Raw genomic sequence first — 116,901 nt, 5'->3', positions numbered from 1 at the left:
TCCAGAATTCCTCAGCCAGCAAAGCTGGCTGAGGAATTCTGGGAGTTGAAGTCCACAAGTCATAAAAGGGCCAAGTTTGAAGACCCCTGGTCTACCATATGCAAACAACAATAAACTATTAAGTCTATCGCACTTTAACTCTTAGAAAATAACTACAAGCCATATAAATATCACATCGATACTTATTCAAATGCTAAGTGAAACTTTTTTAGTCCCATATTTATTCTGGATATAATCAATCCATTTTTTTTCCACTCCACAATATATCTCTGTTGCGAATGGTCTTTCAAGTACGCTGAGATCTTTGCCATTTCCGCCAGGTTGGAAACTTTTAAAGTCCATTCTTCTATAGTCGGCAGTTCTTCCTTCTTCCAATATTGCCCTACTAAAAGTCTTGCTGCCGTAATTAAATTCAACATCAACTTAGTGTCCACAACAGTAGTGTCAGTAGTAATACCCAGTAAAAACAATTGCGGACAAAACTTTATCCTTTTTGGGAGAAGCTTTGTGGGGGGGGGCAGGGGGAAGGCTCACTAGAGGAAAAAGTGGCTTCAGGAATGGCGCGGATGGCGCTTTCTGGGTAGCCACAGGATTGTAGTTTGCCCTTGCATCTCTCTGCAAGGTTTGGCAGCTTCCCTCTTCTCCGGTGCTCCCCTGACCTTGGTTTTCCCTCCAAGGAAGTACAGGTGGTCCTCGACTTACAACAGATCGTTTAGTGACTGTTCAAAGTTACAAGGGCATGGGGGGGGGGAAAAGTGACCGTTTTTTCACACTTATGGCCATTGCAGCATCCCCATGGTTGCCTGAACAAAATTTGGATGCTTGGCAACTGATTCGTACTTATGACGGCTGCAGTGTCCCGAGGTCACGTGATCCTCTTTTGCCACCTTCTGCTAAGCAAAGTCAATGGGGAGGCCAGGTTCACTTAACAACCGTGTTCCTAACTGAACAACTGCCACGATTCACTTAACAAATGTGGCAATGAAGGTCGAGGCAAAATTCACTTAACAAATGTCTCACTTAGCAACAGAAAGGTTGGGCTCAATGGAGGTCGTAAGTCGAGGACTGCCTGTACTAACTGAATCTAAAATCAGTTTGGTTCATTTTAATATTTTCATGTTTATTATACTGTGGCTTTTACCATGTTGTGAACCACCCTGAGTTGTTTCACAGTCAGATGGGCAACATATACATTTATTAACATAAATTCAATAAAATAAATTTTAAAATGTATATTAAATGAATGAATAAATTTAATAACTAACTAATTAACCCATCCCTGAGGGGTCCCTTTCTGAACTTGGTTGTTCCCTTCCAGACCTTTCATTACCCAAACTAGGTAACATCATCACTGTTCATCTCAACTTTGAGCTACAACTGTTTTTCTCTATAAATAAAATCTTGGTTTAGCCTTTTGAAGTAACCACAATCAAGAGCAGGGGTGTCAAACTTCCAGCCTGCGGGCCAGATGCAACATGGCGAAACCACACCCACCCCATTGCCGGCAATGGGAAAAAAAGTTGTGATACGTTGTGACACGTCATGTGATGTTGCGAATTGGACACCCCTGACCAAGAGGTTTTTGCAGCCATGGCCTGAACCCAACCCTTCCGAGCACAGAAGACTTTCATTTAGTGGCACTAAAAACAAAAAAGATGAAAAAGTGGCATTTTGCTAATTTTGCACATTTTGGAAGTAAGAAATTTGCACCCTGTGTTGGGGCATGTGAAAATAAATAACTGCCATTTTGTATTTACATGACTCCTTGGGCATCCGGACATGAGTGATGTCACAACATAATTTGTGTCTGTACAGTGGTGTAATGCTACCCATGATGTCATTGTGGTTTCTCCTTGTCATCCGTGTGAATTAATTGCAACAGCCGTTTTCTTTGGTTGTTAACTGAAAGGGGAATTAGCTAGGAGAAGAAACAATACATTTTGAGAAAGCAGAAAAAAGGATGTGGAATGAATTAGTGGGCAGGTTTTCAAGGAATGGAAAATTATGTTTTACTTTCTCAACTTTACGTTTTAACCTGGAAACCTGTACTTTTCAGCCAGCACCAATGAAAACAATTGAGACCAATTTGGAGAAAGTATGGGATAAAGATGGTCTTGTGGTTGAAGAGTCCTTAGAAGTTAAATAGATAGGACTTTTCTCCAGTGCTTTTGTGGTATGTTGGGACTTTGTGATTGGCCTGCCTATCACAACAATCATTTATGAATGTCCATAAATGTATTATAAAGATTCCAAGCAAGTAGTCATCCAAAATGTTTGAAGATGCCTGAACATACAATTTGAATCACCTCTTTGTAGCCTTCCTAATCTTCTCTAATCAGGAGAATCTGGTGGACTCTAAGTCAGCACAATGTCCCCAGTTTGACATCTTTAAATACAGTATATTGGGAGTGCATCTTGCAGAATTCCCAGGATTTGACTATTTTAGCTGGAAATTGTGGGAGATACACTTCCAACACATTTAGGGAAAAACAGATGATAGTTTTACGCAACTTTATCAGAAATTAAATTCTACCTAATTTCTAAGCAGCATGATAGGATTGGAGTCCCATTCAACTTTCAATTCACTAAGCAGTTTGGGAGAAAACAAATGTGCTTCTTACTGGCTTCAGAGATTGTAACAAACCTGTTTCTCAACAATTTCCAGATCTGTGGACGACAACTCCCACAATTCTTTAGATTGCATGGCTATTGCTAAGAATTCCGAGTTGCTTTACATATGTGGAAGTTGTCAAGTTGGAAAAACTGGGCTAAGTCATGTGTCTTCTTATATCTTGGCTTAGCATGGCATGAAAGTCATTGTGGTTTGTTCAACTAACCATTGGCAAGCAGTTCCTTTGAACGATGGATGAACCCAGCCTTTGTATTGGTGCCCAATTTGTGCTACTCAGCACCTAGTCTAGTGTTTTTGTATTTTAGGACAGATGAAAATCTGTTTTATTTAAAGACTGCATCTGGCTAAACTAAAAATATGATATGCTGTGCCGGGTTGTGCAAATGGACAGGATGGTTTGATAAAGCTATGACTGTAGTGTAAATTTTGCTGGAGGAAGCTACTCTGATGATGATTTTACTCAATCCTCAGTGTTGCAGAACTGTTGCTGTGCTGGCTCAGGAATTCTGGGAGATGAAGTCCAGGAGTCATAAAAGAGCCAAGAAGTGAGAGGGTATTTTGTTTGTCCACGTATAAGTAAGTGCACATAGTCCATTTTGGATGGTCCAAGTGCAGGCAGGATAAGTAAAAGGTTTCCTGCCTGAGCAGGGGGTTGGACTAGATGACCTCCAAGGTCCCTTCCAACATTATTATTATTATTATTATTATTATTATTATTATTATTATTATTATTATTATTATTATTAATAGGTTTTCTCTATTACCATTTGGATCTGTGATCGTATTGCAAAGCTTATACCTCAGGTATTTCCTTAATAGATAAAAAAAATTATCCGGCTATTACACAGCCTTGCCAATATTTACAATTAACTCCTTAAATGTTTCAGAGATTTCTCCACTCAAACCTACATTCATTGTTAGTATTGGCCTTCTTTCTTTTTAGCCAGTGATCTTCCAGTGCTTTCATTTTGATCTTTTTTTAAAAAAAAATAGATTTTGTACAAATGCATATTCCCTAAGAAAACAAAGTCAGATATCTTTGTATGTGAACCAGGCCAACGTACAGTATTTAGCCACTATGTGGGTGGCTTTTCTTGAGCCACTGTGATTAATAATTATAGTTTACGTGTTGTATAGAGCCTCTGTGGGTGTGTGGTTTTGCCTGTGCTTGTAATGGCTACCTTTTAAAATCTGTACATTTTGCTCATATATTTTTCAGTCTTGTTTGGGATGGCTTTTATTTTTTAACAATCAGTTTAAAATATTCAAAACCAATTAATTGACACAGTATATCAAACCATGAATTAGCCATTAGACATGATTTGGCAAGGTACTCTATACAATAATAATAATAATAATAATAATAATAATAATAATAATAATAATAATAATAATAATAATAATAATAATTTGCACAGCAAAATCGCGCAAACTGATTACACAGCTAGACATGATGGAGTTGCTAAACTAATCCACTGGGCATTGTGTAAAAAATACGACTTGCCTGTGTCCGAAAAGTCGTGGGAACATAGGGTGGAAAAAGTTGTCGAGAATGAGACGGTGAAGATCTTGTGGGACTTCCGAATACAGACAGATCGCCATTTGGAACACAACACGCCAGATATCGCAGTTGTAGAGAACCGAAGCATACAGCTGATTTGTATCGCTGTACCAGGAGATGCCAGTCGAAGAAAAAGATCTGGAAAATATTACCATACTGCGACCTGGCCATTGAAACTGCGCGATTATGGATGAAACGTGTAACAGTGATACCCATTGTCATTGGGCCACTGGGAACTATGTCGAAAAACTTTGCAAAATACATCAAGAAATTGTAGCTTCCTGCAATAACTCAAGCAAAGCTAAAAAAAATTGCGCTGATACCTAGGATGCTGGCAGCAACCAGTGTCTACCATTAGTGCCAGTCAATTTGAGTGTTCAGTTGACTGAATTTCATTTTTAATGAATAAAAGTATAATAATAATAATAATAATAATTGGAAGGAACCTTGGAGGTCATCTAGTCCAACCTCCTGCTCAGGCAGGAAACCCTATACCATTTCAGACAAATGGCTGGCCAGTCTCTTCTTAAAAACTTCCAGTGTTGGAGCATTCACTGCGTCTGGAGGCAGGTTGTTCCATTAGTTAATTGTTTTGTCAGAAAATTTCTCCTTAGTTCTAGTTGTTTCTCTTTTTGATTAGTTTCCATCCGTTGCTTCTTGTCCTGCCTTCAGGCGCTTTGGAGAATAGCTTGACTCCCTCTTCTTTGGGGCAGCCCCTGAGATATTGGAACACTGCTATCATGTCCCCCCTTGTCCTTCTCTTCATTAAACTAGACATGCCCAATCCCTGCAACCGTTCTTCATGTTTTAGCCTCCAGTCCCCCAATCATCTTTGTTGCTCTTCTCTGTACTCTTTCTAGAGTCTCGACATCTTTTTACATCGTGGTGACCAAAACTGGATGCAGTATTCCAAGTGTGGCCTTACCAAGGCATTGTAAAGTAGTATTACTACTTCACGTGATCTTGATTATGGTTGGCTTGAATATGGTTGGCTAGTTTTTGGTACTAATACATAGTGTGAACATAGCCAGGGAGTTAATTACCCAGATAGACTATTTGAAAGCATATTTGATATATCATTAGCAAATATAGACGTTATGTCAATTATGCCATTATAATTCTCCCGATAATCTCCAAAATAGATTTCAAATAAAAGAATAAAATTAATTTTCCAACATGATCGTGTTGAACAGTCATGAAGTAATCTAATAAAAATAGCGACACTGAAATGAAATGTAAAATCATGTCATTAATGGCAATATGTCTGAAAGATAAAATACAATGCAGATTGCAAAAAGAACCCAAAACCCATGTAATTTCAATATGTACAAAACAAATCATGCTGATGATTTTTTAAAAATATTTTACTGAAGAATTTTTGATAAATTTTATTAGATTAATATATACAGTAAATACAAGCAGTGATCAAGGCAGGAGATAAATCTATTGGATCCTGGATTTATGGAAAAATAAAAAGCCTCATGGAACATCCGTGGGTATTCTCAATAATTCTTCAACTTCTTCTTGTAAAGCCTCAGTCTTCTCAGCAAGGAGCATCTGCATTCAAAGAAAAAAAAGTCACAACTTTTTACTGTAGTCTATTTATTGTGTAAGGGACGCGGTGGCTCAGTGGGTTAGGACGCTGAGCTTGTCAATCAGAAGGTTGGTAGTTTGGCGGGTCGAATCCCGAGTGCCATGTAACAGAGTGAGCGCCTGTTACTCGTCCCAGCTTCTGCCAACCTAGTAGTTCGAAAGCACGTAAAAATGCAAGTAGAAAAATAGGGACCACTACGGTGGGAAAGTAACAGCGTTCCGTGAGCCTTTGGCGTCTAGTCATGCTGGCCACATGACCACAGAGACGTCCTCGGACAAGTGCTGGCTCTTCGGCTTTGAAACGGAGATGAGCACTGGCCCCTAGAGTCGGAAACGACTAGCACGCATGTGCGGGGGAACCTTTACCTTTATTTACTGTGTATCTGAGACCAAATAGCTCCCAAGGTGATATTATACAGTGTTGATTTCTTAGAAAGCTCACTGGAGCAGAACCTTCATTCGTATGAGGCCTCCAATTTTATTTTCTCCCAGATCAATTAATGTCTGCATTTAGGTTTTAAAAAAACAGCAACCCCAAAGCATTTGCTTTACATGCAACAAAGGCAAAATCTGACATGTATTTATACCTCATCCACAATCAGCACCAGTGCTCTGCAGTTGTGCGAAGATCCCACCAACAGATAAGATTCCAACTACTGATCCTCGTAATGCAGGGGTCTTCAAACTTGGCCCTTTTATGACTTGTGGACTTTAACACGTGCCTGGCTGAGGAATTCTGGGAGTTGAAGTCCACAAGTCATAAAAGGGCCAAGTTTGAAGACCCCTTTCGTAATGGACTGTCTTTTTTTTTTTAAAGCAACATACACAGTTCATCACAGATTATCAATATATATTTCTCAAAGACAGCATTAGACTTCACCCCAACTGCCTTAGTCCATAAGGCTTAGATAAAAGAGAGACAGAATGGCTACTTGCCAAAGATGGAGATTATTCTGACCTTGATTTCTGACAACTATATAAGAGCTCTTCCCACCTAAAACAGCAGTTGATCCAGAGTGTCTTGCTACTTCTTTCCTTACCTTTGCAGATGAAACTATTTTCCTGGCCTGAGTTCTGGACATATGTACAACATACTTGACTAGATGTTCTGGATCTGCATTGGCCAAGTGAGCTAAACTTTTATAGCCCAGGTTGTAGAGTTGCTTGGCTCGAGCCTGTGAAGCAGCGAAGAAGCCAATTAAAGGAGAGAGCTAGCAATGGATCAAGACATTACATCAGGGCAATACTGGAAGAAGGACAGTTTGCCTACTATGGAAGAATGGGCACTTAAAGTATCGAATCTTGCAGAAATGTCTAAGATTTCTGTTTATTTGAAGGATCATTCACAAGAAAGATATATTTCAGTTTGGAGAAGATGGATAGATTATATTCAGAATAAATATGGGACTAAAAAGTTTCACTTAGCTTATGAGTAGATTTTAGAGGGATATTGTTCTTAGCATTGATTATTTTTGTTTAAGTTATTATTATGTTTTTAATAATTTGAATGTATCTATGTTAAAGGGGAGTTAAAGCACATTATGAATTTTGGTTAATTTTATAATGGATAATTTTAGTTAGAATATGATTATTATATCTATAACCCTGTATTCAGCTCTGGGAAGTGGGGGGGGGGAAGGAGGGTGGTTTGGGGTGGGGCGTTTTTGGGGATATGTATTGTAAAAATTTTTTTTTAAAAAAAACTCTTTAATAAAAGAAAAAAAAAGATGTTACATCAGGGATGTCCAACCTTGGCAACTTAAAACCTGTGGACTTCCGATGCCCAAAATTCTCCAGCCACAACAAACTCACAAGCTATTCTCCAAAGCACCTGAAAGCAGGACAAGAAGCAACTGATGGAAACTAGTCAAAGAGAGAAGCAACCTGGAACTAAGGAGAAACTTCCTGACAGTTAGAGCCTTGGTGGAGCAGTGGGCTAATGCCTCCTTAAGTAACACCAGCTGCCTGCAATTAGTGCAGGTTCAAGTCCCACCAGGCTCAAGGTTGACTCAGCCTTCCATCCTTCCGAGGTAGGTAAAATGAGGACCCAGATTGTTGGGGGCAATTAAGCTGACTTTGTAATAATGCCGCTTGGGGGTGTGTGTGAAAGCCCTAATAAGCAGGCATATACATAGAATGAAGGCTACTGCTAAGCTTGTAAGCCGCCCTGAGTCTCTGGAGAAGGGCGGGATATAAATAGAATAAAAATAAAAATAAAATAGAACAATTAACCGGTGGAACAACCTGCCTCCAGAGGTGGTGAATGCTCCAACACTGGAGGATTTTAAGAAGAGACTGGACAGCCATTTGTCTGAAATGGTATAGGGTTTCCTGCCTGAGCAGGGGGTTGGACTAGATGACCTCCAAGGTCCCTTCCAACTTTATTATTATTATTATTATTATTATTATTATTATTATTATTATTATTATTATTATTATTATTATTATTATGGCTCTCAGCTGAAAAACAAAGAGCTGCTAGTGTCTGTCTTCACCCTCCTCTTCTGCAAAGCAGAACTTGGTGTCCAATAGCCAACAAGGCCAAAGCTGGACCGGAAGCACCCAACCAAGGTCCTTTTGAATTCAGGTGTGTGATTTACATTACAGACACCTGCCAACGTGCCAGTCCTCTACCTCCAATTGGAAACGTTCAAGAAGTACTGAGCAACCGGAAGAAATTTCAGAAGTCATCCTTGCATTCTGCTTGGATATCTAATAAACCCTCCTAGTTAACCTATTTAAAAAATAGTAATAATAATTCGCATAAACTGCATCCAGGTGTACTGAAGGTCCTTTTTTGTCAAAAGTAGACTGTACTAACCTCTAAAACGCCAGCTACCTCCATCAGAGGAATAAGTTCTGCTTTAACACAATAGCTTAATCTCTTGGTAAGTTCTGGCAGGAGAGCTTTATAAACCCAAAATTCATCCAGCTCCTGTAAGAAAACACATTAGCAACATTCCTGTTGGTCAGTTTTACTTAGAAACCTATCAATCAAACCTTGCTCAGTTTCTTCTCTTAGTGGGATCCATTTGTTGTATCTAAATTAATGTTTGTGGTAGATAAAAGGATTAAAGTGGGCCCTAGAATATTGGGATGCGACATTGTGATAAGACAAAATCTTTCATGTTATGATGACAAAAGAAAAACCAGCTGTTGGAAAATGTCAATATGATGCTGTATTAGCTAAGGCAGGGGTGTCAAACTCAATTTCATGAGGGCCGTATCAGCATTGCGGTTGCCCTCAGGGGGCCGGGTGGGCGTGGCCTACTGGGTGGGCATGGCTAGAGTGCGTATGGCCTACAGGGTGGGCATGGCCAGCTCTACATCATTTGCATCAAGGGTGCCTATGGGGGCCTGGACAGGAGTGGGACAGATCTGAGGGTCTCTGGCGGAAGGAGGGTCTCTGGGCCAGGGCCAAGGCAGTGGGGGCCATTCCCTCACTGTTTCCAGGATAGCTTTGCGGGCCGCATGAAATCACTTTGCGGGCCAGATCCAGCCCCCGGGCCTTGTGTTTGACATGTCTGAGCTAAGGCGTAATTTTATTTTTGTAAACCACTTGGAGTCACTGAGAGTGAGTAGGTGGCCATATAATTTCTCATAAATAAATAAATAAATAAATAAATAAATAAATAAATAAATAAAAAACATACATACATACATACATACATATCAGAGGGATTGGTTTCAAAATGAGATATACAAAATTACAAGGTATCTATGAGTGTTATTTTCAGTTTGAAAACCGTTCTGCATGGGAGCAAAGTAATGCACTGAAAATTGGATCTAAATTTATGAAAGGAAATTGTGTGAGGTGATACCAAAGAAATTCTAACTTTTTTTCAAAGAAAAGTAATGAATGATGTTTTTGCCTTGCAGTGAATTATTTAGCTGTTGTACATTACCTCACAAAAATGCAGAACTGAGGAGGAGAATGAAGCCGCTGAACTGAGAAGACTTTGAACAAATCCTCGTGGTATATTAAATTTTTCTGACACATCCCATATGTTGGTCTCTCTTAACAAGGAATGAAGGATGAGGGACAGGTAAAGTCTATTAACAGTATTACTATCCAGTTCCTAAGAAGATACCAAGTTCATAAAGAAACTGAAAACAACATAAAATCTTTGCAAGCTTCTATTTCTTTAAGTTTCTTAAATAATTACAGTATATTTCACAATGTAGGAACAGTGAATCATGTATCTATGGGATATAGTAACACACTTCTCTAAAATAGAATTTGCAATATAAATAACAGAAATATAACTCTAGAATTTTCCTGCTGATTCTCAGATTACAGTTAAAACATTTTCTTGCTAGTTCATTCAACATATACAATATCAGATGAATTAATTTAATTCTTTTTGTATTCTTACTATTCTTACATCATGCATACACATAAGATTACAACTGAATTTCACTTTTTCTTTAAGGAAGGCAATATATCTGGTTTTTTCCAACAGATTTACCAACTGTAGCTAGAGGAATAATGACAATCCCCAATGACCGTCACCCGATGTGTTTTATGATACATCAGCATGGAGATTTCAACATGGGATTCTCTAGTATTTCAGTAATTCTTACGATATTTTCAAAATCCTCTTATTTAATGTTGCTACTTTAACAAGGAGCTTAAATGGCAACAGAAAGTGGAGAAGAGAAGGAAGAGAAACGTATAATCAATGGAATAAATAATTACAAGTGTATTTTTCTGGTGGCCATTCAGATACGCTGTTTAATAAACAAAACTTTCTCTTACATTCTTGATGGCTTGTCCAGATGCCTTTTTGGTTATAAAGCTCTCCGGCACTCCAACAGTACTGGTTACTTGTTGTTCTATTAGACTTAGTTGATTGAACTAAAACAAACAAAGTATAATCAGCTTGGATCTAAAATTAAGCAAATAGTAACTAGGACACAATCTATCCTGTTTTACATGAGAAATATTAAAACTGAGCTGTTGTATTTTGTTGTTGTTAGTTGCGAAGTCATGTCCGACCCATCGCTACCCCATGGACAACGTTCCTCCAGGCCTTCCTGTCCTCTACCATCTTCTGGAGTCCATTTAAGCTCACACCTACTGCTTCAGTGACTCCATCCAGCCACTTCATTCTCTGTCGTCCTGTTCTTCTCTTGCCCTCAATCTTTCCCAGCATCAGGCTCTTCTCCAGTGAGTCCTTCCTTCTCATTAGGTGGCCAAAGTGTTTGAGTTTCAACTTCAGGATCTGGCCTTCTAAAGAGCAGTCAGGGTTGATCTCCTCTAGGACTGACCGGTTTGATCGCCTTGCAGTCCAAGGGACTCGCAGGAGTCTTCTCCAGCACCATAGTTCAAAGGCCTCAATTCTTTGGCGCTCAGCCTTTCTTATGGTCCAACTTTGACAGCCATACATTACCAATGGGAAGACCATAGCCTTGATTATACCCACTTTTGTTGGCAGGGTGATGTCTCTGCTTTTTAGTGTGCTGTCTAGATTTGCCATGGCTTTCTTCCCAAGGAGCAAGCGTCTTTTAATTTCTTGGCTACAGTCCCCATCTGTGGTGATCTTGGAGCCCAGGAAAATAAAATCTGTCACTACCTCCATTTCTTCCCCATCTATTTGCCAGGAATTGAGAGGGCCAGATGCCATGATCTTGGTTTTCTTAATGTTAAGTTTCAAGCAAACTTTTGCACTCTCCTTCACCCGCAACAAGAGGCTCTTTAGTTCCTCTTCAAATAGGGGTGAATGCAAAGACATGCGCACCCTGGCAGGAAGGCTATGGGTGGCTAACAATGTCAACATTGTGTAATACCCAAAAAATGTGTTAGAAAATTACAAAAGAAAAAAGAAACCAGAACTTAGAAATCTGTACCAGGAAACTTCACCTTCAGCTGTCACATACCCACTTCCTAAACTAGATGAAACAAAAAGTCTTTTAATCATTTTCCTGAAGCTCAAGAGGGGTTTGGCAAACTGTATTTCTGCTAAGAGGAATTTCCACACAATAGGGGGAAGCTACTGAAAGTGGTCACTTGTAAAAGCCGGGCAAGTGACAATCCTGTAGGTAAGCCTTCTCTGTGATGGCACTCTGAGTTGCCTATCCCTCTTCCCAGGTTCATAACAAAGACCTAGTTCTTCTCCTTTTCCTCCCCCCCCCACCCCCGGGGGCCATTTTGTCCTGTCCTTGAATAAATGATCCGCGGTTTTGCTCTCCTTATGTTAACCTCAGTGTTTCAATGAACTTGGGTTTCATGTCAGTATTTTGTCACTTCAATGGTGGTTATTTCAGTTTTTTAATTTATACACTGCTTTGAGAGGTGATTATATTTATTTATTTATTTAGATTTATATACCACCCTTTCCCGAAGGACTCAGGGCGGTTTACAGGGTATTTAAAAGAAAATCAATACAAAAGTTAAAACAAAATTAAAAAAGATTAAATGAAACCCTGAGAAAAAAATAAAAACCCAGTTAAAATTAAAAATTAAAAAATTCTCAGCCTGGGCCAGAGAGCTCGAAGAGCCAGGTCTTCAGGTCCCGGCGGAATGAACGGAGGTCGGGGGCAGTCCTAAGTTCCGCAGGCAGCTGGTTCCAAAGGGCAGGCGCGCCCACTGAGAAGGCCCTAGCCCTGGGTGTTACCCGCCGGCAATCTTTAACCGGCGGCACCCTGAGAAGACCCTCCCTGTGGGAGCGCACTGGACGAAGGGAGCTTGATGCTGGCAGCAGGTGTTCCCTCAAATATCTTGGACCCTCGCCATTTAGGGCTTTATAGGTCATCACCAGCACCTTGAATCTCACCCGAAGGGCAACCGGAAGCCAATGCAGCTCGCGGAGTAGAGGTATTACATGGGAGTATCGAGACCCCCATCACGACTCGCGCGGCCGCATTCTGCACCAGCTGAAGCCTCTGGGTGGTCCTCAAGGGCAGCCCCATGTAGAGAGGGAATGTATATACCCGTATTAGATAAATGAATATTATACATAAATATAGTCAGTACTTCACATACCTTTCTCCTAAAAATAAAACACTTATGATGTGTTTGGTAAAATCTGAATCTCTGCAGAACAGCTCTTAATCTTTAACTTATAAGATAAAAAATAAATATCTCCCACCAGCAAACAAACTCTCAAAAGATCTAAATCCTGTCTGTGCCTGATTTAAATTTCTTTATTTAGCCTTTTGTCAGCAGCATATGCATAACTCAATTAGTTTCATTTCCACTGTTCTGGGAGCGCCAAGGAGCTCAAACACACAGTTTTAGAATAGACAAGAGAGGCTATGAAAAGGCAAAAATCTCTTCCCAATGAAATTTAGTACCACAGAAGACAGAGTTTTAATTAATATCCTGGTGTTGTTAGGAATACTCCTTCCTATTATTCTAGGCCTCGGGAGAAGATTACCCAACAATGTTTTCTTTGAAAGCATCTTACCTGTTTAAAATAGACCATCCAGTTTGGGCTACACTGAGGAATCATATCATATGGTGTTATCAGATAGAGCAGATGAAGGTAGCTTTCAAGTATTAGTCCCTCAAGTCCTTTCTTCAAGTCTTTGTAGAGAGTGTCACAGTGCGCCAATTCAATTGAACCTAAGATAGGAGTAAAATTAAGGATTACATGCAATCAGCATCCTGAGGTGAGTAGAGGCATCCACAGGATCTGACTCCCAAAACAACAAAAGCCGGGGTCTGGTTGTAACCGGTTGTAACCTGGTTGTAACCGGGGTCTGGTTGTAACAAGAGAGGCTATGAAAAGGCAAAAATCTCTTCCCAATGAAATTTAGTACCACAGAAGGCAGTGTTTTAATTAATATCCTGGTGTTGTTAGGAATACTCCTTCCTATTATTCTAGGCCTAGGGAGATGATACCTCCACCTTCTCTAATACATGCACAAAAGGGGTGGAGCTTGCATTGCCCTGTCACTTTCCCTCTACCCGGTCGCTTCCCGTGGATGCTTCTAGAGCAGGGCTTTTCAACCTTTTCACCCATTGTACCACTTTTAGGATATGGCAACATCCGAGTACCACCAGTCGCCTAGCAAGGTGTCAAAAACTTGATGACCAAAAAAAAAAAAAAAAAAAAAAGGGAAAAAAGTGATGAAGTACAGGTAATCCTTGATTTACAACAGTTCACTTAGTGACTGTTTGAAGTTACAATGGCACTGAAAAAAGTGTCCCGCAAGCCACAGCCGAGCAAGACAACTACCTGCCTGGCGGCGCTCTTCCTCCTGTCCGAGGTTTTCATTGTTGTGAGCAGGTTTTGGTCACTTCACATGGCCCTGGGGCACTGTGACCATCATAAATATGAATCAGTTGCCAATCGTCTGAATGTAAATCACAAGACCCTGGAGATGCTGCAACATTCCAGCTGATCGGTGCTTCTTCTGGGCTCAGAAGCACCAGAAGCAGTGCCGAGCTCCAGCTGGAAACTGGCGCTGATCCTGGCGCTTCCGCTGAGCCCTGACAGCCCTGCAGCTCCATCCATCCCTCGCTCAAGCTTGTGTGGTGCTGCCATTCCCCTCTCCCACTACCACTTTTCTAGGATGGTCGCGTACCACCTGCCAGGTGCCAACGTACCACAGGTGGTACCCGTACCACTGGTTGAAAAGCCCTGTTCTAGAGGTGACAGTTTCATTCTGCTTATTGGTAAGGCCGATTCTGCTTACCTGCCCTTTAACCAATAACACAAGCATCTTTTACCTTTGTAGGTGGCTCGGCCCAGTTGAGTGATCCCTAGATTATTCTGACAGCTCTTTTCGCTGTCAGAATTTTCTTTCTCTTTTAGCAGCCCATTTTGTTTCAGCCATTGTAATGCTTCCATTGTTACATCTTGCAGGCTCTTCTTAGGCAGGAGCTGTGGCTGTATACTAAGTAAGGTTGCACCCATGAATTGGTAAATTTCCTCAGGATTGTTTGCTACCTGTAATAGAATATCAAAGGTCAAATGTTAAACTAAGGCTAACTAAAGGCTTAGTTTGAGGGAAAAACAATTTACAGCCAAGACAAAAGAGAATTTTATCATTTTATTTGAGAGAGTAAAAGAAGCCATGGTGGCACAGTGGTTAGAATGCAGTATTGTAGGCAAACTCTGTCCATAGCCAGCAGTTCGATCCTGACCGGCTCAAGGTTGACTCAGCCTTCTATCCTTCCGAGATCAGTAAAATGAGGACCCAGATTGATGAGGGCAATAGGTTGACTCTGTAAATCGCTTGGAGAGGGTTGCAAAGTGGTATTTAGGTGTGCTATTGTGATTGCTATTACTTCTAAGTTCTTACTTCCAAACTTCTCTCACTAAAGTATCATAGCTGAAAATTAACATTTTAGAATTACCAACCTTTAAACCAACCACCGATAAAAGTAAACTTCGGATGCCCTTGTTGGATTCCAGCAGAAGAGTGCTGTAACAGCTTTCTAGGGGACTGGTTATTAAATTTTGAACCTTAAAACAAATTTACAGCATGTGTTAATGATAACTGTGAAAAAAAGTTATGATTCTGACCTGTGCTTGTAACATTATGAAATGCCTGCTCCATTGCATCCTGAGTATTATTTTAATTGTATCACTTCCTGCAAATAATGCCTTGCTCAAGTCATCTATCATGAGGAACATTAGCTTCTCAGAGATAGCTCTATGTATTTGCAGTATCTTTTCTCAAGATATATAACTATGCATTATCACTTGCTTTATAGCGACTGCATTGCAACACCAATCTATTCAAGAAGATGTGGGGGAATGGAAAATAAAACTGCTTTTACGTTTTTGTGACGCAGGACAACTTAACTGTTTTAATTGATCAATAAACACAATTGTCTTTAAATGCCACAATCCTGTCCTAAATTGATGAATTGCTTTCCACTAAAGCAGGGGTAGGCAACCTCGGCCCTTTTATGATTCGTGGACTTCAACTCCCAGAATTCCTGAGCCAGCTGGTGATGATATTTCTTGGCAGTGACATAATTATGAAGAACCTATTTGCCTTTACAAAGTGAAGCTATCTTTAAATGTATTTACTAGAAGAATAAATAAATTACTTCAGACCAAGGCTTTATATATTTGAACTCCACCCACTACAGTATTATTTAATCAATTAATCCTGAATATCAAACGTTGCCATTCTTGTCATTTAAGTTACCAGTTCTTTGTCTTTCTCTTGTACAATCAAAATACTTTCACCAGCCTTATCAATGCCAGCACGACCAGCTCGGCCAATCATCTGTTTATACTGGTTCTTCTTCAAGAAATCTGTAGCAACGTATGGCGCTCTTAAAATGACCCTGCAGAATCAAATGAACAGGTACTTTAATTACTTCTCACTTACATCCATTTTTTTTTCTTTCCTCACTGAGAAAAAGCACTTGAAAATACTTTGATAGCTTTTAAGGTAAATGATGCAAAAAGATGATTTTTTTTTGTACTGAATGGTTTTCAACAACAGATGAATCATACCATATTTGAAATTATAAACACTAAAATACATTTTTTAAAAAAAACCTCGGTAGAAAGCAGAACCTTGTTTTGCAAGGCTTAAAGTGCATAAAGGAATAACTGTCAGAATGGAATTATTGCTAACAATGGAATAAAATGGGATATCCTAAGCCATAGTAAAAGGTAAAGGTTCCCCCGCACATGCGTGCTAGTCGTTTGCGACTCTAGGGGCCGGTGCTCATCTCCGTTTCAAAGCCGAAGAGCCAGCGCTTGTCCGAGGACGTCTCCGTGGTCATGTGGCCGGCATGACTAGACGCCAAAGGCACACGGAACGCCGTTACCTTCCCACCGTAGTGGTCCCTATTTTTCTACTTGCATTTTACGTGCTTTTGAAGTGCTAGGTTGGCAGAAGCTGGGACGAGTAACAGGCGCTCACTCTGTTATGCGGCACTCGGGATTCGACCCGCCAAACTGCCGACCTTCTGATCGACAGGCTCAGCGTCCTAACCCACTGAGCCACCGCATCCACCAAGCCATAAGAACACTGAAATCAAACCAAAGACTTTACTTTGATATGCATTTGTTCTGGAATAAAAGCAGACACAGTTCCAAGTATGGAAGCCATTGTTCCACAATGCCAGCACATGGGCCATTGTTTCAGTGGCCCAATTGGGGATTACCTGTATTTATGCGGGATAAGGCTATCAACAGGTGTTGGGAGCTGCTGCTTGCATATTATCTCCAGTGAGGGGGTCTTTGGTGCTCTCTGAGCTTGGTTACTGGGGTTTTTTTTGCAGATGTTTCACTATCCAAACTAAGTAACCTCATCAGTGCTAGTAAGGAGTGGGAATTGGCACCTCTAGATTGCCGAATGCTATTCCTAGATCATATTCTTTCATACTTTGGGTGGGAATCGTGTGTCTGAACGTCTGTTTCTAAATAATACTCTGGAAACAAAAAAAAGAGCATTTAGATAAAGATTTGCGTCTAGTCCCTGGTTTTTAATGGGCATGGTTTGTCTTTTTTTTTTTTAAAAAGAGAAACAACGAATCGTTAGAATTTCCCTAGCTGCTGTTTGAGAGAAGCAACTGGGATACTTAAGGAGCACCTGTCAAACGAGTTGAACTGAAGCCATTTTCACTTTCTTTTCGGTTGCCACCTATTTAGAAGTTGGAGGAGGAGGGGGGAAGTGTAGTTTTAAGTTAGCCGTAACAATTCTTAGGTATGGGAACCCCGATTACATTTTGGCGGGCTGGAGATCTGGGAGGAGTGCCCGCCTTTACTAACAATTGGGGAACGTGATTTATGACATCAAATTTGGGGTGGGAATTGTTAACTTTGCACACTTTGTAACCAGGGGGGAGGGAGATTTAGCCTTGGGTTCACCTTTGTACGTGCTGTTATTTTGTAGCCAAATAAAAATGTTCTTCAAGGGAGAATTCCTTTCCTTGAAGCTCTCTTAATTGGTCTCATCTATCGGAACCACCACAGCGTCACTCAGTTCTTGAGTCATGCCAGAAGATGGCTTTTGGGGGATTCAGCGAAAGAAATGTTAGAATGTTTACCCTATTTCACATGAGGAACATAAAAAAGAAAAGCCAGTGCTATAACCTTCGGGCAGGCAGGTTGACGCCCGCAGCAAGCGTAGATGTGCAGGTTAGCAGAAAGAGGAAGCCTGAGGAATAAGCTGCTTCTATACATTTCCGCTCGTCGCTGGTGAGACCGCTGTGATGGTAGGCAATTCCAAACGGAATCGTTCGCTTCAAAACTGGACAGAGTTTTCCACTGCAGATGTTTCTTAACTCTTTTAGAAGATTGCATTTTTCTTTCTCCTTGATCTTTTTAAGCTCTCTAGCAAAGAAAGGGTAGAATTAGACAATGGGTATCCTCCTTCTTGGGACTTTGTGCACAAGCCACTTTTGTTCCAAACGTACCTAGTCGTTTTCATCTAGGATGAACAAGGAACGATCCATTACAAGACGCACCAAAACTTCAAATGTACAGGTAGTCTTTGACTCAGGGACCGGTCGCTCAGCGAACAAAGTTATAACAGACCTCCCCAAAACTTACCTACAATCTGACCTTGAAGTTACTATGGCCATATTCCCTCTCGGCTCAAATGACTATTTTCACTTTTGTGGCCATATTTTCGACGCTTTTTGGCAGTTTCTGGGGTTTAGTCTTAATTTCTGGCAAAAAAGGGCCAGAAATTGGGTATAATGGATTCACTTAATTATTGCAGTATTTGTGTGATGTCTACCACACTGAAACCACTGGAAAAAATGTTCTAAAGTCGGGTCCAGTCATAGGGTGAGCTGATTATGACCATAAGGCTCCATTTCTGTCATAAGTCAAGGACTATTTGTATTCTTCTCCACTGATTAGCTTATAATTAATAGACTGGAAGTGCACCATGGAATATGGCCTCCCTTCCACATCTGGAATTTGAACCCAGCTTCAAATATATCTGGCTGGATGTAACCATTTCAGGCTGACACACCCGTTTCCCAGCCTGACAAGTACATGTTTGTCTTTTGTTTGCCCCTTCCACTTTTTTGGAAAGAGTGATAAGAACCAGTCTTGCAACTTGGATATTGTAAAGCATTCTAATTTCCAAAGCCAACAGTGATTTGCCAAAAGGAAAAGAAAGATGGAACATGGTACAAGAAAGCACTTGACCTGATTTTCTAGGCTGTGAATTAGATCAATAAGTGAATATTAAGAAAATGAGATGAGCCAGTGATGGTGAACCTTTTAGAGACCGAGTGCCCAAAAACCACCGCCGCCACACAGCCTGCCCCTACTCCGCCCCGCCCCGCCCTCAGCCCACCCCCGCTCCGTCCCCACCCCGTCCACCCATAGGGCCTCACCGCCTCCACGGCCCGCCGCATATCACCCAGCCTATTGACTGTAAAAAGGAAAAAGGGGTTGTCCCTGATACACAAACAGGGCCGGTCGTAGGCTGGAACAGAACAGCCTGTGCGTGATGGGGCTTGAGGGTGGAGTCTTGTCCCCGCTGCCCAGCTGCCATGTCATTGGCTATGCTGTTCCACATGGGCCGTGCTCGGGGGCGACTCTCCTCCAGGGGGGCAGCTGGTGAGGAGGGGGCCGCGGGGGCAGGCGGGGCTGGGGTAATGGCGCGGATGCCCACAGAGAGGGCTCTGAGTGCCGCCTCTGGCACGCGTGCCATAGGCCCGCCACGACTGAGATAAGCTAATTCTACTTTAGGGTGTAAAGCTACACTACCAGAGCCTTGCAGGTCTGACGGTATAACTCTCCCACTGTCTCCTTTACCGCCAGAGAAACAAAAGAGGGTCTCTTCTGAGCCTCCTGTCCTGTCCATTATCCCGCTGCAGGCTAAGCTGTCTCTTCTCTGACCATTCCCTAGGCAGGATCTCTTGGTCCTGCCTCCCAAGGTCTTTCCCACATGACATTATATCTATACTATTGGATTCTTTGGATCACTACAGATTACACTGGCAGTAGTTCTCCAGAGTATTAGATAGAATGTTTTCCAACCCTATACACCAGGGGTCTCCAAACTTGGCAACTTTAAGACTTGTGGACCTCAGTTCCCAGAATTTTTCAGGCAGCCAGCCACTTGTGGACTTCAACTCCCAGAATACCCCCAGTCAGTCAGACTGGTTGGGGGAATTCTGGGAGCTGAAGTCCACAAGTCTTAAAGTTGCCAAGTTTGGGGACCCCTGCTATACGCCATTACTGTTATCCTTTGACACATGAACATTTCCTGCAATGCTTTCTTTACATTTGCTTAGGATGCAAATGCAATACGTCTGCAACAAATTAACATTTGACACCAGGAGATCCATGAAAATGTTCATTTAGCATAACATTTCTCAACCTTGGCTGCTTTAAGATCTGTGGACTTCAACTTCCAGAATTCCTCAATCAGCATGGCTGACTGAGGAATTCTGGGAATTGAAGTACACATAGCTTAAACTGGCCAGGGTTGAGAAACACTGATTTAGCAATTGAAGTGCACATAGGAGACGTACCTGTTTATGTGTTTGCATATCATTTCTGCTACATTTTCACAGTTTTTTTTAGTAGGACAGAAGACAAGGCAGGAGTACTTGGGAATAACCTCTGTGACCAATGCAATAAGATGATCAGGATCTACCTTCTGAAGAGCACTAGAATACTAAAATATTAAGCAGCATTATTTCTAAATGGAAGCAAATTGTTGTAATCTCAATTTGTCAAAGTATTTGTGCTAAGCTTCTATAACTTTAATTGGATATAAAGAAAGCAAATTATCAAACGATCCCTACTTGATGCCTGTGTTTTAAATACTTGCTTTCAATGGGCTTAATCTATTAAATAATTTCTAAAAAGAAATACAAAATAAGCATTTGATTCTCCAGGGTTTTACATCTCCCACTTAAGGCAGTAGAATCAAGATCAGCAAAGCATCACAATTATGTACAAAAAAGTGAAGAAATAATTTGAAAATTTAAGTAGTCCTCAACCTACAACCACAATTGAGTCCAACATTTCTGTTGCTAAGTGAGACATTTGTTAAGTGAGTTTTGCCCCATTTCACAACTTTTCCCATGACATTTGTAAATCACTGCAATTCTTAAATTAGTAACGTGGTTGTTAAGGGGGATCTGGTTTCCCCATTGACTTTGTTTGTCAGAAGGGTGCAAAAAGGGATCACGTGACCCCGGGACAGTGTAACCTTCACAAATGTCAGTTGTCAAGCGTCCAAATGTAAATCTTGTGACCACGGAGATGCTGCAACTGTCGTTAAGTGTGAAAATTGGTCTTAGGTCACGTTTTTCAGTGCTGTTGTAACTTCGGATGGTCACTAAATGAACTGTTGCAAGTCGAGGACTACCTGTATATTTTGTTTACTTATGATATTTTAGAGTAGGTGTTCCTAAACCTTTTGCCATTATATACCTTCCCTTAGTGCAGCGTTTTCCAATCTTAAGCCATTTTCAGATTTGTGGACTTCAGTTTCCAGAATATCCCAGCCAGCAGTGTATTCTGGGAATTGAAGTCCAAACATCTTAAAACTGCTAAGGCTGGGAAATACTGCTTTAATCTAATCTTAATATACACACCTCCCCTAAAAACACAAATGAACAATGAAAAACCATACAATGAAACTTTTATTTTTAATAAAGAAGACATAAAAAAATAATAAAAAGCCACTGTTTGTGCTTCTCCCACATTACTTATTTGCAATATTGAGGGAAAAGTGGATTTATTGAAACAATGTACCATTAAAAGATTATTCACTTATCTCCTGGGCTTTGTACCTTCTCAAAGAAGGTACGCTGCACACTTTGGGAATCGCTGTTTTAGAGACCGCTATGGTGCTTTTGTAATAACGAATGGCATGCTGTTAGAACACGGTTTTGAAAAAGCCGTGGCTGAAAGTGAAGTTGCAAACTGAAAATGAAATGTCCGCATATTTAGCTGCATTACCTTGGAATCGAGGAGACGTGAAAACTTAAGGCCATTTTCTGCTTTGCTATCAAGTTCGTAGATGCGGTCCTGTATTTTAATGTATTCTTTCAATTCAACCTATATTGTGGAAAGGTATGAATAATAATTGGATTAGACCATGAATGTAATTGGAAAAGACTTTTTGAAAAGAGCTGTTTATGCTGAAAGTACAGCAACATAAACATATTTAAATCTCACCTTTCCTACGCAAGCAACAAAGGACCTGTGTGACATGGTTATTTTTAGGCCACAGCAACCCTGTGAGATGTTTAAATCACCAATGACCTCCATGACTGAGGACTTGAATTCAAATCTCTTTGATTTCAGTCCAACAACTGAACTACTAGGGTACATAGCAGCGGTGGCAAACCAATGGCACATGTGCCAGAGGGGGCATTCAGAGCCCTCTCTCTGGCCATGCACGCTGTTGCCCCAGCCTCTCCTCCCCACAACGGCCCCCTCCTCACCAGCAGCCCCCCCCGAGGAGAGTTGCTCCCAGGTGCGGCCTGCGTGGAGCAGTGCAACCAAGGATATGGCAGCTGGGTAGCGGGGACAAGACTCCGCCCTCGCGCCCCGTCGCACGCAGATGATGCTGCAGGATGCAGGCGGAGGGCATGGCCGCCATGATGCTGTTGGGCCACCTGGGTGATCTGCTGCGGCAGGCCGTGGAGGCGGTGGGTGGCCGTTCGGGCGGGCAGGGAGTGGGGTGAAGACGGGGGTGGTTTTGGGGTACTTGGTCTCTAAACGTTTTGCCATCACTGGTATATGGACTGTCCTCAACTTGCGACTGGTTGCTTAGTGACTGTTACAATGGACCCCCCCCAAAAGGTACTTACAACTTCATTTCAAAGCTGCAATGGCTGAACCATCCCCCTCCCCCCACAGTCATGTCATTACATTTTGACACTTGGCATGGGCATCTGTTTTTTGCCTGTTTCTGGCATTTATTTCTGGTTTCTGGCGAAAAACATCCATTGGGTATAATGGACTCGCTTAATGACCGTGGCACTTATTTAACAACTATAGCATTTGCTTAACAACCACTGAAAAAAAATGTAAAACCAGGCCCAGTAACATGGTGACCCATTTAATGACTGCAATGATTTACAACTCTTAATTTTGGGGCAATTATGGTTGTAGGTAGAGATTCCTATACTACCTAGATTTTTCTCCTGAGTAAGTACATGCACTGTTCTTCTTGGCTTTTTAAAATATAGCAAATTAGATACTACTTCCTAGTAGAATACAAATTTAATTAAGATGAGCATTTCCCCTATTTTACACAGTTGTGACAAGAAAGTAAAAATACTTCCAGGTCTTTCATCAAATAAAAAAGTAAGTAAGTAAGTAAGTAAGTAAGTAAGTAAATAGGGAACTCATCAAATTTGCAGATGACACCAAGCTAGCAGGAATAGCCAACACTCCAGAAGACAGGCTTAAGATACAGGAGGATCTGGACATACTTGAACACTGGGTGCTATCTAACAAAATGAAATTCAATGATGAAAAAAATAAGGTTTTACATTTAGGCAAGAAAAACCAAATGTACAGATACAGCATAGGGGGTACCTTGCTCAATAGTAGTAACTGTGAGAGGGATCTCGGAGTCCTAGTGGATAACCACTTAAATAGGAGCCAGCCGTGTGCTGCAGCTGCCAAAAAAGGCAACACAGTGCTAGGCTGCATTAACAGAGGGATAGAATCAAGATCACGTGAAGTACTAATACCACTTTACAATGCCTTGGTAAGGCCACACTTGGAATACTGCATCCAGTTTTAGTCACCATGATGTAAAAAGATGTTGAAACTCTAGAAAGAGTACAGAGAAGAGCAACAAAGATGATTAGGGGACTGGAGGCTAAAACGTATAAGGAACGGCTGCTGGAATTGGGTATGGCTAGTTTAATGAAGAGAAGGGTGAGGGGTGACATGACAGCAGTGTTCCAATCTCTCAGGGGCTGCCACAAAGAAGACGGAGTCAAGCTATTCTCCAAAGCACCTGAAAGCAGGACAAGAAGCAACGGATGGAAACTAATCAAGGAGAGAAGCAACCTAGAACTAAGGAGAAACTTCCTGACAGTTAAAACAATTAACCAGTGGAACAACCTGCCTCCAGAAGCTGTGAATGCTCCAACACTGGAAGTTTTTAAGAAGAGATTGGACAGCCATTTGTCCAAAATGATATAGGGTTTCCTGCCTGAGCAGGGGATTGATCAGGGCTTTTCAACCTTTTCACCCATTGTACCACTTTTAGGATAGGGCAACATCCGAGTACCACCAGTCGCCCAGCAAGGTGTCAAAAACTTGATGACCCCCCTCAAAAAAAAGGAAAAAGTGATGAAGTACAGGTAGTCCTCAACTTACAACAGTTCGCTTAGTGACTGTTCGAAGTTACAATGGCACTGTAAAAAGTGCCCCCCAAGCCACAGCTGAGCAAGACACCTGTCTGCCTGCCCAGTGGCGCTCTTCCTCCTGTCCGAGGTTTTCATTGTTGTGTGCATTTTTGTTGAGGATTGGCAGCGGGGGTGGGGTGGGGTGGGATGTTTGGTTATTATTCCCCCCCCCTCTGCTGGACTGGTTGCAGCAGGTTTTGGTTACTTCACATGACCCTGGGACACTGTGATCATCACAAATATGAATTGGCTGCCAAGCATTTGAATGTAAATCACAAGATCCTGGAGATGCTGCAACATTCTAGCTGATAGGCGCTTCTTCTGGGCTCAGTAAAAGTGCCGGGATCAGTGCCGAGCTCCAGGTGGAGCCTGGCACTGATCCTGGTGCTTCCACTGAGCCCTGACAGCCCTGAAACTCCAGACATGTCTTGCTCAGGCTTATGCGGTGCTGCCATTCCCCTCCCCCACTACCACTTTTCTAGGATGGTCGCGTACCACCTGCCAGGTGCCAATGTACCACAGGTGGTACCTATACCACTGGTTGAAAAGCCCTGGACTAGATGACCTCCAAGATCCCTTCCAACTTTTTATATTATTATTATTATTATTATTATTATTATTATTATTATTATTATTATTATTATTATTATTATTATTATTTATTATTATTATTATCTGTAAACATCAAAGTGACTGAACAACAGATCAAACCTTCATTTTCAAACCAATTTGTCTATTTTTTGTAAGGTGATTACACTAACTTCTCTATAGAATTCTCTATAAGAAACTAAACTGCCTTTGCAAACCCTAATCATTCACCCCGTTACTATGTAACAATTATTTCTCAGAAACTTTGATACATTTTTTAATTCAATAACATACAGGTCTGAAATTACTTGTGTAGAATTCTGCTTTCAGGAACTGCTGCAAGTCTTCAACATTTCTTAATGTTGCACTCATTCCAATGATCTGAGTTGTTTCTATGCAAAAATGAAATAGATCAGGCTTAAATGCTAAACATGCATGCTTAAGAATTTAAATATGCAAGAATTCATATTGCAAACAAAATTAGTAAAAGTATGTCAAGAACCTCTTACATAAAAATATTGCCATTATGCTTTCATCTCAAGACATATATTTTTTAAACCAAACTGAATACTGTTCCAATGCAAACAGCATGAAATATATTTCTGAAAGCCTCTGAGGACAAAAAATCCTTATTCTTAAAAGCACTTCAAATAGTAGTCAATGATAATAACTAAGTTTTACTGAAATCAGTGTGAATTAACCTCTGAATGTAAAGTCACAGGAGTATCCATACATTTTATGCAACTTCTCTCTGCATCCACAGAAAGTGGCAATCAAACAATTTCAAGATGCATAAATATATAAGAGACTGTTTTTAAAGAATTGTATTTCCTTGTTCTTTAAAAAATGCTAAGCCATGCATAGTTTGCAAGCCAGAATCTGGCCAATTCTGTTTATAGCACTTTACAGTGTTATATTCTTATGAACCACATTTTGGCACTAGAATTTCAATAAGATAACCCTTTTGAGTTATTTGGGGAAGAGTCTTTTTTCAGTGTGTAGCCCTTTTGTAGGATTTTGAAACTGCCACTCTCCCTTACAGTAATAACAATATTATAACAATACAATAACAACTTGCGACCACGTTTGGCACCAGAATTTCAACAAATTTAAGATGATCCTTTCGTGTTACTTGGGGCGAGTCTTCTTTTCAGGTAAATACAGTGTGCAGCCGTTTTGTAGGTTTTTTTTGAAATTGCCATAACTAACCTATTAGTATACAGTATAGTAAGCTCAGAGATGACTTTTCAGATATTATACAGGGTTAACTTACTGCTTGCATACAAAATCTTAGAAAGAGTCATTTCGAGTATACTGCCACGACCACCTTCTCCAAGCATATGCAACTTTAAATGAGAAAAAGATATGAAAGTCACAAAGCTGCAAAATAATTTACCGAGTACAAACAAGTTGGAAATACTAAATAATGATAAAGCACTGCAACAAACCTCATCAACTACTACCAGACCCAGGGTGTTGATTCTCCCTGCTTCTATCAAGGCATTCACCAGGCTGTGTCCCTTTTCAATAGTAGCAATGTACACGGATTTCTTCTGCCTTCTCCTGATCGGAGGGATCCTTCCTTTATTTCCTGCATATTCTTCCACCAGGAAACCCAGCTCCATTCCGAAACCACACAAACTCCCAACCTGGGAAATGAAGAAAATGGAGAAAAAGTCATTTTACGATGGCGCAATTTCACAACAGCAAATAAAACATAGGCGTTTTCTTGGCTGTTAGCCTCCCCCCACCTCCAGTACAGGTAGTTCACGACTTACGGCCACAACTGAGCTCAACATTTCCATCGCTAAGTAAGACAGTCGTTAAGTGCATTTTGTCAGAGTTTACCACCTTTCTCGCCATAGCTGTTAAGTGAAATAACTGCTGTTTGGTAACTTAGTAACACGGTTGCTAAGGGAATCTGGCTTCCCCATTGACTTTGCTTGTCAGAAGGTCGCAAAAGGGGATCGCGTGATCCCCGGGACATTGCGACCGTCGTAAATATGAGCCAGTTGCCAGGCATCCCAATTTTGATCATGTGACCACGGGGATGCTGCAACAGTCGTAAGTGTGAAAAAGGGTCATAAATCAATTCGTACAGTGCCGTTGTAACTTTTAATGGTCACTAAATGAATAGCTGTAAGTCGAGGACTACCTCTGCGAAGATCTGACCTGGAAAGTTAATACAACCCAGGTGGCTAGAAAGGCCCAACAGAGGCTTCACTTTCTCAGCGTCTTGCGCAGGGGTCTTCAAACTTGGCCCTTTTATGACTTGGGGACTTCAACTCCCAGAATCCCTCAGCTACCAACGCTGGCTGAGGGATTCTGGGAGTTGAAGTCCACAAGTCATAAAAGGGCCAAGTTTGAAGACCCCTGGTCTTGCGGAAGAACAGGGTAGAACAATGGCTAATGACCCTCTTTTACCGGTCTACGATAGAGAGCGTCCTCTCGTGTGGTATTGTGGTTTGGTATGCTGGTCTGACAGCCGCGGACAGGAAAGTATTACAGAGGGTAGTGAGCACAGCACAAGACATTGTGGGCTGTTCCCTGACACCGCTGGATGACATCGCCAGGGCTCCTTGCCTTGGAAGAGTGAGGAAGATTCTCAGGGATGACTCACACCCTGGACGGTATCTCTTTACTCTCCTACCATCGGGTAGGAGATATAGGAGTATAGCCAGCCGCACCAACAGGCTGAAGAACAGCTTTTATCCATGGGCTGTTAGGCTCTTGAACGGGAAATAATTTTGTACACTTTATGCATGATTGACTTGTGAGGCCGGTGTGTTGTGCAATTAGCTCACATGGTGTAATAAGATGGAGGGTTTGTTGTCACTGGGAGTTGGGGGGTGTTGTGACTCAGGGCCAGCCTGTGGGTCCGACAGCCGGCTCCGACGTATCGGAGGACTCAGATGAGGGGGAGGAGGGAGACGAACCGGCTGATGATGGTTTGGAGGCTTTGCAGAGTCCTCAGCCGGGGACCTCTTCTCAGCTGCGTGAGCCCGAGAGTGCGGAGGATGATGACCCACAGCTGGCCCTGTTCAAGGACGCCCGACGCAGGAGGCAGTCGAGCAGGAACAAACAAAGAAAGGCTGTGGGACTCCTCGGGAGGAGGCACAGGGAGACCACGCCCTGAGCTCTCTATAAAAGGAGTGTTTGGGGAGGGGCTGGTTGCTGAAAGCAACTTTTCCGCTTGAGAAGACAAGCTCTTGTGTTTTTGTTAACTGCGTAATTAAATCTTGGCAGATGCCTTTTAGCCTTGGACGCTCTCCAGTCTCTTCTTTCTGATAAGGGGTTTGCCTTACTACAAGGCCAGAAGGGCTGGTTCAGAACAGGGGGGGCATGAAGGGAGATTCAGCCAATCTCAATGTATACATGGTTGTACTTTGACAATAAAGGTTCATTCATTTGTATAACAGAACTGAAATCCCAGCTGTGCAAGCCCAGCATTTTATCCTACCACAACTGGAGCCCTCCTGTGGATGGGAGTTAATCAAATTCAATGATGTAGATGAATATAAAGCCGGTTTCCGCACCTTCTCCTGGACTAAAGCCACATAAGGCAGGATCATTAAAACATCCATTTGCTTGCAGAGTAATTCTCGAAGAATTAAAATTTCAGCGACAAGGGTTTTTCCACCACTGGTTGGCAAGGAATATATTAAGTTCTTTCGCTTTTGCTGGGATTCGAACATTAAACACTCATGTTGCCAGTCTGTAAAAATTAAAAGGCATTTCTTATAATCTTCCGTTCCTGTGTTAGTATTCATAGCGATTCGTGATGAAAATTAAACTGTTTGGGGGATTCTAAGAAAGCTTGACAAACTGCACACTTAAAATTGTATTGTTTTATAAGAACCTAGGAAACATTTAAAAACAAAAATGTAAATTTAGTACTGTACAGGAACAGCTCCTTTGTGGGTGGATGCTATACTTTAATGGAAAAAAAATGAGTTCATTTTGGGTGCCTGGCAACTGACTCACCTTTACTTCCCTCTGCAGTGTCCTGTAGACACTGGCAGCTATTTATGATGTTTTTTTTGCTAATTTCCAGCATTCCACCCCCCGGTTTCTGGCAAAAAAAAAACATTCATTGGGGAAAATGGATTCCCTTAACAACTGTGGCATTCGCTTAATGATCACCACAGAAATGTCAAAAAATGCAATGTCTCAACTTATGACCGCAACAATCGATGACTGAAATTTCAGCCTTAATTATGGTCATAAGTCAAGGACTACGTGTAAAAATAATTTGGTTTCATTAACAGAACAAGCAGAGATTGCACCGAACTGGAATTTATCACAGTAGCAAAAGTCACAACAAACAAGAGATTGGTGGCATTACCATAAAGCTTCTCAATTCCTCTGACATGTAGCAGTAGCTCCTTGACTTTGGTGGGTAAACCATAGAAGGGACCGATATCTACAAAAGCCAAGTTGTCAGTTGTCTCCGCAATGGCCATCTCTTCAGTTACAATAGCTTCTTTCAGCTGTTTGCTTTTAGAAACCAATGAAGCAGAGGATCTGGCATTCCCAGCCATTGCATTTTTGAGATGGTCTTTGAGACTCTTCCACCTACTTGGTTCAAACAAAGCAGTTCTCACTGACTCACAGTCTTGTTTATTACTCTCTCTGTCACTGCAGTGTGGCAGATCTGAGAAGTCCAGCTGACAGGGTATTTCGTTTATGGCCGTTACTTGCTGAGGACATTCATCTGAACGTTGACGAAACAAAAGCTGGGAGGACGGAAGACTTTCTAAATCATTATCTTGGGGCTCTGAGCTATTCTCCTGTTCCTTCATCCGTTCCAAAGAATCGTATTCTCTTATGACTCTGGAGCTAATTGCAGCGTTTGTCTCCGAAAATACCTGTGCCAGGTTCCTGGCAATTGTCATCTGATTAGCTCCACCTGCAGGCCGCACAGCAGTGTTGCCATCTAACATGTCAGAATCCAGACTATCCCTACTAAAGTGCATGCATTTTTGCTCTATATGATCAATTTCAGTTAAGAAAGAGTCGTTGCCAGAAAAGCTGTCATAGTCTGCAAACATATCATCACTGTCAAAATCCTGAAAGAAAAAAAATGAATCAGGTGAAAAGCGAATGAGACTTCTTAATACTAAGCGTTTATATCTTGGATGATAAAATATTCATTCTTTTGGCAAAATGTAGAACTACGGGGATGAAATAGTACTATACGGGCAGTCCTTGACATACAACCACAACTGAATCCAACATTTCTGTTGCTAAGCAAGATAGTTAAGTGAGTTTTGCCCCATTTTGCGACTTTTCTTGCCAGTGATTCAGTTGTAAGTTAGTAACCCGGTTGTTAATTGAACCTGGCTTCCCCATTGACTTTGCGGGCCAAGAGGTCGCAAAAGGTAATCACATGATCCTGGGACACTGCAACTGTCATAAACACATGCCAGTTGTCAAGCATCTGAATGTTGATCACGTGACCGTGGGGATGAGGCAACCGTTATAAGTGTGAAAAACAGTAATAAGACCCTTTTTTCAATGCTGTTGTAACTTCGGTCACTAAATGATTGGTTGTAAATTGAGGACTTCCTGCTTATAAAAAGGCACAATGGGTTGTTGACCAAAACACTCCTCTTTTTTAAAACATCAAAATTTCCCTTATATCCTTAATACGTAACATGAGCATTTCAGCTGAACTTCCTAAGAAACGTCTTTAGACCAGTACAGAAACGGAAACAGTTGCTGACAGGATACACATCCTTTCATCCTCAGCCATGCCTGAGGGCCTATATATAAGGCATAGTTTGTCATGTTGTGATGTCACTGGAATGATTGGCATTCTGGATTTTTTTTTTATGCATGATTGGAATTTGTTGTTGTTGTTAGTTGCGAAGTCGTGTCCGACCCATCGCGACCCTATGGACAATGTTCCTCCAGGCCTTCCTGTCCTCTACCATCTTCTGGAGTCCATTTAAGCTCAAGCCTACTGCTTCAGTGACTCCATCCAGCCACCTCATTCTCTGTCGTCCCCTTCTTCTCTTGCCCTCAATCTTTCCCAGCATTAGGCTCTTCATGATTGGAATATTGCAAGGAATTATTAGAGGTTCCTCCCAAAGCAAATCCACCTGACTGTTCTTTGGAAAGACAGATTCTGAAGCTCAAATACTTTGGCCAAATACTAATGAGAAGAGAGGACTCCTTGGAAAAGACCCTGATGTTGGGAAAGATGGAAGGCCAAAGGAGAAAGGGATGGCAGAGGATGAGATGGTTAGACCAGGGGGCACGCTGGCTGAGGAATTCTGGGAATTGAAGTCCACAAGTCATAAAAGGGCCAAGTTTGAAGACCCCTGGTTTAGACAGTGTCATTGATTCAATGAACATGAATTTGGGCAAACTCTGGGAGACGTAAAGGACAGCGGTGTAGGGAGCTGGTGTGCTATGGTCTATATGCCATGGGGTCATGAAGAGTTGGACATGATTTAGAGACAGAACAACAACAAGGAATTTATCTTTACAGAGGATAGGTCAATTCTGGGGGATTTTTAATGGGTATACTAGGGTATTATGTATTATGTCTCTGCAACACCCACACACATGCACACCCATTATACAAGAGTCCAAAATGTTGCTCTTGCCCAATTGAACTAGCTCACTTGTCTTTTTCCCCCACCTCCCCTTAATCACCATCACTGGCCTTGAATTCAAATGTGGCAAATCCAAATGGCTCACCAGCTCCTCCCACAAGAAGAGTCTCCCAGCCTCAGATCAGCACAGCATGCTTAACTGCACAATAATATTAATGATAATAATGGATAACTGGAGCACCACTTGAACGCCACAGGCATTGACAAATTCACCACCAGTCAATTACAGGTTACGTCTCTTAACAACATAAAACATCATCTGCCCATCCCAGATCCTTGAGGACTCCATAAATGGATAAAAATGCCAAATCCGGTTAAAAAAAAATCTGATTGTGTGACCAATCACGATGATGATGATGATGATGATGATAATAAAATAATAATAATATAATATAATATAATATAATATAATAAATATAATATAATATATAATAATATAATAATATAATAACAATAACAATAATAATAATAATGAGACTGGGCAGTCATTTGTCTGAAATGGTATAGGGCAGGGGTCCTCAACCCTGGCAACTTTAAGACTTGTGGACTTCAACTCCCAGAATTCCTCAGCCAGTATGCCTGGCTGAGGAATTCTGGGAGTTGAAGTCCACAAGTCTTAAAGTAGCCAAGGTTGAGGATCCCTGGTAGAGGGTTTCCTGCCTGAGCAGAGGGTTGGACTAGAAGACCTCCAAGGTCCCTTCCAACTCTATTATTCTGTTATAATGGAGCCTCCCAGCCTCAAGTCTGCTCGGTACGATGCCCGGAGAGGCCTGGAATAGGCAGTACCTCCGGCTTCGGCTCCTCCAGCTCTTCCTCGCCTTCGTCCGAGTTCAGTTTCTTGTGGGCCGGCGGGGAAGTAGACCGGGACCCCCCTCGGCAATTTATGCCGGACGAATCCGCCCCTTGACCCGGCTGCCGTCGCCGCCGCCTCCGTCGCTCCTGCGTCCTTCTCATGACAAACCCACCGCCCTCCATGGAAAAGCGATATAACCCTAACCGGGCTCAATTCCCGGGTCAGCCGGCGCTGCACCAGACGGGCGAGTATAGAATTGGGCCACTTCCTAAGACAGGCAGCGACTCCATTTTCTCTGATTCCCCCGCTTTTTGGGGAAAGGAACCGTCCGCCTCTGAGCGAGGACTGTACCATCTACTAAAAAAAGGGTGCAGGGTTTCATTTACGCGGGACTCCGAATAGGCACTTCCAGCCCTCGCGTCCTATTGAAGGCGAACCCATGAGCTTCCGATGAGCGAACTACAATTCCCGGCCTCCCTCGCATGGGCGGCCATGATGGCAAGGGCTGATGGGACTTGGGTTCGGAAAAAAAAAATAGAACTAGGATGAATCACGTGCTGTTATGACGAAACACCGTCGGATTGGTTGAGCGGAAGATCCTTCCTTGGGAGGATTGGCTAGCTAGCCGCTAATGAACTGTATTGGCCGTTGGAGCAGCCGCAGTTCAGGCGCGAAAGCTTTTTTCCCCCCCTTCTTTTCTGCAAGCCGGACGTGTTGTGAGAGGGACTTGATTGGAAGTTACTTTCCTACCCGGTCTGAACCGGAAGTTTGTAAGGGGAAAAAGATGGCTGCCGTGGTAGGCTTGGTTTCTTCTCCCAAAATTTCGGGAAGGTTTTATTATCTCTTCGCTGCTGTAAGAAACGGAATCTGTGCGCCTGGCCCGGGTAAGCCAAGAGCAACCCTGCGGAACCTGCGAGGGAGATAATAATCTTTTCCATGTGGTTGGCCCATTAATTTAGGATAGAATAGAACAGGGCTCTTCAAACTTGCCCCTTTTATGACTTGTGGACTTCAACTCCCAGAATTCCTCAGCCATAAGTGGCATGCCTGGCTGAGGAATTCTGGGAGTTGAAGTCCACAAGTCATAAAAGGGCCAGATTTGAAGACCCCTGGAATAGAATAACGAAAGAATTCAGGCATTTGAGCCAAAGAGATGTGAGTTGTTTCAGACGCTCATCCATTCTGATGTGGTTGCCAGCCCTATCGGGACCCTTGCCCATCAAAATGAGAGCACCTTAACAATGGAATTGTCTCCAGAGAAGCGTAACTAGCCCCCACATTAGAATAATTTCGGTGCTACCTTTCTATTTTCTCAGGGTTTTTAACTGACCTTATTATTACAGGTAGTCCTTGACTTATGACAGTTCATTTAGTGACTGCTCAAAGTTAGAACGGCACCGGAAAAAGTAACATGACGGTTTTTCACTCTTACGATCATTGCAGCGTCCCCATGGTCACATGATCCAAATTCAGAGGCTTGGCCACTGACTCATATTTATAATGGTTAGAGTATCCTGGGATCATATGATCAGCTTTTGCGACCTTCTGACAAGCAAAGTCGACGGGGAATCCAGATTCACTTAACAATCATGTTACTTACAAATGCAATTTCACTTAACAACTGTGGCAAGAAAAGTTATAACATGGGGCAAACTCACTTAACAAATGTTTCACTTAGCAATATAAATTTTAGGCTCAATTGTGGGCATAACCTGAGGACTACCTGTATTTTGAATGACCACCTTGGCTGCTGTCATTTTCATTTTGCGTTATATTTAATTTTAGTGTATAAGTAGTTACTCAAAGTGTATCTTTTTATTGAAAACTGCCCAGAGACCTTAGGCTATTGGGCAGTTTAAAATTAAAAAAAAATTTAAAAAATTTAAAAAATGAAATAATAAATAATTACAGATACTATACATAAATAGGGGCATATGTGAATTTTGGAAATTAATGCATCAAAATGTTACTTGTTACAATTACCTAGCTTGGATGCTGTGAGCCTTTGCAGGAGGTATATCTTACAATAGAATAATAAAACAGGTTTTGTTGTTAGTAGGCTTTGTAAATCTACTATGCAGTTCACAGTATACTTTTTTTCTCTGTTCCTCCACAGCTTTCTTTTTTTTTAACATGATGTACCTTGGACTGATCCAGAAGGGCTGTTCTTATGCTCTTTCACATACTAGAGCAAACAAGATTATTTTTTTCCATTTTATTGTTTCAGTTATGCATTTTTAAATGGCTACTACAACACAGTCATTAATTTGTCCGTGAAAGCTACTAGTCAATAACTTTTTTTGGAAGCCTAATATGAAGTAAACAGTTTCTGCTGCTATTGCTGGAGGAACAGACGATGCCTAATATTGAAACGTAAGCTTTACAAAATCTTAGGCTAGTTTTTAAAAGTTGCCTTCTGACTATCAGCTTGACTGAGGAGAATTAGATCACACTCTTACGAGCTTGGCTTCTGTAGGGGAGACTGCTATCAGCACTTCCTCCCATCAGTCTGTATCTTTTTAAGGATGCTTATGGAGGGAATTTCTCCCAATATGGCTGGGAGCAGAGCAAGCTAGGCCTTCTCTGGTAGGCTTCTTACTTATTTGCAGGCTTTTCTTCCACTAGGTTGCACGGGATTCCTTTTTGTTTAGGATCGCTATCCATATGATTAAATGCAAGCCTGAGCTGTCAGCATTTTTTGCTAGTTTCAAATACATCATTCATGTGTCCATCTCAGGTTTGTTTTTTTTATATTGATGACAAGATCGTATTTTTGCAGAAAGGCAAAAAGGAAGGAAATCTTCAGGAAGTCGGAGCCATTTCTGTTCAGTTCTTTATTTGGCTAATTACTCTATTTTAACAGTTTGTACGTTTGTATTTCTTTCCAGGTATATCATGGAAACGAGAGAGTAGTTCATGTAGTGAACAGGAATCCAATCAAGCAGATATGGTAAGATACTACTACAACATACTTAAACTCCATGTATTATTAAATACTTGACAATATGAGTTATATAGAAAGTGCAACCAGGTTTCTTTTTTTAAAATTAATAATACACATGTTATTTTTATAACTCATAGGGACCAATATAAAATATCTATAAATAGAATGGGGATATGTTTCTAATAGGGACGCGGTGGCTCAGTGGGTTAGGACGCTGAGCTTGTCGATCAGATGATCGGCAGTTTGGTGGGTCAAATCCCGAGTGCCGCGTAGCAGAGTCAGCGCCTGTTACTCATCCCAGCTTCTGCCAACCTAGCAGTTCGAAAGCACGTAAAAATGCAAGTAGAAAAATAGGGACCGCTCCGGTGGGAAGGTAACAGCGTTCCGTGCACCTTTGGCGTCTAGTCATGCCGGCCACATGACCATGGAGACGTCCTCGGACAAGTGCTGGCTTTTTGGCTTTGAAACGGAGATGAGCACCGGCCCCTAGAGTCGGAAACGACTAGCACGCATGTGCGGGGGAACCTTTACCTTTTTAGTAGCCATTTAAAAATGCATAACTGAAACACTAAAGTTGAAAAATAATCTTGTTTGCTCTAGTATGTGAAAGAGCATAAGAACAGCCCTTCTGGATCAGTCCAAGGTACATCATGTTAAAAAAAAAGAAAGCTGTGGAGGGACAGAGAAAAAAGTATACTGTGAACTGCATAGTAGCACGCATGTGCAGGGGAACCTTTACCTTTACCTATATTTCTAATTTCTTCCAGCTAGCCGCCCTGAGTCCTTCGGGAGATAGGGCGGGATATAAATCCCATTAATAAATAAATAAATAAATAAATTGAGAAAAGTTGATCCTAAATTTAAAGGGATATTGTAGATTAACCCCTTTCAAAAAGGGCATATAGGACATTATAGTTACGCTAGTTTGCAACCTCAATGTTGGGTCACTGTAGCCAATCTAAATAAAAGTAGTTTTAGCCCTCTTGTGGATTTCCTGGTCTGGTCCATCTAGTGGGGCTGACCCAGTTTGGGCAAGAGGATGCCTTTCTTGCTGAAGGACTTTAGAATAGGAAGAGCTGGGAGGAAAAAAACCCGTAAAATTTCTGTCATTTCAGCCTGTATCAATGGAAAATCCCTATAAGGAGCCTCCTAAAAAGTGTGTCTTATGTGGTGTAACCGTTGACTACAAGAATATACAGGTAAATTAATAACTGTTTTAGTTTGATGTTGTGTATGTTATAGGAAACAGCAAAAACATTTTTAAGATTATGTTGGCCTATACCAGGAGATTGGGAGTTCTAGACCTCCGGTAGGAATGAAAGCTGGCTGGGTGACTGTGGGCCAGTCACTTCCTCTCTTCTGGACCCACCAGCCGAAATTACCTGGTTAATGGGGTCCACAGCGTGCCCCTTCTGCTGGTGTGGGTGTGATAGGCTAATCCCATCAGGATGACTTGGTTTCTCAGGTAACCTGGATCCATACCACGGAGAGCTTTAAAAGTGACAACCAACATTGTGAATTGGCAAGCTGTTCAGCTCACCAAACAATGGTAACATAGGCCATTGCAGGGCCCCCCAAAACTGTCCACGCAGCTGTGTTCTGCACCAGCTGAAATTTCTGGATACTCTTCATGTTTATTTGTTTTAACTCAGGGGGTGCCTTGTTTCCTTTTGTCTGCTTTTAATTATTTTAATTTAGTATCATATTTTGTAAGCAGCCCAAGGTGTGCTGCAGTGAGCATAATAAACTTAAATAATTAAAAAAAACCTATTTAAATCTATATACAAGTGAGAAATGAAGACAGGCAGGTCATATATTGTTTTAGCATAACAAATCCAGGCAGGCCTTGCTTAACAACTGATTCCTTGGTGAACAATCGAAGTTACGACGTATCTCCCCAGTTACTTATAACTTGCTTTTTGAAGTTCCAACAGCTGCACATGCTTATGCACACCCCTCAGTCACATGAGTACAATTTTCTAGTTTTTGCCAGTTTCTGCCAGTTTCTGGCAAAAATTGCCCGTTGGTGAGTTTGCTTAGCAACCACAGCATTCACTTAAGGACTGCTGCAAAAAAAGGACATAGTATTGAGTGCAGTCATGTGGTGACCCACTTAATAACTGCCACAGCTCAATTATTGTTGTATGTTGAGGACTACCTATAGTATATTTCTTGCTGGCTAGATGTAGCGACTCTGAAGGCTTATAGCAAGCAGCGTATACACACTTTCTTACTACTAAGAATTAACTTGACAATTTTTGCTTAATCAAAAAATTATGGTTAAAAAGGATGGAATACGTGACTCTGCTCCCACTTTTGTATCTAGTTTGATATGCTGCATTTTACCCACAAGAGATCTCTTATGTTACACTCTACCCCAGCGTTCCAAATCAAGCTACATATTTTAATTACACAGGTAAAAAGTTATTGTGTATACCATGGGCAGGCAGAGTAACAAAGACACATCACTAGAAGCTAAAATCACAAGAGTATGTCTGATTTACTTTGACCACGTCGTGCATGCAAATTCATTGGAGAAGGCCGTGATGCTAGGAATGCTTAGTGGAAAAAGAACACACTGGCTTGATAACATCAAAACTAATACAGGAACATCCAACAACTCAAAGCAGCTGTGCTTGAGATGGTAGCGTGGAGAGCGCTTGCCTACAAGGTTGCCAAGTCAGACACAACTAAATGGTTAAAACAACCCAAAATTATGGTTTTAGATTTTTGAATGAAATATTATGAATTCACACCAACACAGTCCTTTGGTTTAAATAAGTGTGACATGTTATCCAACTGCAAATATTTGCTACCAAAGGTATTAATTTTTATTTAATTTTTACTGCTTTGAAGATTTAACCAACTTATTTCTCCAACAGCTTTTATCACAGTTTATTTCTCCATACACCGGTCATGTACATGGGCAACATATAACAGGTATGTACAAAAAATACTTGTAGCAGAACTTTATCTACTCATATAGTGAAATATTGTTCAAAAATTTTAAATAGTTGACACCCATTTTGAGTTATACCGGCCCAAGTATGTGCTTAGTAAAGCAAGGAAGCAGAAAAAAGCGACTTAAAAGTAATTTTTATTTTTGAAACAAAGGCTCAAAGGAAATTGAGCAATTTTAGTATTATTGAAATAATTTTTGAAATGACTATTTGTTTGCTTCTTAGGCTTATGTACAAAGAAACAACAAGAAATAGTAAAAGCCATTAAAAGAGCCCATCACATGGGTAAGTATTATAAAATAGTCATACATTTGGATGATTTATAAAAATATTTTGTTTCTAAAACTCAATTATTCTGTTACAGGATTTATGTCGGTTATGCATAAGGACCCACTGTTTCGCAACGACCCCAAATTATGTAATATTAAATATCCAGAATAAATTGTATCAGTCATGGTTTGTAACTATGTTTATTAGAATGTTAATAAACCATCAATATGTCCATGACAAGCCTATTATTTCATACTGCATAGTGAGTACAAAACAAATTGTGCCCTCAAATGTAGCATTATCAGGAGAAAGATGTGTCTCTAGTGAACATCTGATTGCTTCAACCTATATGAGGTCTTTTGAACAGCAGCTTTTGCTTCATATGCAGAATAGAAAATCAACCTTTTCACCTAAGGATACTGCAATCCTACTTTGAACTAGCATCACTGGGGCTCATTCGTCTCAAATTCAATTTTACTTACACATTTTAGTTCAAATACGTAACAAGGCTGTAGAAATTCTAAGTATTAAAACAGAATGTTAAAGTGATAATTGGGAATGGAATTCTTAGGTTGTTCTCTTTCACTGCAGTGTTTTGATTCCAGGGCCAACGCTTCACTTCAAAGCCAGCTTTGATATTTAAAGTACCATTGCATTCTTAATATTGTTCTTACTGAAAACAACAGATAGGTTCTTTGACTTTGCTGTTTTCTGCTGTACCCTTTTAAGAGAGTAAGCAATTTAAGATTTAGTGAGGAAAAGCAACCTGAAACTTTCTCCAGGTTGTAAGAATGGTGCCGATTTAAAAGGGCGATGTTTTATTTCCAAAACTTGGCTCAAGTATTCCATGTATTAATGAAGTGTGCTAATAACACAAGCAGCAGCAATGAGGTGAGAATAACAACAACAAAAAAAAACCCTTTGCCACTGGAAGGGATTGAAGAGTTGGAAGACAGTGTATGCCCATCAGGGGGTCACATCTTCAGTTGCTTTGCTGTTACTCCTAACATTTAATTCTTGGTCATTATTTTCCTGGTCTTCCTGAAATAGTTTTTGATTAAGGTAGAAAGATCGCAGTCTTTTGCATGTCTTTGGCCCGCTTGTGTTCACAATAGCTTTTCGCTTCGTTGCCTGCCTCGCATCTGCTTCAGGGAAAGTACCTTCTTTGATCATTAAAGTCAACTGGTCCGTGATTTTGATGTTGTGGTCAGCTGTGCATTCCTGCTTAGAAACCTGCCTTCCTTTTAAAGTAACCATGCTTGTTGGCAGCCCAGAATTTGGGAAAAAGTGCTGCATAGCTTGACAGAGAAAAATATTCTCTTTTGGCTCATCTGAGCAATTGCTATCCTTTCCTAAGAGGAGAAGAGAAAGGAAAAATAGTCAGATTAGAGGATATTTTCATTATATGGAAAGATCACCAACAGTAGGCTGAATATATTAACTGAAGAGCAGCATTTTTTCCCCTTATAGTGAAACAATTCATTACATGCCCAGATAACAATATAGGGTATTATATTGTACCAAGGAACTGGATTTCAGCTAAAGCTAATTTTTATTTAGTGAGGATGTAGCAGGAATTACCAAGGGTCACCTCTCCTTACCTTTTTCCTACTGGAATAGTTTCCTTTATTAGTTGGCAAGACAGGAATTGTAATTTGAATTTAGTTTGTTCAACAATTGACTACAATTTTAAAATGCTCTAGAGCAGGGGTCTCCAACCTCTGGTCTGCGGCCCAGTACCAGGCCGTAGCCTGTTGGCCACCGGGCCACAGGAATAGCTGGTGAGCCCCCCCACTCACGGTAGTGTCGCTGCATGGGCGCCAATGGCCCCATTTGCGCATGCGCCAGCAGCCCATTTGCGCCAGCGCGCTGCCGCGGGCACATGCAGCTCGCTTGTTCATGTGTGCACGCTAGCGCTGCTGTACACATGCCCATTTGCGTCTGCAGGCAGGCGGGCCACACGCGTGCACATTTCTCTGCTCCTCCCTTCTGGGCCACCAAGCTGGAAAGGTTGGAGAACTCTGCTCTAGAGATTGCCCGACCAATCTCAAAATTTAAAATGGCTTTTCTACTTTCCTTAAACTAGATTTTATTTTAAATCATTTTTCTGATTCCATGTAATAAGTAGCTGGTTTTTAAAGAATGGAAATCTTGTTTTATTTTCCTGCCTGGCTATACATTACAGCAGTTACAGTATATACCAGGCCACCCTTTGGTTTCTTTACATTGTTTGTGATATATATATATATATACATATATGTATGCACACACAAACCCACGTATCATTTTTAAAATCCTTTATTATTAGATAACAAGTGAAGACCATTGTTTTTGGCTTTTTTGTAACATGTAAACCCCTTGCAAAATATAAATGGATGCTTGTGACAGCCCCATGACGCACCTATTAAATGCTAAGTTTGAACCATGGATGGAGATGTATAAATTAAATGGAAATTATGGCATGCACCACGATCCTCTCTATAAGCCACCTTCTTCTAGTTACAGATAGTCCTCAACTTATAGTCAATCTCTTAGCGTCAGTTCAAAGTTACAACAGACCTCCCCAAAGGTACTTACAATCTGGCTCTGAAGCTCCCCCTCCCTGTGGTCACATCACAATATTTTGGTTGCTTGGCAACTAGCCTGAAGCGTGCTGTGGTCTTGGGACCATGATTTACGATGTTTTGGCTCAAAACCAGCTTTTATTTCCAGGTTTTGGCAAAAATACTCCATAGTGAACAATAGGTTTGCTTAAATATCTTGATGCTGTGGCACAGTGGTTCGAATGCAGTAGTGGAAGCTAATTCTGCTGGCCAGTTTGATCCTGACCATCTCAAGGTTGACTCAACCTTCCATCCTTGCGAATCAATAAAATGAGGACCCAGATTGTTTTGGGGGCAATATGTCGACACCGTAAACCGCTTAGAGAGGGCTGTCAAGCACTATGAAGCGGTATATAAGTCTTAAGTGCTATTTGCTATGTGTCATTTGCTTAACAAGTACTCCAAAAAATGGTCCGGTCATGTGATGGCCCGCTTTACAGCTATCATGACTTATTTCTCTTAACAGGCAAGCTTCATTACAGTTGTGAGCTGAGGATTACCTGCACTCTCTTGGGCAGCTGTTTGGCAAAACGTCTGGGGCATAACTAGGAATATAGAAGGGAATATGGGAAAAGGCGGGTTATTGTCTGATCCCAATGCTCATGCAAGGAATCGACAATAAAATGTTGCAGCAAGCAAGTTCAGAAACAAAGAAAGCATTTGTGGCTGACTATACTAAAGGTTTGCGTGTGATCTAGCCATTCTCTATGTTCACTTACCAATTTCACGTTTCTTGTCAGAACAAACGTGAGAAAATGGCCCAGAACTTTCTCGTATTTAAGTTATTTGGCCAGATAACCTACAACAACGAACCTTTATAACAGTGGTATATGCAGCGTCTGTATGCTTAAACACAAAACCTACTGGGTCTCGATATATATGCCACAAAGAAGAGGGGGTCACATTATTCACCAAAGCACCCGAGGGAAGGATGAGAAACAATGGTTGGAAACTCATTAAAGAGAGAAGCAACCTGGAATTAAGGAGAAACTTCCTGATAGTGAGGACAATCAACCAGTGGAACAGCTTGCCACCAGAAATCTTGGGCGCTCCATTACTGGAGATTTTCAAGAAGAGACTTGACATTCACCTGTTTGAGATGGCTTGAGCAGAGGGCTGGACTAGAAGACCTCCAAGGTCCCTTCCAGCTCTATTCTTTCTATCTATCTATCTATCTATCTATCTATCTATCTATCTATCTATCTATCTATCTATCTATCTATGAACCAGCTTACTAAAATGGTTATTTTCGCAAACATGGATATCTTTGTAAGTGCTTTATTTAACATCAATGAACATTTTTCAAAATTAGAGTTTTGTTTTGTTGAGGAAAAATAAGGGAGACAACTACGCAGGTCTTTTATAGCAAAACCAATAAAGAATGTAATAACGATGAATTAAGAGAATTCTTCTCTATACAATCAACTTGTAGTATGTATTTTTAAAGGCCTGAAGGCACAATAAGCTTTTTTTTAGGCACAATTACCTGTAGTTTTCTTTTCTTCTTTTTTGCTTCTTATTTCTTGCCTCAGCTGATCTATTTGTGATAACAAATTTTCTACTGATTTTTCACTATCCACTACTTTATTGCACAGATTCTAGAACAAGAGAAAAAGAACACGTCTGTTGGAATGCAAGGTTTTTGTCAGCAATCAAACAATTTTAAGCGTCACTTTCTAGTTCCACATTACCCTAATTCCTATATTCTTCATAGGAATGTGCAATCTTTTTAGCCTGGAGGCTGCATAACTACCGTGTTTCCCTGAAAGTAAACCCGTCCCCGAAAGTAAGCCCCAGCTGGTTTTGTGGGTGGGGGGGCTAATATAAACCCCCCTAAAGTAAGCCCTACTTAAGGGTCTGCATGGACGGCCTCTGTGACAAGGTGAAGCCGATTGGGGGAGGGGGCATCCGGTATACCGGTTCCTTACCTCCGCCTGGCTTGTTCTGCGGCCTCCTGGGAGCGACATTGGGCGCGATGCGTGAGGTGGCAAATAGCTGGTTTTGGCGCGACGTGGCTGTTTGCTGCCGCCTGCGGCCATTTGCCGCCTCAGGTGTCGCGCCCAATGCCACTGCCATGAGGCCGCCGAACAAGCCGGGCAGAGGTAATGAACGAGTATACCGGTTTCTTACCACTGCATGGCTTGTTTCGCAGCCTCATGGCAGCGGCATTGGGCAGGAGGCGGCAAACGACTGGTTTTGTCGTGATGCCTCGTGTATTGCGCCCAATGTCGCTGGAATGCGGCTTGGCCGAAAGCGGCCGTGGAACAAGTGGGGCAGGTTCCCCCCCTCACCTGCCCATTCAGCTACAGCTTTGTTGGCTCTGTAGGCAGAGCTGCGAAGTGCTCTTCTGAGAGAGAACTTCACAGCTCTGCTGGCAGCAGGTGAAGCGCCAGAGGCTCGGGGGCTGAAGAGGGCGGTCGGGCCATTGGCAAGAGCAACGCGTCTGAGGGGAAAGCAAGTGGGGCAGGTGAGAAAAGAAATCCTCGCTCTCCCCAGAACTTGCCTTTCTTTGCTTACTTACCTGACTCCCAGCCCTGTGCCGTTTCTCCTTTGTGATCTGTCGCCGCCGCATGCAAAGAAAATAAGTTCTTTTGGGGGGAAAAAAGGTCAATTCCAACTTTGCGATCTTTCGCGAGAAGTTGGAATTGATTGACCATTTCCCCCCCACGCCCCCCCCAAAACCACTTCTGTTTTTCCCTTGCACGCGGTGGCGGTGGATTGTGAAGGAGAAACGACACAGGGCTGGGAGTCAGGTAAGGAAAGAAAGGCAAGCTCTGGGGAGGAGCGAGAGGATCAGAGAATGTCGATTGGTGGCCCCCAGGGGGAGGTCCTTCTCTGTGGGCGCCCCAGAGCTATGGAATCAGCTATGGAATCAGCTGCCGGTTGAGCGCCCGACCTTCGCTCCTTCCGTCACGATCTGAAGACATTCTTATTTGAACAAGCCGGCCTGGCCTGAAGGGGGATGGGTTGGGTTTTTATGTCATTTTTAATATCTGTATTTATTGTTTTTAGCTGGGCATATGTTTAATTTTTTTTTAACTTTTGTATTTTTTATATATCTGCCCTGTTCACCGCCCTGAGTCCTTCGGGAGAAGGGCGGTATATAAATAAAATTATTATTATTATTATTATTATTATTTCTTTCCTTACCTGCCTCACTTATTTATTTGAGATGCATTAACAACTGTCTTTCAAATTTCCTACTGCTACTTAAAAGTTACAAAATAGGTATTCACAACTTACCTTTAGTTCTGTCTGCAAAGTAGAATACATTTCATTAATCTTATGAACCTCTTTTAGAGACCCATCTTCATTAAAGAATTCTGACCTTTGATACAAAAAGCAAAACAAAACACCTCCTAGCATGTACTATTTTTATCTGTTATTTATCAGAAAATACAGTACTAAAATGTAGATATTTCAAAATCTAATCATATGATTTACAAACGCTTAATTCCAGCAACCTTAAGCAACTTTATCTGTCTTTTAAACTCAAGTATTCAACGTACTAGAAATGAGTTTACAGCAAAACTGCTGAGAAAAGAAACAAAAAGTTGGACACTGAAGTAGAACATAAAAACAGCAACTGGGATGTTCTCATGCTCCAGTACCAAAAGCCACTGAACTGAGAAATAAAACTGAAAAATCAAGGCAAGATACAGGATTGTTAAGTATTTTATGGTTTAGAATATTCTGAAGGGAAGCACAGCTGAAACTCTGAACAGTTTTCTTCTTAACATAGCATGGACCTTTTAGAATATTTTAACCAAATCTCACCGATGATACGGGCAATATGGAATATACATTTTCTTTAAGCTACCTAAGTCTGAAATCAACCTAAAGTATAACTGAGAATAAGGTAAAGGTAAAGGTTCCCCCGCACATCCGTGCTAGTCGTTTCCGACTCTAGGGGCCGGTGCTCATCTCCGTTTCAAAGCCGAAGAGCCAGCGCTTGTCCGAGGACGTCTCCGTGGTCATGTGGCCGGCATGACTAGACGCCAAAGGCGCACGGAACGCTGTTACCTTCCCACCGTAGTGGTCCCTATTTTTCTACTTGCATTTTTTTACGTGCTTTCGAACTGCTAGGTTGGCAGAAGCTGGGATGAGTAACAGGCGCTCACTCTGCTACGCAGCACTCGGGATTCGACCCGCCAAACTGCCGACCTTCCGATCGACAGACTCAGCATCCTAACCCACTGAGCCACCGCGTCCCTGAGAATACCATACTGTAAAAAATAGGAGAGGGCTGTTTTCCTACCTGTGTTCTGCGATCACTTTATAAAGGCCCGAAGAGATACAGGAACCAGACACAGTTCGATAACCTTGCTGTTCTGCCATTCCTAGATTGGCTACAGCTAGGGGCACTTTCTGAAAAAGTCTACAGAAAACCCAAATACATAATTAGAGATACTGAAGGTTTTATTCGGGTTTTTTTTTTTGTTGCAGATGACAAATGTGCCATTTTGCCATTTATCTTCAAGGACAATGGGAGTTTTGCAATCTCTTTTCTACCCTTGGAGACCAAATTTTTTTTTTTGCATAGCAACAGACATACTGGCTGCCCCTGTGATAATGGCAAGAAGGCACAGCAAGCCTCTGAGAAACCTTGATATCAAGAAAGGAAGAGAGTAGGTTGACATGTGAGATGCATCTTGTACGGATACTTACAACAGTTCATTTAGTGACCGTTCAAAGTTACAACGGCGCTGAAAAAAGTGACTTATGACCATTTTTCACAGGTAAAGACCATTGCAGCATCTCCATGGTCACATGATTTATATTTGGATGCTTGAAAACTGACTCACGTTTATGATGGTTGCGGTGTCCCCGGGTCATGTGATCACCTTTTGCCACTTTCTGACAAGCAAAGTCAATGGAGAAACCAGATTCACTTAACAACCGTGTTAGTAATTTAACAGGTGCATTGATTCCGTTAACAAATGTGCCAAATAAAACGGGATAAAACTCATTGAACAAATTTCTCACTTAGCAACTTAGTTGTGGTCGTAAGTCAAGGACTACCTGTCCAGATAAAATGGTCAGGGGCTGAAGGAGGGGAAATATAATCTGATGTTGTAGCTTGGGGTATGTGTTTGTGTCTCCAAACCTGGTAACTTAAAACACTTGTGGACTTCAATTCCCAGAATTCCTCAGCCAGCTCTGCTGGCTGGGGAATTCTGGGAAAGTCCACAAGTCTTAAAACGTTGCCAAGCTTGGAGACCCCTGTTATAGACAAATTAAAATAACTTTTAGGCTTTATTTCATCATTTACAATCTTAACTTTTGTAAGAATCAGTTGATTAGTGTTGCCAGAGATGATAAAAGTAAAATATGAAATTTTAACTGAAATGAATAATTTTCGTTATAATATGACCTCTTTCAAATTTCAAACAGGAAATTCATAGAGAGAATCCAAGTTATCTTGCAGGGGGGTGGGGGATCAGCTTTGCCTTCAAGTCAGTGTTGATTTCTAGCGACTGCCTGGACAAGTCTCTCCAGGTTTTTTGGTTAGAAGTGTTCTACCCTTGTTTTTTTCCTAGGGCTGAGAGACAGTGACTGGCCCAAGGTCACCCACCCGGCTTTATGCCTAAGGAAGGATTAAAACTCATACTCTCTCAGTTTCTAACTTGGTGCCTGCGCTGATCTGGTTCTCTTATCTTGAGTTACACAGTATTAATCCCAGATCATGCTACTGTGGCGGTACCTAACCTTCTGGCTTTGCAGATCAGTGGGGTGGGGGGAGAGGGAATGGTTCCATGTGAGCATCCCACCAGGCTCAAGGTTGACTCAGCCTTCCATCCTTCCGAGGTAGGTAAAATGAGGACCCAGATTGTTGGGGGCAATGTGCTGAGTTTGTAATAATGCCGCTTGGGGGCCGAAAGCCCTAATAAGCAGGCATATACATAGAATGAAGGCTATTGCTAAGCAAATTGGTTTGTGCTTTAGATTGTAAGCTGCCCTGAGTCTTCGGAGAAGGGCGGGATATAAATGGGATTAAAATAAAATAAATAAATAAATGTGAGCAAGTGAGTGTGTGTGTGCATGCTCACCCAAGTGGAGCTGTGCGGGATGTGCGTGCTCGCACACCGCTTCCGTGGCCTGGTTCCGAATAGGCGACATTATTGAGCTGCAGTCTGAGGGTTGGGGACCCCTGTGCTATTGCACTGGAACATGTTTTATTTCTAACCGGAATGAATATGTAACTGAACGAAAAGAAATCGTGCAAGATTTGTTACTTACCCCTCTTGTGGCTTGTGTAAGGCATATTCAAGTTTGTAAGTGGATGAACTTGAAGAGGTTACGTTGGAAGTGAGTAACAGGAACACAAGATCCTGGTTTGATAAGTGTGACAGTAAGTGTTGGTGAAGAAGCTGTTCTCTAAATGTCATTGTCTGATCGGTATTACGCCTGAGCTTGTACCAACCTATCACATTCTGAAAAAGAAAGGGCGTTCTTTAAAAAAAGCTACACAGAAATGTGTTATTACTCTCAAAGTGAACATGAAGCAAAAGAACCACAATTACCATTTTAACCCATGAGTCAGCACAAGAACTAATAATACAGCTGGGATAAATGAACACCAGTAATTACATCTACCACAATCTTTCAAAGAAATTCACAAAAGTTACTGGCTCTAAAAATGTACTAATTTGTCTAGCTGGTTATTTTTTGCAGTTGAGTATGTATATACAGTGTGTGTGCACACGCACACACGAATTTTTTTTGGATTGCTAACAAACAATTAAAGGGAGACTGATATAGCTATTTCAAACTTATTTGTTCTCATCAGTCAGCCACACCCTTCTGAGATTCGAACCTGGGCTGACTGCACATAAGGCAGTTGTTTTAACCTCTAGGCCACAGGCTCTTTCTCACTTTGTCAGCTGCATCGGGGAGGGAAGAGACAGGGGAGATATGTCTTGAGTATTTTGAACACCTTGCTGGCCCAAATACGGGCCAAAACGTTTTTTGCCTGTATCAGCGCAAACTCAGGCCATCCACAGGCGGTAGTCACAACTGCGACAATCATTATTTGCGTACATTTTTGGCCCGTATTTGGGCCGGCAAGGTGTTCAAAATACACATACACACACACACACGTGTGTGTGTGTATATATATGTATGTGTATATATATATATATATATATATATATATATATATATATATATATATATATATATGTATGTATGTATATATATATATATGTATGTTTTCTTTCAATCTATTTACATGGCTGCTCATCTTTCAACAGTGACTCTTAAAAACTGAAAATGCAAAATAAACAAGAGAGTAAAAAACATGGCTAATAAGTTTCAAAACAATTTGTTGCATCATGTAAGAAACTGACTTACATTTAGCCCCAGCTTTTATGCCTTCCTTTATTTCAAGCCTGGTTATAATTTCTAATTATTTTTAACAATACTTACTTCAAGGTCAGTGTTTTTCTTTTATACATATACATTTTATTTATTTTTTTATTTATTATTTTTGGGACTTATATGCCGCCCTATCTCCCGAAGGACTCAGGGCGGCTAACAACAATAAAAACAACAATACAAAAGTTAAAAGAAATTAAATAAACAGCCCCAATAAATAAGTTAAACTAAACAATTAAAAATTAAAAAACATTTTAAAAACCCCTGTCGTCAGTCCAGGTCAGCCTGATGAAAAAGGAAAGTTTTAAGGCTGCGGCGAAAGGACCGGAGATCCGGGGCCATCCAGTACTCAAGGGGGAGTTGGTTCCACAGGGCTGGAGCTCTCACAGAGAAGGCCCTCCCCCTGGGGGTCGCCAGCCGACATTGTCTAGCCGACGGCACCGAGGAGGCCTTCTCTGTGTGAGCGCACTGGGCGCACTGGGCGATGGGAGGTCGTTCCCGGCATCAGACGGTCCTGCAAATATCCCGGGCCTAGGCCATTTTAACTTAAATTCTAACTTTAGAACGCTAAATATATAGATATAGATAGAAAGAATGTATATGTATACACACACACACACACATCTATATCTATATATCTACAGTATATATCTATGTCTATGTATGTAAAAGGGACGTGGTGGCTCAGTGGGTTAGGACGCTGAGCTTGTTGATCAGAAGGTCGGCAGTTTGGCGGGTTGAATCCTGAGTGCCGTGTAGCAGAGTAAGCGCGTTACTCGTCCCAGCTTCTGCCAACCTAGCAGTTCGAAAGCACATAAAAATGCAAGTAGAAAAATAGGGACCACTACGCTGGGAAGGTAACAGCGTTCCGTGCGCCTTTGGCATCTTGTCATGCCGGCCACATGACCACGGAGACGTCCTCGGACAAGCGCTGGCTCTTCGGCTTTGAAACGGAGATGAGCACTGGCCCCTAGAGTTGGAAACAACTAGCACGGATGTGCGGGGGAACCTTTACCTTTATGTCTATGTATGTATGTATGTATAAAACTAGAAACAAGGATCACCAAGACTTAAAAATTTATTAAAACTGAGCTTTCATCAGTGCCTGTTGACATTGTCAAGAGTATAAGCTAGCATTGGGAAGCACATTCTTATAGTCTCTGTGAGGCCAGTAGTTTGGCTAATGAGCGTGTAACAGGTCTATTCTGCTCTCGCCCTCCTGCAATCAATTGCATCGGTCTTGTCTCCGTCAAGCTCACTGATGTCTGTTTGACTATGGAGAACTGGGGATGTCTAAATAAAATTGTTTCTGAATATGCTCATAAAAACAAAATACTTTTCTGTATTAAATCTAAATACAAAATACCTTTTTGCACCCTGACAATATTTTCTTCAATGTTGGTTTATTCAGTTCTCCAGCTGCGTTGTAAAAGCTAAAAATGATGAAATGGGAAGGAATAGAAATACTGAATGAAATATATTTGCAGTCAGTATTTTTTTTAGCAAATGTTTGTTTCTAGTCATTTCCCCCCCCCCCCCGAGACTTCCATAGGAAATAAAAAATAAAAATAAAGAAGTTTTGGCCTTGGGAAGTAGACAAGAAGAATAATAAATCATAAATGCTCCTTTTCCCTACAAAATTATTGAATTACAATTATGTTCGGCGACAGAAAAATGTTAGCTATATGCATGTGTTTTTTTTAATTTATGGTTGATTTGCAGAGAGATAAGGGTCAATATCATAAAATAACCACTGTCACTTGGTTTAATGTGATTGAAAAATAATAAATTGACTATTGGCTGCATTGTAAATAGTTTTACAGAATCTGTGGGTATACTCTTGGAATACCGTATTAATCACAGCAAGGGGAAAGTTCATTTAAAATGTAAGATTAAGATGATTTTGCAAATTAAGTGGAACTCACTTCTGCATAGAACTCACATTACTTTGTCAAGTTTATATTGGAATAATCTAAAAGATTGCAGTTTCCTTTCTTGACACTTCTGTTCTTAGGATCCCGTTACATGGATATGAAGCTCTCAGTGCAAGCAGAAGCTGCCATTTAATTTTTCCGTGAACTTCTTGAAACTATTCTGCAGATGTGATTCTAATTCACAATCACAGCTAATATTGTCCTCCTGCACTTTTTAAATGTACCATCTTATGTTTTATAAAAAGATGAACATTTTTTTTTACGTACCTGAAGAGTTGATAACATGGAATGTGCTTTTGTATATCTGAAATAAAGTAACATATTATATTACCTGTTCCAGAAAGTGTAATGTAGACATGCTTCTGTTATGTTCTTAAATTATTTAAAATAAAAGTTATGTATGATTCATACATGATTCATTACATGGCTTTGTATTATAATGATGTGAGATTTGTAAATCCTGGAAAAATAATTTAATTCAGTAGTTCATGGAATGCCTTTCAGTTTTCTACTAGACGTGCAGATGAGCTAAAATTCATATTGTCATGCAGCTTTGGAAGACAATATGTGGCCGGATTTTTGAAACATTAAAATTAATTTCAAAAATTAATGATAATCTACATTTATGGGGATGGTGGCAAATTTAAAGACTTGGACAGTTTTTCATAGCATAGAACAAACCTATTTGTGTCCTTTTATAGTTCTTACGAAGCAGGGAAATAAAAGACCTTTTGGAATAATTTCAGAAATAGGAGGAAGATATAGGAAATTATATGTGATGGGAAATATTATTGTGATCCATTTTGTTCCTTCTGAAAGCTATAGTAAAATAGCACATATTCCCATTTTATTGGTACTATATATATAGATTGTATGGTCTTAGAAATCTAAGGCGGCAGATGGTGGAGGTAGAGGGAAACGTTGCAGAACTTATTCAGGTGTGCAAAATCTTTCATTCACACGTTAAATAAATATGCATCTGAGCTATGCCTTCTGCCCTAAGTAAAATGGACCCTTTGAAGCTTGCAACAGTGGTGTTTCAAGCTAAAAGATTATACCAAAATGCTGGAAACAAGTTTTTGCACTTTGAAATCAGGTGTTCCCCAAAGTTTTATGCCTGGAATTATTCAAAAGGGAATTATTTTGCACTCCAATATTTTGTAAATTGTTGTACAACTTACCAATTGTATATACAACCTCAACATCATCCATCTGAGAGTCGGTAATGCTATTCTTGGCTTCACCTTTCACATCTCCAAGAAGAAAACCTTCCTTTGTGAGCGAAAGGGAAACATGTGTCAAACCCAGACAGTATTAGGAAATCCCAAGATTCAAATTCAAATGTAAACCTTGATTATTATTTTTTTGGAAAATGCTGAAAAGACAACTTAAAAGACAACAATCTGTGATAGAATAGCAGGCTCCTAACTTTCAAAAAAGATGTCACACTCTTTTTTCCTAAGCGTCTTGCTCTGTCTTTTACTTCATTTTTATTCCTCTTGACATAAAATAAAATTGGAAGCAAGGGTTAAACTATTTTATCCATGTATAGGCTTGAGAGCCAAGCAACTGAAATGGGGATTCATTAACAGATTTTGGTTAATAATTTTAATATTTTTTAGAAAGGAAGCATTGTTATTTAATACGGAAAAATACATATGTATTATTCAATATGAATAAACAATTCATTTAAAGCAATAAGGTTCAGAAACAAATGCCCAGTCATTCTTAATCCTACCCAATATTTGAAAGTCTCATTCATGCAGGAGATGTCATATTTATCACAGGTACAGACCAGTTGCTTAGCAACAGTTTGAAGTTATGATGTACCCCCAAAAGCTAGTTATGACATATTTCTAACAGCTGCGCACACCTTTGAAGTCAAATTACTTCATTTTGGGCGCTTGGCGACTAATTCACCTTTATCATTTTTATTTACATTTCTTGACAGTGTCCAGTTTTTTCAGCCAGTTTTCAGGAAAAAAAAATGCCCATTAATATATTGATTCACTAAACTACTTCAAAAAGGTCATAAAATCAGGTCTGGTCATGTAAGTGACTGTCATAACTAAGGATGGAAGTTCCAACTGGGTTAGAATAACTGGGTTCCATTCAGTTATAAGTCAAGGGCTATTTGTATTCAGAATCAGTCAAACTACTTACATTGTTTTCATGAGGTAGTCTATAAGGGGGGGGGGGTTGCAGTAATATAAGATGAAAAGCAAAAGAAGTATTTTAACTTTTGCAAACTAACCAGTGGGTGATACCTGACAGTGTGTGTTCCTTATAATCTCACTTGGTAACATTTCAGTCCAAGCATCCTGTCTACAGTCTTCCCCGCCAGCCTTTCTGGGTAGCTCAACTATAAACGCCTAAGACTTTAATTCATTCTATTTTATTTTACTCCATCCAAATTTATAGGATAGGACCAGGGCTTTTTTTCTCCTAGAACGCTCAGAACGGAGTTCCGGCACCTTTTTTGGATGGAACCTTGTAGAATAGGCAAGGCGGGTTGTATGACATGTGTGAGTTCTGGCACCTTTTTCTTTTACAAAAAAGCACTGGATAGGACCATCCACATTTATTCTTCAGCTCTGTGTAAATCAAGCTTTTAGGACAGGGGTAGGCAAACCTTGGCTCTTTTAATGACTCGTGGACTTCAACTCCCAGAATTCCTGAGCCAGCTGGCTCAGGAATTCTGGGAGTTGAAGTCCACGAGTCATTAAAAGAGCCAAGGTTTGCCTACCCCTGTTTTAGGAGGTGGGGGATGAGTGAGGCATGCAGGGCCACAGCTAGGAAAGCCGGGGACTCGCCGAAGCCTCGGTATTGCACTGCATTGCTTCCTGAGAAGTTACGCAAGCCAACAAGTCAATGAAACAAACTGGAGTCTTTCCAGTCGGATGTTTGCGCTGGCAGAGGCTGTACACTTTGAGCATTTGAGGAGAGGGAAATTCAAAATAATACCGCATCCAGCAGCTACAGAAAACAGAGCAAGCCAACTTTGCTCGCAACGGGAGACCTCAGTATTAACAGGGATGCCACGTGCAGGCACGAATCAATCCATCCCGGGTTGGAAAGAGCCGCGCAAGCTTTTCCCAAAGCGGTGCGCGCATTCCGTTTCTGCAACAGATCCCGGGTCTGTTTGCAGCAACTCTCGGGCCTCTGCTCTGGGTTGGAGCCCAAGCTCCTAGTAGGGGTGTTTGAAAAAGCACCTTTTCCGAAAATCCTTAGGATTCCCCAGCCAGCCTTTAAGCAACTACTGCACTGTAGCGGAGCATCGAGGATCTCGGATTAAGGCCAGGCAGATGATCCCAGTTCAAATCAAGACTCGACCTCGATTGCACTAAGGCGCGCTTCTTCCCACCTACCGCGCAGGGTTGTTGTGGGAACCCATAGTAGGAAAACAAAACAAAAAAAAACACGTCTGGCGCTCCTGGAGGAAAGAAACGGCTGTAGTCCGCCATTTCCCCCCCCCCCCACTCCAATCCCAAATCATCGGGAGGGGGGACAACGCTTTGGGGAAATGCCAGCGGGGTATCGGGAGCAGCCCCATCCGGCTCCAGACGAAATGAAACTGAAACTAAGCCTTAGCCACCCGAAGGAGACGCGAGCGCGCTGCCCGTTTGAAAGCGGTCGGGTTCCCTTTTTGGCATCCGGACCGCGGTTGCCCTCTCCAAAAAAGAAAAAGAGAAAGAGAAAGAAAAACCCGCGCGGCGAACCAGGATCAATCCGGGGCGCAGCGGGACCCCGGAGCGGGATTTGAGGCGTCGGCGCGGGCACGGAAACCTCTCCAAAGCGCAGCGCGGGGGGCGCTTTACCTACCGAATCCGAGTCGGTGCTGAGGTGGTGGAAAGCCAGGGCGCCGAAGAGGAAGCCCGGCAGCAGCGCCGTCGTGCTTTCCCCTTCCATCCCCAGCGGGGCGCCTTCCCCGAGGTCTCTCCGGCGGCTGGGCGGGCGCGACGGAGGAGGAGGAGGAGGAGGAGGACGACGACGACAGCCCCTCCGGGAGGAAGGACGGAGCAACAATGGCCGCGCCCGGCCCGCCAGCGAGGAGGCGAGCGCGCAGAGACCTCTAGCGCCCAGAGGGAGCGCGGCACTGCGCCCCGCCGCCTTGGCGCGCCGGTGGGGAGGAAGGCGCCGCTGGCCCGCCGCGCCCGGGTTCGCGCTTGCTGCGCGGCCCCCGATTTGCGTCCACCGCGGGAGACCTCGCTTCGACCCGGTCCTTGGTTCGGCTGCGCTAATGCAGCCCCGCATTAAGCGGGAAAACCACCCCTTTCTCTGGGTTTACATCCACGGAACGGTAGACCTTGATGGGGGAAAAAAAAGACCCATCGTGGTTTGGCGCGCGGAGCCGGGAAGGAGGCAAGTTATGAGGACGCGGGGGCGCGAGTAAGAACAATTTTAAGGGAGGCAAGGAGGAACGAAGGACAGGTGGTCCTCAACTTGCAGCCGTTCGCTTAGTGACCAGTCATAGTCACAACGGCACTGGAAAAAAAGGGATCTATGGCCGTTTTTCACACTTAACGACCATTGCAGCCTCCCCATATGGTCAGGTGTTCAAAATTCGGATGCTTGTCAACTGACTCTCATTTATGACTATTGCAGTGTCCTGGGGTCATATAATCCCCTTTTGCGATCTTCTGACGTGCAAAGTCAGTGGGGAAGCCAGATTCACTTAACAACCGTGTTACTAACTTAAAACTGCAATGATTCACGTAACAGCTGTGCCAAGAAAGGTCGTAAAATGGGACAAAACTGACATAAACGTTTCACTTAGCAACATTAATTTTGGGGTCAATTATGTTCGTAACTCAAGGACTACTAACATTAATCAGGGGTTAAAGCATGTTGTTTATCAGGCTGCTGTGTTTAATGGGGTCTTTATTTACTTTAATCCCAACTTGGTATTATTTAAAAAAATAACTTAAAAGTAATGAATATATCAAAAACGCCTTCCTGCTCCTGTTTTCCACAGAACAACAACCACGTGAGGTAGGTTGGGCTGAGAGAAAGCGACTGGCCCAAGGGTTACTCAGCCAGCGGGACTAAAACTCACTTTCTTCTAGTTTCTAACTTAGGTTTTGTACTCCAATTCTATATTGATTTGCTTGTGTTGAATTTGGGGTGAAAAGCATGGCAACAACTGTCACTCTGACAATCCAGAATTATCTTTTTCAGCTGTTACAGGTGAACAGGCTGTGTATTATGATAAATATGACTCAGAATATGACTCCTCATGCAGTGATAGGAAATGAAGGTTAGAAAAATATTTATAAAGTTCAAAATACAGCAGAGAAGAAAATATGGCTCAAGAAACAGAGAATGCAACTTTTTCCTAGATTGTCCGATCTGAAACTGATGGTGTAGAATTTTTCACTTGTCTATCATTTGCCTGAACAGACAAAAGCAAGCATGTCCAGAAATATATAGTCCGGAGCTACTTTTCTGGCCTGCCAATTTTCTATGTAGAGTTTTGCTTTAAAATCTATCTGGTGATGTTTCTCTTGCACTTGTAAATGCCTCAGGCCTGTTACATCTAAACCAGGGGTCTTCAAACTTGGCCCTTTTATGATGTGTGGACTTCAACTCCCAGAATTCCTCAGCCAGCGTGCCTGGCTGAGGAATTCTGGGAGTTGAAGTCCACACGTCATAAAAGGGCCAAGTTTGAAGATCCCTGATCTAAACCCTTAGGTTTTGCTGATTCCTCAAGCTGAACTCATTGGCTGGATTTGTACAAGTGCTAAAGTAAAAGATCATTGTTTTGGGTTTCACTGTGGTCTGCAATGCGGATCAATTTTTAATCTGAATATGTTATATGAATCCAACTCATTGGATTAAATAACCCCTCACATGGGTTATTCTAGTGACTGGAAATGCGTCAGTTTTGGACCAGAGATGGTCAAAATTTAAGTCAAGATGGCAGACACAGCTGCATGTTTGTAGCCCCACCCCTTTCATATGCAGCTCTCTATCACCATTGGACTTTTAAAAGATTCTTACGGTTTCCATATTGGATTTTTGTGCAGTCCATACCATAGTGCATAACATATTCATAGAGGTGAATGAAACTGTTCAGTAGAGCTTATACACAAATTAAATTGGCAAAAAAATTGGAATCTATAAAAACATCTTTTTGGGGGGGGGAGTGTTGATGCCTGGTGTTTATCTAAACTAATCCCTGAAGTTTTCTTGTCAAGATTTTCATTTCATTTTGCTATTGTTAACTGAAGCCTGGGAGAAAGTGACTGGGCCAAAGAAACCCAGTTGGTTTTGTGCTTATCTGTTTTTCAGACTGGTTCCTTAACCACTACATGAAACTAGGTCTTAAAAATACATTATAAATTACTAATAAACTTGGGGGGGATGTGTTTCATTGAAGAAAAGCAACTAAACAAACAATGATGATGTATAAAATTAGTTTAACATTGGAACTGGGGTCCCTGTATACCCCTGATTTTGCATAATTTCCATATACATGAAAATGAATTTGTTGAGAACAAAATGCACCATTAATATCTAATTTTGCAACAGAACTGCAAAATTCTGCAGAATAGAGAGAGCGAGGAATGTCTTTAAAATTAGCTTATGTATTATGCCTCTATGATAGGATAATATTTTATCATTTACAATGGATTAGGTTTTAAATAATTTATACCGTAGGTAGTTCTCAACTTGCGACCATTAGTTTAGCCACTGTTTGAAGTTACAATAGTGCTGAAAAAAATTGACTTTATGACTGGTCTTCGGATTTAAGTCTCTTGCAGTATCCCTGTGGTCGAATGATCAAAATTCAGATCCTTGGCACTTTAACCATTTATTGACCATAGTTGCAGTGTCCTGGGTAATGTGATCACCATTTGTGAACTTCCCAGCCAACTTCTGACAGGGAAGTCAATGGGGGAAAACTGGATTTGTTTAGCAACTCCAAGATTTGCTTAATGACCACAGTAAAAAAATTAAAATCAAGTGTGACTCACTTAATGACTACATTGCTTGGCGAAAAAGTTCCAGTCCCACCTATGGTCTTAAGTCCAGGATTCCCTATATTCATTTGAAAAAAATGCATATCCCACCTTCTCTTTTCATATAAGAAGTAGACTCTTCTGGAGTTATATATGCAGATTTAGGGAAAATGGACAACTAATGTATTTAGTATAATATTTTTAGGAAATGTTTTTATATGTGATTTCTTTGGAATGATATCCCTTGATATTTAGTGGAGAAAGGAGCGTAGAATTTCAGTCTTCCCTTGGTGGAAGGTCATTGGGAAGCTAAATTCTGGAGCACAACAAAAAAATCTGTGCCACTGAGAGAGAAAGAGAAAAAAGGCCAAGGTACAGATATAATTGCTTGTTTACTCAGCATTTTATGCTAGCTTAGTTTAATAACCAGTTATATTTTGATGAGGAAGCAGGTAAATGTACAAGTAAATGAACTTTAACATCTTCAGTGGCAGAGTTTTGCCAAGAACTGTATTATTAAACTATCCAGATTAGAAGCATTCTTTTGCAATGCACTAGAAATCTTACAGTCCAAGTTAAACTCTGAATAGATCTTGGCCTTGTACCTTTTAATGTTCTGCGTGTAGAAATAATGCATCCGAGGCTACTCTTTTCCTTTTTTGTGTTGCTATGTGCCTGTATTTTATTCATCAGACGGCTTGCCAATTTCTGTGCACAATTCTGGAGTTGTGACGGTCCTGAAACCTCTGACGTGTCCATTCTCTGGAGGGCTCAAGTCACCCAGAAGAAGATTGCTGGACATTTATCTGCAGATGCAACAAGGGCGGGGAAATGCTGCTGTTTTATCACCCTTACTGTTGCAGTATAGTTCTTAATATTGGCTCTAACCTATTAACACTGTGGCACTCTCCAGTAACTCCAGGCATCTTTTTATCTGCTTCTCTTTCAGAGCTTCTATATAGGTCCTCGACTTAACGACCACAATTGAGTCCAAAATTTATGTCACTAAGCGAGATAGTTGTTAAGCGAGTTTTGCCCCATTTCACGACCTTTCTTGCCACAGTTAAGTGAATCACATGGCAGTTGTTGAGTTAGTTAACACGTTTGTTAAGTGAATCTGGCTTCTCCATTGACTTTGCTTGTCAGAAGGTCACAAAAGGTGATCACGTCACCCTGGGACACTGCGGCCGTCATAAATATGAGCCATTTGCCAAGCATCCAAGTTTTGATCAAGTGACCACGACAATGCTGCAATGGTTTGAAGTGTGAAAAATGGTCATAAGTCACTTCTTTCAATGTTGTGGTAACCTGGAACGTCACTAAATGAATGTAAGTTGTAGAGTACCAGTACACCAAGGAATGTTCTGGGATCCACAGGTGTAAAGTTGACCCACCTGGGCCTTAGGTCAAACCCAGAAGCAAGCCCTTAGGACCACCCCAAGCTCCCTCTGTAACTTAATTGGTTCTATTTATAAACCAGAAAGGGACACAGTGGCTCAGTGGGTTAGGATGCTGAGCTTGTCGATCAGAAGGTCGGCAGTTTGGCGGATCGAATCTCGAGTGCCGCGTAGCAGAGTGAGCGCCTGTTACTCGTCCCAGCTTCTGCCAACCTAGCAGTTCGAAAGCAGATAAAAATGCAAGTAGAAAAATAGGGACCACTACGGTGGGAAGGTAACAGCGTTCCGTGCGCCTTTGGCGTCTAGTCATGCCGGCCACATGACCACGGAGACATCTTTGGACAAGCACTGGCTCTTCGGCTTTGAAATGGAGATGAGCACTGGCCCCTAGAGTCGGAAACGACTAGCAAGCATGTTTAACATTACTGTTCTGAACCAGCCTGCTACCGGCCTTGCAGAAAGGCAAACCCCTGTATAAACAGTAGAGACTGGAGAGCGTCTGAGGCTGGAAAGCGTCTGCCAAGATTTATTACACAAAAAACAGAACAAGAAACAAAACACTGGAACTTGAATCCTCAAACGGAACGGTTGCTTTCAGCAACCAGCCCTTCCCCAAACACTCCTTTTATTTAGAGTTCAGGGCGTGGCCTCCCTGTGCCTCCTTCCGAGAAGTCCCACAGCCTTTCTCTGCTTGTTCCTGCTTGACTGCCTCCTGCGTCGGGCGTCCTTGAACAGGGCCAGCTGTGGGTCATCATCATCCGCACTCTCGGGCTCGCGCAGCTGAGAAGAGGGCCCTGGCTGGGGGCTCTGCGAAGCCTCCAAGCCATCATCAGCAAGCTCGTCTTCAACACCCTCCTCCTCCCCCTCATCTGAGTCATCCGAGCCGGCTGCTGGACCCACAGGCTGGCCCTGAATCACAACAATTACCTTTTTTATAAACCAGAAATCAATTGAGGAACAGACTTAGCCCTAGTATTTCTTTAATGTAACTTCTAGAGGTTAATATCTTAATACTAAAGATAGGCTTCCCTTTTCATTTTGAGCCCTGATTTATGTTTCTCAAAGCTTAGCTTGTTTCCATTTGTTTCTATGGACTTGAAGAAAAGTTTGCTAGCCCTTCCTGTCTTTGACAAGGGCAGCTGCTTAGGGGAGTGAAATCTGACCTACCCTGGAAAAATATTTGCCAAGGATAGACAGCTTTTCTTCCATTTCTCTCCCTAGCTTTTCTCAAACAAAGGTGCAAGAAAGATCCACACATGGATATGATTGGATCAAACATACATGGCAGTAGAGATTTGATCCTCATAGCTTTTCCTTTTGAGTGAGGGTAGATTTCTATCTGTTTGGCAACCTAGGGATGAATTTTCTCAATTTTACCCAAACAAGGAATAATTTGCAGGGTTCTCTTTAGAGAGAGGGCTGCAGAGATTTAAAGCCCTAGATCCATGGTGGCGAACCTATGGCACTCGTGCCACAGAGAGCCCTGTCTGTGGGCACGCACACCATCGCCCCAGTCCTAGTCCTTCACCTTTTATAAAACCTTTTCACTTTAGGCCTCTGCCGCCGTGTGCTAAAAAAATTGATAAGGATCAAATGTGGCCAAAGTCTGGGTTGTGTGGCAAACTCATGCAGGTTCATTTAATGTACTAACTAAGCCGGGAATAAGGTTTATACGCTAATATGGGAGCTTACCTAATTCAAAACCAAACCATGTCATGGCTTACGGGTAGTCCTTGATTTATGACAATTAGGACTAGGAATTCCCATTGCCAAGTATGGTTAAGTGAGTCACACCTGATTTTTGCAATCAAAACTAATTTTTGGCATTTTTGTTGAGCAAATCATTGCAGTTGTTAATTCAGGGGTCTTCAAACTTGGCCCTTTTGTGACTTGTGGACTTCAAGTCCATTCTGGGACTTGAAGTTCACAAGTCACAAAAGGGCCAAGTTTGAAGACCCCTGTGTTAATTGAATCATGCGTTTGTTAAGCAAATCTGGCTTCTCCCATTAACTTTGTTGGAAGCCAGCTGAAAAGGTGACATGTCGGTCACAGGACCCTGGGATACTGCAACCATCGTAAATACACACCAAAAACTCACATTTTGATTATATGAGTGGGGATGCTGTACGTCACTTTTTTCTGTGCTGTTGAAGGATTAAATCCATCTAGGTTAACTTAAGCCTCTGTCACGACACAAATTGCAACATTGCATCATGTGTATGACACACACAACTAATTCTGCCGTCTTTGTGGTTTTGGCTAGGTGACACCGTATTTGCTCATCAAGTATTGCACTTTGCAGCATACCTAAAAGTATTACTTTCAGTATTTATTTAAATGTATGAGCCATTAATTCAAAGCGCATTAAATACTTAGGCTCTGCCTCAGTTATCCGGTTATTGGGAATGTTTAGAAATTCTAAGAGCTGTTTACAGCACATGCTGACCCACAGTTAATGATGGGTAATCTAATTTTAGGGGTTGCCTCTGGCCTAGGCGAGGGCTGGCACATCTGGGCCTGTAAACACTCCAATAAAGGAGAACATTTGTAGCTCAGGGTTGAAATGAGAGTCCTTAGCGCTCTCCGAGCTTGGTTATTTTCTTGCAGATGTTTCAGGACCCAAACCGACATTACTTACCGGTCGTTTGGGTAATGAAATACATGCAAGACAACGAGCTCAGAGACCAACAGGGACCCCTGTAAGCAGTTGGATGACCACTAGATGGGAATAAAGTTTCTTTCACCTTGCTCCATCCGGATTTTGCAGCCCTGCCTGGGCGAATTCCAGGTTTGTTTGTTTGTTTGTTTATTATTTATTTATTTATTTATTTATTTATTATTTGATTTATATACCGCCCTTCTCCCGAAGGACTCAGGGCGGTGTACAGGGCAATAAAATAAGAATACATTAGTTAAATAATTTTAAAACCCAAATCCATCAGGCCAGGCCGGCTTGTTCGAATAGGTTCAGTCCGGCAGGCACCCAACCCGGATCGAGTAGCAAAATAGGCACAATTCCACAACAGCCACAGACTCCTCCCTCCCTCCGTCTATTCAGCCTGATCCGTTTCTTCCCCGCGTTCGCTTGCATCGAGCTGAGCGCACAATGCCGCCGCGGGCGAACAATGGGAAAGGCGGCGGCGCCGGCGGCGGCGCACTCGCTCCGCAAGCTTCCCGGGCGCTCTGAAGGCGTTTTTTTACGCGCGGCATCCGCGGCGGAGGCAGGAGAGGCCGAGCTTCGTTGGGGAGGGCTCCAGGCGCCTGCCCGGTCCGCGGCCGCCCTCGAGTTCTAACGCGCCGGCGGGGGCTCCCCGCCAAGAGCCACCCTGCGCCAGTCACCGGCTGCGGGCAGCGCCTGAGGCGCCCCGGCGTGGCCGAAGGAGTTAAGGGGGCGGAGCTGCGGGAGGCCAGGAAAAAAAGGGAGGCAGCTGGGAAGAGGCGCTGCCAGTGAGCCGAGCGCCGCCCGGAGGGTTTTTTTTCCCCCTGCGCAGGCCGGCGAGCAAAAGGCAGAGAGCCCGGGGACGCCGGCGCTCGGCTGTGGTGGCGCCTCGCAGGCCCTGGTCGCCAGCATGGAGGCGATACTGGGCGCCTTTTTGCAGCTCCTGAGCCTCTGGTTCGCCCTGGCGTTCCTGCTCATCGTGCTGCCGTCCGTCTTCGGGCTGTCGCTGGGCGTCTCGGAGCTCTACCTCCGGGCGCTCGTCAAGATCCTCGAGGTGAGTCGGAGCGGGGTTCCCGGAGGGGTGCGCGAGGAGGTCGGCGCAAAGGCGCAGCTTATTTTTATTTTTCCCCCCCTCTCCCCGCCTCGATTTCATGATAAGCCAGGCGACGACGCTGCTGCTCGATTGGCAGGGGATGATGGGGAGTGTCGTCCGGAGTACTTGAAGGGTGGCCAAAGGTAACGCTTCGCCGGCACTTGCAAAGCTCACCGAAAGCGGACCTTTCCCCCGCATGATTCAGCGATCTCTTTAAGCGGCGGAGGGAGGCGCCGGGCTGGGATCCCCATTCTCCGGATCCCAGCCCGGCCGGGTGAAGAGGTCGCGGCCGGGTTGGGATCCGGAGAATGGGGATCTACGCGAAATATGGGAGCGGGAGGGAGGTTGTTTTTTGGCTTGCAAACCAACCTGGGACGAAGCGCGTCGTCTTTGCATTGCTCCCAGGGGATTTAAAGGACTGTTAAAAATCCACCCTTCAGTGCGGAATCCGCTCTCGATGAATTATCCTTATTAGGCCGAAGCTTTCCCGGTTTGGCCGGGTGGAAGAATAGGTGCGTTTTGGGATGGAAAGCTGGGGTGGAGCGGGCGCTTTTCAAACAAAAACGCCTGCCAAAAAGCTTGGGTTGTGCCAGGGCAAGGCTGCCTTGCCTATCTCAAAAGCCATTTCATCTGGGGTAGTTGGTTTAGTGCGTTTTAAGGAGCCAGGCTATTGATTTTTTATTTATGACCTGCTGAAATATTTGCTGCTTTGCTTTGTGAGGTTGTCCAGAAGTCAAACCAGGTGCAGAATTGTTGTTTTCCAGTTAATTATGGCAATCCACTGCTTTAAGAAGAACCCTGCTGGGAAATGCACGGTGATCCACTGCACTGCACAGGTGCAAACAAGCACTCTGTAATAGTATCCCACACCTGTGTAAGTTGTTTGGAATTGGCACTGTAGGTCAGTGCTACATGGATGACCTTGGTGAAGTTGTCTGCAACCTATCAGTGGCAGAGCCCCTCTTGGATCAAAAATAAAATTTCTATTTAAAGGACAGTATCCAATGGGAAATGTGTATTGGTTAGAAGGACCCAGATGACCTTCACTATAGCATGCTTTATTAATTAAATTTATAGTTGCCGGTATGACTCCTGGGACTCCTGATAGTATACAATATAGGAAACAAATCTTAAATAGCCATTATAACATAAAATTAACATAAAATATAAATCCAATCATGAGAGAATGCACCAAAATCTCACAATACAACCATCTTGTGGGCTCCTTATTATCATGGGACTCTCGCCTGCTGAATACACACACACACACACACACACACACTATATAGAATGAGATTTTTGGAAGAACAATAGGATCAGGCTAATCTCACTTCAGGTGGGTTGTGGGGCATTGATGTTCTACAGGGCAAGTCTACTGCAGAAAAGGTCCCTCCTTCATCTCATCAGAACTCTTTAGCACAGATATGTCAAACACAAGGCCCAGGGGCCGGATCCGGCCCGCGAAGCCATCCTGGAAACAGTGAGGGAACGGCCCCCACTGCCTTGGCCCTGGCCCAGAGACCCTCCTTCTGCCAGAGACCCTCAGATCTGTCCCACTCCTGCCCAGGCCCCCATAGGCACCCTTGATGGAAATGATGTAGAGCTGGCCATGCCCACCCAGTAGGCCATATGCACTCTAGCCACGCCCACCCAGTAGGCCATATGCACTCTAGCTGGCCATGCCCACCCAGTAGGCCACACCCACCCTGGCCATACCCACCCAGCCCCCTGAGGGCAACCGCAATGCTGATGCGGCCCTCAATGAAATTGAGTTTGACACCCCTGCTTTAGCAGATAGGACCCATAACACGCTCTTCCATGCTAGATCTGATGGGTAGGTAGATGCAACCAAGGAGAGATGGTCCCTTAAAAAACCTGACCACATGCCATCTGGGACTCTAAAGATGAAAACCAGCATTTTGAATTGAACCCAGAAGCAAACTGGGAACCAGTGCAGCTTGCAGAACATGTGTCATGTTCATGTAGTGTTTCGTTGCACGCATAACTCGTTTCACTTTGCACCAGTTGAAGTTTCTAGACACTTTTCAAGGGCAGCTCCAGTATGTTTCAGTACTCCATTCCAGAGGTGACCTAAGTAACTCTGAGATTAATGTAGACAAATAAGTATAATTTTCTCCTGTTGCAGTTAACAGGGCTATCAGTAGTTTACAGCAGTTCATCAAAATGCAATACAGCTTCTACAGGAATGACAGAAAATTTGTTTGAAAAGCACCAATGCAATGTAGAAAAAATATGTATACATCATACCAGGGTTATCTTGGCTACTATACAATATATTGTTGTGGCTAGCCTGATGTCAACTGGGCACACCTACAGAAACCAACAACTTGAACTGACCCTTCAGCCATTGCCTATTCCACTCCACTTCACCTCCCATGGTGGAGGGTTTCTGTGGGACATACAAGTTGAACCAGTTTTTATGATTTGATATTTTGAGATTAAGCCAGGTCTTAGTTGAGTATCCATATAGTTTATAATAACTGTTGAATATATTTACTTCCAAGTTTATTTGTAATGACGTTCAGATGTCTTCTCACAGTGAGGAAGTCTTTATTGAAGGTGTCAACTATGTTTTATTCACAAGAGACCACATCATCTACTTCTGAATGAAATTCAGATTTCTTCTTATACTAAGAAAGTCTTTGGTGAAGGTGTCAACTATGTTTTATATAAGAGAGACCACACCATCTACATTGATGGGTACACTTACTATCAGTGGGTGTATTATGGCGATTTATAAACTTCCATTGGACAAGCAGTTTTTTCTTGATTACTTTTCTTGAATATTTTTAGAGTGCTTGAAGGTAGGGCTTCTGTTTCAAAATCCAGGTAGGATAAAGAGTTCACATTGCTCATAGTAAAAAACAACAATAGGAATTTGGTAGTCCATTTCTGACTAATAAATGCTGTGACTTTGGGATCTTCTGTAAGGTCCAGGTACTGTACAAATTGAATTCAGCCAACATGTTTTGACCTTTGTTTCTTTCTTGTCTTGCAAAAGATATTACCTTTGACTTTTTCATACAGATAAGTTTCAAGTTTCAAGTTTTATTTAATTTGTATACTTAGAGTTGCTGTTATGTAATATATTCAGATACTGATGCAAGAATCTATTTCATCTGGAAATAACAATATATACTTGGTCCTTAACCTGCAGTCTTACAGATGAGGAAATCCTCTGATTAAAATTGGAAAGATAACACACCTTTGCTTTCCTATTAAATCTGATATTGTATTTGATTTACAGCCTTCTCTTTGAAATTCTAAGCTAGCTACATCCTCATCCTTTATAAAATACACAGTTTTCTAAAGAAATAAAATCTGTTGGGAAATGGAATTGTTCATTGTTTAAATTCCAGCTCTCCTGTTCTGATGAGATAGAATAATTCCCAGGGTGACCTAATTCTCCAAACATTTCTCTCTGATACAAATCTAGAAAAAATAGACAGGTATTTGAATTTCCTTCACAGGGAATACTTCTTTGTATTCATATATTTAATGAAAATAGCTACTTCTCTGCAGCACTGTTCCTTAAACTTTTTTTCTCTGGGGAACCCTTTCCAATTTTGAAGATCATGGAGGATTCCCAAAGAATTTTGTTTGAGAGTTATGGTGATAGATATTGACAGCGTTAAAAATTAAAATTGGTGCAGTTTCATTACGACCACAATGGAAACTAGAATTTCTGTTGCTAAGCAGAAGTGAGTTGTGCCCCATTTTTGCCACAATTGTTAAAAGCAAATCACTACAATTGTTAAGTGAATTTTTCAGTTGTTAAGTGTATCTGGCTTCCTGCATTGACTTGGCTTATTGGAAGATAGCTGGGAAGGTTGCAAATGATGATCACATGACCTCAGGACACTGCAACTGCCATTAATATGTGGCGGTTATCAGGTGCCTGAAATTTGGTCGTATGACCAGAGGGATGCTATAACAGTTGAGTGTGAAAGCCAGTCATAAGTTACATTTTTCAGTGCAGTTGTAACTTTGAACAGTCGCTAAACGAATGGTTGTATTTTATTTTAAAATATTTTTATTGTGTAGAATATAGGCAAATGTGAAATGATTATAACTGCACTTCCTTCACCAAGGGGAAATAACCAAGATGGTCATTGGACCATGTGGCTGGTCAGGTATGTGCTACAGGACGTGTGTTAGTTCTCCCTCAGTGCCACCACCTGCTCCTGCTGCCGCTATCCATCCAAGTCTTCTGGTCAGTTAGAAGTCAGAGACACTGACACAAACTTGTAATTTTTATATAAATAAATATATTTAACATCTACATTTACAATAAACAAGATAGTCAGGCACATCACTACATCATGAGGTAAATCATCAAGTAAAACTTAGAACAGCATACAGAACGCACAGAAGAAAAAGGCGGGAAAAAGAGGAAACTCCCCCTCCACACCCACAGCAACCAATCACAGTGCAGATTGCCTCACACAGGAGCTGGCACTCTCCAACCAATTAACTACAGCTGTGTGTTCTGGCTCATTGTACAACCCCCACTGTTCCAGCTACTACAATTTTAAATATCTTTTAACAGCTATCCTATTAGCTTATTGGGCCACGAAATGGGATTATTTCTTAAATTATTTGATGGGATTTTGATATCTGGTGTTTTATTTTTAACATGCTCACTTTTCTGGATCCCTGAGATGAGCTTGGGGAATTTTAAGAAACTATGTTCCTTTTTGTCCCCTGCCACAGTGTGCCACTAAGTCAACTTCCAGTGAAATAGGTCAAGGAACTGTGTACACTATTACTATTCAGCACAATTACTTTTACTCTTGTTTCATAACACTAGAAAATGGTCCTGCTTTCTCATGCTCCTCAAGCTGAAGAATGCTTGTGGGTTTAAGCTTTCCAGTCAGCCTTCTCTCCTTCTGTGGTGGTGACACCCAGATTTTTGTATCCTGTATAGTATGAGTCAAATGGAATGCAGGCATAGAAACTGGTATAGGTTGATGTCTGTAGTAGCAACTTCTTTGTTTTTGGAATATCATTTGCTGAAGAGCTTAATAACCTAAAAGGATCAACCCTGACTGCTCTTTAGAAGGCCAGATCCTGAAGTTGAAACTCAAATCCTTTGGCCACCTAATGAGAAGGAAGGACTCATTGGAGAAGAGCCTGATGCTGGGAAAGATTGAGGGCAAGAGAAGAAGGGGATGACAGAGAATGAGGTGGCTGGATGGAGTCACTGAAGCAGTAGGTGTGAGCTTAAATGGACTCCAGAAGATGGTAGAGGACAGGAAGGCCTGGAGGAACGTTGTCCATGGGGTCGCGATGGGTCGGACACGACGACATCACAGCTAACAACAAACATAATGAAAGTTGGAAAGTTTCATTTTCCATAATGAAAGTTGCTTCTCAACTTTTTGATGTACATTCTTGTAGTTCATTAAACTTGTTTTCCTGCTTAGGCATAAAGTAATTTTCGAAATGTAAATACAGCTCACCTGGGTTGTTCCCCATTAGGTATAAAATAACAGAACACCCCATCTTAGCAAACACTGGCAATTATGCTAATGAGTAGAATGATGAACTGCAGTCATTTCCTATTGTGAAACACTTTCCATAGTAGTTTTTCAGTAGCAATTTAATTGACAATCAGTTTTAGAAAGAAAAAAACATACTATAATACAGGTAGTCCTCGACTTATGACCACAATTTGGGCCAGAATTACTATTACTAAGTGAGTCATTTGTTAAGTGCCACAGTTTTTAAGTGAACCATTGCAATTGTTAAAGGAATCAGGTGGTATCCAAGTACTCTCATTAACTTGGCTTGTTGGAAGCTCACTGGGAAGGTCATAATGGTGGTCAGATGACCCAGGGATGCTGCAATCTTCATAAATATGTATAGATTGCTAAGCACCAACTATTGATCACATGAGAGTGGATCATGTAACAATGGTAAGTGCAAAAATCTGTCAAAAACCACTTTTTTCCATGCTTTTTTTAACCTTCAAAGTGTGGCTAAATGACTGGCTGTAATCAAGGTAGAGCAGCGTGAGAGACCTCCATTCGTTTTTTTAAAAAAAATAATAGGTTTAAATAAGCAACAGCAATGTGTCCTTTTAATGCAGACATGTCAAACTCGCGATGTCACGTGACATCGCGCAACGTATCGGAGCTTTTTCTCCATTGCCGGCAATGGGGTGGGCATGGTTTTGGGATGATGCGTCCAGCCCGCGGGCCAGCAGTTTGACACCCCTGTTTTAATGGAATAAGAGGAAAGGATCAGTACCAAAAATTGAGCTTGGGTGTTTTACAGAAATAAAAATGTATTATAAGCATTTTGAGAAAGAAAATTGAGCTAATATTGCAGCAAAAAATCCCAGTTTTTAAACTAGAGGAATGTACAGTATGACCGGCCAGTGTGACCAGCTAAGAATAAACCTCATTTGTTTAAGGTATTATTATTATGGTGCAAACAGTTGCTAAAGGAGGCAGTTGCTAAACAAGACTACCTGTATAGCTTCATTATAGGTAGTCCTTGACTTATAACAGTTCACTTAGTGATGGTTTGAATTTACAATGGCATTGGAAAAGACTTATGACCGTTTTTCACACTTAACTACCATTGTGGCATCCCCATAGTCACGTGATCAAAATTCAGACACTTAGCAACTGATTCATATTTATGATGGTTATAGTGTCAAGGGATCATGTGATCACATTTTGCAACCTTCTGACAAAGTCAATCGGAAGCCAGGTTCACTTAACAAGCATAGCAAGAAAGTTTGTAAAGTGGGACAAACTTCACTTAACAACTGTCTCACTTAGCAACAGAAGTTTTCAGCTCAATTGTGGTTGTAAGTTGATGGCTACCTGAAGTCTTTTTTGTTCCTCCTCTCTGCCTCTTTTCATTTGACTTACGATGTACTTGCTAAAGTACTGTAGATGGCATGCATATTATTTGTAATATACGAGCCTAAAAAAGGAACCGTTTTCATGTTGGCTTTGGATTCTTTAATTTATTGAACAATTCTGGCTTTCTGTGTAATATATGTTCCTGTGCCTTGCTTTGTTCTTAAGCTGATGTTTTAATTTTATAATTACGAAAAGGAGATCTCGGTTTTGCTTCATTTTTTATTTATGTAGGAAGCTGTTTCAGAAGGCCGTTGGCTGGAATAAAGTTCTAGAACAGTGTTTCTTGGCAACTTTAGAATTTGTAGACATTACGTCCCAGAATTTCAGAGTCAGGTTGAGAAATGCTGATCTGTTAGAAAGTCTGGAATAAGACATTCCTTTAAGCCAAAAAAAGGAGTTGCTTGAGTGTGGTTTGTGTGTAATGTGAACCAATCATAGTGCAGATTTTTTTTCTATGCTACCCAGGTATGTTAGGTTTCAACTTTTAGAGCTGCTTTGCTGCGTGGAAGTTTTTGGATTTGTAGTTTTCTGTACAGTACTGACACTAAGTCATATTAGCTCTAATGTGCTATTTGGTTTAACTGTGTTTAAAGCTTTAGTTGATGAGGTATGCAAATCCAGCCGGGTTTTCTGGCATTATTGCAGTGCATGAACAGCTGCCTAGTAGTCACGCTTAACCAAGATGCCTGTGGGCTTGAATTCATGGTGAAATCTTGATTACTCATATTCTGTTGGGGTTGTTGTAAAGCCTTGAAGATCTGACTGGTTTTCCAGGCCTTAGGTAAGACAGATGGGGCTCATGGGTGTGTTAGTTTTTCTATCTATTCAGGTAGTCCTTGACTTACAACCATTCGTTTAGTGATCGTTCAAAGGTACAAGAGCACTGAAAAAAGTGAACATCATGACTATTTTTCACACTTATAACTTACGACGTTTAATTTTTTAAAAAAGAAAGAGCTTTAAATGAGAATCAACGGCAGGATTATCATTCAATGAAAGGATCCTGATTCAGCCCCTGGCTTTTGAACTCTTGTTTAATGAGATAGCAAATGATATGAATAATTCACCAGTTGATCCATTGACAGCTAATCAGTGCAGATATTGTTGTGCAGCTTGACTGGGGCTAAAAAGAATTAAGAGAATGAACCTGATTGTTCTGTTCTCAGTACACTCACTCACAACTAATAAGAGCCTTGGTGGAGCAGTGGGCTGATGCCTCCTTAAGTAACACCAGCTGCCTGCAATTATTGCAGGTTCGCATCCCACCAGGCTCAAGGTTGACTCAGCCTTCCATCCTTCCCAGGTAGGTAAAATGAGGACCCAGATTGTTGGGGGCAATAAGCTGACTTTGTAATAATGCCGCTTGGGAGGGGCGGCGAAAGCCCTAATAAGCAGGCATATACATGGAATGAAGGCTATTGCTAAGCACATTTGATTTGTGCTTAGATTGTAAGCCGCCCTGAGTCTTCGGAGAAGGGCGGGATATAAATGGGATTAAAATAATAAAATAAATAAATAAAATAAATAAAATAACTGTGGCAAAATTCAGTTCAACAGCTGTCTCGCTTAGCAACAGAAATTTTGGGCTTAATTGTGATTGTAAATTGAGGGCCACCCATATTTTTAAATAGAAGTATTTTAAAAATGAAAATGCCTGCAACCTACTGGGCAGATGATTAGCCCCCCAAACTGTCTAAGCCAATTAAAAAAAATATAAGTGTTGAGAGAGTAAGTGAAAGAAAAAAAATGCAGGGGTGCACATAGACTTCTTTAAAAGCTGGTCTCTGATTTCTCTCTTTTTCTAAATAGTGGGCCACACTGCGAATTCAGAAGGGAATCCGAAGAGAACAAAAACAAATATCCTATACTTCAAGTGGTAAGTTGCTTGATTACAGTTTTAAATTATAGATAATGGTATAATAATAAGAATCTGAAGGAATAGTCCTGAATGTCAGTTTAACGTAGTTTTTTTTTGTAGTTTCAGAGAAATAAAGACTAGGGAAAATGCTTTAAGAGTGGTGTTTCTCAATCTTGGCCACTGGAAGATGTGTGAACTTCAACTCCCAGAATTCCTGGGAGGTGGCTGGCTGGGAATTCTGGGAATTGAAGTCCACACATCTTCCAGTGGCCAAGGTTGAGAAACACTGCTTTATTCTGTACTGCTGAATATTCTGTAATGGGGACCTCAGTGCTATATATTGTCCACCCTCAGTTCTATCAAACTACAACAGATTTAATCTCTTTAATCTGCAAAATATTTAATTGCTCTCCTGGCCACAATTGCCAATGGGACTTGGTATCTGCATGACTTTTTAACAATATCTGACATTTACCTACTCCCAATTAACCAAATCTGGTGATCTAGAAGAATTATTTTTCTCTTGTACAGATGTCTAACAGATTCTTGTATGTATAGATAAATTGGGTCTTTATTCCTTAGATGTGAACAAATGGTTAAAAAAAACATAGAAAAGTTGGCTCAGTCTGATAATGAACTCCTTATCAGTTGGATCCAAAGTTTTCCAATTTTACAATTATAACATTTACACTGTGCATACCACAACTAATTATGGTCTGATACAGACGCTTGCCTTATGATCTGAATAAGGATACTACCAATAGGGCTTTCCATCAAAATAGGCAACTCATCTTTGCAAATATAGTGGTGGATAGAATTTTTTAGTAGGATTGGGCAAACTTGGATTTAATTACTTGGTCAGCAAAATCATTTTTCTTGGTTTTGGATTAACTGATTTCATACGACTGTTGTAGGAATAAAAGAGCCGAATGCATTGTTGTAAGTCGTTGAAATGGTGAGCGAAATTAGGAGGAACACAGATTAATATATATTTACTTCCTCAAATTTTTATTAGTTTATTAAAATATAAAATGCAAAGAAAAATGAAAATAATAGGAGGACGTAGGGGAGGAAAAGAGAAGAGGAAAAAGTAAAGGGTAAAAGTGGAGAGATAAAGAAAAGCATTGACTTTGTAGTCTTTTTAGGGCAATAGAATAAGATAACATTGCAGTCTCAACGTTTTTTACTTTTATATAGTAGCCATTTCTGTAACAACAAACCTATTTAATCAGCAAAACCCAGAGTCAAAGTTTTGTTTTTTTCTACCTCAAGCACAAGTCCAGAAGCAGTTTCCAACTAGGAAAAAAGTTGTTTTCTTTAAAGCACTTGAATTAGTTATTTCAGCTCATTCCGTCAGCTTTTGCAGCCAATCATATATTGTGCAAATTAAAGCATCTTTTCATTTTTAATTACATTTTAAATTTTAAAATAAAAAAATAAAAAATTTAAATTTTAATTAAAGCATCTTTTTGTGCATAAAGCATTTTTGCTGATGTCAGCATATATAAGTTCAAAGTTCCACATTTTTTTAAAGTTTTTGCCTGTTAAGGCTAAAAGAAAAACTTCTGGTTATATCTTTATATTTAAGAATCTTCTGTATTAATGTGTGAATCCTACTCCAGTATTTCTTTGCTAATGTACAGTATATTTACTATTGATCACTTTGTCCCTATGTATAATTGCCTAACATTGCTTCTTTTTATCAAGATGTTGAAATAAGGGTTTGTCTGTCTGCCTAGCACTTTAGATATGTCATGTGACTGAGAAGTAGGCCATAGTTGAAATTGGGAAAGTAATTATGGCGTTATATGACCAGTCTTGGAATTGGAGATGTTGCTTGAAACAGAATGAAAACTCATTCATGCAAGTCAAGAATCATCATTTCCAGCCTTGCTAGCTTAGTGCAGGAGACAAAAAGCCAGCACACCCCTGTCAATGAAAAAGCAGTACAGATACTCCTTGACTTATAACAGTTCCTTTGGTGACCATTTGAAGTTACAACAGCTTTTCACACTTAACAACCATTGCAGCATCCCCACAGTCATGTGATTAAGATTCGTACTCTTGGCAACAGACTCTTATTTATGACGGTCACAGTGTCCCGGAGTCATGTGATCCCCTTTTGCAACCTTCTTGCAAGCAAAGTCAATGGGGAAGCCAGATTCACTGAACTAACTTAACAACTGCGATGATTCACTTTAAAAGTGTGGCAAGAAAGATTGCAAAATGGGGCAAACTTTGCTTAACAATGGTTTTGCTTAGCAATGGAAATGTTGAGCTCAGTTGTGGTCGTAAGTCAAAGACTATCTGGGAGCTTTTCAGGACAGCCAAATCTAGGTGCTGAGAAGGTTGTCCATAAGATCAGCCATTAGTTTACACATTGTTTTGGTGGCATTTTTCTTCCCACAGACCTGAACGTAGACATTGAGTACAGTAGTTGATACTTTCCTGGTATCCTTCTTTACAACTTGTTCCATTTCTCATTGTGAATTGTGTGACCTCTGGGGTAGTGACTCATCTTACCGCAATGATACTCACCTTCTTTAGCATATTATGGCCAGAACCTGGTTTACATAATTTTATCAGTGTTGAGACAACTCAAACCAGATGTCAGAAGCTTCCCGTATCAATAGCAACTGTTCTTGGAGGCCACCACAACAGCCTCTACTATGTATTCACTGGGATTTGTCTTCTGTTAGAGTACAGGTAGTCCTTGACTTACAACAGTTCATTTAGTGACCGTTCAAAGTTGCAACATCACTGAGAAAAGTGACTTACGACCATTTTTCATACTTAACGACCATTGCAGTATCCCCATAGTCACGTGATCACATTTATGATGATTGTAGTGTCCTGGGATCAGGTGATCACCTTTTGTGACTTTCTGACAAGCAAAGTCAATGAGTAAACCAGATTCAACTGTGTGGCTAACTTAACTGCAATGGTTCATTTAACAACTGTGTCAAGAAAAGTCATAAAATGGGGCAAAACTCAGTTAACAAATGTCTCACTTAGCAACAGAAATTTTGGGCTCAATTGTGATCATAAGTCGAAGAGTCCCTATATTGCTCTGTGCAGACAAAACTCCACAGATCTTCCTGGTAGAGAAAGACAGAGTAATAACATTAAAAGAAAACTTCATCTATTAAATTTCCAGTAAGGAAAAATAAAAAAAAATTATAGTGCAATTAAAGCAAGTATATTGGCATTTTAGAACAAGCAGCTGTACAGTAATTTAAAAATGCTGTTTTAGCTACTTGATTGACTTGTTCTAAAAGAAAAATCCAATTTTCTTCTTTTTAAAGTAGGATTATGCAGGCTTTTGCTTTAAGAGTGTATAATACTTTATTAATGTGACATTTGGATTATTCATTCTTTTTTTTTATTGAAAAGTTTTAACATACAGTTTATCTTTAACAATCCCCCCTCCCCCTCCCCTCTCCCTCCCCCCTCCCTCTTCCCCCTCCCCCCTCCCCCCCCCCCCGACTTCCCAGAGCTAAATACAAGGTATATATATAAAAAAACAATCATAAACAACCATATACTAAAAACCATAAACTCTAAAATCCATCACTCTCTAGCTTATATAGGATAAAACAAACCTTAGTAATATTAAATATATATAGAAAAGCTAAAATAGAAAAAGAAAGCTGGCTCAGGAATTCTGGGAGTTGAAGTCCATGAGTCATAAAAGAGTCGAGGTTGCCTAACCCTGGTCTAGCTTCACTTCCTCACTCAGCTGTATTCTCATTCTCTTTTCCCTTATTCCGAAGTTATCATACAGAGAGAGCAAACCACCATGGAGAAGGAGATTGCCGGCATGGGCTGCAGAGACTTTGAGCTCTCAGATGTGTTCTATTTTTCCAAGAAGGGCTTTGAAGCCATTGTAGAAGATGAGGTCACCCAAAGGTTCACCTCCGAGGAGCTGGTTTCCTGGAACCTCCTCACCAGGACCAACGTTAACTTCCAATACATCAGTTTGCGGCTGACGATTGTGTGGGTTATCGGCGTCTTTGTGCGTTACTGTTTCTTGCTTCCTCTTCGGTAAGTTGAGTTGTTGATGCCATTGTGGAAATCGTTTTAGATAAATTGGTCCATCCAGGTCTGCAGGAGGAGGCAGGGGAAGGGCAAGCATTCGGGCCTTATTGTGTCATCATGCAAATGACATGAATTGAGAGACAATGGATGCAAGTTGCACTATTACAGGAGGTCCTCGATTTAAGGCTGTTCACTTAGCAACAGTTTGAATTAACAACAGCCTGAAAAAAGGCAGTTATGATCTAATTTGAACATACTACCGTAGTATTGCCTCCACTGTCACTCGATCACAGTCTGGGTGCTTGGCGACTGTATTGCATTTACAGCCAGTTGCATCATCCCACAGTCACGGTGATCACGTTTTGTGACATTTTTTGCCAGTTTCCAGCAAAAAATCAAACAAACCAACAAACAACCATTGGTTAAGCTAGATTTGCTTTTATAACTGCATGACTTGACTTCAGAGTGTTGTCAAATTGGATCTGATCACCTGATGACTTATGACCACAATGACTTACAATGAAAATTCTGTTCTCATTTGTGGTTGCAGGTTGAGAACTTACCTGTATATTCATTTGTGTGATGATGTTATGATATATGTGACATCTTTGTGGCTTTTTATCGATGCCCAAATGTTAGTCTCCTTTTAAGGTGGCATTCTTCACCTGGTCTGAAAGTAGATATCCATACTTTCATAGACAATATGCCAGAGAACTTTTGCACACAAAACACACAAAACGCGATCTGAAGACTTATTTGTTCGAACAAGCCGGCCTGGCCTGATGGGGGATGGGTTTGGATTTTATTGTTTTAAATGTATTTTAATCTATTGTTGTAACTTGGGCATCTCGTTTAATTCTTTTTTAATTTTTGTATTTTGTATTTTAGGTTTAGGTTTAGGTTTTATTGTATTTGTATTTTATTGTATTTTTATATGTTTGCCCTGTTCACCGCCCTGAGTCCTTCGGGAGAAGGGCGGTATACAAATAAAATTATTAAATTAAATTAAATATGTTCTGTTTCAAAACTTGCCAAAATATATGACCCCGGGAACCAAACGTTGTAGGGTTTGTGATGCTCTGGATGTAGCCCACATACTATTTTCTGATTTGGCACATTTAATGTAGGACCACCCCCAAAATGACCGAAGCATCATGATCTGATGTAAAAGAGAATGTCCCACATTCCTTAGACAGTTGCATTTTATACATGTAGTTCTTGACTTACAGTGGATCACTTAGTGAGCGTTCGAAGTTACAACAGCATGGGAAAAAGTGACTTATGACCGTTTTTTGCACTTACGACCACTGCAGCATTCCCATGGTCAAGTGACCAAAATTCAGACACTTGGCAACAGACTTGTGTTTATTGTAGTTGCAGTGTCCCAGGATATTGTAACCACCCTTTGCAACCTTCTGACAAGAAAAGTCAATGGGGAAGCCAAATTCACTTAACAACTGTATTACTAATTTAACAGCTGCAGTGATTCACTTAACAACTGTGGCTGCAGTGATTCACTTAATTTCTGTGGCTTAGCAACATAAATTTTGGATTTGTGGACTTCAATTCCCATGGCTGGCTGAAGAATTCTGGGACTTGAAGTCCACAAGTGGCCAAGCGTGGAGACCTCTAGTTTAGTACAATATGATCCTTGACACTTTGCTTTCCTTATCATAGATCCATATTTTTATGTGATCCAGATGGGTGGGATTTGCTATTTTTTTCTCTAAGCTTGTTTGACTCCAAATGGGTGAAAGAATGCTTATATTAGCCAATATGTATGTATGTCAGAAGTCAGTCATCTTTTTTGGGGGGGGGTGTGTTGTAACCCATGTTTCTAATATTTACAGTTCCATGAACTGATCAAATGTAATTTTTAAATCCACCAGTTTCTGTATCATATCTTGTTGAAGTGACCTATCAGGAAAAGGACTTTTTTTTTTAACTGTAGCTGTTTAAATTGGCATGCTGCCAAATCTGAAACTCACAATAGCTTACAACAATATAAAAGCACAGTTAAAATGCCCATGTAAAAATATTTCATTGCTTAGTTACCACACTGACAACATCAGTGTGAGTAAATGTTGCGTTTGCTACATACTTATATATAATAGCATGCTGTTATCCAGTACTGAATACAGGTAATCCTTGACTTATGACCACAATTGAGCCCAAATTTCATATTGCTAAGTGAGACATTTAAGTGAGTTTTGTCCCATTTTATGACTTTTCTTGCCACAGTTGTTAAGCGAATTACTACAGTTGTTAAATTAGTAACATGGTTGCTAAGTGAATCTGGCTTCCCCATTGACTTTGCTTGTAAGAAGGTGATCACATGACCCCAGGATCCTGCAACCGTCATAAATGTGAGTCACTTGCCAAGTGTCTGAATTTTGGTCATGTGACCATGGGGATGCTGCAATGGTCATAAGCGTGAAAAACGGTCATAAATATGTTTTTCAGTGATGATGTAACTTTGAATGGTCACTAAATTAACTCTTTTAAATTGAGGACTATATTTGCTAGCATTTCATGCTCATTTCATTCTTCTTCCTTTATAGATCACTCTTTGCTAATTTATCCAGCTTCCATCTCTACTGAACACATTATATTATTATTGTTATTTATTTATTTATTTATTTATTTATTTATTTATTTAATTAAATTTTTATACCGCCCTTCTCCCAAGGGACTCAGGGCGGTGTACAGGGCATATAATAAAAATACAAAGCTACAAAAGTTAAAATAGAATTAAATTAATGCCCACGATAAAACAATAAAATATAGCAATATTTAAAACCCAAATTAATTCCCCATCAGGCCAGGCCAGCTTGTTCAAATAGGTGGGTCTTTAACCCGCGCCGGAAGGAGCGGAGATCCGGTGCCATCCGGAGCTCCACCGGCAGCTGATTCCACAAAGCCGGGGCGCCCACAGAGAAGGCCCTCCCCCTGGGGGCCACCAGCCGACATTCTCTGACCGGAGGCACCCTGAGGAGGCCCTCTCTGTGGGAACGCACTGGGCGGAGGGGAGTTGACGCCGGCAGCAGGTGATCCCCGAGGTATTCCGGACCCATGCCATGTAAGGACTTAAAAACCATCACTAAGACCTTGAACCTCACCCGGAAGACAACTGGTAGCCAATGCAGCTCACGGAGCAAAGGTGTAACATGGGAGTACCGGGAAACTCCCAAGACAACTCTCGCGGCCGCATTCTGTACCAGTTGGAGCCTCCGAGTGGTCTTCAAGGGAAGCCCCATGTAGAGAGCATTACAGTAGTCAAGGCGAGAGGTCACGAGCGCATGAGTGACCGTACACAGGGCATCCCGGTCCAGATAGGGCCGCAACTGGCGCACCAGGCGAACCTGGGCGAAAGCCCCCCTAGTCACAGCTGCTACATGTTCTTCCAAGGTAAGTCGTGAGTCTAGGAGGACTCCCAAGTTGCGAGCCCTATCCACGGGGGGTAACAACTCACCCCCCATAGAAAGAGATGGAACATTTTGAATGTCCCGGGATGCCGGAATGTACAGCCACTCAGTCTTGTCAGGGTTGAGTTGAAGTCTGTTCCTCCCCATCCAGACCCGAACCGCCTCCAGGCAACGGGACATCACAGCGAGGGCATCACTGGGGTGGTTTGGGGTCGAAAAGAAAAGTTGGGTATCATCAGCATATTGATGATACCCAACTCCAAAACCACGAATGATCTCACCCAGCGGTTTCATATAGATGTTGAACAGGAGAGGCGAGAGAACCGACCCCTGAGGAACTCCACAAACGAGAGACCTAGGGGCCGATCTCTGCCCCCCTGCCAACACCGACTGCGAGCGTCCCAGGAGATAGGAGGAGAACCACCGAAGGACCGTGCCTCCCACTCCCAATCCCCTGAGACGCCGCAGCAAGATACCATGGTCGATGGTATCGAAAGCCGCTGAGAGGTCTAATAGGACTAGGACAGAGGAACATCCCCTATCCCGAGCCCTCCAGAGATCATTCACCAGCGCGACCAATGCCGTCTCTGTGCTGTACCCGGGCCTGAAACCCGATTGGTACGGATCCAGATAATCCGCTTCATCCAGGGCCAAAGGGAGCTGATGCGCCACCACACTCTCAACAACCTTCGCAAGAAAGCGAAGGTTGGAGACTGGACGAAAGTTGTTCAACACAGCTGGGTCCAAGGCAGGCTTCTTGAGGAGGGGTCTCACCACCGCCTCCTTCAAGATGGAGGGGAAGTTACCCTCACTCAAGGAAGCAGATATCACCGCCTGGAACCAGCCTCGTGTCCTCTCCCTAGCTGCATAAACCAGCCAGGAAGGGCACGGGTCCAATAAACATGTGGTGGAGCTCAGCCTCCCCATAATCCTGTCCACTTCATCAGGGGTCACAGAATCAAACTCCTCCCAGGTAACATTGACAAGACCGCCCGTGTCCTGATCGCCAGACTCTGCCCAGCTGGAGTCCAAACCGGTCCGAATCCGAGCGATTTTATCCGACAGATGCTGACCAAACTCCTCGGCACGACCCTGCAAGGGATCCTCCCTCACCTCCTGATTAAGGAGCGAGCGAGTCACCCTAAACAGGGCGGCCGGGCGATTATCTGCGGACGCGATGAGGGTGGAGAAGTAATTACACCTCGCCACCCTCATCGCAGCGAGATAAGACCTAATATAGGTTCTTAACCGCAACCGGTCGGATTCGGATCGGCTGGACCTCCAGCAGCTCTCTAGGCCCCGTTTCCGACGCTTCATCTCCCGGAGCTCCGCGGAGAACCATGGAGCTCGTTGGGATCTGCACCGGGTCAGGGGCCGCAAGGGTACAACTCGGTCCAGTGCCCCAGTGGCTGCCCTTTCCCAGGCTTCCACTAAGGCATCCGCCGAGTTGTGAGCGACGGAGGCAGGTGGGGATCCCAGCGCCGCCTGGAACCCATCAGGGTCCATTAAGCGCCTGGGACGGTACCATCTAATTGGTTCCGTATCCCCACGGCGGGGGGTGGTAAAACGGAAGACCAGCCGCAGGAGGTGATGATCGGTCCATGACAGGGGCATGATAAATGGAGAGCCCCCACCAAGATCATCCAACCATCGTCCAGATAAAAAAACTAGGTCCAGGGTGTGGCCTCCCTCATGAGTCGGTTCAGAAATTACCTGCGTCAGGTCCATGGCCGTCATGGAAGCCATGAACTCCCGAGCCAACTCAGATGACCCTCCCAGGGATGGTAGATTGAAGTCACCCAAAACTAACAGTTTGGGGAACTCAATCACCAAACCGGAGAGGACATCGAGTAGCTCAGGCAGGGCTGCCGCTGTGTGACTAGGCGAAATGTACACCAGCAGCAAGCCCAACTGCGCCCCCGAACCAAACCTCAAAAAGAGAGACTCACACCCGACTATCTGAGGAACGGTGGTCTCCCGCGGACATAAGGTCTCCCTGATAACTACCGCCACTCCCCCGCCCCTACCTTGAGCCCGAGGCTGGTGTAACGCTCGGAAACCTGGTGGGCAAAGATCAACCAAAGGGACCCCACCCTCTGGGCCCAACCAGGTTTCGGTAATACAAGCCAGGTCCGCATGCTCACCCTCCACCAAATCCCGCACAAGGGGAGCCTTATTAACCACGGACCTGGCATTCAGGTACACCAGCCGGAGCTCAGGAGGCTGCACATCCTCGCTCCCGGCACCTCGGGGAAGAACCAGAGGGTCGGAGCGCCTCACCGCTTGTAAACAGCGGGGACGGCCCTCCCGGTAACGATACGGCCCTCTGTCCATACGCCTGCTGCCATACCCCAGTGTCGTGGGAATCGGTAATCCCACGACCCGCTCCTGAGCCCCAGATGTAACCACACCCCGCTCCCCCCGAACGCAGTCGGACCCAGGCCTGGCCTGCACCATGGTTGTATGGCCACCCCCCATAGTCAAACAACTATTACCCCCCACCCCCCTCCCTAGCCCCCTAAAAAATTTAACTAAAAAAGTAACCAGGGGCCTCCTATTAAATTTGAATCGAGAGCCCCTGACCCTACCCGGCCATCTCTCAGGGTCCCAGTAATTGGGCCCTTCATTGAGACTGGGAGCGGCAAAAAAGGCGGGACGCACCCAGGAGAGGGGGGAACCCCTGAGGGCGAGCAAGTCCGTGCTGGAGTATCTGTACATAAGTCCAACAAGTCCAGATAAGGCAGTCCCATAATGGAAGAGTCCAGTAGGAGGTTCTACAGGAAGGGAGTGAAACATTCGGGCCATCGACCAACCTACTGCCACCCGGTTGGATGCTCCCGGGGACAGACCCCAACCCGTCCTCCCACAACAGGTCGAGAGTCTGAGCCAGGGGGATGGTCCAGAATGTACACCCTGGGGGGGCATAACCCATAGAGCTCCCACCTCTATGGGTATACCGATGTAAAAGCAAGCCGCTCTCCCACTGCGGCTTGCACCCAGGTCCGTCCCAGTCCAAAGGGGAATAGAGAGGCAGATGAAGAATTAATAATTGGCAGTCCACCGGAGCTGCTACGGCCATCGCAGACCAGATGAAAAGCACCGACCACCGCCATATCGCTGCCGATGGAGCGGGCCAGCGGGCCAGCAAGCCCCGAAAAACGCCGTCGTCGCCATCACCGTCAGAGGCCGGAACAAGGCAAGCGAAGCAGCAGCACCGCCGCCATCGCCGCGGTCGTCCTCTCCACTGCCCAAGGCAGCCCGAGGACGCCATCACCGTCGCCACCTCCGCCGCCGGCAGCGGCGCGAAAAACAATACCAGGGACATCCCTGCCACCCAGCCGACCAGCGGTCGTCCCCTCCGCCGTCGAAACGGCCCGAAGACACCGCAGCCGCCGAAAGCGGCCCGAGGCAGGTCCAACAGAGAGATCCCCGCCGCCGCCGCCGCCGACATCGCCGCCAACACGAAGGCGCCAAAATGGAGGCGCCGATCAGCTGGAGCTCCGAGGCCACCGCCGATCAGCTGGAGCCTCAAGACGCCGCCGAAAACCACCGAGAGCCGGCCAGAAGAAACAGCGCTGCCCGAAACAGCAGAAACTGTTGGAATCAGTTGGAATCAGTGTTAGAATCAGATCAGCCGGAACTCCGAAGCCGCCGCCGATATCGCCGCCAACACGGAGCGCCAAAATGGAGGCGCCGATCCGCTGAAGCTCCGAGGCCACCGCCGATCAGCTGGAGCCTCAAGACGCTGCCGAAAACCACCGAGAGCCGGCCAGAAGAAGCAGCGCTGCCCGAAACAGCAGAACAGCAGAAAAACGCCGTCACCACCAGCTACAATCCCTCTGGAACAGTCCGAGGCAGCCCGGAGACATCGAGGTAAAGTAGCCCAGAGACGCCGAGGCTGTAGAAACCGGCAGGCCAAGACCAAGCACAGCAACACAGCGGCAACACAAACGAAGCAGCTGGAAACAGCAGGCGAAGCAGCAGACGGAGCAGATGGAAACAGCCACTCATAGACGGGAGAAAACGAACAGCAAGCTACCTCATTCTTTGCCTCTAAAATTGATAGTCCAAATCCCCTACCCAGGGGCTCAAATTCCTATGCCATCCATCTCCTCTACAAGGTGACACATTCAAAGAACGTACCTTGAATGCCTTTAGAGAACTATTCAAAACTTCTGCTGATGTGTTTATGCCACGGCTAACAGTTTTACAGATATGCCACGCCTGAGTGCAAGTATACATTGCCACAGTTATTAGTATTTGCTTCAGGATTTTGCCGTTTGGGGAGCTGGCTCTCTGTATTTTCAGAATGCAAACATTGTGGTTATAATAAGTTCAGATTTCATAATTCTCATTGAGAATCACAAGAAAGCATTAGTGTTAATGGTTTCTAATTTTTTTATAAAAGCTTGTCAGGTATTGAAAAGGGGGCTTATATAATAAGCTGGCTTTTTCCAAATGGTGCAGAATAAGTTTAATGTCATGGTTCCGACAGATGAAACTCTTCCAAGAACTTTGAGGCATTGTTTTCCTTAAAGAACCTTTATTAGAGTAGCATAACATCGGCACAAACATAGGTGAAGCCAAAATCTGAATTCCCCTCCCCCAAACACATAGCATCTAGTGCAAATCCCTCCTCTAATTAACAGTCATAAAACACATTCTACAATTAATTTGAAAGGCAGGGTTTCTCTCCAGTTCTCCAACCCGCCATTTCTTATCTCTTATTTCAAAAAACCTTGACTCTCATACAATTGCAATATTGTTATGTCTAACTAACTCCCATACACATTCCTTCTCCTCCCTCCCAGCATCATATAATTCTAACTACCGTATTTTCCGGTGTATAAGACGACTGGGCGTATAAGACGACCCCCTACATTTCCTGTTAAATTATAGGGTTTGGGCTATACTCGCCATATAAGACTACCCCTCTTCCAGCGCTCACCAAATAAAAATTAAAAAACATCAGATTTGATTTTAAAATCGTAATTTTAATTCAAATGCTTATGACATGCAGGTACTTAGTAGGAAAACTGTCACTTATAAACATAAGGCTGTTTGTCATCAAACATGTAAACATAAAACAGTGCAAGTGGATTAAACTTTTCCTAATTCACTCTAAAGCTTTCCCTGCGCAGACCAAATGGGAGATCCGCTCCAGGTTTTCCAGCCAGCCCGCCCAGTTCCTGAGTCAAATGTCCTTAGAGCTAAGCAGCTGCTCTGGCTGCTGCATTCCCCACCTGCCTTTCAAGTTGGGATAGACTGCAGCTGCTCTTCAACTTTAGAAGGAAAGACGCCCAGACCCCAGACTGTTAAAAATCACAGAGTGCAGCTTCTTCTCCAATTGGTCCCGCTTTCCCTGCGCAGACCAAATGGGAGATCCGCTCCAGGTTTTCCAGCCAGCCCTGTCCCTAAAGTTTCAGCACCCGGCGTATAAGACGACCCCTGACTTTTGAGAAGATTTTCATGGGTTAAAAAGTCGTCTTATACACCAGAAAATAGGGTAAGAGTAAAATAAAGTTAAGGAAAATGGCTGCATCTCCATATGTTTTCAAAGCAAGAACAGCTGATGTTAGCAGCATTGAAACTTAAAAACAGTCATTGATTTAGATCACTGATTGTCAGCAATTTTGGCTGGAGAGACTCTTTATATCAGGGGGTCCAATCTTGGCAACTTTAAGACCTATGGACTTCAACTCCCAGAATTCCTGGCTGGGGATTTCTGGGAGTTAAATGCCTCAAGTCTTAAAAGTTATCAAGGGTGGACACCCCTGCTTAACATTCTTAAGAGTGACTGAGCATCCCAAAGGGCTTTGGTTTATCTGCATGGCATCCATTGATATTTTCTGTATTAGAAATTAAAACTGAGAAATTTTAAAGTATTTATTTGATTTCACAGACCGCTTGAAAGGCTCTTGGATACCCCAGGAGTCCCTAGACCCCACTCTGCAACTCAGTGATTTAGAATCATTATTCTTAATTTTAGGGTTTTCTTTTGAGTGTATCCTTTTGACTGGCTAAGCAGCCTCTATTCTGCAAGCAGATCAAAGCAGGCTAAATTGTATCCAAAATAACAAGACATTAAAAATAGGATGGTAATGAGCCTAATTAAAATTAAAGAATGTGAAAAATGTTTTGTAGGTGTTGGCTAATTACGCATTGTCCTAATTTCCATTGGATGCTTTTAATTGCTTGCTGGACTTTTTGGAATAATTTCTCTGAATAATTGCACTGAATCCTGGCATTCGTGGAAAGAAAAGAGATAGTTTGATGTAGTGGTTAAGGCATCAGGCTGGAAATCGGGAGACGGTGGGCCCTAGTTCTGCCTTATGCATAAAGCCATCTGGTTGGCCTTGAATTGAATTGAATTGAATTTATTGAATTTCTATGCCGCCCTTCTCCCAAAGGACTCAGGGCGGTGTACAGGGCAATGAAATACAACGTATAAAAGTAAAATTAAATTAATTTAGTTCTAACAATAAATAGTTAAAAATAAACCCAAACCCTTAGTCCAGGCCGGCCTGTTCAAACAACCAGGTCTTCAGAAAAAGAAAAAAAAGAGAAAAGAAATGAAAGACAAACCATCTATGTCAGGCACGTCATACTTGCGATGTCGTGACGTCGAGCGAAGAATCGGGACTTTTTTCCCCATTGCTGGCAATCGGGATGGGCGCGGTTTTGGCGTGACGCATCCAGCATGTGGGCCGGCAGTTTGACATGCCTGATCTATGTCCACGAAGCTTCATGTCAAATGTTCATTACCAATCTCCTTGCTGAAGTTGTTCAACTATACCTGAATGGAGGACCTCCCGAAACCCTGATGTAATTTATCTCTGTTCCATCTGGGGAAAAAACCCTCAGTGATGTAGCAAACATATTAATCAAATAAATTTATATATTATTATGTTGTATATAATAATAAGTAGATCAGGAGATTGCTTTAAAAAAATTAACTAGAGAGGGACACCAGGACAGAAAACGCACTGATCTCATTTGGACTTTTCATTTTCTTTTTGCTTTTTTCAGAATTACCTTGGCAGCCATTGGGATAACGTCTATAATTGTGGGGACTACCTTGGTAGGAAAGCTGCCAAATGGACAGTAAGTGGATCTGGGTTTTTTTTCATGAAATAAACAGCACTCCTGGAATATAAATCGCAAAACCAAGTCCTCGACTTACAACCAGAATTTCTCATGCTAAGCAAAGAGAGTGTTGAGTGAGTTGCTGCTGATTTTACAGGCTTTTTTTTGCCAGTATTGGTAAGCAAATCACTGCAATTGTTAGGTGAATCTCATGGTTGTTAAGCAAATTTTTATGTTAAGCAAAATTTTATGTCCCTCGTTGACTTGTGGAAAGCGTGCTGGGAAGGTTGCAAATGGAAAGAAATGACCTCAGGACACTGCAACCATTACAAATACATGCCGATTGACAAGCACCCAAATTCTGATTACGTGACCCTGGCAATTCTGCAACAGTCCTGTGAGGGCTGTTTTTTAGTGCCGTTGTAACTTTGAACAGTCACTGAACGAATGGTTGTAAGTCGAGATTGTAATGGCAACCTTATGACCATGTTGTTTAGTGATGGAATTCCTCAGTGCTTTTTTTGTAAAAAAAAAAAAAAAAAAGGTGCCGGAACTCACACACGTCATACAACCTGCCTTGCTTACCCTACAAGGGTCCATCCCAAAAAGGTGACGGAACTCTGTTCTGGGCGTTCTATGAGGAAAAAAAGCCCTGGAATTCCTGATCCAAATTACTCTTCTTAAGGAAGATTACCTTCATCATTTGATTTCATTTCTTTCACTGTTGGCTGGCTGGACAATTCTGGGAGTTGTAAGTCCACAGGTCTTAAAGTTGCCAAGTTGGACCCCCGTCTTTGAGGATTCTTTCGGGCCTCGGCTGTCCTTCTAATAACTGATGGGTCTAGGCTCCTCCCTTGCTATTTAGATGGCAAACTTAATTTGTGGTTTGGAGAATCCGCCGATGAAGAGATTTCTAAACCTGTTCCGCTTGATGTTCTGTTTTGCAGAACCAAAGACTGGCTGAGTGATCTTGTCCATCTCACCTGCTGTCGAATCCTTGTCAGGGCACTCTCAGGAAGTATTCGTTACCACAACAGGTGAGTGGAAGCATGTAGGTGCTGTAATTATGTTGGTGCATAAACCCAGTCAACAAATTAGGCAAACTGGATTGAATTAATGTAGCTGAGGGATCCTGGTTAAGGTGCTGGCCTAGAACCTGGGAGATCTGCCTTAGGCATGAAAGCGGGCTGGGTGACTTTGGGCCAATCACCAAGAGACTGGGAGTTCTAGTCCGGTATTAGGCATGAAAGCGGGTTGGGTGATTTTGGGCCAATCAACAGGGGTTTGTGAGTTCTAGTCCTGCCTTAGGCATGGAAACCAGTTCGGTGACTTCGCACCAGTCACTCTCTCAGCCCAGCTGACCTCATAGGGTGGCTGTTGTGGGGGAAAGAGGAGGAGGGAGGCATATTAGATATGGTCACAGCCTTGAGTTACTTATAAAATAATAAAAGGTGGGATAAAATAAATCTAATAAAGGTAGTCCTCAACTTGCGACAATTGAGCCCAAAATTTACGCTGCTAAGTGAGACATTTGTTAAGTGTGTTTTGCTCCATTTTACAACCTTTCCTGTCACAGTTGTTAAATGAATTATTGCAGTTGTTAAGTTAGTAACACGGTTGTTGAATCTGGCTTCCCCATTGATTTTAGCAATAGCAATAACACTTAGAGTTATACACCGCTTCATAATGCTTTACAGCCCACTCTAAGCGGTTTACAGAGTCAGCATATTGCCCCCCAACAATCTGGCTTCTCATTTTACCGGCCTCGAAAGAATGGAAGGCTGAGTCGACCTTGAAGTGGTCAGGATCGAACTGCCAAACTGCTGGCAGTCAGCAGAGTTAGCCTGCAATGCTGCATTCTAACCACTGCGCCACCACGGCTCTTTGCTTGTCAGAAGGTTGCAAAAGATGATGACGTAACCCTGGGACATTGCAACTGTCATAAACATGAGTCGGTAGCTAAGCGGCTGAATTTTGTATCACGTGACCAGGGGGATGCTGTAACAATCATAAGTGTGAAAAATGGTCATAAGTCAATTTTTCAGTACCATTCTAAGTTTGAATGGTCACTAAATGAATTGTTGGAAGTCAAGGACTACCAGTAAATAAATCCTTTTATCATATCTCTATAAGAGGCTAGCCTCTGTTATTGTTGTGATTCAGTGCCAGCCTGTGGGTTCGGCAGTTGGGTCGGACGATTCAGAGGAGGAGGAGGAGGAGGAGGAGGGGTTTGGAGAGCCTGCAGAGGACAGCCCTGAAGCTTCGCAGAGCCCTCAGCCAGCCCCCTCCCATCTGGTTACTACGCAGACCCAGTTGTGTGAGCCTGACAGCTTGGATGAAGATGACCCACAGCTGGCCTTGTTCAAGGACGCCCGAAGCAGGAGGCAGTCAAGCAGGAGTAAACAGAGGAAGGCAATGGGGCACCTCGGGAGGAGGCAAAGAGAAGCCACGCCTTGAAACTGTTTAAAAGGGGAATGTGTGGGAGGTGCTGGTTGCTGAAGGCAACCGTTTGAGCAGCTTCTGTTTTAGTGGTTCGTATTTGTTTTGCTCTGTTTTGGATCTGTTTTGTGTAAGTAAATTTGGCGGGCTTACTTCCAGCCTTTTGCCTTTTGAAAAGGGGTTGTCCCTGACATTTCTGCAGGGCCGGTAGTAGGCTGGAACAGAACAGTTATTTAAAGAAGGATTATTTGTTTCATGTTTATTCAGGACAATATTAAAGAACAGTCTTCCTCACTTGCAATTATTGTTTTGATAATGAAAAGCAGGAGTAAATATACTACTCGAAATAGAGCCTCTATTAATAGTTATTGATTAGAATCATGAAATGGTTCTTTCCTCACTGTTTTTATTATCTTCAATTTCCTGGGGAGTTACCTTTCTAGACGAAGCTTTGTGATAACTCCGCAGAAGAAGTTCTTAATTCTTTGGCTGTTCAAATTTTTGGTTCTGGATGAAGGGGAAAAGATTGGTGTCCTCCAATTGTTTCATTTCCATCCTGAAGACTTGTTTAATACAATAAAAGACCCAAATATACAGATGTGACCAAATTGGCTTCAGGAGCAAAACATAACCTGACGGTCATTTAATTGGGTCATTGACATTACTGATCCAATTTTACAACCTTTTTGTGCGGTAGTCGTTAACCTTGGTTGTTAAGCAAAGCTACGGCTGTTAAGTGGATGCTGCTGTCGGCGGTTTTGCTGAAAGCTGGAAGTGAGTGCTGTTTTTTTTTTGGCAAAAAACTCGTAGAACATGGCCACATGACCATGGGGTGCTGCAACCGATTGTAAATGCAGCCCAACTGCCAGACTACCCAAAATGCAGCCATATAACTTCAGGGAGGGGCCAACCATTGGAGTTCCGAATCCATGTTGTAAGCTCGTGTGGCCCTGTTGTGAATAGGCCACATGAGAAACGACACTTCTCTTTTTTGAATGAGCAATAGCAGTGCAATCCTCAAATGTAGAGGGATTACGGGATGGCTATTTTACTACAATGTTGTGAATCACATGTTACTGTAATTGCAGGGAGAACCGACCTCAGAAGGGTGGAATTTGTGTAGCCAATCACACATCTCCGATAGATGTAATAATCTTGACGAATGATGGCTGTTATGCAATGGTATGTCACAATATCTTAAGAACTGCAAAAGCCCTGCAAGTAGAATCTCTTAGTCGTTTCTTGGTTTCCGAGAACTGTGCAGAATTTCTTACCCTGAATTGAGGTGGAAATTTGGGGAAAAGAGACTGATGCTTAAATAAATAATGTAAAGGAAATATAGCGATGATATAAACTATATGTACCACTTTTTTGTTTCTATTTGCTGGCCAATTTAAATGGAAATATTTGACTCTTATTTATTTTATTTAGCAACTGTCAGCATGTTTTGCAAATTGTTCAAGCTGCCCTGAATAGATTACAGTCTTAACATTTTACACAAAAGAAATTGAAGTGGTAGCATCAGTGTAAGGAGTGTAGAACTTAATTAGTTCCTTAGAGTACCATATGTGAACCCTAAGGATTCTATAATAGAAAGTGATTAACAGATTAATCAGTTGAGTTCTTTGTGTTCCTTTTAATTGCTCTGTCTTGGATAGATAAAATGAGTTTGAAAAATTTTGGGACACTTGTATGAGGAGAATCCCAATTTTCTGAATTTCATCCCCACCTTTTTGAAAAACCACATATTTGCAGCATAGCCATAAAAAATTGTTTTTGTCAAGCAAAATAATACAGGAGATCCTCCTCTTATGTCCACAATTGGGAGCATAATCTCCATTGCTATGTAAGGCAATTGTTGAATTGTGCCTGATTTTATGACATATTTGGCCATGGCTGTTAAATGAATCCCTGCAGTTGTAAAGCGAATCCAGCTTTCCACATTGACTATGCTTGTTGGCTGGGGGTGGATCACAAATGCAATCGTGTGATCCCAGGATGTTGCAACTGTTAAAAAAAATATGCTGGTTGATAAGTGCTTGAATTTGGATCATGTGACTGTGGGGAATGTTATGATGGTCATATGTCGAGGACCAGGTTGTAAATTACTTTTTTTTCCAGTGCCATTGCGACTTGAAATGGTCATTAAATGAACAAACACAAACACATGTCAATTCAAGGTGGTGAGATACCTAATCTTCCTGCCTCTTGTTTTCTCCACAACGATCCTGTCTGTAGTCTCCAGAGCTTCCCAGTTGAGGCAGCTCAAAAATATTTTGACTTTCTCCAAATCGGGTGCCTTCAAGTATATACAGGCAGTTCTCAACTTACAACCACAAACAACTGAGCCCAAAATTTCTGTTGCTAAGCAGGATAGTTGTTAATTGAGTTTTGCCCCATTTTATGATTTCTTAGCTATGGTTCTTAAGTGAATTACTTCTAGTGGTCAAGTTAGTAATACGGTCGTTAGGTGAATCTGGCTTCCCATTGAATATGCTTGTGAGGTGGTCACAAAAGGTGATCTCACGATCCCAGAACATTGCAACTGTCATGAATACACATGCCAGTTGCCAAGCATCCAAGTTTTGATCGCGTGATCATGGGGAGGCTGCAATGGTTGTAAGTGTGAAAAATGATCATAGGTCACTTTTTTCGATGTTGTTCTAACTTTGAACGGGGACTAAATGAATGGTTGTAAGTTGAAGACTTTGGCCACCTAATGAGAAGGAAGGACTCACTGGAGAAGAGCCTAATGCTGGGAAAGATTGAGGGCAATAGAAGAAGGGGACGACAGAGAATGAGGTGGCTGGATGGAGTCACTGAAGCAGTAGGCCTGTGCCTAAATGGACTCCAGAAAATGTTAAAGGCCTGGAGGAACGTTGTCCATGGGGTCGTGGTGGGTTGGACACGACTTCGCAGTTGAAGACTACCTGTAATGCAGCTCTACTTCTTAAGGAGTTGAAGAAACTTGTGCTGTTTAATTGCCTTTTTATTTATTTATTTGTTTCTTTTTTGTTTTGTTTGGTATGGATGAATTTCCAGGTTGGACAGGCTCACACAGGTTTGATGGGTGTCATTCAAAGAGCCACAGTTAAGGCCTCTCCTCACGTCTGGTTTGAGCGTTCGGAAATGAAAGATCGTCTTCTGGTGACAAAAAGGTGACAATTTCTCTCCTCCCCTCCCTCTCTCCATGCTAATCAGAAAATGTTCTGGGGAAGCCCAGTGACAGCTTAGGAAGGACGTGTGAGACTGCCCGTTTTGAAACGCTAACAAAATGAATGAAATAGGGGAACGGAGGCTAAAACATATGAAGAATGGTTGCAGCAATTGGGTGTAAGTCCTGGTATAACTGGGTATAGGAATTAGGCCTAGTTTAGTGAAAAGAAAGGACTAGGGGTGACATTTTATTTTATTTTATTTTATTTTTATTACATTTATATCCCGCCCTTCTCCGAAGACTCAGGGCGGCTTACAACCTTAGCAGTAGCCTTCATTCTATGTATATGCCTGCTTGTTAGGGCTTTCACACACCCCCAAGCGGCATTATTACAAAGTCAGCTTAATTGCCCCCAACAATCTGGGTCCTCATTTTACCTACCTCGGAAGGATGGAAGGCTGAGTCAACCTTGAGCCTGGTGGGACTCGAACCTGCACTAATTGCAGGCAGCTGGTGTTACTTAAGGAGGCATTAGCCCACTGCTCCACCAAGGCTCAGTAACATGATAACAATCTCCCAATATCTAAGGGGCTGCCACAGAGAAGAGCAAGTGAACTTCCTTCTCCAAAGCACCTGAAGGCAGAACAACAAGATGGAAACTAATCAAAGAGAGACCCAGCCTGGAAATGAGAAATTTCCTGACAGAATAATTCTGGAATGACTTGCCTCCAGAAGCGGTGGATGCCTCATCACTGGAGGTTTTCAAGAAGATCCATTTGTCTGAAATGGATTTCCTGCCTAAGCCAGGGTTGGACTAGAAGACCTCCAAGGTCCCTTCCTACTCTGTTGTTCTGTTATTCTGATTTCTCATCCTGTGTCACGGCTAAACAGCAGCCTCGTGTCTCATCTCTTTGCCTCTAATATTGTAATTGCTAGTTCTCATCTTGGTTATACTTCGGGAACTACATTAATCTCCCGAATTAAGGGTTTTATGTTGGACTTTGTTTTGTAACTTGCGTTCTCTCTGTCTTGGCTGTCTGCCTTGTATGAAAATTGGAAGGCAGGAAGAAGGAAGTGGAGCTGGCTGGGGCCTCTGATGGTATACAAGGCGTTGGAAAATGTTAGTTGCGTCATTCATTCAGATACTACTCAGAACATTTAAAAAGTTAGGGATGACTTGTGTTTTAAACCACATCCAAACACTGCAGAAAAAGTTGCAGTTTCTTTATGTACAATGGCTATTATAAAAGTCCATTATCTTTCGAAAGTTGGGAGGAAGACAAGAAATAAATAGGACCACAGAACTAGGTTAACGAATGTATACCTTCCCTTTGCTTCAAGGGAGGCATAAGGAAGTTTTGTTTTAGATCAATAGACTCTTATAAGCACACTCAGGAGATTTTAGACTGCAGTTCCCATCAGCACAGCCTGTTGATAGGATATGTGGTTTAAAACCTGACAACTACTAGGTTGAAGACAATGGCATGTTCATAGCAGTCTGAGTTTGGCTGTGTCCTAAAAAAATGAGCCTTTTGCCTCATAGCATCTCCTCCTATCATTAAAACTTTTATTGTTGCCTCCTTTAAAACCTGACTGAATCCTCTTATATTGTAAGGTGAGTCAAGTATGAAAGTCTCCTGTATTCTGAGGGAATGCCTAAACATATTTCTCCATTTTTTTAGACTAAGGGAACACATTTCTAACAAGGACAAATTGCCGATCCTAATTTTTCCAGAAGGTAAAATCCAAAGGCCAGAAGAATGTACATTTCTATTTCACTTGTTTCTGGGTGGTTGTTTATAATCAAGTCTTGAGTGAATTATTTTTCCCTTCATACCCACGCCATAATGTTATGTGATCACTCATGCTTTGAGGCAAGAAAAAATTGGGGTAGGGGGAATATTTGAAGCTTTTTAGAGGCAAGGATATTAGATGAATTAAAATTAAAACGTTTATCTGTCAGTTTTTCGTAAAAAGGGACAAAAATGATATCAACTTTGAGGAAATTTCAGCATCGTAGTAGTATTATATTTGGTCTTATGGTTGCTATCGCTTGACTAGATGTTGGGAAGTTAACATGAGTTCAGTTCGGAAGGTTATCTAGAAGCATGGAGAATTTCAAACTAGGTAGAGGAGTGGCCTACAAATGCATGCAACTCCCTCCCTCCCTTCCTTCCTTCCTTCCTTCCTTCCTTCCTTCCTTCCTTCCTTCCTTCCTTCCTTCCTCCCTCCCTCCCTCCCTCCCTCCCTCCCTCCCTCCCTCATACATGAAGTTAGTGGTCCAGAGGAAAACTGAATTTGTGTTTGCTTGAACTCCATTCTGCAAGATGCAGAATCTCGAGAGAAGCTGGGTCTCGGATCATGCTATTAATTAGTTATATATATCTTGACAGGAAGCACCTGTTTATCTCTTTCTCTCTTTTTTGTCCAGGCACCTGCATAAACAACACTTCAGTTATGATGTTTAAAAAGGGGAGCTTCGAAATAGGTGCTACCATCTACCCTGTAGCCATCAAGGTATGTGAAGAGAATCAGGAAGGTGACCTTGATGGAAATATACAAGCTGAGGGATAAAACGTTTTTAAAGTCCAGAATGTCCAGCAAAAGTTTGGAAGTGGCTTAGACAGTATTTCCCTAATTCATTGAAATGTAAGGAGGAGGAAGAGGTACAGCACGATCAAGCTTTCAGAATTCTGTAATTTTAGCCAATCTCAGTAGTCTTAGTCCCCCTGTAGAGTTCATTTCTTAATCTGATCTACCTGCCTACATGGGTCAGGTTGGGGCCAGGTTTTTGTGAAGGACTGCCTCTCTCCTATTCCATCTATCTAGCACACCAGGAATGCAAAGCTTGCTATGGGTCCCATCGATCTTGTTTATATTCTATGGCTAGCCCTGTCAGTGTTGGTGGGAGTGGCCTTAAGAGATTCAAGGAAGCGCCAGACATGCCAATAGTAAACAGCCCAACCAAAGAAGCTCCAAGTTCACCCCTGCCAACGTTGACCGGGCAAGCCACTAGAATATAAAATGAGAGCAAACCCCATTCTTTACTAGCACTAACGATGTTACTTAGTTTGGGTAATAAAACCTCTGCAAGAAAACAAACCAAGTTTAGACAGTTCAGAAGTTTCTGCTGCTGTTGTCGTGTGTTGGTTGACATGTTCTGAAGCAGCTTCTTGTATGATGGCGTTGAGCATGCAGATGACCCTTCAAGCTTTCCTTTCCGTTGCAGTATGACCCACGGTTTGGTGATGCCTTCTGGAACAGCAGCAAGTATAACATTGTGAGTTACATCCTGCGAATGATGACTAGCTGGGCCATTGTGTGCCAGGTGTGGTACCTGCCACCCGTGACAAGAAAGGTAATTCCTGTTATTGACTCTTTTTGTGGGTCACTACAACTTCTTCCAGAAACCTCTCTGCTTTCTGAGCTCCACTTCCTCTTGGCTAGGGAATTACCTTTTTTTTTGCTATCGTATTGATGATTGGATTATCTCTCGTTTTGTTCATTTATATACAGGAAGGAGAAGATGCTGTTGAATTTGCCAACAGGGTGAAATCTGCTATAGCTCACCAAGGAGGCCTTACCGAATTATCCTGGTAAGGAAAAAGATTCTGCTGTTTTAATGGAAAGAAAAGAAGTTTTAGAAAAGGAGCAAATTCCTTATCCTGGATTGAACAGCCTTTGTGGATCAACTTTACTGTTTAAAAAAAAACATTTTTGATCTTGAGACAGTGATGATAATTACACCAGTAGAAGGATGGGGTGAAACATTTCAATCCAAATCTCCCTCGGCCCTCCAATCGTTTGTGGGTTTGGCTACAATTATGAGGGTTAGAAATTTAGAAATGCAGATACATAATCTATACAGTACATATCTAACTTTACTTTAACCCAGTGAGCAATATTTGTGTGTCATAAATCGACTATTTCTGAGTTCAGTAGAACAATCCAGAGATGCTTTGGAGGCTGTGAAATGAGAGAGCATAAATTCAAGATTGCTTACAGAAAGAAGGATATTAATTGAGAGATCTGAATGAGACTTAAAAACCGTTAAGAAACTCGATATTTTCTGTGTTGTCTTTATAAGAAACCTTGATTTAACATTCACGTTTAGTGGATTTTAGGTATAAAGCACAGCATTTCTATTCAGACATACTCCCAGAATAACAGACTTGCAGTCTGAATGAGGCATTTAAGATTTGCAAGTAGAATTTACCATATTAGGCAATTGTAAGTTGCATTATTATACAAATGATATACTTCATTTGCATAATGAGAGCAAGAGCACTTAGACTTATATATTGCTTCACAATGCTTTACAGTCCTCTCTAAGTGATTTACAAAGTCAGCACATTGCCCCCAACAATCTGGGTCCTCATTTTACCAACCTTGGCAGGATGGAAGGCTGAGTCAATTTTGAGCCGGTCAGAATCGAACTGCTCGCAATGGGCAGAGTCAGCCTGCAATACTGCATTCTAACCACTGCGCCACCACAGCTCCTAAAGTTTGAATGATGCTGTCATTATTTAAACACTGTCTTGATGTAAATGAAGTAATTCCATATTTACTGGATTTGGGGGAAGAACAGACAGCTCCTCTGACTCTACGGTCTGATGAAGCAAGATTTTACTGTACAGACAGTCCTCAACTTAACAACCATTTGTTTAGTTACCATTGAAAGTTACAACAGCACTGAAAAAAGTGACTCATGACTTTTTCACACTTACGACCGCTGCAACATTCCTACGGTCATGCGATCAAAATTCGGATACTTGACAACTGACATATATTCATGACAGCTGCAGTGTCCTAGGATTACTTTTTACGACTTTGTGATAAAAGTCAATGGGGAAACCAGATTCACTTAACAACTGTGTTACTAACTTAACTGTAGCAAGAAAGGTAAAATGGGGCAAATCCATATCTGTCTGTGTCTCTTTTCTATCCACCCACCTATCCATTTGTATCTGTCTGTCCTGTCTGTATCTGTCCATCCATCTATCAATCTGTCGGTCCATCCATCCGGCTATCATCCTTCTATTTTTCATCCATCTCTTTATTGTCTAGCTGTCTAATTTATATGGCACTAACCTCAGTAGCCAAAGCATACTAGAAAGCCATTTTTTGCAATAATTGGAGTTACTGAACTCCTCAGGGATAGCCTGGCACCAAACAAATAGCAGTAGACTAGTACAGAGGTGGCTCAGTGGGTTAGGACACTGAGCTTGTCGATCAGAAGATCAGCAGTTTGGCGGGTCGAATCCCGAGTGCCGCATAGCAGAGTGAGCGCCTGTTACTCATCCCAGCTTCTGCCAACCTAGCAGTTTGAAAGCACGTCAAAATGCAAGTAGAAAAATAGGGACCACTACGGTGGGAAGGTAACAGCGTTCCGTGCGCCTTTGGCATCTAGCCATGCCGGCCACATGACCACGTCCTCGGACAAGCGCTGGCTCTTCGGCTTCGAAACGGAGATGAGCACCGGCCCCTAGAGTTGGAAACGACTAGCACGCATGTGCGGGGGAACCTTTACCTTTACCTTTAGTACAGAGGTGATCAACCTGGAGGTGGATGATCATCATCTTAGTTAGACTTGCCTTCTTCACAGATTTGTGACACCAACTGAACCACCTTAATAGCATACTGTATTAGGTAGATAATTGTATTTCATTGTTTTTCCTATTTACTCTCTTAAGGGACGGAGGATTGAAAAGAGCCAAAGTGAAGGAAACCTTTAAGGAAGAGGAACAGAAGAACTACAGCAAGATGATCATAGGAAATGGAACACAGTTGAATGGCACAAAAAACTCAGGCTGAGCTGTCTCAGCGGACATGTCTCATACCTGTTCACTGTCAGAAAGGGTGAATTTTTCCCCCCATATAGAAAATAAACAAGAAAACGTCAAGTGTGGGTAATTAAAAAAAGGGGGCGGAACAAGCATTTTTCTTGCTTTTCTGGTACTCACCATTGAATTTCACTCTCGGTGTCTGGAAAACTAGCTTGAAGCAAAATCAGAAATCCCAGTAGCTAAAATGGGTGCAATTCTTGCCCAAAGGAAATGTATATAAGAATGTTAAAAAAATCAAGTTATTTAATTGTACACATAATGGTTCTATCTTTTAAGTGATTAGAGAATGTTTGAACAAATAGTCCTCCCTGGCTGCACTGGGATGTTGTGTGTTTGTTTGAATAGATGGTCCAACATTTCTGAAGTCATTTTGCTGAGTTGTGTTTTTGTTGCTGTTATTAATGAAATGTTCATGGGAAGGAATAAATGGTAGGAATAATTAAGGGTGCCCTTAGGAGTTGCAGTGAGAAACTTATAATTCCCCCCCCCCCCCATAGCTGTTTTTCAAATGCTGCTTCTAAAACTGAACAATTTTTTGCTTTTCATCTTGCCTAAAAAGAAAATGGAGGCTTACAAGCTCCAAGCTGCAGATCTGTCTGCTCCCTTGGTAGTAAAATATTAAAAGAGGGATAGAATACACATACATACATGCAATATCAGTCAAAAGAAATATGGAATACAATGCTTTTCTTTCCTGGACTGTATTGGCAGTCTTTATTTGTCACTTAACTGTTTGAGAAATATGACTCGTTGCCTTATTGTACATTGAAATAAATTCTATATTTCTAACTAGCAGTAACTTTTTCTTTTCCTAGGACTGAGCTTATGTACTTGTACAAAAAGGGGTGGGAAAACTGATGACTTAAAAGTAGGGGTCAAAAACAAGATGAGGTGACACTACTTGTAAATAGGTTTAAACCTCGAATAACCAAAAGCCACTCCCTTTGTATTGTCCATGTTGTTGTTTCTAAAGGCTCTGAAAAACCCTGTGCCCTTTGGTCTATAGATATGGTAATGTAGATGGTTGTGATTATCCTTTTTATCTCTGTTATTTGTGCCTCTTTTCCTTGCCTTCTGCCCCATTTTGCCAGTTAACTGTTTTGATTTTTGATAAATAAACCACTTTTTGTGTAGCTGACTGGCATGTGTGCTTCTGCTGAACTGGATATAAGGAGATTCCTCGATACAAACTGAACTGGAAAATTTAGTGATTTTTTAGTTTCTAGCCACTGTCAGAAGAATTTCCCGGTTTGTTTCCGGCTGGGGAAAGCCAAACGATGAAGAAATTTGAGGACAGCAGCTACCGCAAAGCAGGCCTTTATTTCAGGAAGGCAAAAAAGTGACAGAGAAGTGACTTCAGTGTTCCTGCCTTGCAAGGTGGTCTCTCAGTCCTGAGTTGTGATTTTTATATGCTTTTTCTGCCCTAGGGCTGTGGGTTTGCTGGTTCCTTCTTTTGTGTTTTAATGGTTGTCCAATGTTCCCTTTCTTAGCTTGTCAGACATGTCAAACACAAGGCCCGCGGGCCGGATCCGGCCCACGAAGCCATCCTGGAAACAGTGAGGGAACGGGCCCCACTGCCTTGGCCCTGGCCCAGAGACCCTCCTTCTGCCAGAGACCCTCAGATCTGTCCCACTCCTGCCCAGGCCCCCATAGGCACCCTTGATGCGAACGATGTAGAGCTGGCCACGCCCACCCAGTAGGCAATACGCACTCTAGCCATGCCCACCCAGTAGGCCACGCCCACCCTGGCCATACCCACCCGGCCCCCTGAGGGCAACCACAATGTTGATGCGGCCCTCAATGAAATTGAGTTTGACACCCCTGTCTTAAGTGATATTTCTTTTGTCCAGTTTCTATTTTGGGAGTTGATCCCATCAGCGGCAGGGCAAGGAGTTCTTGGTGGCTTTGCTATCTGATTTTCCCAATTGCTGGCTTGCCTCAGGCAAGTGGGCGTTTTGCAACATTTTACGAAGTGTCACAGAAGTTCAGCAAAAGGCTTTTACAGAAAAAAGTGTGTCTGCATGTTTTTCTAATGGGGATGAGAATATGGGAGTTTTGTCAGGGTAAACCTTCCAACACCACCTAATGGAGCCGCTTGAAAAATCCTCTCCATTCCAGGGCATTTATACTTACTATGGAATGAATGCTCTGGAGGACTGTTCTCACCATTTAGTTGTATGACTCAATGGTTGTGTCCTGTCCAGACCAAACTGAATGTGGCATCTGTGCAGCAACTCATCTAATGTTTGAAGATGGCCTTCAGCGTCAGCATTTGGAACAGCTGGGACGGGCACTGTGTGATGCCAACCGTCCGCTATGGTTATTGTGAAGATGGGGGAAGGCAGTTCTGTTGCTTCAGATATCTTTCCAACTTTTTAACCCAATCATCCTTGCATTCTCCTATGGAAGCCGCTGTCAGTTAAAATAGTTGGCACCTTTTCTGCTGCATCCTGCTCTTTCCTCAGCATTAATGGGGAATTCCCCCCACTGACTTGCCTAGGAGAAATGAAAATTACATGGTTGAAAAATAATTACTGAGCTGTGTGGGTCAGGGGTCGGCAAACTTGAACACTCAAAGAGCCACTTGGACCCCTTTCCCAGAGGGGGAAAAAAAACCCACTGGGAGCTGCAAAACTCATGTGCACGCGCTCGCAAGGGGGGGGAGCTTGATTGAAGAGTTTAATTTAAAAAGAAATAGAGGCTCCTGTACATGAGTTCTCTCTCCCCTTCTCTCCCTCTCTTTCCCTCCCTCTCTCTCTCTCTCTCTCTCTCCCCGATCTCACCTGGCAAGTGGGCTTCATGCTGTTCTTGGACAAGCTGATACACATTCTTATTGGGCTAGCTCTCCTGCCCTGCTTTCTGCTGCTTCCTGCTTCCTGTGGAGATGCAGCAAAGGCAGGAGCCCCGCCCAATAAGCTTGTCAGCTTTTTGGAGAACAGCATGAGGCCACTCTTTTTTTTACACACACACACACACACACACACACACACACACAACACACACACACGGGGGGAGAGAGAGAGAAGGGAAGCGTAAGTGCCTGTCTCTGTCTCTGTCTCTCTCTGCAAATGGTGGAGGACAACTGGGAGAAGGCCAGCAAATAGAAACAAAAAGTGGTATATATAGTTTATATCATCGCTATATTTCCTTTACATAATTTATTTAAGCATCAGTCTCTTTTCCCCTAATGTCCACCTCAGTTCAGGGTAAGAAATTCTGCACAGTTCTCGGAAACCAAGAAACGACTAAGAGATTCTACTTGCAGGGCTTTTGCAGTTCTTAAGATATTGTGACATACCATTGCATAACAGCCATCATTCGTCAAGATTATTACGTCTATCGGAGATGTGTGATTGGCTACACAAATTCCACCCTTCTGAGGTCGGTTCTCCCTGCAATTACAGTAACATGTGATTCACAACATTGTAGTAAAATAGCCATCCCGTAATCCCTCTACATTTGAAGATTGCACTGCTATTGCTCATTCAAAAAAGAGAAGTGTCGTTTCTCATGTGGCCGTTTTTGTTGGAAGCTTCATTCACCTAGCTTGAGACCTTTTGAGTTCTTTCAAAATTGCTATGTATTTTGGCACACGGTTCTCCAATAGGATGTGTTTAACATTTGACAAATGTATACAGTATTTGTAAAAAGAGGAATTAAATCACCTGCACATGATTTTGTACAGGTAGTCCTCAACTTAACAACCTTTTATTTGAAGTTTGAAGTTAACAATGGCACTGAAAAAGTGACGACCATTTTTCACACTTTGCAGCATTCCCCGTGGTCACATGATCAAAATCCAGACACTTGGCAACTGACTCGTATTTATGACGGTTGCGGTGTCCCAGGGTCCTGTGGGATATCTTCTGACAAGCAAATTCAGTGGAGAAGCCAGATTCACTTTATAACCATGTTACTAAGTGACTCACTCAACAGCTGTGGCAAGAAAGTTCATAACATGGAGCAAAACCTGCTCTTGGTTAGCAACGGAAATTTGGGGCTCAATTGTGGTTGCAAGCTGAGGACTACCAGTATATCTTTTCTAGTATAGTTTTTTTTTTACTGTTGTGGTGAACTGCTTTGCAAAATTTAAGATAACAGAACTGTGAACGAGAACTTGAGTTTTAAAACTGACAGATACTTTTCCAGGAAAGTAGACGGTTCCTACTTTACAGAGAAGATTTCATCCTGAAACCTTTGCCTATTCTGGGATGGCCAGGCCCCACCTTAAGGAAGGCGTTTCAAACCTCTGCTCCAATTTGGCAATGAAATTGTGTTACTGCACAGAACTGTGGCCATTTGAGATGCCAGTTGCTTTGTGAAGCATGTGTTGTGATTCAGGGTCAGCCTGTGGGTTCGGCAGTTGGGTCGGACGACTCAGAGGAGGAGGAGGGGGGAGTTGGAGAGCTTGCAGAGGATAGCCTTGAGGCTCCGCAGAGCCCTCAGCCAGGCCCCTCCCATCTGGTTACGACGCAGACCCAGCTGTGTGAGCCTGACAGCGTGGATGAAGATGACCCACAGCTGGCCCTGTTCAAGGATGCCCGACGCAGGAGGCAGTCAATCAGGAGTAAACAGAGGAAGGCAATGGGGCACCTCAGAAGGAGGCAGAGAGAAGCCACGCTTTGAACTGTTTAAAAGGGGAATGTGTGGGAGGGCTGGTTTGCTGAAGGCAACCGCTTGAATAGCTCCTGTTTCATGGTTCGTGTTTTGTTTTGCTCTGTTTTGTGTCAATAAATTTGGCAGGCTTAGTTCCAGCCTCTTGCCGTTTTGTAAACGGGTTGTCCCTGCCTTTTCTGCAGGGCTGGTAGTAGGCTGGTACAGAACAGCATGTAACTGAATGTATTAATCAAAGCACTAACAGAAATTTCACAGCATTACATAAAAATAAATCCAGATTTCAGCCACTAGATGGTGGTGTTGCAACCTGATTTTATTCATGGCCCAGTCCAAAGGTGGGCCTGCACATACTTCAGGGATTGACAAGTTGAATGAAGATGAGCGGCATAATGACAGAATAATGACATTTTATGGACAACTACTGTATGTCCTCTTAATTTGCTCTTCAGATACTAAGCAATACACAGCTGGATATTTGGGTCACAATCCCCGCTTCCATTCAAGCAGTTTGAAAGCTATGGTTTCAGTAATAGAGAATTGTTAAGTTCTTGACTTACGACAGGTCGCTTGGTAAGTGTTTGAAGTTATGATGAACCATCCCCAAAGGTACTTTCAGCCCAGTTCCATGATCATCACATTTTCAGCCGTTGGCAATTGGCCTGCATTTACATTCATTTGCTGTTTCCCGCAATCATGTGCCTGCAATTTTAAGACATTTTTGCTGAAAACCAGCAAGTTTTCAACCAAAGTACTGCACAGCAAAGAATGGATTTGCTTCATGACTGCCGCATTCACTTTACGACTGCCACATTGGCATAACAGCAGCAGCAAAAAAAAGATAAAATGGTTGGTAATGCTTTACAACTGTCACAACTTATGACTGTAACTGACAGGCTCCATTAAAATCCTAAGTTAAGGATTATCTGTGTGCCACATAGCTCTTCATACCTCTACATAGATATCAGCTCAATTGAATACAGTGATTGAGTACAATCATGATAAGCCAGGGTTAGTATCAGTTCATTGAATAAGCCACTATTGGATGAGCTCACCCAACATGCTATTCCAGAAGCTGTTTTTGCAAAGATGTATTAACTGGGCTTATATAACACTGTAAGCCAAACCACATTTGAGTTTCCACAGCTCACCGGATGCCTCTGGTTGGGTTCTCACATGCAGTTTTGGTATCTTAACTCCCATCACTCAAGTCTATCGAACAAACTTGAGTTCCATCAGGATAGAAATAAGAGAGCACCAAGGACTTCAGAATTCAATCCTGAACGACTACATATAGGTAGTCCTTGACTTACGACTGGTCACTTAGGGACCATTCAGTGTTATGACACACCTCACTGGGGTACTTAGAATCCAGTTCTGAAGTTGCAATGGCTGCTCCCTCACATGACCATATTTTGGATGCTTGGTTCTCATTTACAGCCATGGTCATGTGACCACCTTTTATGATGCTTTTGCCCCAAACCAGCAAAACTGGCCCATAGCAAATCATTGTTTTGCTTATCAACCATGACCTTTGCTTAATGACCTCTGGCACTTAATGACCTCAATGTTTGCTTAACGACTGCCACCAAAAATGTCATAAAATTGATAGTTGAGCAGTTTTATGACTGTCATGACCATGATGGGCAAGCTCCATTACGGTCCTAAGTCGGGGACTACCTGTATATTTTCATTATTTGCATATTGCCCCAACCATCTGGATCCTCATTTTACTAACCTTGGAAAAGATGGAAAGCTGAGTCAGCCTTGAGCCCATCGAGATCAAACTCCAGGCTGTGGGCAGAGTTTGCCTGCAAACTGCATTCTAACCACTGTGCCACCACAGGGTTCTTACGTAGCCTAGCTCAGGGGTAGGCCACCTTGGCTCTTTTATGATTCGTGGACATCAACTCCCAGAATTCCTGAGCCATCATGGCTCAGCTTGGAAACCTCTCCCTGTCCCCTCAGCATGGCTGGCTCAGGAATTCTGGGAGTTGAAGTCCACGAGTCATAAAAGAGCCAAGGTTGCCTACCCCTGGCCTAGCTTTATCCCATTACTTGCAGTTTGAAGAGAAAGATGGGAAAACTGGTAAGCAGGGGTGGAAGCTATACATTTCTTCTATCTTTGATTGATGAATGATTGTCAATGAAAGTCCTCAGTCTTCCAGGTAGAATTGAGTCATGGCAACTGAACTTCTTTGTTTTGCTGCTTATCCAAATAGCTTCTTCAGTCTGAAAAGCAGCAACGAATGAGCCAACACAGAAACATTGACACAGTTACCTGATTTTATACAGGTATAAAATATCTACAGGGAAGCCAGACTAACGTAGTAGTTAAAGCAGTGATGGCGAACCTTTTGGAGACCAAGTGCCCAAACTGCAATCCAAAACCCACTTATGTATCGTCGGGTGCCACGTGGGCGTGGCCCATTGGGTGGGTGTGGCCCATTGGGTGGGCGTGGCCCATTGGGTGGGCGTGGCCCATTGGGTGTGCATGGCTGTGGTGGTAATGGCAGACTGGGTGGGACTAAAAAGTTCAATCAGTCAATTCCAACTTTGCGAGATCTTTTCTTTCCCCGGAAGAAGTTGAAATTGATTGATTGATTGAACCTTTTTTTTTTGCACACGGCGGCAGAGGCCTAAAGCGAAAAGGTTTTATAAAACCCAGCTGAAGGCCTAGGACTGGGGCGACGGCACGCGTGCCCACAGAGAGGGCTCTGCGTGCCACCTGTGGCACAGGTGCCATAGATTCGCCACCACAGAGTTAAAGCATCAGACTAAGGAACTGGGTGACTGGCACTTCTAGCCTGCCTTGGGCACAAAGCCAGCTGGGCGATCATAGGCCAGTCTTTCTCTGTCAGCCCTAGGAAGGAGCTAACGTGGCAAACCAGTTTTGAAAAACCTTACCAGGAAAACTGTACAGGCGGTTACCAAGAGTCAACAATGACTCAAAGGCACACACAGACACACAAGCCACACAGTGCCCAGCCAGTGCATATCAGTGATTGTATGTACCTCCTACTCGGAGGACATAGGCAGTAAATCTGTTGATTTGCAAGGTAGTCTCTAAATTAAACATCCTGGGTTATATACAAGTCGTCCTCAACTTACATCCATTTGTTTAGTGGCCATCTGAAGTTGCAGTGACACTGAAAACGGACTAATGACCAATTTCCACACTTACGACCATTGCAGCATACCTGTGATCACATGATGAAAATGAGGAAGCTTGGCAACTGGCATGTATCTATGACAGTTGCGCTGTCCCGGGTCATGGGATCAAATAAGGGAAGCCAGATTTGTTTAATGACCGCATGATTCCCCTAACAACTGCATTGATTCCCTTAACTGTGGCAAAAAAGGTTGTAAAATGGAGCAAAACAAACTTTAATGACTGTCTGGTTTAGCAATAGAAATTTTCGGCTCGATTGGAGGGCTACCTGTAGAACAGCAGAAAAGCGCTTCGGATGCAATTGGGCATGGCAGTTGAAGCATACCAGCATACAAGAGGAAACAAACACATTCCCAACTGAAATATGTTTCAGGAATCACCCAGGGACAGAATGCAAAACAGACTTTTTGTCATGGTTGATTTGCTACGCAGCCCTGCTCGCAAACAGACAACAGTCATGGGAGGGGTTGGAAGGCATTGGAATGGAAGGGAGGATTAGGAGGGAACTCTGGGAATGCAAGTGGGCCACCTCGAAGTGTGAGACAGACCCAGGCCCCGAGGTCATTGACTGGGAACATTGACCGTTTCCAAAATAAAGCCAGTGCAACAGTTAGAACAGTTAATCAGTGGAACAACCTGCCTCCAGAAGCTGTGAATGCTCCAACACTGGAAGTTTTTAAGAAGAGACTGGACAGCCATTTGTCTGAAATGGTATAGGTTCTGCTGCTTGAGCAGGCAGTTGGACTAGAAGACCTCCAAGGTCCCTTCCACCTCTATTATTCTATTCTATTCTATTCTATTCTATTCTATTCTATTCTATTCTATTCTATTCTATTCTATTCTATTCTATTCTATTCTATTCTATTCTATTCTATTCTCTGTTCCGTTCCGCTGCATTCCATTCCATTCTTCCATTGTGTTCTGCTCCCCTCCATTCCATTCCATTCTGTTCTCTTCTGTTCTATTCCGTTCTGTTCCATTCTATTCCATTCCATTCTTCCATTGTGTTCTACTCCACTCCACTCCACTCCACTCCACTCCACTCCACTCCACTCCACTCCATTCCATTCCATTCCATTCCATTCCATTCCATTCTATTCTATTCTATTCTATTCTATTCTATTCTATTCTATTCTATTCTATTCTATTCTATTCTATTCTATTCTATTCTATTCTATTCTATTCTCTGTTCCGTTCCATTCCATTCCATTCCATTCCATTCTTCCATTCTGTTCCACTCCGTTCCGTTCCATTCCATTCCATTCCATTCCATTCCACTCCACTCCACTCCACTCCACTCCACTCCACTCCACTCCACTCCACTCCATTCCATTCCATTCCATTCCATTCCATTCCATTCCATTCCATTCTATTCTATTCTATTCTATTCTATTCTATTCTATTCTATTCTATTCTATTCTATTCTATTCTATTCTATTCTATTCTATTCACTAATTGGTGCACAATGGACAATGGGAGGTCCAGGGGCGAGGAGAAGGAAAAGGTTTCTTATACTGTTTGCACGCAAAAACATCAGAACTGACTTTTCCACTTCTGTACTTGTATGGCTTTTCAGTGAATTTATACTTTTGGAGAAAAAAATGTCCCAGGAGTTTCTTTTGCTGTTTAATGCAGTGGGACGATTGACGCTTTTGCTTATAAATAAATCTTATTGTCATTTCTTTGGAATCCAGCAGGGGGAAACTTGCCAGCATGCGCCAATATTAGGCACCACAGCTAGAGGGCAGCGTCGCCACATCTCATTTCTCTTTCCTTTCCTTCTGCTGCTGCTGAACACCATTCAGGTCCTCTCCTGCGACAATGAAGGGTGAAAGGGAAGGTTGAGGGAAGCATTAGATTTGTATTGCACGGCATTTGAATACTCTAATGAGATGGGCCATAATTGGCTTGCATTGATTTTGTTTTCATTGAGCTTAAATAGAGTCGGTGCGTTTTTGGCTTAGGAGAGCCAATTGATTTGTGGTAAGATCCAGGGCTATTCTGTTGGAGAAAAAAATTAATTATGCTTGTATTCAGCAATCAGCAGCGGCCAAGCTGATGTCGTCACCCCATCGTCCCAGGGGGGGAACTTTAGAGTGTACATCTGCTGGCTTTAAGAGAAGGTTGACGGAATAGCAAGTGAAAACCTTTCTCTATTTAAAATCTTGATGTACTGTACAATAAAATATACTGCTTATGTTTTAACTATCCCCTTTCTTTCAAATTCCCTAACTTTCTGAACCAGGGAGGCTCACGAACAATCTGTGCGATATTTGTGAGAATATGGAGAAACTCAGGTTGTTTATATATCATCTTTATGAGGTTTGGTGCAATAATCATCCCCCTAATGTTAATTATAATCCCAGTGATAGAAACCAGTCACCATCTAGAACTCAGCACACAAGATATAACATTCATTGAGAAGACTAATTCTCATAGATGAGGCAATATCCATAGACAGCAGGAACAAGGAAAAAGAATTGGGGAAAAATGCAAAATACAGAAATCTAAAAATTGAAATTATGGCTATTTTGGTTGCTCACACATTCAACCAGAGGTTTTCACTGTATTTGGTATTTTTATTATACTTATTATTAATTTAAATGTATTAGCCATCCAACTCCAATGGATTCTGAAATCAGTCGATAATGGAAAAGATATTTCCATCCCTATAATTAGGCAGAATAGCAAGCAGATTAAACCCATTTTTATAAGAATTGTTTATTTCAGCAATATCAACTGCTGATTTACAAAAATTTCCACCTTGCTGGGTGCATGTTATATCTTAAGATGCTATTTGGATAATTCCTAGGTTCTTGGCTGGAACCCAAATTTTACAAGAACGCCAGACAAGGAACTCATCCATTTGTTCTTTGCACTGTGTTATTGTTTGATGAATAAAAACACAACTATATAATAGTAGTAGTAGTTTTAATAATCATCCTGTATGTTGGACAAAATGCATACAGAGCTTCTATTTTCTAGTACAGGTAGTCCTCAACTTATGACTGCAATTGAGCCCAAAAGTTATGTTGCTAAGCGAGACGTTTGTTAAGTGCATTTTGCCTCATTTTACGACCTTCCTTGCCTCAGCTGTTAAGTGAATTACTGCAGTTGATAAGTTAGTAACCTGGTTGTTAAGTGAATCTGGCTTCCCCATTGACTTTGCTTGTCAGAAGGTTGCAAAAAAGTGATCACATGACATTGGGACATAGCAACGGTCGTAAATATGAACCAGTTGCCAAGAGTCTGAATTTTGATCACATGATCACGGGAATGCTGCAAAGGTCTAAGTGTGAAAAACTGTCATAAGTCACTTTTTTCAGTGCCCTTGTAACCTCGAACAGTCACTAAATGAATTGTTGTAAGTACAGGACTACCTGTAATTTCATTGTACCCAGTGCAGGCCTCTCTCATCGAAACCAATAATTAAAAGTACAGGCCTTTCTGCAAAAAAGTTTATTCGCAAGACTAGTTAAAAGCCAAATAGATATCACCTGAGCATTTTTAGGATGATGCTTCCATAATTGCGGAGCCAAAACCATGAACATCAGCAGGAACATAACAGCTTCAGAAAATTTGAAGGATCTCTTCTGTTCTGCCCAAGGAAGACAAGGAGAAATAGAGGACAAATTGAGCAGCACAATGTCACTGACAAGATTGCCCAGCATAAAGTTGGGGGAATTACTGAAGTAACCAGAAAAGCAGAATTAAAGTAGACAAAGGGGCAAGATAAAGGAAATAAATCCTGACTGGTCTTTGGAAGGACAGATACTGCAGTTGAAGCTCAAATACTTTGGCTACCAAATGAGAGGAGAGGACTGATTGAAAAAGAGCCTGATTTGGGGAAAGACTGAAAGCAAAAGGCAAAAAGGGATAGCAGAGGATGAGATGATTAAATGGTGTCATTGATGCAATGAACATGAATTTGGGCAAACTCCAGGAGACAGTGGAGGACAGTGGAGGGCTCAGTTCTGGTCCCAGTGCTCTTCAACATCTTCATCAATGATCTGGATGAGGGGATAGATGGGGAACTCATCTATCCACTCCTGAAAGCCGGACAAGAAGCAACGGATGGAAACTAGTCAAGGAGAGAAGCAACCTAGAACTAAGGAGAAACTTCCTGACAGTTAGAACAATTAATCAGTGGAACAACCTGCCTCCAGAAGCGGTGAATGCTCCAACACTGGAAGTTTTTAAGAAGAGACTGGACAGCCATTTGCCTGAAATGGTTCAGGGTTTCCTGCCTGACCAGGGGGTTGGACTAGATGACTTCCAAGGTCCCTTCCTTCCTTCCTTCCTTCCTTCCTTCCTTCCTTCCTTCCTTCCTTCCTTCCTTCCTTCCCTTCTTCTTCTTCTTCTTCTTCTTCTTCTTCTTCTTCTTCTTCTTCTTCTTCTTCTTCTTCTTCTTCTTCTTCTTCTTCTTCTTCTTCTTTTTCTTCTTTTTCTTTTTCTTCTTCTTCTTCTTCTTCTTCTTCTTCTTCTTCTTCTTATTATTATTATTATTATTATTATTATTATTATTCTTATTCTTATTCTTATTCTTATTCTTATTATTATTATTCTTATTATTATTATTATTATTATTATTATTATTATTATTATTATTATTATTATTATTATTATTATTATTATTATATTTGCAGATGACACCAAGCTGGCAGGAATAGCCAAAACTCCAGAAGACAGGCTTAAGATACAGGAGGATCTGGACAGACTTGAACATTGGGTGCTATCTAACAAAATGAAATTCAATGGTGAAAAAAGTATGTTTCTACATTTTGCCAAGAAAAACCAAATGCACAGGTATAGTTTAGGAGGTACCTTGCTCAGTAGTAGCAACTGTGAGAGCGATCTCGGAGTCCTAGTGGACAATCACTTAAATACGAGCCAGCAGTGTGCTGCAGCTGCCAAAAAAGCCAACACAATGCTAGGCTGCATTAACAGAGGGATAGAATCGAGTTCATGTGAAGTATTAATACCACTTTACAATGCCTTGGTAAAGTCACACTTGGAATACTGCATCCAGTTTTGGTCACCACGATGTAAAAAAGACGTTGAGACTCTAGAAAGAGTACAGAGAAGAGCAACAAAGACGATTATGGGACTGGAGGCTAAAACATATGAAGAACGGTTGCTGGAATTGGGTATGTGTAGTTTAATGAAGAGAAGGGTGAGGGGTGACATGATAGCAGTGTTCCAATATCTCAGGGGCTGCCACAAAGAAGAGGGAGTCAAGCTATTCTCCAAAGCGCCCGAAGGAAGGACAAGAAGCAACGGATGGAAACTAACCAAGGAGAGAAGCAACCTAGAACTAAGGAGAAACTTCCTGACAGTTAGAACAATTAACCAGTAGAACAACCTGCCTCCAGAAACTGTGAATGCTCCAACACTGGAAGTCTTTAAGAAGAGATTGGACAATCATTTGTCTGAAATGGTATTAGGGTTTCCTGCCTGAGCAGTGGGTTGGACTAGGTGGCCTCCAAAGTCCCCTCCAACTTTTTATTATTATTATTATTATTATTATTATTATTATTATTATTATTATTATTATTATTATTATTATTATTATTATTATTATTATTATTATTATTATTATTATTATAGGGGCCTGGCATGCTATGGTCCATGAGGTCGGAAAAAGCCACACATCACTTAGCAACAGAACAAAAGGGGTAAGAACTTGGAGATAATGAGAAGAGGAGTTGAATTTATTCTCACATTTCCCTAACCATGGCATAAAGATGCCCAGGTAACTGCTTCATATCACATCCTTATGAAGCCATCCTTATGAAGCCTTAGTAAGACCACATTAGAATACTGCATCCAGTTTTGATCACCATATTATATAAACAAAGATGTTGAGACTCTGGAAAGAGTGCAGAAAAGAGCAACAAAGATGATTAGAGGGCTGAAGGCTAAAACATATGAAGAATGATTGCAGGAATTGAGTACATCTAGTCTAGTGAAAAGACTAGGGGGGACATGATAGCAGTGTTCCCATATTTGAGGTGCTGCCCCAAAGAAGAGGGAGTCAAGCTATTCTCCAAAGTTCCTGAAGGCAGGACAAGAAGCAACGGATGGAAACTAATCAAAGAGAGAAGCAACCTAGAGCTAAGGAGGAATTTCCCGACAGAACAATTAACTAGTGGAACAGCTTGTTTTCAGAAGTTCTGGATGCTCCATCACTGGAGATTTTTAAGAAGAAGAGACTGGACAGCCACTCGTCTGGAATAGTCTAGGGATCACCTGCTTGTGCAGGGAGTTGGACTAGATGACCTCCAACGTCCCTTCCAACTTTGTTATTCTGTTAAGATGCTTTAATCTCATAGGAGATGAAGAAACATCCATAGTCTTTCTGTATCCTACTTTAAAATATGCAGCTTTTCAAGATCGAAATCCTAAGAGATCAGGAGATTAAATCTTCCATTTCATTGAATGAGAAATTAATAAGCAAGCATTACAGCCCTTCTTTTTTATAAGAGTTGCATTCTCTTCCCCCTTTCCTCAGTCTCCCACAGCTATGATGGCTTCCTCAGATAGAGAAAGTTTTACTTTTTTTCACAGTGCTAACGGGAAAAACCCATTGGGTAGATCTTTTTCACTGCTTTTGCTTCAATTAACTTGTCCTTAAAAATATATCTTGTCTCATAAAATGATGAACACTTTCCAATATGCTGAAACTCTTGTTCATTCGAGAGATTGAGTCATCATTACTGTTATCAGCCGAACCAATAACAGAAAAGGATGGCGGGGAACGGTAGTTTGGGTGAAAATACAATCATTTGCAGATTCTATCTTGAGCTGATTTTATTAAAATTTGCAGTAAACTTTATAAAGCCCCATGTCTGGTTCATTAAGGGAACATTACCTTACAATTATGATTAATTAGATTATACTTATGAAAGTGTGTTATTTGTTGAAATCAAAAGGGTGAGAGAGGAATGATGGATGATGAAAGAGTGTGATAAATGAAGAAAGCAGCTGAACTAAATTGAATGTGTATTCATCCGTTTTCACTTCATAACTAATGATAAATTGAGCATGTCACATTTAACAATACATGTCCGGGTCTAAACACAGTCTGAAGTTTTTCCCCTCTCTAATGTCTTCTGTCAGCTAGAGATGCTTTGTTTACTCAAATCTTATCAAAATTCATTAGCATGCTGCTTCTGTAATCCAAATAAACCAACAAGAAAAGACAAATAAGGAATGTCTTAATAGGAACAGATGTGCAGGGGAAATTAACATTAAAAGTATGTAATAAAAGTTTCCATCTATGATGAAAACGAGATACGGAGTGAAAACATCTGTGGGAGAAATTCTACTACCTACAAGTGGGCAGTAAGTTTACTTAACTTTCATATTTAACATAATAACAGAGTAGGGAGGGGCCTTGGAGATCATCTAGTCCAACCCCTTGCTCAAGCAGGAAACCCTATACCATTTCAGACAAATGGCTGTCCAGTCTCTTCTTAAAAACCGTTGGAGCATTCACCACTTCTGGAGGCAAGTCGTTCCACTGATTAATGGTTCTAACTGTTGCACTTGCTTTATTTTGGAAACGGTCAACGTTCCCAGTCAATGACCTTGGGGCCTGGGTCTGTCTCATACTTCGAGGTGGCCCACTTGCATTACCAGAGTTCCCTCCTAATCCTCCCTTACATTCCAATGCCTTCCAACCCCTCCCATGACTGGTCCATGCAATCTATAAAGGTAAAGGTAAAGGTTCCCCCGCACATGCGTGCTAGTCGTTTCCGACTCTAGGGGCCGGTGCTCATCTCCGTTTCAAAGCCGAAGAGCCAGCGCTTGTCCGAGGACGTCTCCGTGGTCATGTGGCTGGCATGACTAGACGCCAAAGGCGCACGGAACGCTGTTACCTTCCCACCGGAGTGGTCCCTATTTTTCTACTTGCATTTTTACGTGCTTTCGAACTGCTAGGTGGGCAGAAGCTGGGACGAGTAACAGGCGCTCACTCTGTTACGCGGCACTCGGGATTCGACCCGCCAAACTGCTGACCTTCTGATCAACAAGCTCAGCATCTTAACCCACTGAGCCACCGCGTCCCTTATGCAATCTATACGCCGCACTAAAATAAGCTTCTAGTGTTTGCATTTTTTAATTCAGTTTAATGTGTTTTTGACTTTCCTCTCACAGAGGAAACTTAGCAGACGATCTCAAGGGCATCCTTCTTCCAGATTTCGGAGAGCTATCCTTCTGTTTTCTGAGACTTTAGCACGGTCATTCACCTGGTTTCCAGGAAATATTTCCACAACCTTAGACACCAGGATGTTCAGTTCGAAAATACAGGTAGTTCTCAACTTACAGCTGTTCATTTAGTGACTGTGCAAATGGCACTGAAAAAAGTGACGTGCGATCATTTTTCACACTTCCGACTGTTGCAGCATCCCCAGAGTCACGATCAAAATTCATATGCATGGCAACTGGCATGTGTTTGTAACGGTTGCAGTGTCCCCAGGGTGCGACCTTCTGACAAGCCAAGTTGATGGGGAAGCCAGATTCACTTAACAACCATGTTACCAACCTAACAACTGCAAGGATTCACTCAACAACTGTGGAAAGAAAGGTCGTAAAATGGGGCAAAACTCATTTAACAAATGTCTCACTTAGCAAGAGCAATTTGGGGCTCCACTGCAGTCGTAAGTCAAGGACTACCTGTACAAATGGTAAAATTCTCTTGCTGTTAGAATCTGATGGGAAGGGGATATCTAATAGCACAGGGTTGAACTGTGGAGCTCCAGATACTCTCTGAGCTTGCTTGTTTTCCTGCAGATACAACAGTACAGTAGTGGGCCTTATTCATCACGACAATGTGGAAGCTTACCGCAAGGAGGTTGAGGGATTGGTGAACTGGTGTAAGGAAAACAGCCTAGTTTTAAATACTGGAAAAAGCAAAAAGATCATTGTCCATTTCAGAAAAAGCGGGCACAGCCACACTTCTCTGTGCATTAATGATTCACCTGTGGAGATGGTTACCAGCATCAAATTCCTGGGTGTGCAGCTAACAAGTAGGCTGGCTTGGTTGCTCAACAGCGAGATGCTGGTGAAACGGGCACAGCAGCACCTGCATTTTCTGTGTCGCATGAGAAAAGCACGTCTTCCTTCCCCTGTCCTGACCACTTTCTGCAGGGGGACGATCGAGAGCATCCTGTCATACAGCATCACAGTCTGGTTTGGAAGCATCCCTGCTTCAGACAGGAAGGCGGTGCAGAGAGTGGTGAGGACGGCCGAAAAGATCATTGGCAGTTCCCTCCCTCCCATCCAGGACATAGCACAGAAGCGTTGCTTGAACAGGGTCCGCAAGATTGTCTGGGACACTACTCCTCCTCCTCACAACCTGTTTTCCTTGTTCCTTTCTAGGAGGAGGGGGCTTCGTGGTACCCATAGCAGAACATCCAGATTCAGCCCTAGTTTCATTCCATACAGCATTAACCTTGTGAACTCTCAAGCTTCCTCCTTCCATTATATATTCAAGATGGACAGCATTTAATATTTATTTGTTATGTATATGTAGGGGTGTGGGTCTATACATATGTATAGTATGTTTTAAATGTGTTATGTATGTGTACACTTTGAGAGGACGCAACTAAATTTCTTTTTTTTTTTTTAATGTGTGCCATTGTGGCCACAGGGAAAAAAAATGACAATAAAGGTTATCTAATCTGATCAGATGTTTCTTTACCCAACTAAGTAATGTCATCAGTGCTGGCAGAGTGGGCTTTGGTCTCTGTTTGCATACAGTAGCTTGTCCTTCCACTGTTGGTGGGGTTATGGTTTCCTCTTGTAGTTCCTTGGTTAAGGCATTATTTCCCGATTGATTGTCTATTTCCAGTGCCCCACCCCCACAACCACAAAAGAAAGATAGCTTGTTAATAGATCCCAGTCTGTGATTGGTTTGCTTGCTTGAGGAGTTGTTTTTTTTAACCTGGAGTCATTATTGTTCTTACTGTATGGTTTCGTGCATAGAGTTGGTTGCGAGATGGACAGCCACATAAATGTGCATAATAAATACATAATTATCTAGCAGTACTAAAAAAAAAAAAGATTAATCAGTGTTTCTCAACCTCGGCAACCTTGTAGATGCGTGGACTTCAATTCCCAGCTGTGCTGTCTGGGGAATTCCGGAAGTTTTATTTTTATTTATTTATTTAATTTTAATCCCATTTATATCCCGCCCTTCTCCGAAGACTCAGGGCGGCTTACAATCTAAGCACAAATCAAATGTGCTTAGCAGTAGCCTTCATTCTATGTATATGCCTGCTTATTATTAGGGCTTTCGCCCCCCCCCCAAGTGGCATTATTACAAAGTCAGCTTAATTGCCCCCAACAATCTGGGTCCTCATTTTACCTACCTCGGAAGGATGGAAGGCTGAGTCAACCTTGAGCCTGGTGGGACTCGAACCTGCACTAATTGCAGGCAGCTGGTGTTACTTAAGGAGGCATCAGCCCACTGCTCCACCAAGGCTCTTGTTGAAGTGCTCACGTCTTCAAGTTGTCAAGGTTGACAAAAACTGCAATAGATTGGAGCCAAATTGTAATCCTCCCACTCTATTCTATTTCGCCACACTATTTCTTTCTGGCTACTTTCCCCCCCCCTCTCATCCTCATTCTAGACACTACCTATGAGTAACTCCTCCAGCCCTTTTTTTTCAATAATATTGGCCAAGCTGGAAGAAAAGTGTTCTTTTAATGTGGGAGATGTACTTCAGACACAGCACCCGGTTCACTTTCTAAGTAACATTTTATAGAATTGATTAAACTTTAGCACCATAACTCTTCACTTCACAGTCCCGGGGAGAAAAAACACTGGAAGTGTTAAGTCCTGAGTAATTTTTGCTTTGCTTTTTTAAATGCTCAAACAGATCTAGAGGTCCACTGCGCCTGAAATTTCACCCCTCTATTTCTTAGCTATACAGGCAGTCCTTGACTTACAACCATTCGTTTAGTGAAGGTTATAACAGCGCTGGAAAAAGTCACATTACCATTTTTCATATGACTGTTGCAGTATTTTCATGGTCATGTGATCAAAATTTGGATGTTTGGCAACTGGCATGTATTGATGGTGGCCGCAATGATTTGCAGCCATGCGAATCCCCTTTTGCAACCTTCTGGCAAGCCAAGTCAATGGGGAAGCCAGATTCACTTAACAGCCATGTTCCTAACTTAAGAACTGCAGCGATTCACTTAACAACAATGGCAATAAAGGTCATAAAATGGGGCAAAACTGACTTAACCTTGCTTAATAACATAAATTTGGGGCTCAATTGAGGTTGCAAGTCAAGGACTGCCTGTATATATATCCCTAATAATAAGATAATATGTTGTATCTAACAAGGTGGGACATCAATGGAACAGAATCCATCAGGAAATGGATTCTTTCTTCTCTTTCCAGGCCATTGGGGCGCTCCAAGTCTAGAAGGTTGAGAGAACCTTTGAAGATTTCTAGTCTTTAAGATGGTAGACAGGACAGAGTAACAGAGTTGAAAGGGACCTTGGAGGTCTTCTATTCAAACCCTCTGCTCAAGTAGGAATCCTTGTTTGGGTGGTAGCATGTAGAAAAGGAGGTTGGGGGAAAAGGGAAATTCCATTACATACATTCAGTGGTGGGATTCAGCCGGTTCGCACCACTTCGGCAGAACCGCTAGCTAATTTGTTGTTGCCCAGGCCCAGAATGGACTTCCGGAAGCGGCATCTACACAGAGACCCAGTTGTTCATATATTTGAATCCCACCACTGCGTACACGTATGTATGGACGATACTTGATGCCAACTCAACATTTATGAATATAACATTGCTTGAACACTAGCTAGGGCTCCTTTTCTGAATGCCTGTCTGAAATTAGCTAGCACAGAGCCTGCAGACGCCCTATGATGGTCAGAAAGAGAAATCAGGAGTATGAACCGCTGACTTATGCTGAATTTTCTCATTTCACCATGTTAGGCAATCACCCCATTCCTATGAGTTCTTATTTGATGGAACCATCAACTGATCCTACTGATTTAATTAACCTAGAAATCTGCTTAACGTGGAAGAGGTTGGCCAGCAGGTATAAAATGCTGGTGACATAATTTTTTTTTCATCC

General features: G+C 42.2%; 4 protein-coding genes across 5 annotated transcripts; 2 read left to right on the top strand and 2 right to left on the bottom strand.

The window, feature by feature from the left end:
* Positions 1–5,566: 5,566 nt before the first annotated feature.
* Positions 5,567–32,539, bottom strand: HELQ (helicase, POLQ like). Of its 2 annotated transcripts, XM_083367572.1 has the most exons (18): positions 32,058–32,527; positions 28,994–29,717; positions 28,185–28,363; positions 26,097–26,297; positions 25,922–25,994; positions 24,943–25,040; positions 21,647–21,745; positions 20,206–20,351; positions 17,801–18,040; positions 15,897–16,038; positions 15,098–15,202; positions 14,464–14,683; positions 13,196–13,353; positions 10,546–10,644; positions 9,692–9,865; positions 8,608–8,721; positions 6,827–6,961; positions 5,567–5,750 (listed from the first exon to the last, which is right to left on the bottom strand). In XM_083367572.1, the coding sequence occupies exons 1-18, from the start codon at positions 32,244–32,246 to the stop codon at positions 5,673–5,675; spliced, it is 3,174 nt and encodes a 1,057-aa protein (XP_083223698.1). In that variant the 5' UTR covers positions 32,247–32,527; the 3' UTR covers positions 5,567–5,672. The 2 variants fall into 2 exon arrangements, with proteins under 2 accessions (XP_083223698.1, XP_083223699.1); XM_083367573.1 differs by lacking the exons at positions 5,567–5,750; positions 6,827–6,961; positions 8,608–8,721 and having other exon boundaries at positions 9,762–9,893; positions 32,058–32,539.
* A 242-nt stretch (positions 32,540–32,781) lies between these two features.
* Positions 32,782–38,471, top strand: MRPS18C (mitochondrial ribosomal protein S18C). Its single transcript, XM_083367210.1, has 6 exons — positions 32,782–32,948; positions 34,953–35,014; positions 36,124–36,207; positions 37,891–37,948; positions 38,194–38,253; positions 38,333–38,471. The coding sequence occupies exons 1-6, from the start codon at positions 32,849–32,851 to the stop codon at positions 38,407–38,409; spliced, it is 441 nt and encodes a 146-aa protein (XP_083223336.1). The 5' UTR covers positions 32,782–32,848; the 3' UTR covers positions 38,410–38,471.
* Positions 38,088–54,346, bottom strand: ABRAXAS1 (abraxas 1, BRCA1 A complex subunit). The gene is made up of 9 exons (XM_083367181.1): positions 53,975–54,346; positions 51,334–51,424; positions 50,420–50,456; positions 49,585–49,651; positions 47,082–47,275; positions 45,100–45,219; positions 44,085–44,169; positions 42,328–42,439; positions 38,088–39,590 (listed from the first exon to the last, which is right to left on the bottom strand). Exons 1-9 carry the CDS (start codon positions 54,059–54,061, stop codon positions 39,205–39,207), a joined length of 1,179 nt encoding a protein of 392 aa, XP_083223307.1. The 5' UTR covers positions 54,062–54,346; the 3' UTR covers positions 38,088–39,204.
* Positions 54,347–61,875: 7,529 nt separating this feature from the next.
* Positions 61,876–98,122, top strand: GPAT3 (glycerol-3-phosphate acyltransferase 3). Its single transcript, XM_083367539.1, has 12 exons — positions 61,876–62,224; positions 70,972–71,038; positions 74,794–75,064; positions 85,513–85,587; positions 86,517–86,606; positions 89,097–89,190; positions 91,051–91,166; positions 92,848–92,903; positions 93,597–93,682; positions 94,395–94,523; positions 94,682–94,761; positions 96,859–98,122. Exons 1-12 carry the CDS (start codon positions 62,081–62,083, stop codon positions 96,977–96,979), a joined length of 1,329 nt encoding a protein of 442 aa, XP_083223665.1. The 5' UTR covers positions 61,876–62,080; the 3' UTR covers positions 96,980–98,122.
* Positions 98,123–116,901: the final 18,779 nt, after the last annotated feature.

Source organism: Vipera ursinii (genome assembly GCF_947247035.1).
Source record: "Vipera ursinii genome assembly, chromosome: 7".
Classification (NCBI taxonomy): domain Eukaryota; kingdom Metazoa; phylum Chordata; class Lepidosauria; order Squamata; family Viperidae; genus Vipera; species Vipera ursinii.
Note: the sequence above shows the minus strand (reverse complement) of the source record. Positions and strands in the feature narration are given on the sequence as shown.

Coding starts and splice junctions, on each gene's coding strand:
- ABRAXAS1 (XM_083367181.1), bottom strand. CDS start 54,061: ATGGAAGGGGAAAGCACGACGGCGCTGCTGCCGGGCTTCCTCTTCGGC. Junction 47,276..49,584: donor TATTGTCAGGGTGCAAAAAG/GTATTTTGTATT, acceptor TTTCTTTTTCAG/AATGTGATAGGTTGGTACAA. Junction 44,170..45,099: donor AAAGTGATCGCAGAACACAG/GTAGGAAAACAG, acceptor TTTGTATCAAAG/GTCAGAATTCTTTAATGAAG.
- MRPS18C (XM_083367210.1), top strand. CDS start 32,849: ATGGCTGCCGTGGTAGGCTTGGTTTCTTCTCCCAAAATTTCGGGAAGG. Junction 37,949..38,193: donor ACATGGGCAACATATAACAG/GTATGTACAAAA, acceptor TTTGCTTCTTAG/GCTTATGTACAAAGAAACAA. Junction 38,254..38,332: donor TAAAAGAGCCCATCACATGG/GTAAGTATTATA, acceptor ATTCTGTTACAG/GATTTATGTCGGTTATGCAT.
- GPAT3 (XM_083367539.1), top strand. CDS start 62,081: ATGGAGGCGATACTGGGCGCCTTTTTGCAGCTCCTGAGCCTCTGGTTC. Junction 71,039..74,793: donor AATATCCTATACTTCAAGTG/GTAAGTTGCTTG, acceptor CTTATTCCGAAG/TTATCATACAGAGAGAGCAA. Junction 92,904..93,596: donor GATCCTAATTTTTCCAGAAG/GTAAAATCCAAA, acceptor TTTTTTGTCCAG/GCACCTGCATAAACAACACT.
- HELQ (XM_083367572.1), bottom strand. CDS start 32,246: ATGGAGGGCGGTGGGTTTGTCATGAGAAGGACGCAGGAGCGACGGAGG. Junction 21,746..24,942: donor ACACAAGTAATTTCAGACCT/GTATGTTATTGA, acceptor TCCACAATATAG/GTTGAATTGAAAGAATACAT. Junction 18,041..20,205: donor ATATGCAAACACATAAACAG/GTACGTCTCCTA, acceptor TTTCTTTGCTAG/AGAGCTTAAAAAGATCAAGG.